Genomic DNA, 103605 nt, shown 5'->3' on the forward strand with positions numbered 1-103605 from the left:
CATGTTTGTTCGGGTTGGTTTTGGGGTGGGGCGTCCCCCAGGAAATTTTACCGCAAAGTTTTATACCAATTTCGTATTAATGGGGTACCATATCGTGGCATACAAAATTTCGCTTAAATCGGTGAACCCATCTCTGAGATATGGCATTTTTGAAAATGGGTAAGGCTTTTGAAATAAGTCCCTATGAAATAGCCCGCCAAAATCGAAAATAAAATAAGTCTTCAAACTCCTCAATGGAAAACAAAAACAACTATTTTTGTTATTTCGTTTTTTGGGGATTTATTTCACTATGAAATAATTCCCAAATCTCAAAAATGAAACAAATCCCCAAACCAAGTTTGGGGAGTTATTTCAATCAGTTATAACAAGTAAAACGTCAATGGCGAGGACCTGCTAAAAAAATTGTGAAATTCTTAGTGGTCAAAGGCGTAACAGTGAGCTGCTGTACGTGATGGACCAAACAAGTAAAAGCGTGCTAAGTTCGGCCGGGACGAATCTTGGGAACCGAATACCATGTATTCTGCTAAAAATTTATAAAAAATTAAAGCTTCTAGGAACCCAATAGAGGATGATCGAGAGACCAGTTTATATGGGAGCTATATCAAATTATAGACCGTACTTGGCACAGTTGTAGGAAGTTATAATGGAACACCACATGTAAAATTCAGGCAAATCGGAAAAAAATAGCGGCTTCTAAGGGCTCAAGAAGTCTAATCGGGAGATCGCTTTATATGAGAGCAATATCAGGTTATAGACCGATTTGAACCGTATTTAGCACAGTTGTTGGAACTTTGATAAATCATTTATAACTACGCTTTATTTATAGGTCCTTACCAATAACCAACTAGTTTAGTTTGAGGATAAATTGTATCATGATTTTTCTCATACCCTGGTTGAAATCCGTCATAAGCACCCTTGGCTTTATGTCAAAAATATTTTCTTTAATATATTATGGTATACCGCGATAAGCCGGAAGTGTTTTTTTGGAATTTGGGGTCTTGTCATTGATTGCTTTTAGAGCCTTAATCTCTATAGAATAATCTTCCTCATTTTCGTGGTTGTGCTCTGAATAATTTTTTGCTATAACACACTTGCCATCAGGAAGCTTATTCACTCTGCCTAGCAAGATTGCAATCTATACTCATATTTTACCACATATTGATAAGAAGACTTATGTTGAATGATCATATGCCGATCCATCACGTTGGAAGATTTATCAATTTTTGATCTCCCACTTTGATAGATCCTTTTAATACCATCCACCATAGCATGGGGTAATGTAGTCATTTAGTTTGTAACACCTCTAAATATTCGCCTAAGACACCTAAAGTATATATATTCTTGATCGTCTCGACGTTCTGAGGCGATCTAGCCATGTGCGTCCGTCGGTCCGTCTGTCGAAATCATGATAGCGGTCGAACGCTAAATCTAGCCGCTTGCAATTTTTGCATAGATACTTTTTATTGATGATAGATACTTTTATTGTTGGGGATTGCAAATGGGGCATATCGGTTCAGATTTGGATCTAGCTCCTATTTAAACCGAATTCCCGATTTGACTTCTTGAGCCGGTGGAAGTAATTTTTGTCCGATTTACCTGAAATTTTGCACGTAGTAGTCTGTTATGACTTTCAACAGCTGTGTAAAGTACGGTTCAAGTCGGCCTATAACCTGATATAGCTTCCATATAGACCGATCTCCTGATTTGAATTCTTGAGCCCTAACAAGTCTCAAAAAATGTGCCAAGTGTGGTTCGAATAGGTCTATAACCTGATATAGCTCCCATGTAAACCGGTCTCTCGATCATCCTTGTTGGTTTTTAGAAGCATTAATTTGTGCGATATAAAGAGATATTGGGCAAAGCACTTAACAAATGCGATCCATTGTGGAGCGTATATAAAATTCGGCCCTGCCGAACTTTGCACGCTTTAACTTAAATATATTACCCATCATTGAAGAATAGGGTTATATTCCTTTGGTCATTCTGTTTGCAACACATGGAAATACCTATTTCCGACCCCATGAAGTATATATATTCTTGATCGTCGTAAAAGTCTTAGACTATCCAGCCATGGCCGTCCGCCTGTCTGTTGAAATCACGCTACAGTCTTTGACAAGTAAGAGAGTGATAAGTTCGGCCGGGCCAAATCTTATATACCCTCCACCATAGATCGCATTTGACGAGTTCTTTGCGCGGTATCTCTTTTTTGGGAAACAAAGAATAATGGAATAGAACTGTTATGTTATTGGAGATATATCAAGTTATAGTCCGATTCGGACCATAAGCAAATTGAATTGAATTTCAGTGCATTCGTATAAGAATTGCGCCTTGTAGGTGCTCAAGAAGCATATTAGGGAGATCGGTTTATATGGGAGCTGTATCAGGCTACAGATCGATTCAGACCATTTGGACACGTACTTTGAAGGACATGGGAGAAGCCGTTGCATAAAATTTCGGCCAAATCGTATAGAAGTTGCGCTCTCTAGGGCTTTAGAAGTTAAGATCCCATGTCGGTTTATATGGCAGCTATATGATGTTATAGACCGATTTGAACCATATTTATCGCAATTGTTCGAAGTCATAACAAAATACTGCATGCCAAATTTCAGCCAAATCGGATAGGAATTGCGCCCTCCAGTGGCTCAAGAAATCAAGATCCAAGATCGGTTTATATGGCAGCTATATCAGGTTATAGACCGATTTAAACCATACTTACCACAGTTGTTGGGAGTGAGACCAAAACATCACGTGCAAAATTTCAGCCAAATTGGGTGAGAATTGCGGCCCCTAGAAGCTTAAGAGGTCAAGACCCAAGATCCGTTTATATGGCAGCTATATCAAAACATGGATCGATTTGGCCCATTTACAATCCCAACCGACCTACACTAATAAGAAGTGTTTGTGAAAAAATTTAAGCGGCTAGCTTAACTCCTTCGGAAGTTAGCGTTCTTTCGACAGACGAACGGACAGACGGACGGACATGGCTATATCGACTTAGAATGTCATGACGATCAAGAATATGTATACTTTATGGGGTCTTAGCGGCATATTTCGAGGTGTTATAAACGGAATGACGAAATTAGTATACCCCCATCCTATGGTGGAGGGTATACAAATAGAAATATAGACCTGAAACTTTGCACAGATTCTTCTTTTGTCCATAGGCAGGTTAAGTTCGAAGATGGGCTATATCGGACTATATCGTGATATAGCCCCTTTATATATCGATTCGGCTATTCAAGGTCTTAGTCTAATAAAAGCCGATTTTGATGAAATTTGAGACAGTGAGTTGTGTTAGACCACTCGATATCTTTCTTCAGTGTGGCTCAGATCGGTTCAGATTTGGATATAGCTGCCATAGAGGCGGATCTCTCGATTCAAGGTCTTGGGCCCATAAAATCGCAATTATTGCCCTATTTCCCCGAAATTTGGGACAGTGGGTTATGTTAGGCCCATCGACATCCTTCTTTAAATTGGCTCAGATCGGTCCAGATTTGGGTGTAGCTGCCGTATATACCGATCTCTAGATTTAAGGTTTTGGGCCCATATAAGGCGCATTTTTTCTGCTTTGGTGAAATTTAGAACAGTGTTAGTCCCCTCGATATCCTTCCTGAAGATAACCCAGATCGGTCCAAATTTGGATATAGCTTTCATATAGTCCGTCCTCTCAATTTTTGGTCTTGGTTCCATAAAAGGCGCATTTATTATCCGATTTCGCTGAATTTTGACACAGTGACTTATGTTAGGCTTTTCGACATCCGTATTTTATATGGTTCAGAACGGTCTATATTTCGATAAACCAAAATTAAATAGCAATCAATTCAATTCAATGTTCTTTATTTCATATAACGTTACAAAAATTATTTCAATCTGCAGTATAATAATACTATATTAATAAAGAATGTCACAGCGTGGTTTATGTATAAACCGTCTGCTGGAAGAATGAGTATAATAGTTTTGATTAATAATTAAATTCCTCTATTAAAGTTTTTCTGTAAGCAATCGCTTTCTTCAAATAATTGCATAAAGTAAGCCAGCAAAAATCTTCACACCCGTTCAGTATATATATTAAGTCATTTCGCTCCCATGATGATTGGTTGAAATATTTTATTCATATCCCGTTTAGTACTGGGCATCTGCATATAAAGTGATCTAAAGACTCAACTTCCCCTGAATTACACAATGAGCATCGTTGGTCGACATCCGGCCCATATTTATTTCCATTTAGTGGGAAAAGGTCACCTCTTGCTTTCATTATAAGTGAAATTTGTTCCAAGGTAAATTTTTCATTGCAGTAGTAAACCCCTATATTAAAATCAAGGTATTTGTATCCACGCCGTTCGCTTTCTTGAGCTTTTTGTATATGTGAGTTATAGGCATTTTCTGTAATTTTGTAAAGGAGTTCTTGACTTACACCATGCCAACATGTCTGGTCAAGCATAATGTTTCTATTATCAATGTTATAGGATGAAAGTTGGACTCTATAATCTTTAAACCAGGCTAGGTTTTTTTCGGATAGTTTTAATGCAAGGATGTGTGGAAGTCTGTAATCTTCAAGCTTAAACAGCAACTTTGATAAATATGATTAATGTAAAGAATACGTGTGTATGTATCCGGGTTCGTATCCGGTTTCCAAAGCTACTATATAATTCGGTGTACATTCCGGTAGTCTCAATACACGTTTGATAAAATAACGATAAAGTTTGTCCACATCCTCAAAGTATGAGTTTCCCCAGACTTCGGCTCCATAACTATGAATGCAGCGGCAAACCGAAAGGAACATTTTCCATTTTGCTTTCAAAGATACGGCGGGTTTTGAAATAAAATTTTTCCATGTTGAGTTAATCGACACTTTAGCCGCTACTTCTTTTTGAGATAAGTGCTTTGAAAATGATAGTTTCGGGGTCAACGTTAAACCAAGGTATTTATATTCGTTTACAACTCGTATTATCTCATCATTGTACAACCATTTTTCGCTTGCGGCAAGGCGCCCTCCATTCCTGAACACCATAATCTCCGATTTGACTTGGTTTACTTCCATACCCCATTTTTTACAGTACATTTCCTGCCTTTTTATCATTCTTTGCAGAGTGTTTGGATCATCAGCCAATATAACAATGTCGTCCGCGTACATTAGGACGCGCAAATTTATATCGTCCACAAAAAGGCCTCCTTCGAGATAATCGTGTAGATCATTTAGGTATATTGAGAAGAGCATAGGCGATAGTAAACACCCTTGTTTTACTCCAGTAGTAGTGTTGAAGTAGTCCGATAATCCTGTACCGGTCCACACAGCTGACTTAGTTTCGATATAAATATTTTCTATAAACTTCACTATTTTCGAAGAAAGTCCAATCTCATGTAGTTTGAATATCAGAAGCTGCCTCGGCACTCTATCAAAGGCGGCTTTAAAGTCGACGAAAAATGCGTAGACTTTTCTGTTCTCACTTAACTTTATGTTAATTATTGCCATCAAATTAAATATATTGTCTATGGTGGAATAGCCTCTTCTAAAGCCCGCCTGGTACTCATTTAATAAATTAAATAAATTAAAATTAAATAGTATCTTGTATGTATTAGATCACTCAATGTCCGCTCCCGTTATGTTTCGGTGGCTTGTAAACAATATAATGTGCTCTTTAACAGATGTTCCAGGGTAAACTTGGTTGCAATTCATGTCAGCTTCCCTGTACTATCTTCCAACATATGACCTCTTCTTCTTACTTATCTAGAAAATCTTAAAAAAAAATGTTTCTCAAAATTTTGAACATGTATTCCTTATCACTCATTGTTTTCAATACATAATAACCCAGCATCCAATGGCTTACTTCATATTGGCATCACTCTAGCTAACTTATCAACATACGTTGTTTTTGTGATGAACGTTGGAATATGTGGAAATATACGAAAATAATGCATTCACTTACTTTCTTTCAGATTAATTCCTATGACGAAAAGTACTCTCGCTCATTTCGTAGACATACTTTGTAGTAATAACATCAAGAATAAACACTTAAAACCGCATTCATCAGACTCGAAACAATTTTATTAATAAGATAATGAATAATGAATCATCCTATGGAACCGGCCATCGACCATTTGTTAGCGACCTGAAACGAGGATATTGGACAAAGGCCAGTGACTTTATATATGCAGGTGTTAGTTTTGGATTTCGTATGGATGTCTTTGCTCTATCATGGATAGCCACAGTGGAATCAGGCGGTAAGTTTGTTACACCAATGAACAATAAAAGCAATGAACTTGAATTCAACAAGAATTTGCAATTCTCTAGGGAACAATACGGTCCATTTCTGTTGTAGATATAGGCGTAGGATAGCCTTTCGGTTGCTGACTACGATAATGATTATAGATGATTGTGCCTAATTGACAGAGATTAGTAGCTCCCATTTGAAATGTTCGCATAATTTAACGATATCCGAGTATAAATTTTAATCTTATCATCGGCTCTGCACTGCCCTTCCCATACTCCGTCGGTTAGTTCGGCAACGAACAGAGACGTATGCTACCGGGGAATTGCCCTTCTAATCGTATTCATTCGCCTTATCATTTCTCGGTCTGTTTTAGTATTCTCCATTCCAAGTTAAAGCTATGTTAAAGCCTAGAGGCATATCTGCTGAACCCTTGATTTCGAATCTTGGCGAGAGTATAAGAAATCCAGTAAGGAAAGGCAAAAGTCGGCACCCACCCACTTTGTACCTATAGGGTAAACCGTTGAACATATTTCTCCGTTGAACATATTTCTTCTATGTTAAAGCCTAGAGGCTACCATAGCACAGATGTAAGCATATCTGCTGAAACCCAGAGTTCGAATCTTGGCGAGAGTATAAGAAAACCAGTAAGGAAAGGCAAAAGAAATATGTTCAACGGTTTACCCTATAGGTACAAAGTGGGTGAGTGCCAACTTTTGCCTTTCCTTACTGGTTTTCTTATACTCTCGCCAAGATTCGAACAACGTGGGTGCTATGTCTAGTTCTGAACCAATTTTGACGGACCTCGCCGGATGTTTTCAGATAGGTTATTAAACAATCCCTATCAAATTTCGGAGAAATATGTTCAAACTGTAATAGATACGGTTCACAAATGACAACATTATTCATAATTTGCCGAACATATATGTACGAGCTATATCTAAATCTGAGCTGATTTCGAGCAAACTTCGCAGATATTGTGGTACTCGTCGAGAAAAGTGTTGTACAACATTTTGGCAAGATGGATCAATAAATGCGCTTGATATGGCTCTAGAAGTGAAAATCAGGCAATACACATATATGACAGCTATATCTAAATCTGGGCCGATTACGATTTATATTCACCAGTGATGTCCAGAGTCATAAGAAAATCCTTCCTGGAAAATTTCGAGAGAATCGGTTAACAAATGAGCGCTTTATTGCAATATTTTTCAAAATTGGACGAACATATATATGGGAGCTATATCTAAATCTGAAGCGATTTCCACTAAATTTTATAGATCTTGTGGAAGTCGTCGAGGAAAGGGTTGTGCATCGTTTTGGGAAGATTGATCAAAAAATGCATTTACAGTGGCTCTAGAAATAAAAATCGGGCGATATACATATATGAGAGCTATATCTAAATCTGTACCGATTTCTATGAAATTCACCAACAATGACCAGAGTCACAAGAAAATCCTTCCTGGCAAATTTCGAGAGAATCGGTTAACAAATGAGCGCTTTATTGCAATATTTCTCAAAATCGGACGAATATATATATGGGAGCTTTACCTAAATCCGAACCGACCAAACTTCTCAGATACTGTGGCAATCGTCGAGGAAAGCGTTGTACAAAATTTTGCCAAGATGGGTCTATAAATGCGCTTGATGTGACTCTAGAAGTTAAAATCGGGCGATATATACATATATATAGCAGCTATATCTAAATCTGAACCGATTTCTATGAAATAATCTATGGGTTGCCCAAAAAGTAATTGCGGATTTTTCATATAGTCGGCGTTGACAAATTTTTTCACAGCTTATGACTCTGTAATTGCATTCTTTCTTCTGTCAGTTATCAGCTGCTACTTTTAGCTTGCTTTAGAAAAAAAGTGTAAAAAAAGTATATTTAATTAAAGTTCATTCTAAGCTTTATTAAAAATGCATTTATATTCTTTTAAAAATCCGCAATTACTTTTGGGCAACCCAATATAATGTCGAGAGTCAAACGAAAATCCTTTATGCCATATTTCGAGAGAATCGATTAACAGATGACCTTTTGATTGCAATATTACTGGAAATCGGACGAAAATATATATGGGAGCTATGTCTTAATCTGAACCGATTTCAAACAAAACTATATAGACATTGCGGAAGTCATCTAGGAAACGGTTGTACACAATTTTGGGAAGATTGGTCAATAAATGTCTCTAGGATTGAAAATCGGGCGATATATATATAAATGAGAGCTATATCAAAATATGAACCGATTTCCATGAAATTCACTAGTAATTTCGGGAGTCATGAGAAAATTCTTCCTAACAAATTTGAAGAGCATCGGTTAACAAATGACCATTTCTATATCCTCCACCATAAGATAGGGGTTAACTAACTTCGTTATTCTGTTTGAAACACCTCGAAATATGCGTCTGAGATCCCATAAAGTATATATATTCTTGATCGTCATACAATTCTATGTCGATCTAGCCATGTCCGTCCGTCTGTCTGTCGAAAGCACGCTAACTTTCGAAAGAGTAAAGCTAGCTGCGAGAAATTTTGCACAAATACTTTTTATTAGTGTAGGTCGGTTGGGATTGTAAATGGACCATATCGGTCTATGGTTTGATATAGCTGCCATATAAACCGATCTTGGATCTTGACTTCTTGAGCCTTTTGAGGGCGCAATTCCGATCCGATTTGACTGACTGCACGTAGTGTTTCGGTATCACTTCCAACAACTATGTTAAGTATGATTCAAATCGGTTTATAATCTGGTATAGCTGTCATATAAACCGATCTTGGATCTTGACTTCTTGAGCCTCTAGAAGGCGCAATTCTCATCCGATTTGGAAGAAGTTTTGTAAAACGGCTTCTCTCATGACCTTCAACATACGTGTCTAATATGGTCTGAATCGATCAATAGCTTGATACAGCTCCCATATAAACCGGTCTCCCGATTTTGCGCCAACTACAAGGCGCAATTCTTATCGGAATGAACTGAAATATTACACAATGACTTCTACAGTGTTCAGTATTCATATATGGTCCGAATCAGACTATAACTTGATATAGCTATAATAGCATAACAGATCTTATTCAATATTCTTTGTTTGCATTAAAAGAGATGCCGCGCTTAGAATTCGACAAATGCGATCCATTGGTCCCTACGATAAATTAATATGTCCGTTAGATTAGACTAGGTTGAAAAGAAGTTGCAGACATTATCCCGCGTGCACCTTAGCTAACAATCGTTGTTCCTTTTAAATAACATCAAATAAAAGCGTGCTAAGTTCGACCGGGACGAAGCGCAAAGATGTTCACACTCGACTTTTCTGCGTTAGCACCACACCACTTCACGCATTCCTGCAGGACCGTATTATGGTCAGGCAGTCTAAAACAGATCTCAGTCCCTGGGTTCTCAATGTAGACCCCCAGGCTCACTCTGTCCTCTAGTATTGATCCATCCGTGTAACATGATTTTCCAGATGGCAATACTAGGGTTCCGTCATTCCAAGACTGTGCCGATGGCAGCAGTGGCTCGCAGTGGCTCGCAGTCGATTTCAAGGTTCATCTCATTTATCCGATCGGAAATCTCTTCCCTTCCTTCCAGGTTTCCAAATGTCGCCTCGATTATACCGCGATGGTACGACCAGCTCAATCCATTCTCCATTCGCCTTAAGTCTCATAGCCGCAGTGGCTGCCTCACACTTAATCTGTATGTCAATGGGTCAGACATCTAGGTTAGTCTCCAGTGCCCTAGTGGGCGTGGTCCTCATCGCTCCGCCTATACCAAGACATCATATTCTCTGAACCTGTTGTATGGTCCTTATGTTGCACTTTTTCTCCATATCAGTCCACCAAACTACTGAGGTGTAAGTAAGTATTGGTCTAATCACGCTTCTGTAGAGCCAGTGGACTATCCTAGGATTCAGGCCCCATTTCGAGCCAACGTCCCGTCTATATAATGCCCAACAACTGCGAGCCTTCTCAGTACGCTCCTGAATGTGACACTTCCATTTCAGTTTCCTGTCCAAGATCACACCTAAGTATTTGACCTTGACAGATATCGAAATCGTCTTATTGAGGAAACGTGGTGCGTTAAATTGGCCCACGCTCGTCTTCCTCGTGAACAGACATATTTCAGTCTTCTCTGGGTTAACATTGAGACCTCTGGGTCTAGTCCAGTCATATGCCATAAGCAAAACACTTTGGGCCTTTTGCATAGCTCGTTCGGATGCTTACCCCTTAGAAGTATTTTAACATCGTCTGCATCCGTAATAGGTCATTTATGCTGGTCCCCCATAGGAGTGGCGATAAACGTACTTAGGGGGCCCGTATTACGATATTGACTGATCGGATAAAACTTGGCATGGATGTTGAAATCATAATATAAGGTTTTGGGTCAAATTTCAGCCAAATCAGTTAAAAATGTAGACTTCTAAGGGCTTCAAAGGGCAAATCCGGGGATTGGGTTATATGCGGGCTATATATGTTTATAACCCGATTCAGATTATACTTGGCGTATTGGATATTGGAAGTTATAACACAAATCTTTGTTTTTAGCTTAATCGGATGAAAATTGAGGCTTCTAAGGGCTCGAGAAGTCAAATCCGGGAATTGGTTGATATGGGGGCTAAATCCAAATTTGAACCGATATAACCCATTTACAATATTCGACGACCTACATCAATAAGAAGTATCTGTGTAAAATTTCAAGCGACCAGCGTTTGACAGCTATCGTGATTACGACAGACGGATGGATACAGAATATATATATCTTATGGGGTCGCAGATCAATATTTCGAGGTGTTACAAACGGAATGACTAAATTAGTATACCCCCATACCCAGGGGTTTGGGTATGAAAAGTAAATATTCCAGTTAGCTAACACGAACTTTATTTTTCTAAGAGAAACCCGCCATAAGTTATATTGGCATCAATGTTTTGTTCTTAGTATATTCCCAGCTTAATTCCTAATCCTTTCTTTTTGTTTCTTTTCTTTTCCTAGTCAGCGGTTTCCTGCCTGTCTATTTAATCAGCTTGGCTTTCTATGTGATTCCATTGCTTGTGGTTAAGTCCTTTATGGGTCAATTTTCTAGCAGTGGTTTCATATCTGCCATGCGTCTTTGTCCCTTATTTAAAGGTTGGTCCTGAGATATTTTATTCTTTAGACGATATTTTTTTAATGTAATCTTCTCAATTTTTACTCAAGGCATTGGCTACATAACATTGTTTTTAAATATTTGCGTTGTGATCTACTATAGCGTTTTTGCTATGACACCTATGTTGTACCTCTTTGCGTCGTTTAAACCTATTTTACCCTGGAGCTGTGAAGGAGCCCGAGCATGGACACAAGAGGAAGTTCTTGTAAGTTTTGGTATGCATAGTATTTTGATCGATGCAAAAATTTCCACCATGGTCAAATCTGGTTCTATTTATTATTGTTTGTAGCTTTGTCCAACTGCCGATGATGAGAAATGTGAAGGTGGTAAGTTTCTAGAAATCTATAAATAAATGAATAAAAATTAGCTCTTATATACAACAGGGGGGCATTAACCCATCGAATCAATGTAGAATTGAGGTCGTCAAAAACAATTCAAGTCAGGATGGAATGGGAGAACGTAGTTACTCATTTCAGTATACTTAGCATGAATCAAGCTAATGTAGAAGATGATATACGAAGTTAATTTATTCGTTATATAGAAATAAGATAACCTCATAATCGGAAATTATCTTCATAATGCCCCACAAAAATTGTTATAAAAAATTGAAATGGTGAGACATATTAGCCCCTCCTAAAATTGCATCTAATGGCCTGTATAGGGGGTGACTTTTCGGCTGGCACGAATTTTATATACTCTCCACCCTTGATCGCATTTTTAAGATCATTGCACGGGTTCTCTTGACAGGCAGAAACTAATAGAGGTTAATGGGAGATTAAAACAAGTAAAAAGGCGTTAAGTTCGGCCGGGCCGAACTTTGGATACCCACCACCTCGGGTATATATGTAAACCACCTTTCATCAAAATCCGGTGAAAATTGCATACCTTATGTCCCATAGCAGTTAAGACCCTAAATCGGAAGATCGGTCTATATGGCAGCTATATCCAAATCTGGGCCGATCAGGGCTTAACTTAACTCACAGTCCCAAATTACGGCGACATCGGACAATAAATGCGCCGTTTATGAACCCAAAACCCTAAATCGAGGGATCGGTCTATATGGCAGCTATATCCAAATCTAATCCGATCAGGGCCAAATTGACGAAGGATATCAAAGGTCCTAACACAACTCACTGTTTCAAATTTCAGCAAAATCGGATAGTAAATGTGGCTTTTATGGGCCTATGACCCTAAATCTGAGGATCTGTCTATATGGCAGCTATATCCAAATCTGAACCGATCTGGGTCAAATTAAAGAAGAATGTCGGAGGCCCTAACACAACTCACTGTCCCAAATTTCAGCAAAATCGGTTTTTATTGGCCTAAAACCCAAAATCGGCGGATCGTTCTATATGGGGGCAATATGAAGATATAGTCCGATATAGCCCATCTTCGAACTTAACCTACTTATGGACAGGAAAAAGAATCTGTGGACAGTTTCAGCTCAATATCTCAATTTTTGAAGACTGTAGCGTGATTTCAACAGACAGACGGACAGACGGACGGACATGTCTAGATCGTCTTAGATTTTTATGCTGCTCAAGAATATATATACTTTATAGGGTCCGAAATAGATATTTCGATGTGTTGCAAACGGAATGACAAAATGATGGTGGGTATAAAAATGAAGATAATGAGCTGAAACAATGCATAGATTCTTTTTTGTCCCAAAGCAGTTCGCTAATTGGCTTTATCGGACTATATCTTGATCGACCCGCTGTATACACCGATCCTTTTTCATAAAATACACATTTATCATCCGATTGAAATTTAGGTTAGACCCTTAATATCCGTACCGAGTGTAGTCTAGATCAGACAATATTTGAGTATAGCTCCTATATATACCAATCACCGGATTTAAGGTCTTGGGCCTATAAAAGCAGAATTGATTCTCTGATTTCTTTAAAACTTGGCAAAGCGTATAAAGCCCCTTGGCTTCCTTACAGAGTATGGTCTAGATCAGTATGTATTTGTATTTAGATGCCACAGTTTTCGATCTCCCAGTTTAAGGCCTTGTGGCCATAAACTGCTCATTTAATACTGTATTGCTCTGAAATCTATCACAGTGAGTGGAGTTAAACTCTTCGACAGCCGTACCGTGTATGGTCAACATCGAACTTTGTTTGGATAGAGGTGCTAATCACCCTCTGATTTAAGGTCTTGGGCCGATTAAAAGCGCATTTACTGCGCTGATTTGATCTACTCCCAAATATCATTTATATAAATCCCATATTGCCATTGGCCTCAAAATTGGATATCAAATTCGTTTTCTAATCTCAAATACCCCTTATTGCAAGAGTCAGCAAATATGAGTAATGGTGAGATGTCGCCTAGACAGTTGGCCCCGAATGTTGATATCAGATTCGTGGTCTACTCCCAAATACCTTTAATTTGGGGCCATATTTTTATAGTCGGCAAACTGGCCGGTTTAAGGGGTGTTTTGTGGGACTTGGCCCTGAAACACATTTCCCGAATATTTATATCGAATTCTTGCTTCACTTTCAATGACCTTTTATTTGATTCCCATATTGCTATGGTCGTACATTTGTCCTCTTTTCGGGATGTTTTTGGAGAAGGGCGGCACCTAAACACTTGGTCCCACATTTGGATAACAGTTTCGTATTCTATACTCAAATAACTTTTATTTGAGCCTCATGGTCAGTAAATAAGTACTGTTTGGGGGGTGTTTTGGGGAGAGGGTGGACCCCCAGAAACTTTTTCCCGTATTTGGATATCAGATTCGTTTTCTAATCTTTAATACCTTTCACTTGAGTCCCATATTGCCATGTCCGAAAAATATGTCTGATTTAGAGTTGTTTTGGGGGTTGGGGTGGTACCCCAAACACTTGGTCTTAAAATGGATATCAAATTCAATTTCTACTCGTAAATACCTTTCATTTGAGTCCCATATTGTCGTGATTGGTTTATATACATATTTGGTAGGTTTTAGTGGTGGGGTACCCAATCCGAAATTTAGATACAACATTTTTATACCCACCACCGAAGGATGGGGGTATATTCATCGAAATATCCATTTCCGACACTATAAAGTATATTTATTCTTGATCAGCTTACAAATCTAAGACGATCTACACATGTCCATCCGTCTGTCCGACTTTTGTCTTTCCTTACATGTTTATAATTATTTAATTTTTTTTTTTCATTTGATTTACAGTTTGTTATAGATCGGTTGCTTCAGTTCTATACTTTCAGTAAGTAAACAAATCTAAAATTAGCCATTAATTACAACAAAACCACATAAAACAAGATCCTTATAGTCTTCAGTTTTCTTCCTTAATTGCAGAAATTTATTTAAAAGGTATGAAGTCTTTGGATATACCTTTCACATATCCTGGCAGCTGGCTTTGAGTGCAGTGGGTGTATGGATTATAATTGCGCTGATAATTTTGATGTTATCCTCCATAGAGAAGGTATTTTTAATTCAATAAATGAAATTTCTCTCACATTAATGCCAATTTAATTTGTAGATAGGACAACTGATTCGTTATACCGTGCAGTGCATTATTGCTTTGATGGTTTTCTTCATTGTACGTTTTAGTTTCTTACCGGGTACTGCAGCCCACTATGAACGCATTTTCTCACCAAATTGGAAAGATTTTGTAACGGAACTGACAAAACTACCAGCCTATGGTATTTGTGCTTTTGGCCCCGGATGGGGTCTATTCATAACACTGGCCAGCTTTAATCGATTCAAAGGGAATATAACACGGCCAAGCTGGCTAATCGGTATTGGACAGATGTTCATCATATTCGGTTTGGATATGCTGGAGAAGTTTATAATGCTACATTTGGATTGTAAGTAAAAACCATGAAATGCAAATGTATATGCCAAAATATATCTTATTTGGGTGGGATTTAGATAAAGAGTCTATATAATGAATTCTCCCAAATTACACATATAACGTAGGGGTAGGGCTTCAAACAATCGGCGTCGTCCAACTTTATGATTTCCTTCCCATAGTTTCGCCACCACCTGGTACAAGTCTATTCACAGTACATACCCTTTTATTACACCCATAGAACTAAATTAGGTTATATCAGCAAACACTGTCTGCTGACTTTGAATTAACATTTTGAAACTATTGAAGGAAACCTTCTCATAAATTTTTATACCCTACACCACTACTGTGGTACAGGGTATTATTTAAACTTCAAAACAATAAACAATTTCCTTCATATTAACTTAAATTTTTGGTCATTTCGCATGCCCCACACATCCTATCACTTGCCGCACCGATTTTACATAAGTGAGCTAGTAGTCGAATGTGTCCCGTTATGACACCAATAGCTATACTGACTTCCTACTTACTTCCTTTCAGTAATAGCTTCGTCTTCTCACAATCTGGATACCCCCATAGGATTTTCGCCATCCAATCCTACCGACAATCATCCATCCGACTTTCTTGCTGTTCCACACAGGGTTGCATGCGCATTCGTCGCCCACGCCCCTAACTCGGAGCGCGTCGACCCGAAAGGCTTCGGGTTAACCAAGTTTATTGACGGCAGTCCTCTGGCCTTCACCGTCAAATCGTTCACCGTGTCATTCCCTCTTACTCCGTTATGGCCCGGCACCCAAACGATGCGGATTTTGCCATCCTCAGAGAAGACGTTAATCTCCTTCTTACACTGCAAGACTGTTGGTGATCTTACCGTTCTGGTTGTTATTGCCCTTATGGTAATTTTACTGTTGGCAAAGATGTTCACACTCGACGTCCTCGTTTTGGCACCACACCACTTCACGCATTCTGTGATCGCCTGGATCTCCGCATGCAGGACCGCATTATGGTCAGGCAGTCTAAAACAGTTCTCAGTCTCTGGGTTATCAATGTAGACCCTCAGGACCACTATGTCCTCTAGCTTTAATCCATCCGAGCAACATAATCTTCCAGATGGCATTGCAAGAGTTCCGTCAATCCAGGACTGCGCCGAGGGCAGCAGTGCCTCCCACTCGACTTCAAGGTTCATCTGAGGTATCCGATTGGAAACCTCTTCCCTTCCTTCCAGGTTTCCTATCGTCGTCTCGATTATACCGCGATGGTAAGAGCTTCTCCTATACTCAATCCATTCTCCCATCGTCTTAAGTCTCATAACCGCAGTGGCTGCCTCATACTTAATCTGTATGTAAATGGGTCGGATATCTAGAATAGTCTCCAGTGCCCTAGTGGGCGTGGTCCTCATTGCTTCCCATATGCCAAGGCAACATGTTCTCTGAACCTGTTGTATGACCCTTATGTTGCACTTTTTCTCTGAGCCGAAAATCCTTTGGGCGATAAGAGGTTTCGACTCCTTTATGTCGCCAGGTCCTGATGATGTATCACCAGTTGAATTACAAGATGTGTCCGACGGACTGGTTCCCTGGCTTAGGGAGATATACTCTGCTTGTATCACCATGTCATATATACCTGCGGGATGGAGGGACACGAAGGTCATTTCAATTCCGAAAGCGGGAAAACCTTACCACACGAAGGCGAACGATTTTCGTCCTATTAGTATGTCATCATTTATGCTGAAGGCTCTTGAGAGGGTGATAGAAACATATCTTAGGGCAAAGATCCCTGAAGATAGCCTGTCGCGGCAGCAGCATGTATATAGTAAAGGCACATCCACTGAGACAGCCCTTCACGACTTAGTTGGTTATATAGAGGGTTCTTTCGCTAAATGTACAATAGAAGCATTTTTTGACATTGAAGGTGCTTTCAATGAAGGCGTTGGAGTTTCTAGGCATCAACTCTTCCGTAAGAAAGTTTTTGTAATAACTTACTCACTACAAGATGCATTATGATAGGCTTGGGATCTGTGGATCTGAAAAGATGGGTCAGCAGGGGAAAGTACAGTCTCCTCTAAAGTGGAGTATAGCCATTAACAACATATTATTGTCTCTGGAAGAAAAAGGTGTAAAAGTGATCGCTTGTGCTGATGACGAGACAATTGCGGTTAGGGAAAGTTTCCCAGCACTCAAAGATATATACTTCAGGAAGCTCCATATACAACAGCGAAGTGGGTTATACGTGGTGTAAATACGTGCAAGACAGAAGTAATTCTTTTCAGCAGGAGATAAAAGTTGTCTACAGTGACACCTGACTCCTTGAGAGGGAGAATGTTTCATTTACAGAAAGCGAAAAATGCTTGGGAGTTTTGTTGGACAGGAAATTCAACTTCAAAACATTTGGAAAGGGCGAGAAAGGCAACTCTTGCTCTATACACCTGCAAGAGAGCCACTGACAAAAATTGGAGGCTTAAACCACGTGTCATGCAATGGGTATATACTGCAGTTGTCAAACCTATAATGCTATATGGTGTTGTGGTCTGGTGGACGGCTCCTCAAAAGTCCAGCTACTCTTTAATACTCAACTGGGTTGTTTGTGCATCACAGCCGCACAGAGGACGACACCATCTTATGCACTGAAATAAAAGCTACACCTTATGCCGCTGGACATTGTGGCTAGACAAATTGCAGCGACCACTGCCGTGAGCTTAAGGGAGCTTTCTCATTGGTCATGTGGCGGCTACGGAAACTGTGTTATCCTTGATACAATATCCGATGTTCAGGGCAGTGTGGATTACACCCTACCTAAGACGCTTTTTGACAAAATGTAGTGTACCATTATTACTGATAGAACCGATTGGAACTACGATATCCCTGGTAACAGAGGTTACATAGACTTCTATACTGATGGCTGCAAACTAGACGACCAGGTGGGCTTTGGGATGTACTCTAACTAGAACCGGTCACATCGAAAAGGTTACCCGACCACAGCAGTGTGTATCAAGCAGAGATCCTTGCAATTAAGGAAGTGGTGGAATGGCTAAGATATTATGACATTACGAAGATTGGCATTAATATCTTTTTAGACACTCAGGGAGCCATTTAGCCCTTGACTGTCGCAGATCTCTCAACGAAATAACTGAACAGTTCAAAATTTACCTGTTCTTCTCAGATAGATAGGTAGCCATTAGAACCATAGAGAACGTATTTCTGAACACAAAACAGGCTGAACAGTTCAAAATTCACCTGTTCAAGGTGACGGGCCACAGAAATATCCCAGGGAATTGTAAAGCGGACGAGCTTGCGAGACTAGGAATTACCCTATACAATCCAGGGATACTGGAATCTCTGGGTATGCCTCTAGCGACATTTAAGCTAAATTTTAAGAACCAGACCCGAAGGACAACGAATAATAGATGATCCCAAACAGAGGGCTGTGAGTATTCCAAAACTATGTGGGCTAATCTAGACTTGAAGAGTTTTACCGCTTTTGCTGTCATTGGCTAGAACAGACGTCTCAGTCATTGTGTCCGTCATGACAGGTCACTGTATTGCGCCTTGGATATGGGAGCTTAAAATTGCACGATCAAGGTGGCCAATTGACCGGTCCCGAACATGAAATAAAATGTTCAATAAGTCCATTGTTACGCGTGCTGTGTGGCACCGTCTTATTAAAACCACATGTCTAGCTCTAAGATTTTGGACAAAAAAATTTGGATATCATCTTACTGTAGAACTCACCATTCACAGTTACATTACGATTCGCATCATCTATGAAGAAGTACGGTCCAATGATGCCACCAGCCCATAAACCGCACAAAACGGTGACTTTTTCTGGATGCATTGGTAGCTCTTGCAATGCTTCTGGCTGATCTTTACTCCAAAATGGACAATTCTGCAAAAAATTAGCTTCGTCGATGAAGATGATGAAGCGCGATGAACTTTCGTAACAGAGCACGCATTTGGATAATAAAATTCAATAATTTGCAAGCGTTGTTCGTTTGTTAGACGATTCGTGGTTAATTGTAGACCCAACTGAAAATGTTTGACAGTAAAACAAAACACGAAATGTGCGTGAGCTGTTTAAACCAGTGTTGCCAAAAAGATATTTGCTAAAAAATCACCCTTTATGTTCTTGATCGTCAAGACATTTTAAATCGATCTAGCCATGTCCGTCCGTCAGTCTGTCGAAAGCACGCTAACTTTCGAAGGAGTTAGGATAGGCGCTTGAAATTTTGAACAAATACTTATAAGTGTAGGTCGGTTGAGATTGTAAATTCGCCATATAGGTTCATGTTTTGATATAGCTGCCATATAAACCGATATTGGATCTTGTCTTTTTGAGTCACTAGAGGGTGCAATTGATAACTGATTTGACTGAAGTTTTGCATGAGGTGCGAAGTATGGTTCAAATCGGTTCATAACCTTATATAGCTCCCATATAAACCAATCTCGGATCTTGACTTGTTGACGCAATTATTATCCAATTTGACTGATATTTCAACTGTGCTAAGTATGGTTCAAATCGGTTTATTACCTGATATAGGTGTCATATGAACCAATCTCGGATCTTGACTTCTTGAGCTGCTAAAGGGTGCAATTATTATTCGATTTAGCTGAAATTTTGCACGAAGTGTTTTGTTTCAACTTCAAATATTTATGCAAAGTATGGTTCAAATCGGTTCATGGCCTAATAGCTCCCATATAAACCGATGTCGGATCTTGAATTCTTCAGCCGCTAGAGGACGCAATTATTACCCGATTTGGATGAAATTTTGCATAAAAATGGTTTGTTATGACTTCCAACAACTATACCAAGTATGGCCTATATCGGTTCATTACCTGGTACAGTCCCCTATAAACCGATCTCTCGATTATACTTCTTGAGCATATAGAGGGCGCAATTCTTATCAGATTTTGATGATTGACGTTCACTTTGGTCTCCAACAGCCTTACTAGGTATGGTCGCAATCGGCTTCTAAATTGGTATGGCTCCAATAACATAGCAGTTCTTATCCATTATTCTTTGTTTGCCTATAAGGAGATATCGGGCAAAGAACTTGACAAACGCGATACATAATGGAGGGTATATAAGAATCGGCCGGGCCGAACTTAGTACGCTTTTATTTGTTCTTGTTAATGTGTCCGCAATCGTGATTTTTAGATGGATGGCTGATGGGCATCGCATTGGTACCTAGTTCTGGGACTGTCAGTGGTATCCAATGGTATCTGATGAGCTTCCCCCTATCGACTACCCGGGAGGCGTCCGATAGGAGAATTATGGAAACTCCCACGAAATTTTTTGTGAAATAGCACATATATGATTTTGTAGATATTTTGTTTGCTGTTATTTGGAAACGTTAAAAACGTATCTGTATACCTCTAATACTCAAAGATTAGATGCAATATAACAATTTTTTTAAATATTTTTTAACTCGCTAGTTTTAACATTTTACCACCAGAAATCAGAAAAAAAAGTTGCTATTTTAGCAACAAACTACCGCCGTCCCATTTTCTGTTGAGTTCCTGTTGTTTAAGCAAACATTTTTGTTGTTTTTACTTACACATTTCTTTGAGTGTATTATTCTTTTAACAACTTGTTTAATTTCTAAATCATTTTCATTTCATTCGCAGCACTGTCGGAGGATTACTTCTCACGCCAACGTTCACAGTTTGGAACTTTCGTTCTGATTGGTGGCAGCTCAATGGCCGCATTGAAATGGCCAAATCTATGGTGTATCCTATTCTACACCATGGTGCTTGCTTCATCCATTACAATAATGGTACGCATTTGGTTATGCGTTCTGAAAAATAATATAAAAATTAAAAAAAAAAAAATTATGATAACAATATATATACATTCCAGGTGCTTCAGTTGGTCTCCATAATGTCAAGTATTTTCGATGAGTTTACATTGTTGAGGCATCATAAACTTCGCTACAGTACCTACCTTGTTGGTTCTATGGCACTCGGCTCTCTTTCTTTTTCATCACTGGTAAAACGAAAATAATTCAATAGTTAAAGAAAAAATATTTTATGATTATATTTTCCGTTTAGAGCGTCTATGAATCAACTGTCAATTTAATTTTGGAAACTACCATAAATCAATCCCTTATAAATCTGCTTCTTATTATAATGGTAACGTGGGTATATGGCCGTCAACGTTTTCAACGGGATATGTTTTTCATGACCAATGAACGATACGCCACTTGGAAAATTTATATTTTAAGATTTTTTGCCCCATTGTGCATACTGGCTGTTTTGGTAAGCTAAGTTACTATATATCTACCTATCTATCTATGTATATATACAACAAGTAAAAGCGTTCTAAGTTCGGCCGGGCCGAATCGTCAATACCTTCCACCATGGATCCCATTTGTCGAGTTCTATACGCGGTATCTCTTTTTAGGCAAACAAAGAATATTGAATAAGAACTGTTATGCTGATTGAGCTATATCAAGTTATAGTCCGATTCGGACCATAAATGAATGCTGAACATGGTAGAAGTCATTGTGTAATATTTCAATTCATTCGGATAAGAATTGCGCTTTGTAGGGGCTCAAGAAGCAAAATCGGGAGATCGGTTTATATGGAAGCTGTATCAAGCTATTGATCGATTCAGACCATATTAGGCACGTATGTTGAAGGTCATGAGAGAAGCCGTTGTACAAAATTTCTGCCAAATCGGATGAGAATTGCGCCCTCTAGAGGCTCAAGAAGTCAAGACCCAAGATCGGTTTATATGGCAGCTATATCAGGTTATGTGCCGAATTGCGCCATACAAAGCACAGTTATTGGAAGTCATAACAAAACACCTTATGCAAAATTTCAGTCAAATCGGATGAGAATTGCGCGCTCTATTGGCTCAAGAAGTCAAGATCAAAGATCGGTTTATATGACAGCTATACCAGATTATAAACCGATTGGAATCATACTTAACACAGTTGTTGGAAGTGGTACCAAAACACTACGTGCAAAATTTCATTCAAAGCGGACGAGAATTGCGCCCTCTAGACCCAAGATCGGTTTATATGGCAGCTATATCAGGTTATGAATCGATTTGAACCATACTTTGCACAGTGGTTGAATATCATAACAAAACTCGTCGTGCAAAATTTCTGCCAAACCAGATGAGAATTGCGCCCTCTAGAGGCTCAAGAAGTCAAGACCCAAGATCGGTTTATATGACAGCTATATCAAACCATGTACCGATTTGGCCCATTTACATTCCCAACCGACCTACACTAATAAGAAGTATTTGTGCAAAATTTCAAGCGGCTAGCTGTACTCCATCGAAAGTTAGCTGCCCGACAGACGGAAGGGCGGACGGACAGACGGACGGACATGGCTAGATCTACATAAAATATCACAACGATCAAGAATATATATACTTTATGGGGTTTCAGACGAATATTTCGAGTAGTTACAAACAGAATGACTACATATGGCGAATGACGACGACTCCCATCCTATGGTAGAGGGTATAAAAATCATTTTGAATAAGAAAACGTATCTAATATCCAATTGTCGGACCAAGTGTTAGGGGGACCACCCCAAACCCCCAAAACGCCCCTAAATCGGCCATATTTACCGACCATGGCATATGGGACTCAAATGAAAGGTATTTGCAAGTAGAATACGAATCTGATATCCAAATATGGGACCAAGTGTTTGGGGGCCCCCCTTCCCCAAAAACCACCCCCCAAAGAGGATAAATTTACGACGATTGCAACATGGGTCTCAAAAGAAAGGTCTTTGGGAGTAAAGCACGAATCTGATGTCAACATTCCGAAAAATTGTTTATGGGGCCACTCCACCCCCATAACACTACCCAAATAGGATGTATTTGCTGATCATTGCAATATGGGGCTCAAATAAAAGGTTTTTTTTATAGTATTACACGAATCTGAGGTATGTATTCATGGCCAAGTCACTGAGTGGCCGTCCCATCTCCCTAAGCACCCCCCAAATCGGACATGTTTGTCGACTATGGAAATATGGGGCTCATATGAAAGGTATTTGGGAGTGGACTACGAATGTGATTTCAGCATTCGCGACAAACTGTCTAAGGGACGTCCCACCTCATAACAACCCCCAAATAGTAAGCATTTGGTCGCCATAGTTTGTAGGGCCCATACCGGACATATTTGCTTACCTTTCCAATAAGGGATTTAAATGAAAGGTATTTGAGATTAGAAAACGAATTTTATATCCAAATTTGAGGCCTATGGCAATATGGGACTCAAATAAATGATATTTGAAAGTAGAGCACGATGCTGATTTATTTTTAGGGCCAAGTGTTCGGCGAACCACACCGCTCCCTAAATCGGACATATTTACCGACCATGTCAATGTGGGGCTCAAATGAAAGGTGTAAGGGAGTAGAGAACAAAATTGATGCCCACTTTCGGAACCAATTTTCTGGTTTTCTTTTCCAAAACACCCACAAACAGCACTTATTTACTATGGGGCTCAAACAAAGGTATTTGGGAGTAGAATTGTGATGTGATATAGAAATGTGGGACCATGTATTTGGGGCAACTAAATTCGAAGAAGTTTTGCCCAGAAACTATGGTTCTGAAATCAAAATCGAGCTACCGGATTTTAAAGATAATATCGGTTGGTCCGTTAATAATCGGAAGTTTAAGATTTTGGAAACAGCTTATTGAGCATTTTTGAGCTATTGGAAATTGACGCACTCTTATATATAGCCATAGAAAGGGAGTTATTATTATTTATCTATGTAATACATATACATCTTTGTCATCTTAATCTTAGTCTGTCTAAATTTCGATAGAGTTGGAACGATTTTTATGACAAAAAAGAATAAAATAATGTTTTTTTTTTATTTCAGATAACTGCCATGTTTATAATTTTCCTAAATTATGTATTTAGCAGTAGTCAATCTTTAACAATGTTCGATGTATTCATCAAAGCGCTTCCTTGGTGGTCCATTCCTGCTTACATGTTTTTCAGCTTATACAAATCTCAGGGGTCCCTGAAGGAGCGTCTGCTTAAATGCTGCCGGCCAACGGATTGGTATCCAGTAGAAGCCGAGGATAAGCTGAGGTACGAAGAAATTGTAAGTTCTTCTAACATGACGCATCCTTTGACGGAATTAAGATGGGATGATGATGCCTTTGATGAGGAAGAAACATGATACTCAAACATGGCACAGAAATTGTTGTTTTGACCAAGATAACTAGGATTAAAGAAAATGCTTAATAAAAAATTCTATATAGGACATGTGTTATATGTACCAAACTTTATTTTCTTTTCCAGCATATTTCAGTATAACAAAGTATATTTCAATATGATACGTCGGAAAAATATGCTATATAGAACATAATCTCTGAACATGTTTTCTCAATTTTTACTAAAGTAAGTCTTCTAAAAAGCAAAGGAAAAATTTTGAAACAATGGAATCTCACACAGGTAAAACAGGTAAAAAGGCGTTAAGTTCGGCCGGGCCGAATTTTGGATACCCACCACCTCGGGTATATATGTAAACTACCTTTCATCAAAATCCGCTGAAAATTGCATACCTTATGTCCCATAGCAGTTATATCGAAATATGTTCCGATTTGGACCAAAAACAAATCGGTACAAGTCATTGTTCAATTGTGTATAACAAACTATTTGTCTTTTTAATAGCTATATATAAAAAATAAACCGATCTGAACCATATGCGACACGGATGTCGAAAAGCCTAACACAACGAACTGTCTCAAATCTCGGCGAAATCGGACAATAAGTGCGCCTTTTATGGGGCCAAGAATTTAAATCGAGAGATCGGTCTATATGGCAGCTATATTCAAATCTGCACCGATCTGGGCTAAATTGAAGAAGGACGTCAAAGAGCCTAATGCAACTCACTGTCTCAAATTTCGGCAAAGTCGGATTATAAATGCGCCTATTATGGCCCCAAAACCTCAAACCGAGAAATCGGTCTATATGGCAGCTATATTTAAATCTGAACCGATCTGAGCCAAAATAACGAAGGATGTCGAAGGGCCTAACACAACTCACTGTCCCTAATTTCACCAAAATCAGATAATAAATGTGGCTTTTATGGGCCTAAGACACTAAATCGGAGGATCGGTCTATATGGCACCTATATCCAAATCTGGACCGAACTGTGCGATATTGCAGAAGTATATCAAGGTGCTTAACTTAACTCACTCTCCTAAGTTTCAGCGACATCGAACAATAAATGGGCGTTTTATTGGCCCAAAACCTTAAATCGAGAGATCGGTCTATATGGCAGCTATATGCAAATCTGAACCGATCAGGGCCAAATTGAGGAAAGATGTCGGAAGCCTAAGACAACTCACATTTCAGCAAAATCGGATAATAAGTGTGGCTTTTATGGGCCTAAGACCCTAAATCGGAGGATCGGTCTATATCAAGATATAGTCCGATGTAGCCCATCTTCGAACTTAACCTGCTTTTGGACAAAAAAAAATCTGTGTAAAATTGCAGCTCAATATCTCTATTTTTAAAGACTGTAGCGTGATTTCAACAGACAGACGGACGGCCATGTCTAGATCGGTTCATAACCTGATATAGCTGTCATATAAACCGATCTTGGGTTTTGACTTCATGAGTCTCTAGAGGGCGCAATTATTATCCGATTTGAATGAATTTTTGCACGACGTGTTTTGTTATGATATCCAACAACTGCGCCAAGTATGGTTCAAATCGGTTCATAACCTGATATAGCTGTCATATATAAACAGATCTGGGGACTTGACTTCTTGTGCATCTAGAGGGCGCAATTCCTATCTGATTTGGCTGAAATTTTGCATGACGTTATTTATTTGTTCTTTCAACAACTGTGTCAAATAAGGTGTAAATCGGTTCATAACCTGATATAGCTGCCATATAAACCGATCTGGGATCTTGACTTCTTGCGCCTCTAGAGGTCGCAATTATTATCCGATTTGCCTGAAATTTTGTACGACGGATCCTCTCTTGACCATCAACATACGTGTTTATTATGGTCTGAATCGGTCTATAGCCCCATTCAGCTCCCATATAAATCGATCTCTCTATTTTACTTCTTGAGCCCCCAAACGGCGCAATTCTTATTCGAATTGGCTGACATTTTACACAGGTCTCCAACATATAATTTAATTGTGATCCAAACCGGACCCTATCTTGATATCGCTCTTATAGCAGAGCAAATCTTTTCTTATATCCTATTTTGCCTAAGAAGAGATGCCGGGAAAAGAACTCGACAAATGCGATCCATGGTGGAGGGTATATAAGATTCGGCTCGGCCGAACTTAGCACGCTTTTACTTGTTTTTTATCCGATTTCGCTTAAATTTTAAACAGTGAGTTGTTTAAAGCCTCCTGTCACCTGACCCCAATATGGTTCATATCGGACTATATATAGATATAGCTGCTATTAAGACCGATCTGCCGATAAAGGATCTGAAGCTCATAAAAGCTCTATTCATTACCCGCTTTCGCTGAAATTTGAAACAGAGGGTGATTTAAAGCCTCCTGACATCTGTCCTAAATATGGTTCTGAGAGATTTCGCTGAAATTTGAAACAATGAGTAGTTTCAGGTCTCCCGACATTTGACCTAAGTATGGTTCAGATCGGACTATATATAGATATAGCTGCCATAAGACCGATCTGCCAATAAGGGGTCAAAAGCTTTATTTATTACCCGATTTCGCTGAAATTTGAAAAAGTGAGTTGTTTTGAGCCTCCTGCCCTCTGACCCAGATATAGTAAATTTCGGACTATATTTAGATTTAGCTGTCATATAGTCCGATCTCGCCATAAAGGGTCTAAAGCCCATAAAAGCTTTATTTTTTTAACCGATTTCGTCGAAATTTGAAATAGTGAGTTGGTTTAAGCCTCACTACATCCGACCCATATATAACTCAGATCAGACTATATAGATATAGCTGTCATATAGACCGATCCTTCAATTTAGGGTCTTAATCCTTTAAAAAGTAAATTTATTGTCTGAAAATGTTACTTGTATATTTATTTTGTAATTTATTTATTTACACCCGTATAACAGGAATATAAAATTCTTATAATTAAAGTGCGGGTAATATCTCCAACAATTGTACATAGTAAACCATTAAAACTAAGAATCTATAGCTATACAATACATCACAGATTTTGAATGAATAACTTACTAACGGAAGAAAAATCTAACATTTGTGGCTTTGTAGATTTGAATTTAAAAGAAAAAAAAAAAAGAAAAATTAATTTATCAATTAAAGAGGAATTAATAGACTCAGTTGATCCGAAAAAAAAAAGAAATTAAGGTAAGTATAAAAGAATAAAAATAAATATATAAATGAGTCTTAACATTCATCAACTTAATGCAGTAAAATGTTTCCAAAGTTTTAAATGTTGCCGAGTTACTGAGTAATTGCAGATCGTTAAGAAGTGAGTTCCAGAGACGTACAGCGAATATGAACATATGCCATTCAGAAACAAGCCTCCGATACATTTTGGGAATGATTTTTTTGCTTCTAATAGATCTGGCGAAATCAATAAATCCATGCAGATATTGTGGTGCCTGCTTGTAGATCAGTCAGTAAACGATCTCAGGTACAACAAGTGCTGTAAGGAGACGCCATACAGGGATAAAGAGTATTTAGAGATGGAATCGCACCGTCTCAAGCCAAATACGTAACGAGTAACGCTATTAAAAAAGGTGTTTGGCTTACGTCTACTTACCGAGTCACAATTAGCAAATAACTCACAGCCGTAGAGAATGCCAGAAACAAGATAAGTCTTTGCCAAGAGAGACCTAACCCGCAGCGGAGTAACCGACTGAGTGGCCCAGAGAGCAAGCAATTTTGAATATCCCTGACCAACGACAGAGTCGATATGATTACTCCAAGTCAGAGTGCTGTTAATAACAACGCCTAAGTTCTTAGCATGAGGAACGATTTCCAATCTAGAGTCGTTAATGAATATACCGACATCACATGAAAAACGAGACAGCCTGTTTCTGATAACCACACACTTGGACTTTACAGGGTTGAGACACAGGCCACTGGCTTTCGCCCACGTGCTGACTCTTGACAGATCATGATTAAGCAGACGTATGTTTTCAACAATCTCATCCCTCGGACTGCCGATATATATTGGGTTGCACAAAAATTAATTGCGGCGTTGACAAATTTTTTCAACGGTTTGTGACTCTGTAATTGCATTCTTTCTTCTGTCAGTTATCAGCTGTTACTTTTAGCTTGCTTTAGAAAAAAAGTGTAAAAAAAGTATATTTGATTAAAGTTCATTCTAAGTTCTAATGCATTTACTTTCTTTTAAAAAAATCCGCAATTACTTTTTGGGCAACCCAATATTTGTTCATCGTCAGCGTACATATGTACATAATAAGACAATTGTCGCGCCACGTCGTTACTGTACAATGAAAAGAGAAGAGGACCCAAAATTGATCCCTGAGGAACACATTTTAAAACAAGCAGAGGTGCCGATACAGAAGACTTATAACTGACGGACTGAGTGCGGTGTGACAGGTACGACAAAATAAGACGAACGGACGTAGAAGAAAAATTGTAAAGATGTCTCATCTTATCACATAACAAGAAATGATCCACAGTGTCAAATGCCTTAGAATGGTCAAGAAGAACAAGGAAATTTATCTTGTCATTCTCCAAATTGACCCTGATCCTCTCAGTGACCTCTGCCAAGGCAGTTACGCAGCTGTGGTTAGGTCGAAACCCGGACTGTCTCACATACAACAAAGAGTTCTCGTTGACATAAGACGACATTTGCAAATACAACAATTTCTCAAAGACCTTTGACAAGTAACAAAAAATCGTAATTGGTTTATATTCCTTGGAATTTTTAGGCGGTGGGATGACTTTGGCATTTTTCACGCTAATGGAAAGTAACTCGTGGTCAAAATGCTATTGAAAACATAGGTTACATGAGAAATAATGAGGGGGAGAGTCTTACAAATCTAGGATCAATGCCATCAGATTCGACAGCGTTAGACTTTACAGTCGCGACGCACTCAAGGACATCGGTGGGACCAATACAGCTGAAGCCAAAACCAGAGTCGTCATCGAGGGAGGGGGAGATATTGAAGCCATAGAAATTGGGATCAACTGGGATCTGTGGGACATTAACAAAGGCATCGTTAAGCCCATTGATGTCCAAGTTTGTTGAACATCTATTAGTATCTTTCCCAATTCTTATGTCTAGAATAACTTTCCACGTTCTCTTGGAGCCTTTTGCAAAGTGAAGCGTCTGTAAAAGTAGTCTTTCTTCGCTATCTTAATCAACTTATTGACGTGGTTTCTTGCTGAGCGAAAGGCATCATATAACTCAGGCGTCCTGAAACGTCTCCACCTGCGATTCCTCTTATGAATAACCGAAAGAATATCCCGGTAGAACCACGGTTTCGATCTGGAGGACACTTCTCTAGTCTTGAGTGGAACCTTAAGTTTCTGTAGGTCACGGATATTCCTCTGTAGAAAGGCAGTTTGTTCATCGATAGTTTCCATACGAGTTTCCATATGAGTTCTCGGGACATGAATAAAATATTGGGTTGCCCAAAAAGTAATTGCGGATTTTTTTAAAAAAAGTAAATGCATTTTTAATAAAACATAGAATGAACTTTAATCAAATATACTTTTTTACACTTTTTTCTTAAGCAAGCTAAAAGTAACAGCTGATAACTGACAGAAGAAAGAATGCAATTACAGAGTCACAAGCTGTGAAAAAATTTGTCAACGCCGACTTTATGAAAAATCCGCAATTACTTTTTGGGCAACCCAATATTTATTAGACCACTCAAAGTCCGTGCCGAATTTGGTTGCTTAAGTTATCCAATTTTTAACGGATTGTGACGAAAGGGGGGTTTTGCATATATACCCGAGATGGAAGGTATCCAAAATACATACATGAATAAAATGTAAAAAAGTAATTATGAATGGAATTATGAAAAAAATCCCTAATTTTTTTTTGTCTGTGTATGCTGTACACATATAAATATTACACTCCGTCCACATGGATTGGTTTCGCATTTAATGCAAAGTTTACCAGTTTGATAATACTACAATATAATAAAATATTTAACTATGAGATAATTCCCGTGATTCGCGCTACCACGCCATTGCATAATTTGTAGCATTTTTTATAATAAATTTCAATACTTTCAATACCCATTTCCAAGTGTAACGTGTGTGAAATCCCAAGAGGAATTTTTGATGGTCATTGCTGTATTTTGTAAACAGATAATCGGAGTGAAGAAAACGACTATCATTTATTGCATTACATATTTTCCGCAATATCTAAGCATTTGTTCCCGCACATGATAATTGCTTTTTCTTTTGGTCATTCAGTTTAATTTGCCAGCATTTTTCACTTAGACAAATAAGTTCAGCAGTTGACAGTCACAGTTGGAAGCAATTTGCCACACGGCATTTACTCAATTTGATAAATTCGGTCCGTTAACTAAGCCAGTGGAATGGAATTGAACATTTATATGAGCAATTAAATTATTTTAAAATTCATAGCAGCAAAAAAAAAAACATCTCACCTTGAGGAATTTTAATAATTAAAATAACCAAAATACACCCTTTTTAAATCGTTGAAAGGATAAACGTTGTTAGAATCAGTGAGATTTATTCATATAACTGACATGGTCTATGTGTCATCCTATGAAAGTGGTCGGGCCCCCTATGCGCCAGACAAAAACCGTGGCAGTTGGTTGCATCCAGATGACTTCATTTATGCCTGCATCAGCCTTGTATTTCAGATTGATGTAATTTCAAGATCATGGCTATCATCGATAGAATCGGGTGGTGAGTAAAATGACATGGAAATACTTGATTTCGAGGCATTCTATTTCTACCAAATAAAGAAAATGTGAGTGTAATTGTGACAGTGACATAGAGTGCTAAGCGAGATTGAATAAAAATGCACCATATTTCAGGGTGGTCTTTGCTACACCCATAAATATTTCAGTAAATAGGATTTTATTCCCAAACTTTTTGACCAATAAGTGAACAATTAAAAGCGTGTTAAGTTCGGCCGGGCCGAATCTTAGGCAAGCTCAAGAAGCAAAATCGGGAGATAGGTTTATATGGGAGCTGTATCTAGCTAATGATCGATTCAGACTATATTAGACACGTGTGTTGAAGGTTATGAGAGATGCTGTTGTACAAAATTTCAGCCAAATCGGATGAGTATTGCGCCCTCTAGAGGTTAAAGAAGTCAAGATCTCAGATCGGTTTATATGGCAGCTATATCAGGTTCTATAGCGATTTACGCCATACTTAACACAGTTATTGGAAGTCATAATAAAACACCTCATGCAAAATTTCAACCAAATCGGGTGAAAATTTCGCGCTCTATTGGCTCAAGAAGTCAAGATCCAAGATCGGTTTATATGGCAGCTATATCAAAACAAGGACCGAATAAAACCAAACTTATCGTAGTGGTTGGAAGTCACATCAAAAAACTGCGTGCAAAATTTCATTCACATCGGATAAGAATTGCGCCCTCTAGAGGTTCAAGAAGTCAAGACCCAAGATCGGTTTTTATGACAGCTATATCAAAATATGGACCGATATGACGCATTTACAATCCCAACCGACCTACACTAATAAAAAGTGTTTGTGCATAATTTCAAGCGGCTTGCTTTACTCCATCGAAAGTAAGCTTGCTTTCGACAGACAGACGGACGAATGGACGGATGGACAGACGGACGGACGGACAGACAGGCGAATATGGCTAGATGGTCTGAAATGACATGACGATGATTATGGGGTCTCAGACGCATATTTCGAGGTGTTACAAACAGAATGACAAAATTAGTATAACCCCATTCTAAGGTGGAGGGTATAATAAGTAAAAGTGTGCTAATTTCGGCCGGGCCGAATCTTGTATACCCTCGTACAAAATTTCAGGCCAATCGGATAATAATTGCGACCTCTAGAGTCTCAAGAAGTCAAGATCCCAGATCGGTTTATATGACAGCTATATCAGGTTATGAACCGATTTGAACCATACTTGGCACAGTTGTTGGATATCATAACAAAACACATGGTGCAAAATTTCATTCCAATTGCGCACTCTAGAGGCTCAAGAAGTCAAGACCCAAGATCGGTTTATATGGCAGCTATATCAAAACATGGACCGGTATAGCCCATTTACAATCCCAAGCGACCTTCACTAATAAGAAGTATTTGTGCAAAAGCGGCCAGCTTTACACCATCAAAAGTGAGCGTGCTTTCGACAGACAGACGGACGGACATGGCTAGATCGACTTAAAATGACATGACGATCAAGAACATATGTACTTTATGGGGTCTCAGACGCATATTTCGAGGTGTTTCAAACAGAATGTACCACCATCCTATGGTGGAGGTAATAAAAAAGAACTTTTCAAAAAATTATAATTGGATAGTAAAATAAGAATCAATCAGCGATCAAAATTTGATACTAGAATCTTAATTCGAGTATAGATAGCAGCCCTCTTGCCAAATGTTTTACAGTTCTAATATTGGTTTTATTTGTTCCCTACAGTCTTGATTTTTATTCTCGTTTACCTACTAAGCACTGTTATTTTCATTGTTCCTTTGATGGTGGTCAAATCATACTTGGGACAATTTTCAAGCAGTGGCTTCATTTCAGCCCTACGAATTTCGCCTATATTTAAAGGTAAACATGCGATTTGATAAACCATCATCTAAATTAGTAATGGAGAAAAATAAATAAATCACTTTTCTAGGCATGGGCTACGTATCTCTGATTATGAATATCTGTATCCTGGCCTGTAACAGTTTATTTGCCACAGTGCCCTTGCTATACATGTTCGCTTCAATGAATCCTACGTTGCCCTGGAGCTGTGAGGGCTTCACATGGACTCGAAACTTAACAGAGGATGAGGACACAAATGTATGTATGGCCCTTAAATCCCATCTTCATTATTTTTATTAAAATTTTACAACGTAATACGTAATCTTGTAGACTCGCTTTTAACGGACAATATGTTGACACTGGGTCTCTACCCTACTAATACTACAAACCCTACTCATTTCTCTTCAACTGTTAATACCCTTTTAGATTTATTCTTTGTAAATAATGCCTCCAATATTTTACTTAATGAACAAATATCTGCTCCTTGTTTCTCGAAACACGATTTGATTTATCTAGCTTACAATTTCACCTTGTCGGAGAAAGTGGAGAAGTTTTCGTACCGCGATTTCAGGAACTTGAACTATTCTGCTTTAGATGAGAGGATTCAGGAAGTCGATTGGCATGAAATATATGGACTTATATCTGTTGATGATAAATTGAGCTTTCTTCAAGAAAACATTCTTCGTATCTATGATACAACAGTCCCTATTAAAACGAAAATGAAAAGCTCAAACACTAAGCCTTGGTTTAATTCCACTATTAGAAATTTCATTAGAAATAGGGACCTAGCCTACTCTAGGTGGAAACGTTTTAAGACTCCTGAACTTCAGGAAGAATTTCGCACGGCCAGGAATAAGGTTAATAAAGTTATTAATGATGCAAAGTTACGATATTTTTCATCCAAATATTATTCGGCGTTAGACACGAGAAGCAAGTGGAAGGTTATAAATGATATCGGAGTTGGTAAATCCAAGGCGATTTCTACCTACCATGGAGATATCAACGAATTGAATAGATCTTTTGTTAATATTCCGACCTTGGATATAGACACCACTTTCTATCAAGTCACTAATAGGGTAGTGGACAACACACATGTTGACTGCAGTTTTGAGTTTAGATGTGTATCGCACGATGAAGTTATACATAGTCTTATGTCAGTGAAGTCTAATGCCATTGGTCTTGATGGTATTGACCCAAGATTTATTAAAATACTGATTCCTTACCTACTACCTTATTTTACTCATCTCTTTAACTCAATTCTAATCTCCAGTAGATATCCGAGTATCTGGAAACGATCAAAGATAATTCCTATCCCTAAATCCAATGGCGATTTTCGTCCGATTTCGATATTATGCTACCTCTCGAAAGTTTTCGAAAAGATTTTACATAGACAAATGTCTGAATATCTCCAAAGGGAATCGCTGTTATCTGATAGACAAACCGGGTTTCGAGCTCATTATAGTTGCGTTAGTGCATTAGTTGAAGTTTCGGAATCGATAAGGAGTAAAATTGATGATGGTAATGTTAGTTTTCTCGTCCTTCTTGACCATTCAAAGGCTTTCGACTCGGTTGATCATCGTAATCTATATATGAAGCTCAGAAGATTCTTCAAGTTCAGTGATACTTCTATAAAGCTTTTTCAATCGTATCTCAGTAATCGGCAGCAGTCAGTGTACGTAGGAGATGCCATATCAGAGTCAATAATAGTGCCCAAGGGGGTTCCCCAAGGCTCTATAATAGGTCCGCTTCTTTTTTCACTTTACGCAAACGATCTTCCAAGCCAGCTAGTCCACAGTCAGATCATCATGTATGCTGATGACGTTCAGTTGTTTCTTAGCGGTTCTGTTGATGATATTGGTGAATGCGTTACAAAACTCAACCAGGACCTTTCACGTGTTTATAACTGGGCCACAGCAAATGGTTTATTTCTGAATCCTCATAAATCGAAAATTATTGTTTTTCACAAGAGTAAAAGATTTACTCTACGAGACTTGGATGTCACTATAAATAGTCAGAAGATTGATATTGTGTCTAGTGCGAAGAATTTAGGTGTAATTTTTAATAGCTCATTGACTTGGTCTAATCATGTGAATGCTATAGCAGGGCAGACATATGCAAAGCTGCGTACACTGTGGATCACACACTCTTATACACCTATTGAGGTTCGGACTCTATTAGCGAAGATGTTTCTAATTCCTGGTTTGATCTATGGCTGTGAACTGTTTGCGAACTGCGATTCACTAAGCCAACGGAAATTGAATGTAGTTTTTAACAGCATTATTCGGTATGTCTATGGTGTAAGAAGAAATCAACATATTTCCACCATGGCGAATTCCCTTTATGGCTGTAGTTTTGACAATTTACTCAGAATCAGATCTCTACAATTCCTGCATAAGATCATTGTGACACAAACACCCAATTTCCTCTACGACAAATTAGTATTCGCCCGATCTAGAAGGGGTAGAAAACTTGTACCTTTTCGAAGAAGGAGTCTAGTATCTAAATGGCAATTTTATACGAGTACCATACGTCTTTGGAATACCATTCCCCACGAAATCCAAAACATCAGCAACGCGTCAGACTTTAAGAAAAGACTTTTTATTCTTCTTAGTAACTAATTATTCAAAAATTGTTTTTCTCTTTTTTTTCTCTTTTTTTCTCTCCTTTTAAACATTGTTAACTTCTTCCTTAAAGTGAAAACTATTTTAATTTATTATTTTTCTCAATAATTTGTATTTCCATCATTAATATTCAAAAAATTTTTTTTACATTTCTTTTATATTTCCTTAAAAATTTTTATATTATCTTTATTATTATTTTTTTCAAAGGATATATGACTGTTCTTATAAGCCTGCACTATAATTATAAGATTTTTTATCTTGTTGTGTAGGTATTCATCAAATAAATAAATAAATAAATAAATAAATAATACTTTTTTTTTATAGCTGTGTAATAATGAAAGTTATGCGACCAAAATCGTGTCCTATGTTGACGGTGATAATATTGCACATAATTTCACCGAATATAAAATGCATAACATACCATCCGTTTTGTATCTTAAGTAAGTATAGAGTAGAAAAATTAGAGCGAGCATATACATGTAGACGTAGATTTCTACATATATAGGTCGCCATAAGCGAAGCCAGCCCAGATTCTGGGGGCTAAAGCACTTTAATTGGCAATATAATTAGTAAATTTTATCGATAACAATGGAATATTTGAAAATTTGGGCGGGGATAAAACTTTTGGGAGGTGCTTACCCCAACCCAGAGGCAGTTTTTTATCCACCACCGAAGGATGGGGGTGTATTCATTATTCCGTTTGCAACACATCGAAATATCCATTTCCGACCCTATAAAGTACATATATTCTTGATCAGCGTAAAAATCTAAGACGATCCGTCCGTCAGTCTGTTTAAATAACGGTACAGTCTTTAAAAATAGAGATATTGAGATATTGATAGATATATATATTGAGATAGAGATATTGAGATATTGATATAGATATTGAGATAGAGACATTGAACTTAGCATAGATTCCGTTTTTGTTCATAAGCAGGTTAAGTTCGAAGATGGGCTATGTCGGACTTTATCCTGATATAGCCCCCATATAGACCGATCCGCCGATTTAGGGTCTTAGACCCATAAGAGCCACATTTATTATCCAATATTGCTGAAATTTGGACAACAAGTTATGTTAGGCCCTTCGACATTCTTGTTCAATTTGGCATAGATCGGTTCAGATTTGGATATAGTTGTCATAGAGACCGATCCTCCGATTTAGGGTCTTAGGCCCATAAAAGCCACATTTATTATCCGATTTTGATGAAATTGAGGACATTGAGTAGGGTTAGGCCCTTCGACGTCCTTCGTCAATTTGGCGCAGATCGGTCTAGATTAGGATATAGCCGCCATATAGATCGATCTGCCAATTTAGGGTCTTAGGCCCACAAAAACCACATTTATTATCCGATTTTGTTGAAATTTGGGACAGTAAGTTGTGTTAGGCCCTTTGACATCCTTCATCAATTTGGCCTAGATCGGTCCAGATTTGGATATAGCTGCCATATAGACTGATCCCCCGATTTAAGAATTTGAGCCCATAAAAGGCGCATTTGTTGTCCGATGTCGCCGAAATTTGGGACAGTGAGTTGTGTTAAGACTTTCGAAATCATTTTTCATTTTGGCCCATATCGGTCCAGATTTGGATATAGCTGCCATATAGATCGATCTCTCGATTTAAGCTTTTGGGGCCATAAAAGGAGCATTTATTGTCCGATTTCGCCGAAATTTGGGACAGTAAGTTGTGTTAGGCTCTTCGACATTTATCTACAACTTGGTCCAAATCGGTCCAGATTTGGATATAGCTGCCATGTAGAGCTATATCTCGATTTGAGGTCTTGGCCCAATAAATGGCGCATTTATAATCCGATTTCACTGAAATTTGACACAGTGACGAATGTTAGGCTTTTCGACGTCCGTGTCGTATATGGTTCAGATCGGTTTATTTTTGGATATAGCTACTAAAGAGATCAAAATTTTGTTTTACAGAATTGAACAATGACTTGTATTTATTAGTATTTGGTCCAAATCGGAACATATTTCGATATAGCTGCTATGGGGCATAAGGTATACATTTCTCCCCAGATTTTGACGAAAGGTGGTTTACTTATATACCCGAGGTGGTGGGTATCCAAAGTTCGGCCCGGCCGAACTTAACGCCTTTTTACTTGTTTTGTCTAAGAAGAGATGTCAGGAAAAGAACTCGTCAAATGCGATTCATGGTGAAGGGTATATTAGATTCGTCCCGTCCGAACTTAGCACGCTTTTACTTGTTATCGATTTAACAATTTCCTTCTGTCTGTCCATATTAATTTACATGGTCATTTGCCATTCGATGCTCATAAAATTCGACACTAAGTATTCTCTTAGGACTTCTTAAATTTTTATTGAATTTTATAGAAAGCTTATTACAATTAGTCAAATAAAAACGTGCTAAATTCGGCCGGGGCGAATCTTACATACCCTTCATCATGGATGGGATTGCCCGGTATCTCTTTATAGGCCTACAAAAGAAAATGGATAAGAAATGAAGCTATTTCAGGTTATAAACCGAGCCATACTCTATATGGATGTTGAGACCATAGTAAAAGTCTTTGTGCAAGATCGGATAAGAATTGCACCCTATAGGGGCTCAATAAGTAAAATTGGGAGATCGTTTTATTGGGTTGCCCCAAAAGTAATTGCGGATTTTTCATATAGTCGGCGTTGACAAATTTTTTCACAGCTTGTGACTCTGTAATTGCATTCTTTCTTCTGTCAGTTATCAGCTGTTACTTTTAGCTTGCTTTAGAAAAAAAGTGTAAAAAAAGTATACTTGATAAAAGTTCATTCTAAGTTTTATTAAAAATGCATTTATTTTCTTTTAAAAAATCCGCAATTACTTTTTGGGCAACCCAATATATGGGAGCTATAACAGGTTTTAAACCAATTCAGCCCGCACTTGGCGCAGCTAAATCGGACTAGCATTGCGCCATTCAGAGGCTCAAGAAGTATAATCGGGAGATTGGTTTATTTCGGGAGGTATATCAGTTTTGGACCGACTCGAACCATATTTGGCACATCTATTGAATTTCATAGTAAACATCTAGGAACATTCTGTTAAGGAACAGGGAATACTTCTCTCATATCAATGAGGGCATCCCAACTAAAGTTTAACCTTAATGATAAGGGTCCTCCTTTCTTATGCTAAATCCCAACTGTGTTCCGTATTTTAACATGACAGGATACCTCACGAATGTAGCCAGCATTAGTCGGAGGATAACCAACGCTGAAAAATTATTTTGGTGTTCACACCATAATTTGAACATAGGCGTTTCGCGTCACAGACGGACATGCCAATTTTTGCGCCACGGTGGCCGCCCATAAAAAACGAATTGCGCTCTTTAGGGGCCCAAGAAGCATAATAAAGAATTCGGTTTATATGGGAGCTATATCAAAACATGGGCAGATATGGCCTCTTTACAATCCCAAATGACCCACTCTAATAGGACCCACTCTAAAATTTATGCAAAATTTAAATCGCCTAGCTTTACTCCTTGAATAGTTAGCGTGATTTCGACAGACAGACGGACGGACATGTCTAGATCGACTAAAAATGTCATGGCCACATAATTTTTGCTTATAAATTACGTTTAATATAACCTCATTTTCTTTCCAGGTATATGTTCCATGACGCAAAGCTATTCTATTATGGTAAATTTGAGTTTTCGATGGCTTGGCAACTTATCATCTGCACTCTATTGGTGTGGGCTATAATAAGCACAATGGTTCTAAAAGAAATTCAAACTCAAACCGTAAGTTTTAAAATAAAACAAGAAAAAGCGTGCTAAGTTCGGCCTGGCAGAATCTTATAAACCATCCACCGTGGATCACATTTGTCGAGCTATTGCCACGGTATCTCTTTTTAGGCAAACAAAGGATAAAAGAAAATAATTGCTATGTTATTGGAACAATATCAAATTATGGTTCATTACGGACCGTAATTGAACTGAACATTGAAGATCATAGTAGAAGTCATTGTGTAAAATTTCAGCAAAATCTTGTAAGAATTGCGCCCTTTAGGGGCTGAAGAAGTAAAATAGAGAGATCGGTTTATAGAGGGAGCTGTATTAGGCTCTAAACCGATTCATGCCATATTCGACACGTATGTTAAAGGTCATAAGAGAAGCCGTTATACAAAATTTCAGCTAAATCGGATAATAATTGCGCCCTCTAGTGGCTGAAGAAGTCAAGTCCCCAGATTGGTTTATATGCTATATCAGGTTATGAACCGATTTGATCCATACTAAGCACAGTTGTTGGATATCATAACAAAATACATCGTGCAAATTCTCATTCAAATCAGATAAGAATTGCGCCCTCAAGAGGATCAAGAAGTCAAGATCCAAGTTCGGTTTATATGACAGCTATATCAGGTTATTGACCGATTTTAAACATACTTAGCACAGTTGTTGGATTTCATAACAAAATACTTCGTGCAAAAATTCATTCCAATCGGAAAGAATTGCGCCCTCTAGAGACTCAAGAAGTCAAGACCCAAGATCGGTTTATATGGCAGCTATACCAAAAAATGGACCGATATGGCCCATTTACAATCCCAACCGACCTACACTAATAAGAAGTAGTTGTGCAAAATTTCAAGCGGCTAACTTTACTCCTTCGAAAGTTAGCGTGCTTTCTACAGACAGACGGACGGATGAACGGACGGACATGGCTAGATCGACATAAAATGGCACAACGATCAAGAATATATATACTTTATGGGGTCTCTGACGAATATTTCGAGTAGTTACAAACATAATGACGAAATTAGTATACCCGCATCCTATAGTGGAGGGTATTAAAATTTATATTCCATCCGATTGTGATTTTACGAACATCTTCCAGCTTGAGATGCTTTTCAATGCTTTCTATTCAAAGAATAACATAGCAAAGAACGTATAAAAATTAAGCAAGTGTGTGTTGATATTCTGTTACGCCATGTAACTTCATCCGCACATTTTTCAAATTGATTAAGGTGCCCTATATAGCCAAGGACAATTGAGGACTCAATAAGTCTTCCAACTCTCATTTATATTCCATCTTAGGTTAGGTTAGGTTAGGTTGCAGAGGGTGCAGATATTAATCCGCCCTAATCCACTATGGACATACACCTAAGCCAGTAATCGGCTTGTTGTGCTCTCTAAAAACAATAAAGTAACCTCTAAAAAGAAAATTTTAAGTTAGGAATTCCGTGCTACTTACAAAAGCCTTAATTGTTTTCAATACCGCTCCCCTAAGTTGGTTCATATCTGGTATTGTGTCTACACTTAAGCGGCCGTATCTGTTGAACACAAAAGCTGGGCAATGACAAAGGAAATGCTCCAAAGTCTCATTATCTTCCCCACATGCTCTACACATGCTATCACTTGCCGCACCGGTTTTACATAAGTGAACTCGAAGTCCTATGTGTCCCGTTATGATACCAAAAGCTATACTGACCTCCTTCTTGCTTCCTTTCAGTAATAGCCCTGTCTTTTCACGATCTGGATTCCACCATAGGATTTTCGCCGTCCTACCGACTGTTTCGCTGTTTCACAATGTTGTATGAGCATTCCTTGCCCACTCCCTTAGCTCGGTCTGCGACGACCCGAAAGGCTTCGGGTTAACCAAGTTTATTGACGGCAGTCCTCTGTCCTTCACCGCCAAATCGTCCGAACTTTTATTTCCCCTTACTCCGTTATTGCCCGGCAACCAAACGATGCGGATTTTACCAACCTCAGAGAAGGCGTTAATCTTTTTCTTACTGACCTTACCGTCCTGGTTGTTATTGCCCTTATGGCGATTTTACTGTCGGTAAAGATGTTTGTACTCGACGTCCTCGCGTAAGCACCACACCACTTCACGCATTCCGTGATCGCCCGAATCTCCACCTGCAGGACCGTATTATGGTCAGGCAGTCTAAAACAGATCCCAGTCCCTGGGTTCTCAACGTAAACCCCCAGGCCCACTCTGTCCTCTAGCTTTGATACATCCGTGTAACATGATCTACCAGATGGCAATACTAGGGTTCCGTCAATCCAAGACTGTGCCGATGGCAGCAGTGCCACGCACTCGACTTGTAGGTTCATCTCAGGTATCCGATCGGAAAACTCTTCCCTCCACTCCAGGTTTCCTATCGTCGCTTCGATTATACCGCTTTGGTATGAGCTGCTCCCATCCTCAATCCATTCTGCCATCGCCTTAAGTCTCATAGCCGCCGTGGCTGACTCACACTTAATCTGTATGTCAATGGGTCGGATATCTGGAATAGTCTCCAGTGGCCTAGTGGGCGTGGTCCTCATCGCTCCGCCTATGCGAAGACAACATGTTCTCTGAACGTGTTGTATGGTCCTTATGTTGCACTTTTTCTCCATAGCATTCCACCAAACTACTGAGGCGCAGGTAAGTATTGGTCTTATCACGCTCCTGTAAAGCCAGTAAACTATCCTAGGATTCAAGCCCTACTTCGAGCCAACGGCCCGTCTACACAGTGCCCAACATCTGTGAGCCTCCTTAGTACGCTCCAGAATGTAACACTTCCCTTTTCAGTTTCCTATCCAAGATCACACCAAGGTAATTGACCTTGGCAGATATCAAAATCGTCTTATTGAGGAAACGTGGTGCGTTAAATTGGCCTACCTTCGTCTTCCTCGTGAACAGGCATATTTCAGTCTTCTCTGGGGTAAAAATTGAGACCTCTGGGTCTAGCCCAGTCATATGTCATATGCAAGACCCTTTCGGCGCTTCTTCATAGCTGGTTCGGATCCTTACTCCTTAGGAGTAATAAAACATTGTCTGCGTAGCAGACGGGTTAAAATCAATCCTCTGTTAGCATCCGTAATAGGTTGTTTATGGTGGTCACCCTTGGGAGTGACGATAAAATGTCCCATGTGGCGTGTCTTGTGCCCCTTTCTCCTTTATATTTATGCCATGGGACACACAATTTATCCTCCTGTGCTTTAGCATATGGTTTATCCAGTCTCTAATGAGGGGGTCCACCCGGTACTGGTCTACGGATTGGATTAGTGTGTCGGTCCGCATATTGTTAAAAGCCCCCTCGATGTTAATGCATATCGCCAGTGTGTAGGCATAGAAGGATTCTTCTATTTTATGCACAACCTCGTGCAGGGCAGCCTCCATCGACCTTCCCTTGACATTGACATGCTGTTTGTATTTGAGCAGTTCGCTGGATGTCTTACTCTTTATCATGGTGTCCACAATACGTTCCATGGTTTTGAGTAGAAAGGACGTAAGGGACTGTAGGCCATTGGTGTCGCATAACTTGCCTTGCCGGGCTTGGGTATAAACACCATCCTTGCCTGCTACCAGGCTTTCGGGGTATATGCAAGTCCTAGGCACGCTGTGAATTTTGGCCAGATGAGGCGCCAGATAGTCAAAAAAGATAGTTCAAAAAATTGTATGGCTTCAGTCAACAATTTAAAATTTTAACTTTATTATTAGCAGATAGTGTTTGCTGTTATCAGCAAACTAATTGTTCTGGGTGAACCATATCTGTGTTAATGTGCAATTTATTTCTTCATTTTTGTTACAGATCGGAACTCTAATTCGTTATTCCATGTGTATAGTAATCGGTCTAATGACATCATTCATTATTGCATTCAGCTTTCTGCCTGGAGCTTCCAAGGTATACGAAAACATTTTTGATACAACTCATCATGGTTTTATGAACACTGTGGCCTATATACCCATATGTGGTCTAGCAGCATTTGGACCTGGCTGGGGCATGGTGATAACCCTTTCCAGCTTCAACAAATTCAATACAAATGTTATCAAATCGAGTTGCTTAATTGCTTTGGGACAATTTGGAGTAATGCTTGGCCTAGAATTTCTAATACGATTGAGTGAAGCCTTTTTATTTGGTATGAAGTAAATAAAGTAGTTTTTTTTTTTGATATATCAAAAACTTTTGTTATCAAAATATGTTTAATTTTTCCAGCTAACGCAAATGACAACTATTACAGAGATGTTGAAGTATTTTGGACTATATATCTATCAAGCGGAAATGTTCTGGCGCACTTGCCTTGGGCTAACTTGTGGTCGATATTATTTTACTTCATGTTATTTTTGTCCAATCTTACACTGACGGTATGTTTTATGGAACTAAGAAAAGGGAAAAGGGGAAACATTTTCTGATTCTCTGTCACATACTCTAGTTTCTTCAACTGCTCTCTATTCTAACCTCAATTTTTGATGAATTTGTATTTTTGCGGGAGACGCGAGTTTATGTCATCACTGGCTTGCTGTTCTTTTTGACTGCCCTATCAATTTTTTTCACTTCGAATGTAAGTGATTTGGAAAAGAAATCTTGTTTTCTTTGATGCTATTAAAGGATTTTCGGTTTTTTTTAGAGCGGAATGACTTATATTGGCGTGATTTCAACCGATACACTAATAACACAATCCGCTATAAACTTGCTGCTCATTTTGATCGTACTCTGGATTTATGGTCGGGAACGCTTTCAGAGAGATATAGAATTTATGACAACCCATCGTTTTGCTACATGGAGTATTAACATTCTCAGATTTGTTGCACCCATTGGTTTATTATTGGCTTTGGTAAGATATCTTATATATAAAAATCAACTTGTGTTTCTTGAAATTTTCACAGATGGTGCATAATGACCCCGTGGTGAAAAAAGGGTACTACATTTTTTGATATCTGAAGGGGGGGGGGGGGGACCCTCCCCCTTACCCTAATTTTCAGAAACGCCAGATCTCGGAGATAGGTGGTGCGATTTAAGCGAAATTTTGTGTGCTCTCATATAGTACCCTAAAAATAAAAATTTCGTATCCAAATTTCGGATAGGGTACCTAGGGGGACCGCCCACCCTAAAACCTACCAAACATATATTTAGACCAATCACCACAATATGGGACTCAAATCAAAGGTATTTAGGATAAGAAAACGTATCTGATATCCATTCAACGAACCAAGTGCTAGGGGGACCACCCCAACCCCTAAAACACCCCCTAAATTGGACATATTTACCGATCTTGGCAATATGGGACTCAAATGAAAGGTATTTGCGAGTAGGAAATGAATCTGAAATCCCAATGAGGGACCACGTTTCCAACAGGACTTATTTAGTGACCATGGGAATATGGGGCTTAAATAAAAGGTATTTGAGTGTATAATTTGAATTTGATATCCAAATATGGGACCAAGTTTTTTGGGGGCCGCCTCTCCCCAAAAACATCCCCCAAAGGGGACAAATTTACGACCATAGCCATATGGGGCTCAAACGAAAGGTCTTTGGGAGTAAAGCACGAATTTGATATAAATATTCGGGAAAAGTATCTATGGGGCCACAACACCACCCAAATAGTAAGTATTTTCTGAATATTCCAATATGAGGCTCAAATCATATTTTCAAGGCCAACTCACTGAGTGGCCGCCCATTCCCCAAAATACCCCCCAAGCTGGTCATGTTTGCCGACTATGGAAATATGCTGCTCAAATTAAAGGTATGTGGGAGTAGACCACGTATCTGATATCAACATTAGAGGCCAACTGTCTAGCGGACGTCCCACCACCATAACTACCCTCAAATGGGATGTATTTGCTCACCAAGACAATTTGGATCTTAAAGAGAGTGGAAGTAAATATTCATAGTTTTTAGGGCTAATACCCCAAACCGGACATATTGTATTTGCTGACTTATATGAGAATAGAGCTCGTTGCTGATATATTTTCCGGACTTAGTGTTTGGGGGACCACCCCAATCCCCAAAACACCCCTTAATCAGGCATATTTACCGACCATGTCAATGTGGAGCTTAAATGAAAGGTATTGGGGGTTGGGCAAGAATTGATACCCACTTTCGGGACCAATTTTCTGGGGGTCTACCCCTTTCCCAAAATACACCACAAACAGCATTTACTGACCATCGCAACATGGGGCTCAAATAAAGGTATTTGGGAGTAGAATACGAATTTGATATCCAAATATAGGACCATGTATATAGGGCATCACCCCTTTCCCAAAACACTCCCCAAAGGGAAAAAATTTTTCGACCCTGCCAATATGTGGCTCAAATGAAAGGTATTTGAGATTAGAAAACGAATTTGATAACCTATTTTGGGGCCATGTGTTTGGAGGACGCCTCATCCTGTAAACTCCTCTTAAGCCAATGGCAATATGGGGTTTAAATAAATGGTATTTGAGAGAAGAGCACGATGCTGATATTTTTTCAGGGCCAAGTATCTGGGGTACCACCTCTCCCCCGAAAACACCTCTAAATCAGACATCATGAGAATATCGGGCTGAAATGAAGTATTTTAAAAATGGAGTACACCTTACATCCAAACTTAGATTCGTAGACCAATAAAGACCATATGGGATTCAGATAAAGGCAATTATATTGTTGAACTGTTAGTCAAGTTAGCATGGGATTTTACTAAAAGGTCTTTAATTGTCGAAAATAAGTATTCCAAGGAAACTTTTGTTCCATATCAAGTAAAAGAACTTTGAAATGAATCAAGCAATTAAAATCATTTTATGATGCCCACTAACTCAGCGCTTTTGACAATAATGAATTCTTGCATCCTCGTGTGAACCTGAAAATGTTTTTGGGGTTGAGGAATTTTTAGAGCAGTTAGATTTTTGAGTAAATTTGTGAACAATATAATAAACTATCTATAAAACAAATATCATGTAGCTGTCATTTTTATACCCACCCATCGTAGGATAGGGTGTATTGTATATTCATTAAGTCATTCCGTTTGCAACACATCGAAATATTAATTTCCGACCCTACAAAGTATATGTCTCTCCGTCCGTCCGTCCGTCTGTTGTAATCACTCTAGAGCCTTCAAAAATTAGGACTTTGGGCTGGAATTTGGCACAGATACGTCTTTTTGATGCGCGCTGGTTAAGTTCTTGAACGGGCCAAATTGGACCATATTTGGATATAGCTGCTTTATAGACCGATTTTCCGATAAAGGGTCTTATGCCCATAAAAATTTTATTTTTCATCCGATTTTGCTGAAATTCGAAACAGTGAGTAGTTTAAGCCTTCCGACTTCTGACCCAAATATCGTTCAGATCGGACTATATTAAGATATAGCTGTCATATTGATCGATCTCTCGATAAAGGGTCTGAAGGCCATAAAAGCTTTATTTATTACCCGATTTCGTTAAACTTTGAAACAGTGAGTTATTTATAGCCTCCTGACATCCGACCTAAATATGGTTCAGATCGGACTACACTTAGATATAGCTACCATATAGACCGATCTGCCGATAAGGGGACTGAAGCCCATAATTTATTACCCGATTTCGTCGAAATTTGAAACAGTGAGATTTTCTTAACCTCACGATATCCGACCTTAATATGGCTCAGATCGGTTTATAATTGGATTTATCTGCCAAAAAGACCAATATTTTGTTCTACAAAATTGAATAGTGACATATATATTAGACCACTCAATGTCCATGCCATTTAAAATCCATGGGTGCTTAAGTTATCCAATTTTCACCGGCTTGTGACGAAATGGGGTTTACATACATACCCGTGGTAGGTATCCAAAGTTCGGCCCGGCCGAACTTTACGCCTTTTTACTTGTTAGTTTGACACATATTCCTGCGTGATCTTGGTAATACTTTGTGTCTGCTAACCTGTTGACAAATATAATAAATTTTTTTATCACCATTTTTTTTATACCTTTAACTGAGAAACTATTTTCCTTTTCTTAATTTTTTGTTTTCTTCCAAATGCAGTATGTTGGTTTGTACATATCTAGCCACGAGCACGTATTTTCAGATTTTATTTTGGATTTGCTATCTCTAATTTTTATTGCCATCCCTTGGCTGGGTATTCCAGGATTTGTCATTTATCAAATGTTACGATCTATGGGTACCATTAAGGAAAGGTTCTTCAGATGTTGCTGCCCAACAGATTGGTTCCCCATTGAACCGGAAGATAAACAAAGATATGATGCAGTCCAGGGAAGTGTGGACATAACACATACACTAAGTGAAAACAAGGACACTGTAGTTGTTTAGAAATTAATGTTACTATAAGACTAAAACTTAATAAAACTGTATAGAGAAATTTTAAAACAGATTTTTCTAGTTGTAATGTATTAATTATATTTTCCCAACCATTAGTGATGGCTTGATATATTAAAAAAATGGGACCCACTTACGAAAATAGAACAAAATGGTAATAAAATTGGTCATGATTTGGAGCCAAAGATTTTTTTCGCTATTTGGCTTACACAATTCGTTATTTTAAGTATATGCGAGTAAACCAACATCTAGTTAAAATTTTCAAGAAGTTGAAGTAGCTTAACTTTAAGGAAATTAAAATGATACTCAATTTTAGCATGTTTTTGAACATAATTATAAGATAAATTACTATGTTTTAATACCAATTACGGGCAAATTTGTAGTATAAAAACCCTTTATTCATTACATATAAAATTGGATATAGTGATGTAATCGTTGTCTATTAGCGGTATAGATGTTGAGCTATCAAAAGCTCTTGATGTTCAGGGTATGAAAATACAAAGTGATGTCCGTTGGGCTAAACATGTATTTGAAATATCGAAAGTAGCATTCAAGTGTTTAGGCTTCCTTAAACGGTGTAAGATTTACTTCATTCCTTCTGATCTTCTTAACATCTATACCACTTTCATAAGGCCGAAAATGAAGTACAACTCACATGTATGGCCTGGAGCTTCAAAATCATCATACAGCTGGCAGTGGACCGTGTACAGAGGTGAGCGATGGCGTTGATTGGGGACAGTTGGGTATCAAACTCAATTGCCCCCCTTGAACATCGTCGCAATGTGGGTTGTTTGGCGCTGTTCTATCGGTACCTTCATGGTGTGTCTTCTTCTTCCTGATGTAAGGGTGTTTGTCGGGGATACTAGACATTACGGGAACTCACACCCGTTTGTAATTGATTGGAGAGCGGACCGCACAATGCAGTATAGAGAGAATTCTTATTTCGCTCTAATGTTTTTCCCACCCTCTATGACATTCAGATGCATTAAACAAAATCCATATCAAATTTCGAGCAAATGTGTTCAAATACTACTTACTTCACTTTAATTGGCTATGGCAGAACATTTGTTCCACTAGCCGAGCGTAGAATAGCGTTCCAAGCGCCTCGATCTCCTGCGCTCATTCTAAAATCTCTTATACCAAATTTCGAGGTGTCTCCCACCACCTGCACTGCCTCATCTGCTTTCACAAGTACCCATGCTTCAGAACCATATAACAATACGGGTAGTATCAGTGTCTTGTATAGTGTAATCTTCGTCTGTCGAGTGGTGGCCTTGTTTCTAAACTGCTTACTTAGTCAGAAGTAGGATCTGTTTGCCAGTATTATTCGTCGCTTTATCTCAAAACTGGTGTCATTCGTTTCGGTTACGGCAGTACCGAGGTAGATAAAGTTGCTGACTATCTCAAAGTTGTGCTTCCCAACTTTCTCCATACACATTTTCACTGACTCTCTTTCGATTCTTTCAAAAGCTGCAGTTACTTCTTCCGGTGACCGACCTATGATGTCGATGTCGTCGGCATAAGCGAGTAGTATGTGTTCTCTTGTGATGAGTGTGCAACATCTATCCACATCTGCATCTCGTATAATCTTCTCCAGCAGGATATTATAGTGATCACACGATAGGTTGTCTCCTTGTCTGAAACCTCGTTTGGTATTAAATGGTTCGGAGAGATTCTTTCCTATTCTTACGGAGGAACGCGTGTTAGCAAGTGTCATCCTGCAGAGTCTTATTAATTTTGAAGGGATACCAAACTCAGACATAGCTTGAAATACCTTTGAATGTAAAGGAGTATCGAAACCGGCATTGTAGTCAACAATGAGGTGTTGATTTGTCCTCCTGGGGTCTTTTCCAGGATTTGGCGCAGTGTGAATATCTGATCCAGGGTGGATTTACCAGGTCTAAATACGCATTACTAGGGCCCAATTATCTCATTGGTTTTAATCTTTCACACAGTACGCTCGAGAGTATCTTGTATGCGATGGGGAGGACATATTCCGTCTTGTCTCCTTTCCTGTGTACGGGACATAGTATGCTGAGGTTCCAATCATCGGGTATGCGTTCTTCTAACCAGATTGCGCAGATAAGCTGATACATACGCCTTATCAGCGTTGTCGCTTCCTGTCTTAAATAATTCAGCGGGTAAACCGTCAGCTCCTGCTGCCTTATTGTTCTTTAGTCGGGTCACTGCTACTTGGACCTCATTCTGACTAGGATGTAAAAATGCTATACCATCATCATTGATTGGTTCTGCGGTGTCCTCTTCGCCGCCAACGTCGGACACTAACAGTTGGGTAAAATGTTCCTTCCATATCCTCAGCATGTTATCTGTGTCAGTTACCAGATTTTCTTCTTTGTCTCTGCAGGAGCATGTGTCTGCATTCAAGCCATCGGTTTGATGTTTAATTCTTTGGTAGACTTCACGGACTTCATTCTGACTCTTGTACATCTGAATTCGCTCACACTCACGTCTTTCCGGCGAAATCTATCAGCCTCAACCCATTACTGGACGTTATCTCGTGGAGGCTAAACTTTGCTACTGTTGGACCAAAATTGTCTTCCTTCCCTATCTTCGCATTAAAATCTCCAAGAACGACTTTAATATAATGAGCGGGGCAGCGTTCCTATTCTCTCTCTAGGCGCTAGTAGAAAGTATCCTTGGTCTGCTCGTCTATGTCATCCGTCTGGGAATAGGCACAAATAAGGCTGATGTTGAAGAATTTGGCTTTTATGCGGATTGTGGCTAGTCTCTCATCCACCGGAGTAAAGCTGGAGACAAGGTATTTCAGTCTCCGACTAGCCACAAATTCACAGCCAAATTCATGCTTCGAGTTATGGCAGCTATAGTTAGTTCGTCACCGTTTGGTGTTGTAGTGACGCCATTCCCAGTCCATCGCACTTCCTGTAAGGCGGTAATATCTGCCTTGTACCTTTCTAATACATCCGTCAGCGCATATACTGCACATTCTCTATAAGGAGTGCGGACATTCCAGGTGCATATCCGCAAATCATGGTCCTTTTTTCGTTTGCGTGGGTTGTCAACGTTAGGGGGTCCGTTTTTTCTATTCCTTTGTTTCTCATAGTTTTCCGGGGCTGGTTTCTGGCTCAGCGCCAATGGCCCTCTTAGCGATAGACAGTATGGGTTCCGCAGAAATCGCTCTACGGGAGCGATTTCTATGGAGTCGCTCTATTCGCCAGTTTGGTGAGTTTAAGGTCGTGGCTCTGGATATCTCCAAGGCATTTGATAGGGTCTGGCAAGATGCACTTTTATCAAAAGCTTGTCGCTTTTGGAGTCGGTAATAACTTCGTTCGACTTGTATCGAGCTTCCTCAGAGATCGCACTAGTGGTTGTAGATGGGTTCTCATCCGATGAGTATACATTGACCGCAGGTGTGCCACAAGGCTCTGTCCTTTCCCCTACCCTTTTTATACCCTCCACCATAAGATGGGGGGTATACTAATTTCGTCATTCTGTTTGTAACTACTCGAAATATTCGTCTGAGACCCCATAAAGTATATATATACTTGATCGTCGCGACATTTTATGTCGATCTAGCCATGTCCGTCCGTCTGTCCGTCCGTCCGTCCGTCTGTCTGTCGAAAGCACGCTAACTTCCGAAGGAGTAAAGCTAGCCATTTGAAATTTTGCACAAATACTTATTATTAGTGTAGGTCGGTTGGTATTGTAAATGGGCCATATCGGTCCATGTTTTGATATAGCTGCCATATAAACCGATCTTGGGTCTTGACTTATTGAGCCTCTAGAGTGCGCATTTCTTATCCGATTGGGATGAAATTTTGCACGACGTGTTTTCTTATGATATCCAACAACTGTGCCAAGTATGGTTTAAATCCGTTCATAACCTGATATAGCTGCCATATAAACCGATCTTGGGTCTTGACTTCTTGAGCCTCTAGCGTGCGCAATTCTTATCTGATTGGAATGGAATTTCGCACGACGTGTTTTGTTATGATACCCAACAAGTGTGCCAAGTATGGTTAGAATCCGCCCATAACCTGATATAGCTGCCGACGGATCCTCTCATGACCATCAACAAACGTGTTTATTATGGTCTGAATCGGTCTATAGCCCGATACAGATCCCATAAAAATCGTTCTCTCTATGTTACTTCGTGAGCCCTAATGGGCGCAATTCTTATACGAATTGGCTGAAATTTGACACAGGTCTCCAACATATAATTTAATTGTGGTCCGAACCGGACCATATCTTGATATCGTTTTAACAGCAGAGCAACTCTGTTCTTATATCCTTTTTTGCCTAAGAAGAGATGCCGGGAAAAGAACTCGACAAATGCGATCCATGGTGGAGGGTATATAAGATTCGGCCCGGCCGAACTTAGCACGCTTTTACTTGTTCTTATTTTCACTGACAATCTATTGGGTCAGACTTCGAATCCAGTCTCAGATGACAGTAGTCTGTGTCATTCATGTCCATTCGACCATAGGCCTAGTCCTCAAAAATTTGAAGACAGAGAACGCATAGAGGTTAAGACGCTCTTCCAGGATTTGTTGGCCATTTCCGAGTGAAGTGGAAAAAACAGAGTAGGCTTTAACGCACAGAATACGCAGTGCTGTTTCTTGTCTCACAAGTGATTCACTGACCCACTACAATCGTCGATATCTATCGACGGTATAGATATTGAGTAGTCAGATGCTCTTGATGTTCTTGGCATGAAGAAACAATGTGATTTGCGTTGGTCATATTATCGTTATGTTTGGCTTTTCTTAAGCGGTGCAAGAAATATTTCACCTTTTCTGATCTTCTCAATATCTATACTATCTACATCAGGCCGAGGATGGAATATTACTCTCATATATGGGCAGGAGCTCCAAAACCATCCTTGAAGCTACTTGACCGGGTTCAACTGAGAGCGATCGTGTTGATTGGGGACAGTAGAGTATCCAACTCTATTGCTTCCCTGGAACATCATCGGAATGTGGGTAGAGTTGTATTACTCTATCTTTATTTTCATGGCGTGTGTTCCAGGGATATTCGTCTTCTTATCCCTGACATTAGGATGATGGACTTATCATGACTTGACTTCTTGAGCCTCCATAAGGCGCAAATCTCGTCCGATTTGACTGAAATTTTGCCCGTGGTATTTTAGTATCACTTTCAACAAATGGGCTAAGTATGGTTGAAATCGGTTCATAACCTGCTATAGCTGTCATATAAGCCGATCTCGGGTCTTGATTTCTTCAGCTGTTAGAGGGCGCAATTTTTATTTGATTTGGCTGTAATCTTGCATGTGGTGTTTGTTATTACTTCCAATAACTGTGCTAAGTATGGTTCAAATCGGTTCTTAACCTGTTAAAGGTGCCATATAAACCGATCTTGAGTCTTGAGTTCTGAGCTGCGTAAGGGCGTAGTTCTGATCCGAATTGGCTGAAATTTTGCATGAGGTGTTTTGGTATCACATCCAACAACTGTGCCAAATAAGGTTCAAATCGGTTCATAACCTGCTATAGCTGCTATATAAGCCGATCATGGATCTTGAGTTCTTGAGCCACCACAGGGCGCAGTTCTCATCCGATTTGGCTGAAATTTTGCTTGAGGTGTTTTGCTATGACTTCCAACAACTGAGTTAAGTATGGCGCAAATCGATACATAACCTAATATAGCTGTCATATAAACCGATCTGGGATATTGACTTCTTGAGCCTCTAGAAGGCGAAACTCGAATCCGATCTGGCAGAAATTTTTAAACAGTTCTCATCTGATTTGGCTGAAATTTTGCATGAGGTGTTTTGTTATGACTTCCAACAACTGAGTTAAGTGTGGCGCAAATCGGTACGTATCCTAATATAGCTGCCACATAAACCGATCTGGGATATTGACTTCTTGAGCCTCTAGAGGGCAAAATTCTAATCCGATAGGGCAGAAATTTTGTACAATGGCTTCCCTTATGCGTGTTCGACATTGTCTGAATCGATCTATAGCTTGACACAGCTCCCATACAAACCGATTTCCCGATATTGCTTCTTGACCCCCTACAAGGCTCATTCTTATCCGAATGCACCGAAATATTACAAAATAACTTCTACAATGTTCAGCATTCAAAACATTTTTGGTTCGAACTTGATATGGCTCCAATAGCATAACAGTTCTTATTCAATATTCTTTGTTTGCCTAAAAAGAGATACCGCGCAAAGAACTCGATAAACGCGATCCATGGTGGAGGGTATATAGGATTCGGCCTGGCCGAACTTAGCACTCTCTTACTTGTTAGCAATTAGAGTGCACAACAAGTCGAATTCTGGCGTAGGTGAATGTCCAAAGTAGCATGGTCCGGATTAATATCTGCTCCCTCTTTTCAACCCAACCTAACCTAACCATAACCTTCTCTGGCATGCAAATCAATCTCTATGAGATACATAGAGATTAATCAAAATTCATTCATGCTCGGGGGGCTAAAAGAGAATCTCTATCAGAATTTATAGACAAAAACAATAATGATTGTGATCTTCATATGATTATTTCTCGTTTTTGCAAAACATTTGTAAATGTGTCATATATAGAGGGTTAGTGACCGTTTAGTTTGGATTTTGTCAGTATTTGCCGAAAATTATGTTTATTAGTTGAACTCAACAGTTGAAAGTAAATCGTTGAGCTGTACAAACATAATTCCGTTGTGCTCGGTCTGTTAACCAAACATACAATTAAAAAATTAAAAACTCGAGAATACACAAAAAAAATATAAATACAAAAATTCAATTTACATTGATTCTAATAAAAAATTTATTTTTAAATTTATTAACAAGAAAATTGATAACAATCATCAAATAATTTCACCAATTTTCATGATTTATTGACTAATTTATAATCGCCATGGTGTATGAAACATCACATGAAAGTGGTAGTCAACCATTTTTTCCCGACAGCCAACGCGGAAGTTGGTTAAACCCCAATGATTTTATTTACGCCTGCATTAGCCTAGTGTTTCAGGTTGATATACTTTCTAGGTCATGGTTAGCAAATTCCGATGCGGGAGGTACGTGTTAACCAGTTACGATAAAAAATGAAGCTTAATGAGTATTTTAATGAAAAGCAAATAAAAGAGTGCAAAGTTCCGAATTTTATATACCCTCCACCCTGGATCGCATTTGTCAAGTTCTTTGCCTGGTTACTTTTTATAGCATAATGAAATAGAATTGATATGTTAGTGGTGCCATACCAAGTTATTGACCGATTCGGTCAGTCCATCCAACATCCAAACCAATTCCATAGTAGAAGTCATTGTGTACAATTATTTAGTAAAAAGGGGTTAAGTTCGGCCGGGCCGAACTTTGGATACCCACCACCTCGGCTATATATGTAAGCCACCTCTCGTCGAAATCCGGTGAAAAATGCATACCTTATGCCCCATAGCAGCTATATCGAAATTTGTTCCGATTTGGACCAAATACTAATAGGTACAAGTCATTGTTCAATTGTGTATATCAAAATATTGATCTTTTTAGTAGCTATATATAAAAATAAACCGATATAAACCATATACGGATGTCGACAAGCCTAACATAAGTCACTGTGTCAAATTTCAGTGAAATCGGATTATAAATGCGCCTTTTATGTGGTCAAGCGAGATATCGGTCTATAAGGCAGCTATATCCAAATCTCGACCGATCTGAACCTAATCGCCAAATCGTATGTAGAAGTGCCCAACACAACTCACTGTCCCAAATTTTGGCGGCATCGAACAACAAATGCGCCTTTTATGGCTCTAAAACCTTAAATCGAAAGATCGGTCTATATGGCAGATATATTCAAATCTGGACCGATCTAAGCCAAATCGCAGAAGTATATTGAAGGGCCCAACACAACTCACTGTCCCAAATTTTGGCGACATCGGACAACAAATGCGCCTTTTATGGACCCAAAACCTTAAATCTTGAGATCGGTATATATGCCAGCTATATTCAAATCTGACCGATCTGGGCCATATTAAAAATGGATGCTAAAGGTTCTAACACAACTCACCGTCCCAAATTTCGGCGATATCGGACAATTTTTGCGCCTTTTATGGGCCCAAAACCTTAAATCGAGAGATCGGTCTATATGGCAGCTATATCCAAATCTGAACCGATCAGGGCCAAATTAAAAGAGGATACCAAAGGTTCTAACACAACTCACTGTCCCAAATTTTGGCGACATCGGACAATAAATGCGCCTTTTATGGACCCAAAACCTTAAATCTTGAGATCGGTATATATGCCAGCTATATTCAAATCTGGACCGATCTGGGCCAAATTACAAAAGGATGCTGAAGGTTCTAACACAACTCACTGTCCCAAATTACGGCGATATCGGACAATTAATGCGCCTTTTATGGGTCCAAAGTCTTAAATCGAGAGATAGGTCTATATGGCAGCTATATCCAAATTTTAACCGATCTGGGCCATTTTCTAAAAAGATATGGAAGGGCCTAACACAACTCACTGTCCCAAATTTCAGCAAAATCGGATAGTAAATATTGCTTTTATGAGCCTAAGACGCTAAATCGGCGGATCGGTCTATATGACAGCTATATCCAAATCTGATCCGATCAGAGCCAAATTGGGGAGGAATGTTGAAGGGCCTAACACAACTTACTGTCCCAAATTTCAAAAAAATCGGACTATAAATGTTTCTTTTATGGGCCTAAGACCCTAAATCGGCGGATCGGTCTATATGGGGGCTATATGAAGATATAGTCCGATATAGTCCATCTTCTAACTTAACCCGCTGATGGACAAAAAAGAGTCTGTGCAAACTTTCAGCTCAATATCTCTATTTTTAAAGACTGTAGCGCTATTTCAACAGACAGACGGACGGACATGTCTAGATCGTCTTAGATTTTTACGCTGATCAAGGATATATATACTTTATCCATCCTTCAGTGGTGGGTATAAAAAAGCCAAATCAGAAAAGAATTGCGACCCCTAGAAGTAAAATCGGGAGATGTGCTTTTATGGGATCTACCAAGAGAAATAGTCCTGCAAAACTTCAGTCAAATCGAGAGATCGGTTTAAGTGCTAGCTATATCTAAACATGAACCGACTTGACCCATTTAAAATACCAATTGACCAACATTAATAAGAAGTATGTATGCAAAATTTCAGGCGCCTAGTTCGACTCTTTCGAAAGTAAGCGTGCTTTTGACAGACGGACGGTTACATCGACATAATATGTTATGACGATCAATAGTAGGCCAATAGGGGTCGTAGACCAATATTTCGAGGTGTAACAAACGGAATGGTGAAATTTGTATACCCCCATCCTATGATGGAGGGTATAAAATAGACTTATACGAACAGGAACCTACGAGTGTGTTGAGGAGGCTACCGTAGCCTCCAATGTTCAGCGGTGTTTGTCCCCTCCTAATGCTGACGACATTTGTGAAGTACTATGCCATGTAAAGGGTGATTTTTTAGCTATTATCTATGTGGCAACACTGGTTCAAACAGCTCACGCACATTTCGTGTTTTTTTTTCACTGTCGAACATCTTCAGTTTGATCGATAATTTAACCATGAATCATCTTACAGAAGAAAAACGCTTGCAAATTATTGAAAATTATTATTAAAATGCGTGCTCTGTTGAAAAAGTTCATCACGCACTTCTTCTTCCTCAGCGACAAAGCGCAGTTTTGGCTCAGTGGGTACTTAAATAAACAGAATTGTCGATCTTGGAATGAAGATCAGCCAAAAGCTTTGCAAGGGCTACCAACGAAGCCATAAAAGTTCGCAGTTTGATGCGGTTTATGGGCTGGTGGCATCATTGGACCGTACTTCTTCAAAGATAATGCGTATCGTAACGTGACTGTGAATGGTGACCGCTACCGTGAGATTATATCCAACATTTTTTTGCCCAAAATGCAATAGGTTCAACAAGACGGTGCCACATGCCACACAGCACGCGTAACAATGGACTTATACATATAGACCGATCACTCGATTTAAGGTTTTGGACCCATAAAAGGCGAATTTATTATCCGATTTTGCTGAAATTTGGGACAGTGAGTTGTGTTAGGCCAGTCGATATCCTTCTTCAATTTGGCTCCGATCGGTGCAGATTTCGATACAGCTGCCATATAGACCGACCTCTCAATTTTAGGTATTGGGCCCATAAAAAGCGCATTTTTTGTCAAATTTCCCAAAATTTGGGACAGTGAGTTGTGTTTGCCCATCGACATCCCTCTTCAATTTAACTCGGATCGGTCCAGAATTAGATATAGCTGCCATATAGACCGATCTCTCGATTTAAGGTTTTGGGCCAATAAAAGGCGCACTTATTGTCCGATGTCGCCGAAACTTAGGAAAGGGAGTTGATTTCGGCTCCAGATCGGCCCAGATTTTGATACAGCTGCCATATAGACCGATCACTCGATTTGAAGTCTTGGGTCCATAAAAGGCACATTTATTGTCCGATGTCGCCGAAATTTGGGACAGTTAGTTGTGTTAGGGCAGTCGATATATCCTTTTTCAATTTGGCGTAAATCGGTTTAGATTTGGATATAGCTGTCATATAGACCGATCTCTCGATTTAAGGTTTTGGGCTAATAAAAGGCGCATTTATCGTCTGATTTCTCCGAAATTTCGAACGGTGAGTTGAATCGATCCTTCTCTTCATTTTGGTTCAGATCGGTCCAGAATCGGATATCGCTGTCATACAGACCGATCTCTCGATTTAAGGTTTTGGGCCCATAAAAAGCGCATTTATTGTCCGATTTTGCCGAAATTTGGGGCAGTGAGTTGTGTTAGGCCTCTCAATATCTTTGTGAATTTTTGGCCCAGATCGGTCTAGTTTTGGATATAGCTGCCTTTTAGACCGATCTCTCGATTTAAGGTATTTTCAACGATGGTTATTCGATTACTAATGCTGGCTACATTTGTGAGGTATCCTGCGAGGTTAAAACTTCTCTAGCAATTAGTGTCGCTATTCGGCAGGCCATTCGGCCTCGGCATAAAAACAGCCCTTACAATTGAGCTTTAATCGGACTCCACTCATTGATGAGGGAAAAGTACCCCCCGTTCCTTAGTGGAATGGTCATGGGTAATTAAGTTTAGTTAGTAAGACATAGATTTACAGATACAGATGGATCGTACTTGTCATGACTATTAGTCATAAAAAAATACCACGGTTAAAATTTCAACCAAATAATTGCGCCCCCTAAAGGCTCAAGTAGTCAAATCAGGCGATCTGTTTATATGGCCTCTATATCAAGTTATGAACTGATTTAGACCATACTTAGCACAGTTGCTGGCAATTAAAACAAAACACCTTGTGCAGAATTTCAGCCAAATTGAATAAGAATTGCGCCCTCTATAGGCTCAGGATCGCACGATCCAAGATCTGTTGTATGACAGCTATATTAGGATATGAACGGATTAAGACCACTTTTGGCATAGTTTTGAAAGTCAAAATAAAACACCTTATGGAAAATTTCAGCCAAATCAATAATAATTGACCGATTGACCGATATGGCCCATTTACAATCCCAACCGACTTGCACTTATAATAAGTATTTTGGAAAAAATTTCAAGCGCCTAGCTTTACTTCTTCGAAAGTTAACGTGCTTTCGACAGACAGACGGATAGATAGATGTACGGACATGGCTAAATCGACTCAGAATGTCAAGAGATTCAGGAATATTTATACGTTGTTGGGTCTCAGATCAATATCCCGATGTGTTACAAATGGAATGAGGAAATTAGTACACCGGCAACCTACGGTGGAGGGTATAATGTGTTAGCAAATATGTGTAATTAAACAGATTAAGATTTTGATTAACCTTCTCCCAAAACTAAGAATACTAAAATCTCTTCTCCTTTGCAGTCTTTTTATTTGTTCCCATCTACCTGCTAAGCGCCATCATCTACATTGTACCCTTATTGGTAATAAAATCATACTTGGGTCAATTTTCCAGCAGTGGTTTTATATCCGCATTTCGTTTATCACCATTGTTTAAAGGTAATATTTGTTTTGCAAAGGAAAATATTTTGATTTAAATATTTAAAAATTGATAATATTTTACCAGGAATTGGCTTCGTATCACTAATGACCAACATTTGTATTTTGGCTTATCACAGCATATATGCGATGGTGCCTTTGTTCTACATGTTCGCATCTATGAATCCCACCCTGCCCTGGAGTTGTGAAGGCTTTAAAACATGGACTCGAAACCTTACCGATCATGAAGAAGTAAATGTACGTACGTTATAAAATTGGAAAAAGAGTGTGTGAAAAATTTTATTAATGAAAAATTTTTATTAATAAAAATTTTATTTTTACTTTCCTTTCTTCTTTAGTTGTGCAATATTCAGTATAATGCATCCGAAACGTTGAAATATGTGGATGAAGACAGTAATGTTACATACAACTATCATTCAATCATATACCACAACATACCATCGGTTGTATATTTCCAGTAGGTATTCATTGCAGAAGCAAATGTTGTAGGATCAACAAGTAAAAGCGTGCTTAATTCGGCCGGGCCGAATCTTATATACTCTCCACCATGGATCAAATTTGTTGAGTTCTCTTTCCGGTATCTCTATTGTGCTGTTTCAGGCTATAGACCGATTTAGAGCATATTTGACACACATATTGAAGGTCATGACAGAAAATTTTGTACAAAATTTCAGCCAAATCGGATAGTAATTGCTCCCTCTAGAGCTTCAAGAAGTCAAGACCCCAGATCGGTTTATATGACAGCTATATCAGATTATGTACCGATTGGCGCCATACTAAACACAGTTTGTGGAAGTCGTAAAAAACACCTCATGCAAAATTTCAGCCAAATCGGATAGGTATTGCGCCCTCTAGGGGCTCAAGAAATAAAATAGGGAGATCGGTTCATATGGGAGCTGCATCAGGCTATAGACCGATTTTCACCGCATTTGACACGTACGTTAGTGGTTATGGGAGAAGCCGTTGTTCAAAATTTCTGCTAAATTGGATAATAATTACGCCTTCTAGAGGCTCAAGAAGTCAAGACCCCAGATCGGTTTATATGCAGCTATATCTAGTTATAGACCGATTTCCACCATACTTCGCACAGTTGTTGTAATTCATACCGAAACACGTCTTGCTAAATTTCAGCCAAATCGGATAGGAATTGCGCCATCTAGAGACTCAAGAAATCAAGACCCCAGATCGGTTTATATGGCATATATATATATATCAAAACATAGAGAGATATGGCCCATTTACAATCCCAACTGACCTATGCTTATAAGAAATTTTCTTGCAAAATTCCAAACAGCTGGTTATACTCCTTCGAAAAGGAGTTACAAACAAAATGACGAAATTAGTATACCCCCATCCTATGGTGGAGGGTATAAAAATGGCATGGTATTTCTTGAAATTTTGTTTGTGTTGATCTGAAAGGAATGAAAGGCTATATAGCTTCGATATCGAAGGGGAGAGAAGCCCTTTCCCTTTCTTAAATTTTCAAAAACGATACACCTTGGAAAATGTTCCAACGTTTTAAGCGAATTGTGATTACAATGTTATGCAAATTTGCCCATGAGCATTCCATTAAGGAACAGAGGCAAACTTCTCACATATCAATGAGTGCATTGCGATTGAGCTTAGACTTGCTCAATTATAAGGGGCCTCCTTTTTATAGCCGAGTCCGAATGGAGTGCCGCAGTGAGACACCTCTTTGTGGAGGGGTTTTTAAATGGCACAGTACCTCACAAATGTCACCAGCATTAGGAGGGAATAACCAACGCTGAAAATTGTTCTGATGTTCTCGGCAGGATTCGAAACCAGCCATTCAGCGTCGTAGGCGGACATGTTAAACTCTGCGCTACGGTGGCCTTCAATCTTGTGGTAACCACAAAACACGATTTTGTTAAAAATCTTTGGGGTCAAGCAACCTAGAAAAATGGAGACAAAATCGATTGGGGTAATGTGGGATCAAAAGGAAGGTATTCAGAGGTAGGATAGGAATCTTATAAAAAAAAAGTTGCCCCAAGTGACGACATGAAGACCGATTGGGACAGTAGGGCACTGAAATAGAAGGTATTTGGGATTAGAGTAGGTTAGACTAGGTTGACAAGACGATGGGGATATTTATTCGCCCCATGACACTGTGGATATACACCTAAGCCAGTCATTGGCTTGTTGTGCGTTCCAGATACTAATTAATACGGTTCGTGCCATCCTCAGAAAAGGGGTTTATGTATGGGGGAGTGTGTCAAGAGTATGGATTCGCCCCGACACCAAAAAATGACTCGAAATGAGCATCCAAGACGCACGGGACTATATGACCCTTAAATGAAAGGTCTATGGGAGTAGCGTACGAATTTAATATCCAAATTTGGGTACTATGTCTTAGGGCCGGCCACAAAAAATTTGCCAACTGGACATGTAGTCCGTTCGGGGGAAAAAAAGTTCTAATTAAGGGTCTTTGGAAGTAGATTAGTTAATTTGTTTTGATAAGTTGACACAGAAAGGACCTACGAGGACTTTTATGGAATAGTTTTGAAACGTTAAGTTCGGCCGGGCCGAACTTTGGATACCCACCAAATCGAGTATATATGTAAATCACCTCTAGTAAAAATCCGGTGAAAAATGCATACCTTATGCCCCATAGCAGCTATATCGAAATAAGCTCCGATTTGGACCAAATACTTATAAGTACAAGTCATTGTGCAATTGTGTATAACAAAATATTAGTCTTTTTAGTAGCTACATCTAAAAATAAACCGATCTGAACCATAAACGACACAGGTGTCGAAAAGCCGAACACAACAAACTGTACCAAATTTCGGCGACATCGAACAATAAATGCGCCTTTTATAGGGCCAAAACCTATCCGTCTATATGGCAGCTTTATTCAAATCTGATCCGATCTGAGCTAAATTGAAAAAGTATGTCGAAGGTCCAAACACAACTCACTGTCCCAAATTTCGACGACATCGGACAATAAATGCGCCTTTTATAGACCCAAAACCTTAAATCGAGAGATCGGTCTATACGGCAGCTATATCCAAATCTGGACCGATTTGAACGAAATTAAATAAGAATATCGAAGTCCAAACACAACTCACTGTCCCAAATTTCGGCGACATTGGATAATAAATGCGCCTTTTATGGGCCCAAAACCCTAAATCGAGAGATCGGTCTATATGGCAACAATATGCAAATATTGACCGATCTAGGCCAAATTGCTGAAATATGTCGAAGGGACCAACATAACACACTGTACCAAATTTCGGCGACATCGGACAATAAATGCGCCTTTTAGGGGAACCTAACCTTAAATCGAGAGATCGGTCTATATGGCAGCTATATCCAAATCCAGACCGATCTGAACCAAATTGAAGTGGGATATCAAAAGGACTAAAACTACTCACTGTTCAAAGTTTTTTTAAAAATCGGACAATACGTGCGCCTTTTATGGGCGCAAGACCCTAAACCGAGTGATCGGTCTATATGACAGCTATATCCAAATCTGAACCGATCTGGGCCAAATTGAAGAAGTATCTCATAGGGCCTAACACAACTCACTGTCCCAAATTTCAGCATAATCGGGTAATAAGTGTGGCTTTTATGGGCCTAAGACCCTAAATCGGCGGATCGGTCTACATGGCAGCTATATCCAAATCTGGACCGATCTGGTCCAAACTGAAGAAGAATGTTGAAGGCCCTAACACAACTCACTGTCCCAAATTTCAGCAAAATCGAAAAATAAATGTGGCTTTTATGGGCCTAGGACCCTAAATCGGCGGATCGTTCTACATAGGGGCTATATCAAGACATAGTCCGATATAGCCCATCTTCGAACTTAACCTACTAATGGACAAAAAAAGAATCTGTGGAAACTTTCAGCTCAATATCTCTATTTGTAAAGACTGTAGCGTGATTTCAACAGACAAACGGACGCTGATCAAGAATATATGTACTTTATAGGTAAGGTATAGATATTTCGGTGTGTTGCAAACGGAATGACAAAATAAGTATACCTCCATCCTTCGGTAGTTATAAGTGAAGCCAATTTGAGGTATCAATTCAAATAACGTAATGCCTTTAATTCCAGATATTTGTTCCACGATGCGAAACTATTCAGCACAGGCGATAACATTTTTTCGATGTCTTGGCAACTTATCATTTGCAATCTACTGGTTTGGACCTCCCTGGCTGTAGTCGTAGTTAAATTTTTCAGAACACAAACAGTAAGTTATCATTGCAGCATTGTGATATTAGAATATGCGTATGTAAGATCAACGAAACAAGAACAAGGATGTAGACGTAAAGTTCAACTGAGTTGAATTTTTAAAGTGTCCTCTAGCATGGACTGCGTTCTGCACGTTGACTTTATTAGGCTGCGCCTCCTTTAGATACCCATTACTTTAAGGCAGGAGATAAGTTTATGTGATCATGTCAGTCAAATCAAATAAGTTTACGAAGTTAAAAAGGATTATGGTCTTATATGGGAGATATATCATTCGAGCCAAAGGTAGATTGTGGTTTAGGATGAATGTGTAGCCCACCATAGGAGAGAGTTCACTAGGAGGCCAGTTTGGCTCATTGTAAGTACAGCAGAATATTACAAATAAAAACGGGCTCAAATCGGGTATATCCGGCCAATTGATATTGCAGATATTGTAGTCTAAATTAACATCATTGTGCAAAATTTGCCAAATAGCTTTTTTATTAATTTTTCAAAAAAAAAAAAAAAAAAAATTCAATTGCAAATAAAACCAAAAATTTTTCTTATCTGGTTCCCGAGAGGTACTCCGATGAATGAGCCACAATCCGCATAAAAGCAAAATTCTTCAACATCTGCCTTATTTGTGCCCATACCCCGACGGGAGACAAGGAAGAGCAGACCAAGGATACTTCTACGAGCGCCTAGAGAGAGAATATGACAGCTGCCCCGCCCATGATATTAACATTTTTCTGGGAGATTTTTATGCGCAGATAGGGGAGGAATACATCTATGGTCCAACAGTCGGAAAGTTTAGCCTCCACGAGATAACGCCCAGTAATGGGTTTAGGCTGAACGAAGCTAGATGGAAGGCATTCATCCAGCGAGTTAAATGTGCGATCGATTCGTGGAGCGAATATGTATTCGGATCATTACCTTGTAGCAGCAAAGGTTAGCACCCGTTTAAAAATGACGAGGAAAGTGCAATCTGACATTGCACGGAAGCTCGACATTGAAAAGCTACAAACTCAACAGATGGCTACTCGACTGACCCAACTGCTTGATGAAAGCGCTCCTTGTTCCGATGATATAATGCCGCAGTGGCAAACCATTGCCCACTATATGGAAATGCCGCGAAATCCGTACTTGGGTACCGGAAGCTTCCCCCAAGAAGCCCATGGTACGACCAAGAGTGGCAAGATGCTGCTGAAACCAAGAATTTGGCATATAGAGCTCCAGATGAAGGAGAGGTATCGGCAGAAAAGGAGAGAGGAGAAACGTCTAATCCGCAGAAAGAACAAGTAAAAAGGCGTTAAGTTCGGCCGGGCCGAACTTTGGATACCCACCACCTCGGATATATATGTGAACCACCTTTCCTCAAAACCCGGTGCAAAATTCATACCTTATGCCCCATAGCAGCTATGTTCCGATTTGGACCAGATACTAATAACTAAAAGTTATTGCTCAATTGTATATAACAAAATATTGGTCTTTTTAGTAGTTATATCTAAAAATAAACCGACCTGAACTATATACCACACGGATGTCGAAAAGCATAACATAAGTCAGTGTGTCAAATTTCAGTGCAATCGGATTAAAAATGCGCCTTTTATGGGGCCAAGACTTTAAATCGAGAGATCGGTTTATATGGCAGCTATATGCAAATCTTGATCAATCTAGACCAAATTGCAGAAATATGTGGAGGGGCTTAACTTAACTCTTTGTCCCAAATTTCGGCAACATCGGACAATAAAAGCGCTTTTTATGGCTCTAAAACCGAGAGATCGGTCTATATGGCAGCTATATCCAAATCTGCACCGATCTGAGCCAAATTGATGGAGGATGTCGAAGGGCCTAACACAACTCACTGTCCCAAATTTCAGCAAAATCGGATAATAAATGTGGCCTTTATTGGCCTAAAACCCTAAATTGGAGAATCGGTCTATATGACAGCTATATCCAAATCTGAACCGATCTGAGCCATATTGACGGACAATGTCGAAGGACCTAACACAACTCACCGTCCCAAATTTCTGCAAAATCGGGTAATAAATGTAGCTTTTATGGGCCTATGACCCTAAATCGGAGGATCGGTCATATGGCAGCTATATCCAAATCTAAACCGATCTGGGCCAAATTGACGGAGGATGACGACCTGAACTATATACCACACGGATGTCGAAAAGCATAACATAAGTCAGTGTGTCAAATTTCAGTGCAATCGGATTAAAAATGCGCCTTTTATGGGGCCAAGACTTTAAATCGAGAGATCGGTTTATATGGCAGCTATATGCAAATCTTGATCAATCTAGACCAAATTGCAGAAATATGTGGAGGGGCTTAACTTAACTCTTTGTCCCAAATTTCGGCAACATCGGACAATAAAAGCGCTTTTTATGGCTCTAAAACCGAGAGATCGGTCTATATGGCAGCTATATCCAAATCTGCACCGATCTGAGCCAAATTGATGGAGGATGTCGAAGGGCCTAACACAACTCACTGTCCCAAATTTCAGCAAAATCGGATAATAAATGTGGCCTTTATTGGCCTAAAACCCTAAATTGGAGAATCGGTCTATATGACAGCTATATCCAAATCTGAACCGATCTGAGCCATATTGACGGACAATGTCGAAGGACCTAACACAACTCACCGTCCCAAATTTCTGCAAAATCGGGTAATAAATGTAGCTTTTATGGGCCTATGACCCTAAATCGGAGGATCGGTCATATGGCAGCTATATCCAAATCTAAACCGATCTGGGCCAAATTGACGGAGGATGACGAAGGACTTAACACAACTCACTGTCCCGAATTTCAGCAAAATCCGATAATAAATGTGGCTTTTATGGGCCTGAGACCCTAAATCGGAGGATCGCTCTATATGGGGGCTATATCAAGATATAGTCCGATATAGCCCATCTTCGAACTTAACCTGCTTATGGACAAAAAAAGAACCTTTGCAAAGTTTCAGCTCAATATCTCTATTTTTGAAGACTGTAGCGTGATTTCAACAGACAGACGGACAGACGGACGGACATGTCTAGATCGTCTTAGATTTTTACGCTGATCAAGAATATATATACTTTATAGGGTCGGAAATTGATATTTCGATGTATTGCAAACGGAATGACAAAATGAATATACCCCGATCCGTCGGTGGTGGTTATAAAAAGGAAAGACGAGAGTGGGAGCGAATTAAGATGTACAGGAGTACAGAATGAAATTCTACCAAAGAATTAAAAATCCGATTGCTTTGGTGCAGGCACATCCTCCTGCAGAGACAAATGAAGGAAATCTGGTAACTGACACAGATAACAGTAACTGACAAGATTACCCAACTGCTAGTGTCGAAGAAGAAGATACTACAGATCCAATCAATGATGATAGTATAGAATGTTTACCTCCAAGTCAGAATGAGGTCCAAGTAGCAGTGACCCAACAGAAGAACAACAAGGCAGCAGGAGTCGACGGCTTACCCGCTGAACTGAAACCGGAGGCGACACGCTAATAAGGCGTTCGCATTAACTTATCTGCGCAAACTGAGTAGAAGAACGCATGCAGTATGCTGCTGCTGCTGACTACCTCAAAGTTGTGGCTGCCAACTTTCTCCATCTGCTTGGTTGTACAAGACATTTTTGGAGTTGAAACCATCCATTTCGTCTTATCTCCATTTACTGCCAGACCCATTTTCACTGACTTTCTTTCGATTCTTTCAAAGCCTGCAGTTATTACATTCGGTGACCGACCTATGATGTAGATGTCATCGGCATAGGGGAGTAGTATGTGTTCTCTTGTGATTAGTGTGCCATAGCTATTTACATTTGCATCTCCTATAATCTTCTCAAAATATCAGGTTATGGATTGATATTAACTATCCTTAGCACTGTTGTTGAAAGTTATACCAAACATCTCATGCAAAATTTCAGCTAAATCGGACCCCAAGCTATATCAGGTTATGGACTGATTTGAACCATTCTTAATACAGTTGTTGGAAGTCATAACAAAACTCGTCATGTAATATTTCAGCCACATCGGATTGCTCGATGTAGAGGCTCAAGAAGTCAAGACCCCAGATCGGTTTATATGGCAGCTATATGAGCTCATGGACCGATTTGAACTATTCTTAGCACAGTTGTTGAAAGTTAAACAAAGACACCTCACGCAAAATTTCAGCTCAATCGGATAATAATCGCGCCCTCTAGTGTCTCAAGAAGTCAAGACCCCAGATCGGTTCACATGAAAGCTGTATCGGGTTATGGACCGATTCCAACTATACTCAGCACAGTTGTTGGAAGTCATAATAAAACACCTCATGCAAAATTTCAGCTCAATCGGAAAATAATTGCGACCCTAGTGGCTCAAGAAATCAAGGCCCCTGATCGGTTTATATGGCAGCTATATCAGGTTATAGACCGATTTCAACCATACTCAGCACAGTTGTTGGAAGTCATAACAAAACACCTCATGCAAAATTTCAGCCAAATCGGATAAGAATTGTGCCCTCTAGCGGCTTAAGAAATCAAGATCCCATATCGGTTTATATGGCAGCTATATCGAAACATGAACCATAAGAAGTATTTGTGCAAAATTTCAAGTGTTTAGCTTTACTTCTTCGAAAGTTAGCGTGCTTTCGACAGACAGACGGATGGACGGACAGACAGACGGACATGGCTAGTTCGATTTAAAATGTCATGACGATCGAGAATATATGTATGCTTTATGGGGTCTTAGACGATTATTTCGAGGAGTTACAAACAGAATGACGATATAAGTATACCCCCATCCTATGGTGAAGGGTATAAGGAAGGAGGCCACCGTAGCGCAGAGGTTAGCATGTCCGCCTATGACGCTGAACGCCTGGGTTCGAATCTTGGCGAGACCATCAGAAAAAAAATTTCAGCGGTGGTTTTCCCCTCCTAATGCTGGCTACATTTGTGTGCCATGTGAAACATCTCTCCAAAGAGGTGTCGCACTGCGGCACGCCGTTCGGACTCGGCTATAAAAAGGAGGCCCCTTATTATTGAGCTTAAACTTGAATCGGACTGCTTTGTTTGCCCCTGTTCCTAAGTGGAATGTTCATGGGCAAAATTTTTAATAAGAAGGCTTTTAGGCTGCCCTTGCCCAAAGTTTATTGACTTATCTACAATAATTCATCAGAGAAATTCAACTTATGAAACTAACATATTGTAGATAAACCATTATATAAACACAATTTTGTGACAAATATGTTATTGCTAAAATAAATATAAAGCTAAAAATGTATTTTAAATCCCTTTGCAGATTGGAACCATCATTCGGTATTCCTTTTGGATTGTTCTTGGGCTTATGGTATTTTTCTTAATCGCCTTCAGCTTATTGCCCGGAGCTTCAAATGTGTTCAGTAAAATTTTCGATACGCCTAGTCATCTCTATATGGGTATTTTAGCAGCCGCACCTATATTTGGTCTGGCAGCCTTGGGCCCTGGCTGGGGAATTGTAATATCACTTTCCAGCTTCAACAAATTCAATACCAACATTATAAAGTCCGGCTGTCTAATTGCGTTGGGACAATTTGGAGTTGTGTTAGGTCTAGATTTTCTAGCCAAATTTTCAGAGGCATTTTTCCTGGGTAAAAATTCATTTCGACATTTAAATGACAAATTACGTTTTACATATATTGCAGCTAGATGATTTATATAGCTTTTTTTTAACTTTCTAGAAAAGACCGCTGGCAACTACATTTCAAAAGTGAATAGTTTTTGGAGACTATATTTATCTAGCGGAAGTGTGATGGCCCACTTACCCTGGCCCAACTTATGGTCCATATTGTTCTTTTTTATGCTATTTTTGTCCAGTTTTATGTTAATGGTAAGTAAGATAGCAATAAGGCTGAATCAAATCTAACCTCGACGAAAAATTGCAAAAAAATCAAAAAAAAGGACGAACAAAATAATTAAAATTTTGAGAGAGAAAATTTATTGAATTGTCTTTCTTTTTTCAGTTACTGCAACTGCATTCTATTCTAACCTCAATTTTTGATGAATTTGTGCACTTAAGGGAGAAAAGAGTTGACATCACTATGGGCCTATTGTTCGTTTTGACGACAATATCAATTTTTTTCTCCTCGAATGTAAGGCATAGAGCAAAGTAGTCCTAAACTTTAAGCAATTAGTTATTCGATTTTTTTTTACAGGATGGATTAAATCATTCTTATGTGCTTGCAGCCGATGCCCTTATAACAACAACTGCACTAAATTTGTTGCTTATCTTAGTAGTACTCTGGATTTATGGACGAGAGCGCTATCAGAGAGATGTAGAATTTATGACAAATCATCGTTTTGCAACATGGAGCATAAACATTTTAAGATTTGTGGCTCCACTGGGTTTGATTTTGGCTATGGTAAGTTTGTGTTTTAAATGTAGACCAAGTTTATATACCCATGGGCCGTGTATTAGAGTCTGGACTCAGAGCATATGGCAATTCAGTTATCGCAAATAGGCAAACAAACATATAGCTTGGCGAATCTTCACCTGGAATGTTTGGGGTCGCTGCAGAGAATGTATGGTACTTCAGAATAGCGGATTGTTTCTACTGTCTTAAAGAAACTGTAACGCAATTCTATCACTTGTAACGAAAATAATTTAGTTTACGATAACGTTATTCTCTTTGGCAACTCTACCCAAAAAAACGAACACCACAAAGAGAAATAAGCAAAAAACAAGTAAAAGCGTGCTAAGTTCGGCCGGGCCGAATCTTATATACCTTCCACCATGGATCGCATTCATCGAGTTCTATTCCCGGCATCTCTTCTTAGACAAAAAAAAATATAAAGGAAGAGATTTGCTCTGCCATCAGAGCGATATCAAGATATGGTCCGGTTCGGACCACAATTAAATTATATGTTGGCGACCTGTGTAAAATATCACCCGTTTCGAATAAGAATTGTGCTCAACAAGTAAAATATAGAGATCGATTTATATGGGAGCTGTATTAGGCTATAGACTGATTCAGACCATAATAAACACATATGTTGATGGTCATGAGAGGATCCGTCGTACAAAATTTCAAGAAAATCGGATAATAATTGCAAACTCCAGAGGCTCAAGAAGTCAAGATCCCAGATCGGTTTACATTGCAGCTATATCAGGATATGAACCGATTTGGAATTTATTTGGCACAGTTGTTGAAAGTCATAATAAAACATCTCATGCAAAATTTTAGCCAAATCGGATGAGAATTGCGCCCTCCATCGGCTCAAGAAAATCAAGACCAAAGATCGGTTTATATGGCAGCTATATCAGGTTATGAACCGATTTAAACCATACTTGATACATTTGTTGGATATCATAACAAAACACGTCGTGCAAAATTTCATTCCAATTGGATAAGAATTGCGCCCTCTAGAGACTCAATAAATCAAGACCCAAGATCGGTTTATATGGCAGCAATATCAGGTTATAAACCTATTTAAACCATACTTTGCACAGTTGTTGGAAATCATAACTTAATACTTCGTGCAAAATTTCATTCAAATCGGACAAGAATTGCGCCCTCTAGTGGCTCAAGAATTCAAGATCCATGATCGGTTTATATGGCAGCTATAAAAGCTTATGGACCGATTTGAACCATACTTGGCACATTTGTTGGATATCGTAACTCGGATAAATCGGATAAGAATTGTGCCCTCTAGTGGCTCAAGAAGTCAAGACCCAATATCGGTTTATATGGCAGCTATAACAGGTTATGGGCCGATTTTAACCATATTTACCACAGTTGTTGAAAATCATAACAGAATACTTCGTGCAAAATTTCATTATAATCGGATAAGATTTGCGCTCTCTAGAGGCTCAAGAAGTCAAGACCCAAGATCTGTTTATATGGCAGCTATATCAGGTTATGGACCGATTTTAACCATACTTAGCACAGTTGTTGGATATCTTAACAAAACACGTCGTGCAAAATTTCATTTCCATCGGATAAGAATTGCGCCCTCTAGAGGCTCAAGAAGTCAAGACCCAAGATTTGCGAACATTTTTTCTCATTTTACGAAAAGCACGCTACTGCCCTTATTAATTGGACATATCCGAAATGTTCTAAGAAACAACAGAGAAGACTGAAATACGCCTGTTCAGGAGGAAGACGAAGGCGGGCCAATTTAACGCACCACGTTTCATCAATAAGACGATTTCGATATCTTACAATGTCAAATACTTAGGTGTGATCATGGACAGGAATCTGAATTGGAAGTGTCACATTCAGGAGCGTACTGAAAAGGATCACAGGTGTTCGGCACTATGTAGACGGGCCGTAGGCTCGAAATGGCGCCTGAATCCGAGGATAGTCCACTGGCTCTACGGGAGCGCGAATAGACCAATACTTTCTTACGCCTCAGTAGTTTGGTTGACTGCTATGGAGAAAAAGTGCAACAAAGAGAACATGTTGTCTTAGCATAGGCGGAGCGATGAGGAACACACCCACTAGGGCACTGGAGACTATTCTAGATATCCGACCCATTGACATACAAATAAAGTGTGAGGCAGCCACTGCGGCCATGAGACTTCAGGCGATGAGAGAATGGATTGAAGATGGGAGCAGCTCATATCATCGCGGTATAATCGAGGCGACGATAGGAAACCTGGAATGAAGGGAAGAGGTTTCTGATTGGATACCTAAGATGAACCTCGAAGTCGAGTGCGAAGCACTTCTGCCATCGGCACAGTCTTGGATTGACGGAACCCTAGTATTGCCATCTGGAAGATCATGATACACGGATGGATCAAAGCTAGAGGACAGAGTGGGCCTGGGGGTTTACATTGAGAACCCATGGTCTGAGATCTGTTTTAGACTTTCTGACCATAGTACGGTCCTGCAGGCGGAGATCCGGATGATCATGGAATGCATGAATACCCTGTGCTAACGCGAGGACGTCGAGTGTGGACATCTTTACCGGCAGTGAAATTGCCATAAGGGCAATAACGACCAGAATGGTAAGGTTACGAACAGTCTTGCAGTATAAGAAGGAGATTAACGCCTTCTCTGAGGATGGCAAAATCCGCATCGTTTGGGTGCCGGGCCAAAACGGAGTAAGGGGGAATGAAAGGCCAGACGATTTGACGGTGAAGATCAGAGGACTGCCGTCAATAAACTTGGTTAACCCGAAGCCTTTCGGGTCGACGCAGTCCGAGTTATGGGAGTGGGCGACGAATGCGCATGTGGCATTGTGGAACAGCGAAACGATCGGTAAGAGGGCGAAAATCCTATGGGGGGATCCAGATCGTGAGAAAACGAGGCTATTACTGAAAGGAGGTAAGAAGTAGGTCAGTATAGTTATTGGTATCATAACGGGACTCATAGGACTACGAGATCACTTATGTAAAATCGGTGCGGTAAGTGATAGCATGTGTAGGGCATGCAAGGAAAAGGATGAGACGTTGGAGCATTTCCTTTGTCATTGCCCGGCTTTTGCGGCTAACAGATACCGGCACTTAGGTGGAGACACAATACCAGACATGAAACATCTTATTTAGTAAACACCAAATAATTGCCCGTCGTTTATTTGACGATTTTCTCTTCATTAGAGAAACAGCTGATTTTTAATGATGTCGATTATCTTTAAAAGTGACTACTGAATACCAAATTCGTTAAGTTCTCTGTTATCACTTTTGAACTAAACGATTTTCCTGTATGCGCTTTTTTGTTTTTCGGTCCACTTGCAAATTTGGTTTTGGCGATCCTCGTCAAACTCTTATATGGCCATTGATTATTTTAAGGCCCCAATAATCGCCCTGTCGTATCGAGCAACATAAGCACTCAGTATTTAAGCAAGAGACGGTGCCAACCGGCCTCTCACTGAGACTCTCCACTCGATACCGCTGATTGTCCGCGACTGCAGTTGCAGCTACTCCGTATGGAGCATTCCACTATCGGCAACCTGTGGAAGCGCCCGGTAGCTTCCAGCTAAGCTTCTCGTGATAACGAAGAACACCACACAGATTGAAGTTCAAAGTTCTAGCCTGTGTGATGCTCATAGTTATCCCTTGCCGGGAATTCTCGTCTGTAGTATTTTAGTATTTGTCACAGATATCTGCATGCCTTGCAATGTTGAGTAATATATATGTATGCCTTGCAATGTTGAGTAATATATATGTTGCCTTAGACAGAATGTGTTTTGATCTCACTCTAGTGTATTGCTGGCTGTGAAATTTCTATAGCCAGTATTACGCTTGCCATCTACTAACCTTCCATAGTACGGAGTATGGGATGTACGCATCCCTACGTAATGGGAGGTGGCGCCCTCAGTCGGCAAGGGTGGGTGTGTATGGAGCGGGAGCGAACTAATATCTAAAAACAAGTAAAAGCGTGCTAAGTTCGGCCGGGCCGAATCTTATATACCCTCCACCATGGATCGCATTTGTCGAGTTCTTTTCCCGGCATCTCTTCTTAGGCAAAAAAGGATATAAGAAAAGAGTTGCTCTGCTATTAAAACGATATCAAGATATGGTCCGGTTCGGACCACAATTAAATTATATGTTGGAGACCTGTGTAAAATTTCAGCCAATTCGTATAAGAATTGCGCCCATTGGGGCTCACGAAGTAAAATAGAGAGAACGATTTATATGGGATCTGTATCGGGCTATAGACCGATTCAGACCATAATAAACACGTTTGTTGATGGTCATGAGAGGATCCATCGTACAAAATTTCAGGCATATCGGATAATAATTGCGACCTCTAGGGGTCAAGAAGTCAAGATCCCAGATCGGTTTATATGGCAGCTATATCAGGTTATGAACCGATTTGAACCTTATTTGACACAGTTGTTGAAAGTAAAAATAAAATACGTCATGCAAAATTTCAGCAAAATCGGATAGGAATTGCGCCCTCCAGAAGCTCAAGAAATCAAATCCCCAGATCTGTTTATATGACAGCTATATCAGGTTATGAACAGATTTGAACCATACTTGGCACAGTTGTTGGATATCATAACGAAATACTTCGTGCAAAAATTCATTCAAATCAAATAAGAATTATGCCCTCTAGAGGGTCAAGAAGTCAAGACCCAAGATCGGTTTATATGGTAGCTATATCAGGTTATGGACCGATTTGAACCATACTTGGCACAGTTGTTGGGTATCATAACAAAATACTTCGTGCAAAAATTCATACCATTCGGATAAGAATTGCGCCCTCTAGAGGCTCAAGAAGTCAAGATCCAAGATCGGTTTATATGGTAGCTATATCAGGTTATGAACCGATTTGAACCATACTTGGCACAGTTGTTGGATATCATAACAAAACACGTCATGCAAAATTTCGTTCCAATCGGAGAAGAATTGCGCACTCTACAGGCTCAAGAAGTCAAGACCCAAGATCGTTTATATGGCAGCTATATCAAAACATGGACCGATATGGCCCATTTACAATACCAACCGACCTACACTAATAAGAAGTATTTGTGCAAAATTTCAAGCGGCTAGCTTTACTCCTTCGAAAGTTAGCGTGCTTTCGACAGACAGACGGACGGACGGACGGACAGACGGACGGACATGGCTAGATCGACATAAAATGTCACGACGATCAAGAATATATATACTTTATGGGGTCTCAGACGAATATTTCGAGTAGTTACAAACAGAATGACGAAATTAGTATACCCCCCATCTTATGGTGGAGGGTATAAAAATATTTTCGAGTTATAATTAATCACTTAATATATTTTTTATGAAAAGGCCCTGGCGAATGCAAGCCATTGTGGAGGGTTCTAAAATGTACTTATTTGGGTTGAAATTTCATTCTATGTTTCTTATCAAAAAAATAACATATTTAACATTACTTCTACTTTTTTTTAATGTATAGAATGTGGGTTTCTATTTCTCAAGAGATGGTCACAGATTTTCAACTCTATTCGTGGATTTACTTACCATTATTTTTATTGTTATTCCATGGGTGAGTATTCCCGGCTTTGCTATCTACCAAATGTCGCGATCAACGGGTACCATAAAGGCCAGATTCATGAAATGCTGTCATCCCACCGATTGGTATCCACTTGAAGCCAACGATAGAGTCAAATATGATGCAGCAATTGGAAGCGCACAAATAACTCAAGCGATAAGTGAAATGACATAGTAATTTGAAATAAATTGTTTAGTTCGTAAGCAGAATAAATTATTATGAAATATTCTATTCGACAAATGTGTGTTCGGTTATATTGTTTGATTCACTAAGACAGATAAGTATTGGGATCACTATGAAATTATTGATGGAATCTAATTTGGGGCATTGGATTCTATGCATGAAGATATAAAAATCTCCCACGAAGTTAACTGATACATTATTTAAATAAGGTCTTCTCCATTTATTTAAAGCAATAAACCCAGTAAAATCTGTAAGTGACTTCGACCAAACTCCTTAGAGATTGTGGTAGTCGTCTAGGAAAGCGGTCTGCAAAATTTTGAGAAGATTGGTCAATAAATGCGCTTACAGTAGCTCTAGACGTGAGTGGGTGATAAAAATATATGGGAACTGCATCCAAATCTGAACCGATTTCTATGAAATTCCTCAGTAATGTTAAGAGTCAGAAAATCCTTCGTGGCAAATTTTGAAAGGATCTGAACCGATTTCGACTAAACTTCTTAGACATTGTGGTAGCTGTCGAGGACAGCGTTGTTTGAAAATGTTGCTAAGATTGGTTAATAAATGCGCTTGCAGTAGCTCTAGAAATGAAAATCGGTCGATACATATATGTATGGGAGCTACATCCAAATCTAAACCGATTTCTATGTAATTCACCAGAAATTTCGAAAGTTATAGGAAATCCTTTCTGCCAAATTTCGGGAGAATCGGTTAACAAATGACCACATTATTGCAATATTGGTTCAAATCGGACTAACATATACATGGAAGCTACATCCAAATCTGAACCGATTATTTCCAATTTCTGTGCCTGTACTAAACTTGAAGATGATTGGATGAAAATAACGACCCTTATTTTGTTTACAAATTAACATGGACAGACAGACGGACATAGCGAAAGTTTTTCAAGAAATACACATAAAATTAAGAAAAATTCATGAAATCTTAATTTGAATCGATAGTACGTTCCATTCCATTCATAGCCCCACAAAAAATAGTCTAAAGCCGTTTAATCGCTCGATCGAAATAAAATGTTCACCGAACTCGCCTCTCACTAAGTCCATTGTTACGCGTTATGTGTGGCATGTGGCGCCGTCTTGTTGAAAACACATGTCATGCAAATCAAGCTCTTTCTCTTTTGGGCAAAAAAGTTGGATATCATCTCACGGTAGGGCTCACGATTCGCAGTTACGTTTGAAGAAGTACGGTCCAATGATGCTACCAGCCCATAAACTGCTTCAAACGGTGACTTTTTGTGGATACATTGGTTCTGTGCTTCTGGCTGATCTTCATTCCAAAATCGACAACTCTGCTTATTTACGTACCCATTGAGCCAAAAATGAGCTTTGTTGCCCAATGGGAGAAACGAGCGATGATTTTTCTTAATAGAGCACGCATTTTGACAATAAAATTCAATAATTTGCTAACGTTTTACGTTTATAAGACGATTCATGGTTAAGTTATAGACCAAACTGAAAATTTGTGAAAACACAAAGATGCAAAGGATGACGTCATTCTGTTTGTAACTCCTCGAAATATTCTTCTCCCATAAAGTATATAAATTATTGATCATCATGACATTTTATTTATATTGATCTAGCCATGTCCGTCCGTCTGTCTGTCGAAAGCACGCTAACTTTCGAAGGAATAAAACTAGGCGCTTGAAATTTTGCACAAATACTTCTTATGGTCGGTTGGGATTGTAAATGAACCATATCGGTCCATGTTTTGGATCTTGGATCTAGACTTCTTGAGCTAAATACTACAAGGCGTAATTTTTGTCCAATTTAGCTGAAATTTGCCATGACGAGTTTTTTTATGATTTTCAACAACTCTGCTAAGTATGGTTGAAATCGGTCCATAACCTGATATAGCTGGGATCTTGACTTCTTGATCTGGGGTCTTGACTTCTTGAGCCTCTATAAGGCGCAATTCTCATCCAATTTGACTGAAATTTTGCACATAGTGTTTCGTCATGACTTCCAACAACTGTGTCTAGTATGGTTGAAATCGGTCCATAACCTGATATAGCTGTCATAGAAACCGATCTGGGGTCTTGACTTATTGAGCCTCTAGAGGGCGCAATTCCTATCCGATTTGGCTGAAATTTTGCACGACGTGTTTTGTTATGATATCCAATAACTGTGCCAAGTATGGTTTACATCGGTCCATAACCTGATATAGCTGCCATATAAACCGATCTGGGGTCTTGACTTCTTGAGCCTCTAGAGGGCGCAATTCCTATCCGATTTGGCTGAAATTTTGCACAACGGCTTCTCCCTTTAACATATGTGTCAAATATGGTCTGAATCGGTCTATAGCCTGATACAGCTCCCATATAAAACAATCGCTGTACATTACTTCTTGAGCCCCTAAAGGGCGAAATCCTTATTCGATTTGGCTGAAATTTTACACAATGACTTGTACTGTGGTCTCCAATCGGATCATAACTTGATATAGCTCCAATAGCATAGCAATTCTTTTCTTTTTTCTTTTATCCTTTCCTTTCCTTCGTTTGCCTAAAAAGAGACACCGTGGAAAGAACTCAGCAAATGCGATCCCTGGTGGTGGGTATAAAAGATTCGGCCCGGCCGAACTTAGCACGCTTTTACTTGTTCTTGATACGACGTTCAATATCCAAGTCAATATAGACTATACATTGTCTAAGGAGGTACGTAGACTTCTTTAGGGTTTTTGTTTCAGCATTCACTTTTGCTGTTTTCACTTGAGATTTCTTAAAATATTAAAACGGGTATTCACAAAACATTATATATTGGGTTGCCCAAAAAGTAATTGCGGATTTTTCATATAGTCGGCGTTGACAAATTTTTTCACAGCTTGTGACTCTGTAATTGCATTCTTTCTTCTGTCAGTTATCAGCTGTTACTTTTAGCTTGCTTTAGAAAAAAAGTGTAAAAAAAGTATATTTGATTAAAGTTCATTCTAAGTTTTATTAAAAATGCATTTACTTTCTTTTAAAAATCTGCAATTACTTTTTGGGCAACCCATAGATTTGAAATAAGTTAATTTGACAGATTGCCTTTATTGAACTGTCAAATAAACCTGTTTTAAGTTTTGTGAATACCGGTGTAAATGTTTAAGAGACTCGAAAGGGAAGAATATCTATATTTCGAAAAAAAATATAATATTTTAGAAAAAAATTTTGGTTTTTGTTGTCTATCTATGCAAAACAAAGAAACATTTGTAGCTTGCCTATTTGATAGTATTGCCATAATTCTATAAATCATCTCTGAGCGAATGTAGCATATGCATCATCCCAATATCTTTATTGATAACAATGATCAACGTACTTCTACAATGTTCTCTCGTCTGCTTTCAGCAACTGATAATTGCTCGACCATTCTGTTTGACTTGGAGCAGACTGTGTTAGGCAAAGTCAGTTCATTAGTTTTGGCTCGCTCGAAAGTAATTTAATACACACAACTCGCTTAATTAGTTATACGTTTATTTTTTCAAATTTTGTTTTAATTTTTGTTTTCGGTCTGTTAACTAAATAAATGACAACGCTTGAGGATAAAAAAATATAATTTACTTAAATTACTTACTAAAATTAAACCAGAATCAACCGATATAATAAATCTTTACGACCTTAGATTCAAGGAATCGGAAAAAAGGATTATTTTGCATCGTTGGCAAGACGCCCCCAAAATATTCTGCTAAGTTTACAAGGTGTCTCGAAAGTGCCATCATGACCTATGAGTCTTCTTATGAGAGTGGTCGAACACCATACCTGCCCGACAGCAAACGGGGCAAATGGCTGGATCCCCAAGACTTCATCTGTGCCGGCATCTGTCTAGTGTTCCAGATTGACATAATAAGCAAGGGAATGTTATCAACAACAGATTCTGGGTGTGAGTATTAACTGATATCATATGTCAACACACATTGTAAATACAAGGTGAAAGTCTACGCCCTCTATTAGATTTTATGTCAGAGTTATTCGCACACAAAGACATTGCAAATAACGAAAAACAAATTCAAATTTTCTTAAATTTTTACATAATCTAATTTTAATGGAAAATAATTTATAAAAATCTTTAGGAAGCCAAACCGATTCTAATAAAAACAAATAAAAAGGCTTTAAGTTCGGCCGGGCCGAACTTTTTACACCCACCACCTCGGTTATATATGTAAACCACCATTCGCAGCTTTATCGAAATATGGTCCGATCTGGACCAAATTCGACACGGATAATGAGTTTTCTAATAAGTACAAGTCATTGTTCAATTTTCCAGAACAAAATATTGGTCTTTTTGGTAGCCATATCCAAATAAAGATCAATCTGAAGCATATACGACACCGATGTCGAAAAGACTAACTAACACTGAGTCAAATTTGAGCAAAATCGGATTATAAATGTGCGTTTTATGGGGACAAGACTTTAAATAGAGAGATCGGTGTATATGGCAGCTATATCCAAATATGAACCGAAATTAAAGAAGGATGTTGAAGGGTCTAACACAACTCACTGTACCAAATTTCAGCAAAATCGGATAATAAATGTGGCTTTTATCGGCCTAAGACCCTAAATCCGCTGATCGGTCTATATGGGGGCTATATCCAAATCTCGACCGACCTAGGCCAAATTGAAGAAGAATGTCAACTGGCCTAACACAACTCACTGTCCTAAATTTCAGCAAAATTGGATAATAAATGTGGCTTTTATGAGGCTAAGACCCTAAATCGGAGGATCGGTCTATATGGGGGCATTACTAAGATAGAGTCCGATATAGCCCACTTTCGCACTTCACCTGCTTATGGACAAAAAAATAATCCGTGAAAATTTCAGCTCAATATCTCTATTTTTAAAGACTGTAGCGTGATTTCAACAGACAGACGGACAGACGAACAAATAGACTGACGGACAGACAGACAAACGGACAGACAGAAGACGGACAGACAGAAGACGGACAGATTGTCTTAGATTTTTACGCTGATCAAGAATATATATACTTTATAGGGTCGGAAATGTATATTTCGATGTGTTGCAAACGGAATGACAAAAAGAATATACCCCCATCCTTCGGTGGTGGGTATAACAAGTAAGCTCGTGCTAAGTTCGGCCAAGTCGATTCTTATGTACCCTCCACCATGGATCGTATCTGTCGAGTTCTATGCGCGGTATATCTTTTTAGGCAAACAAAAGAAAAGAAAGAATTGCTATGCTATTGGAGCTCTCTCAGTGTAAAGTCCGATTCGGACCACAAATGAATTGAATGCTGAACATTGTAGAAGTCATTGTGTTATATTTCAGTCCATTCGGATAAGAATTGCACCTTGTAGGGGCTCAAGAAGCAAAATCGGAAGATCAGTTGATATGGGAGCGGTATCAATCTAAAGATCGATTCAGACCATATTGGACACGTATGTCGGAGGTCATGGAAGAAGCAGTTGTACAAAATTTCTGCTAAATCGGATGAGTATTGCGCCCTCTAGAGGCTCAAGAAGTCAAGATCCCATATCGGTTTACATGGCAGCTATATTTTTTTATAAACCGACTTGCGTCATACTTATCACAGTTTTTGGAAGTCATAACAAAACACCTCGTGCAAAATTTCTGCCAAATCGGATGAGAATTGCGCCCTCTAGTGGCTCAGGAAGTCAAGACCCAAAATCGATCTAATGACAGCCCTTCCCATCCCCAACGATCTACACTAATAAGAAATATTTATGCAAAATTTCAAGCAACTAGCTTTACTCCTTCGAAGTTGGCGTGATTTCGACAGACGGACGGACATGGCCCGATCGACTTAAAATGTCATGATGGGGTGTTACAAACGGAATGACGAAATTAGTATACCCCCTTTCCTATGGTGGTTGGTATAATTAATGAATGGGCACATTTATGAAGATTGACCAAAAAAAACCTGTTCCAGTTGCGAGTGTAAGCTAAAGCATATACGAGTTAATGTATTTGAATGAATTGTCTTGCAGGTACTGAGTTCCGCACAAATAATAATGATGACCTGTATGCGTCATAGCGAAATTTAAGCAAAAACACCACTACTATTTTATAGTAAATAAATACTTTTTGAGCCCTATATTATTGTTTGGCTTATTGGGCTGAAATTCGTTACGCAAAGTGCACTTATGCTACTGATAACTACTCCAATAGCTACTTCAATAAGCTATGACAGAACATTTGTACCGTTAGCCTAGCGTAGAATAGCGTTCCAAGCGCCTCGATCTTCATCGCTCCTTCTAAATCTCTGACCCCAAGTATCGAGGCGTCTCTCACCACGATTATTTGTTAACCATACCAATTATTGTTCTCCTGTGTCTCTCCTACTATAGAGATAAAGTGGGGTTTTGTCATGGTAAAATAGCATTACATTTTTCAAAAATTCTTGGAGGAATGTATCCAAAACAAGTTAAAACGTGTTAAGTTCGGCCGGGCCGAATCTTATATACCCTCCACCATGGATCGCATTTGTCGAGTTCTTTTCCCGGCATCTCTTCTTAGGCAAAAAAAAGGATACAGGAAAATATTTTCTCTGTTAATAGAGCGATATCAAGATATGGTCCGGTTTAGACCTCAATTAAATTATATGTTGGAGACCTGTGTAAAATGTCAGCCAATTGGAATAAGAATTGCGACCTTTGGGGGCTCAAGAATTAAAATAGAGAGATCGATTTTGTTGACCAAAACACGTCGTGCAAAATTTTATTCCAATCGGATAAGAATTGCGCCCTCTAGAGGCTCAAGAAGTCAAGACCCAAGATCGGTTTATATGGCAGCTATATCAAAACATGAACCGATTTGGCCTTTTTACAATACCAATCGACCTAAACTAATAAAAAGTATTTGTGCAAAATTTCAAACGGCTAGCTTTACTCCTTCGAAAGATAGCGTGCTTTCGACAGACAGACGGACGGACATGGCTAGATCGACTTAAAATGACATAACGATCAAGAATATATATACTTTATGGGGTCTTAGACGCATATTTCGAGGTGTTACAAACAGAATGACGAAATTAGTATGCCCCATCCTATGGTGGAGGGTATAAAAACATGTTCTTTCCTCGTAAACAAAGTCCAAAGTTTATCACAAAAGATGTTTATTTGTCGAAAATTTCCTTTATGTCGAGAAACATAATAGAATCCCCCATGACAAATGTCAATGGGATAACAAAAGACCACAGCATTGCAATATTAGTTCAAATCATATATAAACATATGAGAGCTATATCCAAATCTGAACCAATTTCTTCCACTTTCAACAGGCTTCAACTCTGGGCCAAAATACCTGTGCCAAATTTGAAAATGATCGAATGAAAATTGCAACCAGTATTTTGAAGACATGTTAACATGGATAGACAGGCAGACAGACGGACATAGCTAAATACAATCAGAAGTTGATTCTGGGTTGATCGGTATACTTATCAATGCATCTAGTTCTCCTCTTACAAACAAATGCACTAAGTAATGCTACCCTGTACCACAATAGTGCTGTAGGGGTATAAAAACACATATGAAGCATTTAGGGCCTGGCGTGGCCCTGGCTTTTGTTAGTCTCATTTAATTTGGCATACTTTTAGGGGCTAAAAATAACTGAGTTGAATTGAATTATTACTTCAATTTTGTTAAGTGCCATCTTCACATGCTCGAAATGCTGCTCCAAAATTTTTTGAAGAATTTCTTATATAGTTTTGCTTTATTAACTTTTCAAACCCCTGTCTAATCGAAACAACATTCTCAATATTTCTTTTTAGTTATTTTATTTTTACCTGCATACCTTCTAAGTATAGTCCTCTACATAGTGCCTTTAATGGTCTTAAAATCTTATATGGGTCAATTTTCAAGTACTGGCTTTATATCCGCCTTCCGATTGTCTCCGATGTTTAAAGGTATAATTCATAGTTGAATTTATAAAAATAATTCACTTTAAAGAAACAATATTTTTAAAAATCTATTACAGGCATTGGTTATGTATCACTGATGACCAATATCTGCGTCTTGGCCTATCACAGTATATTTGCTATGGTGCCCTTGCTGTACATGTTTGCCTCCATGCAACCCACACTACCGTGGAGCTGTGAGGGCTTCAAGACATGGGCCCAAAATCTAACCGAAAAAGAAGAAATAAATGTATATTGCCTACGCTAGAAATTAGACTTTTCACTTATTTCACAATTTCTATTTCATTTAGCTGTGCAATATAAAACTCTACACTAATGAGACAATGGAGTCATCGGACAACTACACAGAGTTTATAAATCACCATATTCCATCATTCCTGTATTTTCAGTGAGTATATATTAATGTAATGCTATACCAAATTTCAATGACACTGTTTTCCCTTAAGGGGCCAGATATTTTTTTATAATCTTCATTGGTCTAATTTGCCCTATTTGTGATTCTAAGTAACAACATCATCAATAAGACCGGGTCGAGTCTTGGGAACCCACCACCATGGATTCTGCTAAAATATGGGAGCAATATCTGGTTATAGACCGAGTTGGACCATACTTGGCAGAGTTGGGAGTCATAATAGAACACAATGTAATAAATTTCAGACAAATCGGACAAAAATTGCGGCTTCCAGGGGCTCAAGAAATCAAATCGGGAGATCGGTTTATATGGGAGCTATATCAGGTTATAGACCGATATAGACCCTACTTGGCACAGTTATTGGAAGTCATAACAAAACACTGTGTGCACAATTTCAGCCAAATCGAACAAAAGTTACGGCTTCCAGGGGCTCAAGATGTCAAATCGGGAGATTGGTTTATATGGGAGCTATATCAGGTTATAGACCGATTTAGACGTATTTAGCCCAGTTGTTGGAAGTCATAACGGAATACTATGTGCACAATTTCAGCCAAATCGGACAAAAACTGCGGCTTCCAGAGGCTCAAGAAATTAAATCGGGAGATCGGTTTATATGGGAGCTATATCAGGTTATAGACCGATTTAGACTGTAGTTGACACAGTTGTTGGAAGTCAAACGGAACACTTTGTGCAAAATTTCACCCAAATCGGACAAAAATTGCGGCTTCCTGGGGCTCAAGAAGTCAAATTGGGAGAAGGATTTATATGGGAGCTATATCAGGTTATAGACCGATTTAGACGTATTTAGCCCAGTTGTTGGAAGTCATAACAGAATACTATGTGCACAATTTCAGCCAAATCGGACAAAAACTGCGGCTTCCAGGGGCTCAAGAAATTAAATCGGGAGATCGGTTTATATGGGAGCTATATCAGGTTATAGACCGATATAGACCCTACTTGGCGCAGTTATTGGAAGTCATAACAGAACACTGTGTGCACAATTTCAGCCAAATCGGACAATAACTGCGGCTTCCAGGGGCTCAAGAAATTTAATCGGGAGATCGGTTTATATGGGAGCTATATCAGGTTATAGACCGATTTAGACTGTAGTTGACACAGTTGTTGGAAGTCAAACGGAACACTATGTGCAAAATTTCACCCGAATCGGACAAAAATTGCGGCTTCCTGGGGCTCAAGAAGTCAAATTGGGAGATCGATTTATATGGGAGCTATAGCCACATCCGAACCGATTCGACCTATTTGCAATCCCCAACGACCTATTTTAATATTAAGTACTAGCCGAATCGAGCCCGCTCCGCTGCGCCTTCTTTAACTCTCTAATACCTTTTTAGGGTAGGGAAACTTCGCCCTGAATGCGGATATCGAATTCGTGCCATTGTAGCCTATGACGCTGAAAGCGTTCGAATCCTGGCGAGAACATCGGACAAATCGGTGTTTATCCCCCCTTAATGTTGGCGTCATTTGCGAGGTACAATGCCATGCATTGTCATTTAAACAATTTTCCCCAAAGAGGTGTCGCACTGCGCCGTTCGGACTCGGCTATAAAAAAGGTCCCTTATCATTGAGTCTTTAATCTGAATCTTTAATCGGCAAGCACTCGTTGATGTGTGGAAATTTGCCCCTTCCGAATTGCTGGTGGTAATGTTTTTCCTTAGGGTAGGGGAGGTATGGTACCTCAGACATTTCAACTCAAATATGGATATCAAATTCGTGCCGCACTTCCAAATCCCTTTAATTTGTGCCCCATATTGGTCGGTAAATATGAACCGTTTGGAGGGTGTTTTGGGCCTGGGACGGCCACCGGCACTTAATTCCCAACGGAAATGAAGTTCAGTTTAGGGGTTGCTTTAGGGCGTACCTCGAAACATTTGGCTCCCAAATTGGATATTAAATTCGTTTTCTACTCTCAAATACCTTTCATTTGAGTCCCATATTGTCTTAGCCTAGCTCCACCTAGACTTGAATGCAAATTTTAATGTCATATTCGTAATCTACTCCCTAATACCTTTCATTCGAGTCTCATATAGCCATGGTCGGCTAATATGCCCATTTGGGGGTATTTGGGGGTGGGCGACCTCCCATTACTGCGTTCTTCTAACCAGATTAGCTGATGCACACGCCTTATCAGCGTGTCGCTTCCGGTATTAAATAGTTCAGCGGGTAAACCGTCGGCTCCCGCTGCCTTGTTATTCTGCAGTCGGGTCACTGCTACTTGGACCTCATTCTGACTAGGAGTTAACATTCTATACCATCATCAGGGATTGGTTCTGTGGTATACTCTTTGCCGCCAACGTCGGACACGGGTCGGCAGTTGGGTAAAATGTTCTTTCCATATCCACAGCATGTTATCTGTGTCAGTAACCAGATTTTCTTCTTTGACTCTGCAGGAGGATGTGCCTGCACCAAAGCCATCGTTTTGGTGTTTAATTTTTTGGTAGAATTTTCGGACTTTATTCTGACTCCTTAACATCTCAATTCGCTCACACTCACGTCTTTCCATTTCCTTTTTCTTTCTGCGGAATAGAAGTTTTTCCTCCTTCCTTTTCCCCCGATACCTCTCCACCATCTAGTGCGTTTCTACTAATTGCAGGGTTGCTCTATATGCCGCATTCTTCTCTTCAGTAGCATCTCTACACTCTTGGACCATGGGCTTCTTGGAGGAGGCTTCCGGTACCCAAGTACGGATTTCGCGGCATTTTCCATGGAGTGGGGAATAGTTTGTCACTGCGCCATTATATCATCAGAACAAGGGTCGCTTTCATCAAGCAGTTCGGTCAGTCGAGTGGAGTATGCCGCTGCCATTTGTTGTGTTTGCAGATTTTCAATGTCCAGCTTCCGTGTAGTGTCAGATCGTATTTTCCACGCCATGTTCAAACAGTAGCGAAGCATTGCTGCAACAAGGTTATGATCCGAAACTATATTCGCTCCACGGATCGATCGTACATCTAACACGCTGGATGAATGCCTTCCATCTATCACAACGTGATCAATTTGGTTTCTTGTGTTTTGATCGGGTGACAGCCATGTGGCTTTGTGAATATTTTTATGTTGAAATCTGGTACTACTAACTACAATGTTTTTTTGGCGCGCCGAAATCTATCAGCCTCAACCCATTACTGGAGGTTATCTCGTGGAGGTTAAACTTTCCGACTGTTCGACCAAAAATGTCTTCCTTCCCTATCTTCTCATTAAAATCTCCCAGAATGATTTTAATATCTTGGGTAGGGCAGCAGTCATATTCTTTCTCTAGGCGGTCGTAGAAAATATCCTTGGTCTGCTCGTCTTTGTCTTTCGTCGTTGCATGGGCACAAATAAGGCTGATGGTGAAGAATTTGGTTTTTATGCGGATTGTGGTTAGCCTCTCATCCACCGGAGTAAAGCTGGAGACAAGGTGATTCAGTCTGCGACTAACCACAAATCCACAGCCAAATTCACGCCTCGTGTTATGGCAGCTATAGTATAGTTCGTCACCATTTGGTGTTGTCGTGACGCCATTCCCAGTCCATTGCACTTCCTGTAAGGCGGTAATATCTGCCTTGTACATCTCTAATACATCCGCCATTGCGTATACTGCACCTTCTCTATAAAGAGTGCGGATATTCCAGGTGCAGATCAGCAAATCATGATCCTTTTTTTCGTTTGCGTGGGTCGTCAACATTTGGGGGGGTCCTTTTTATACCCTCCACCATTGAATGGGGGTATACTAATTTCGTCATTCTGTTTGTAACACCTCGAAATATGCGTCTAAGACCCCATAAAGTATATACATTCTTGATCGTCATGTCATTTTAATTCGATCTAGCCATGTCCGTCTGTCTGTCCGTCCGTCCGTCCGTCCGTCCGTCTGTCTGTCGAAAGCACACTAACTTACGATGGAGTAAAGCTAGCCGCTTGAAATTTTGCACAAATTCTTTTTATTAGTGTGAGTCGGTTGGTATTGTAAATGGGCCAAATCGGTTCATGTTTTGATATAGCTGCCATATAAACCGATCTTGGGTCTTGACTTCTTGAGCCTCTAGAGGGCGCAATTCTCCTCCATTTTATTGAAATTTTACACGTAGTATTTTGGTAGCACATCCAACAACTACGCTAAGTATGGTTTACATCAGTCCATGTTTTGATATAGCTGCCATATAAACCGATTTTGGGTCTTGATTTCTTGAGCCTCTAGAGGGCGCAATTTTTATCCGATTTTATTGAAATTCTACACGTAGTGTTTTGGGAGCACATCCAACAACTGCACTAAGTATGGTTTAAATCGGTCCATGTTTTGATATAGCTGCCATATAAACCGATCTTAGGTCTTGATTTCTTGAGCCTCTAGAGGGCGCGATTCTTATACGGTTTTATTGTAATTTTGCATGTAGTGTTTTTGTAGCACTTTCAACAACTACGTTAAGTATGGTTTAAATCAGTCCATGTTTTGATATAGCTTCCATATAAACCGATCTTGGGTCTTGACTTCTTCAGCCTCTGGAGGGCGCAATTCTTATCCGATTTTATTGAAATTCTACACGTAGTGTTTTGGTAGCACATCCAACAACTGCACTAAGTATGGTTTAAATCGGTTCATGTTTTGATATAGCTGCCATATAAACCGATCTTGGGTCTCGACTTCTTGAGCCTCTGGAGGGCGCAATTCTCGTCCGATTTTATTGAAATTTTGCTCGTCGTGTTTTTGTATTTCTTTCAACTACTGTACTAAGTATGATTCAAATCGGTTAATAATCTGGTATAGCTGTCATATAAACCGATCTTGGATCTTGACTTCTTGAGCCAATAGAGCGCGCAATTCTCATCCGATTTGGCTGAAATATTGCATGGTGTGTTTTGTTATGACTTCCAATAACTGTGCTAAGTTTGTGTAAGTAATTCGGTATAGAAGGTGATATAGCTGCCATATAAACCGATCTGAGATCTTGACTTCTTGAGCCCCCAAAGGGCGCAATTCTCATCCGATTTGGGTTAAATTTTGTACAACTGCTTCTCTTTTGACCTTTAACATACGTTTCTAATATGGCATGAATCGATCAATAGCTTGATACAGCTCCCATATAAACCTATCTCCCGATTTTACTTCTTGCTTCTTGAGCACCTAAACATTCTTATCCGAATGAACTGAAATATTATACAAAGACTTCTACAATGTTCAGCATTCATTTATGGTCCGAATCGGACTAAAACTTCATATAGCTCCAATAGCATAACAGTTCTTATTCAATATTCCATGTTTGTCTAAAAAGAGATACCGCGCATAGAACTCGACAAATGCGATCAATGTTGGAGGGTATATAAGATTCGGCCCGGCTGAACTTAGCAAGCTCTTACTTGTTTACTATTCCTTTGTTTCTCATAGTTTACCGGGGGCGGGCTACTGGCCCAGCACCCCAACCGCATGAGTTTGGTGGGATTGCATGTACCCCTCGTTGTGGCGAGCCGCTTGCTCCAAGATCCGACGCTCGCCTTCAACCGCCCCTAACTTGAGAACAGACGCTGATGTTGTGGCAGCTATGTCGGGTTGTATACCGATGTAGACCATACTTGGCACAGTTGTTGGAAGTAACACCAAAGTATTTGTGGAAAATTTCAAGGGCATAGCTTTACTCCTTCGAAAGTAAGAGTGCTTTCGACAGACGGACGGACATGGCTAAGTTGATTTCAAATGTCATGACGATCAAGCATATATATACTTTATGGGGTCTTAGAAGCACATTTCGAGGTGTTACAAACAGAATGACGAAATTAGTATACCCCCATCCTATGGTGGAGGGTATACAAATTATTTTTGTTCCACCGTGTAGTTTAAAAAATTTTTACGACATATTTATTTATTTTCTTTTTTTTAGATATATGTTTCATGATGCAAAAATTTTCCACCAAGATGACTTTTCCTTCTCCATGTCCTGGCAACTACTGATATGTGCTCTTATAGTTTGGACCATTGTTTCCGTAATAGTTTTCAAATTTTTTCAAACTGAAACGGTAAAGAATGAATAACTTATGCCAACCATTTACTACAGTTACTACATACAAAACATTTTTTAGATCGGACTTCTCGTTCGTTATTCGCTGTGGATAATACTTGGTCTAATGGCGTTTTTCCTGGTTGTCTTTTGTTTTCTTCCTGGTGCCTCACACGTATTCGTCCACATGTTTTGGGCAGATGCGCGAGATATAGTGCCAAGTTTATTTATGATACCCATATTTGGGATCTCTGCTTTTGGACCTGGCTGGGGAATGTTGATAACATTGTCCAGCTTCAATAAATTCAATACCCACATAATTAAGTCAAGTTGCCTAATTGCTGTGGGACAATTTGGTCTCTTGTTCGGTTTGGATTTATTGGGCAAACTCAGTGAGGCCTTTATCTATGGCAAGTGTTACTATTCATCCAATGTTTCTGGCCGGAAACCATGAAATTTTGAAATAATTTTTATTTTCAGAAAAGACAGATGGGAATTACTTCTCTTATGCAGAAAACATATGGCACCTTTATTTATCAAGTGGCAGTGTTATGGCCCACATGCCTTGGGCCAATTTGTGGTCGATACTCTTCTATTTCATGTTATTTTTGTCCAGCTTGGTACTGATGGTGAGCATTTTTCTCAGAGATTTAAGAAGCTATCAATCGAAAATTGATTGACTATAATAATAATAAATAAATAAATAAATAAATAAATTGGTGCTGACTTACTTTAATTTGTTGTTTTGTAGGTTTTACAACTCCTTTCCATTATTACCTCAATCTTTGATGAGTTTGTGTCTTTAAGGGAGAAACGACATGATGTAACTTTAGCGCTCATGGTTCTTCTAACTGCCTTATCGCTGTTCTTCTCTTCCAATGTAGGTTTTGACTATTTTCCAAATTTTCTTGTTGTCAAATAATTTTCTCATTTCAGAATGGATTGACCTACTTTTCGGCTATTTCCACGGATATTTTCATAACGCAAGCAGCCATCAATTTATTGCTGATTTTGATTGTGTTATGGATATATGGACGTGAACGCTTTCAACGGGATATTGAATTTATGACTGATCATCGTTTCTCCACTTGGACTGTTCATGTCTTGCGTTTTGTGTCACCAATAGGCTTTGTTCTACTTCTGGTAAGAGAAATATCTATAAGTCAAACAAGCACAAGAAGTTTGGTCGGCGAAGTCAGTGGGCAATTACATCCAAATTTCATCCTATGAAATAAACAGGCGACAGAGCAAAGACAACGGAGAACATGTTGAGGCTTTTGATGAAAACCCATTTTTCACAGGATACGACGGAACTCACGCGGACACCCCAATCTTGGAATAATGACGTTGATCGAAGGTTTATGATTTCGGAATTTATGGTGGAGAAATCCTTGAGGAGCTTCAAACCATTTAAATCACCCGGACCTGATGGAATATTTCCGGCGTTACTACAGAAGGAGGCAGACTATCTGGCGCCTCATCTGGCTAAAATTTTCACAGCGTGCCTGGAACTTGCATATACTCCGAAAGCCTGGCAGGAGGCCAGGGCGGTATTTATACCCAAGCCCGGCAAGGCAAGTTATGCGAAACTAAAGGCCTACAGACCCATAAGCCTTACGTCCTTTCTATTCAAAACCATGGAACGTATAGTGGACACCATGATAAGCTGCTCGAATATAAACAGCATAACTATGTCTAGGGAAGGTCGGTGGAGACCGCCCTGCACGAGGTTGTGCATAAAATAAAAGAATCCTTCGATGCCAAAACGTACACCCTGGCGGTATGCACTAACATCGAGGGGGCTTTTAACAATGTGCGGACCGACGCACTGATCCAATCCTTAGACCAGTACCGGGTGGACCCGATCCTAAGAGACTGGATAAACCATATGTTAAGGAACAGGTGGATAAATTGTGTGTCGCATGGCATAAATATAAGGGAGAAAGTGGCACAGGGGGGCTTTTTATCGCCACTCCTATGGGTGACCACCATAAATCACCTATTGCGGATGCTGACTGAGGAGGGATTTTATCCCGTCTGCTACGCGATGATATTATAATACTTCGATGGGGTAAGGATCCGAACCAGCTATGCAGAAGGGCCGAAAGGGTCTTGCATATGGCATATGACTGAGCTAGACTCAGAGGTCTCAATGATAACCCAGAGAAGACTGAAGTATGCCTGTTCACGAGGAAGACGAAGGTGGGCCAATTTAACGCCCCACGTTTCCTCAATAAGACGATTTCGATATCTGACTAGGTCAAATACTTAGGTGTGATCTTGGACAGGCAACTGAAATGGAAGTGTCACATTCAGGAGCGTACTGAGAAGGCTCACAGATGATGGGCACTATGTCGACGGGCCGTAGGCTCGAAATGGGGCCTGAATCCTAGGATAGTCCACTGGCTCAACAGGAGCGCGATTAGACCAATACTTACTTACGCCTCAGTAGTTTGGTGGACTGCTATAGAGAAAAAGTGCAATATAAGGATCATACAATAGGTTCAGAGAACATGTTGTCATGGCATAGACGGAGCGATGAGGATCACTCCCACTAGGACACTGGAGACTATTCTAGATATCCCACCCATTCACATACAGATTAAGTGTGAGGCAGCCACTGCAGCTATTAGACTTAAGGCGATTGGAGAAAGGATTGAGGATGGGAGCAGCTCATACCATCGCGGTATAATCGAGGCGACGATAGAAAACCTGGAAAGAAGGGAAGAGGTTTCCGATCGGATACCTGATATGAAGCGTAAAGTCAAGTGCGAGGCACTGCTGCTAACAGCACAGTCATCGTTCGACGGAACCCTAGTATTGCCATCTGGAAGATCATGTTACACGGATGGATCAAAGCTAGAGGACAGAGTGGCCCTAGGGGTTTGCTTTGAGAACCCAGGGACTGAGGACGTCGATTGTGAACATCTTTTCCGACAGTAAAATTGCCATAAGGGCCATAACAACCAGGACGGTAAGGTCACAAACTGTCTTGCAATGTAAGAAGGAAATGAAAGGGCAGACGATTTAGCGGTGAAGGCAAAAGGACTGCAGTCAATAAACTTGGTTAACCCGAAGCCTTTGGGGTCGACGCAGTCCGAGTTAAGGGAGTGGGAGACGAAGCGCATGCAACATTGTGGAACAGCGAAACGATCTGTAGGACGGCGAAAATCTTATGGGGGGATCCAGATCGTGAGAAGACGAGGATATTGAAAGGGTCAGCATAGCTATTGGTATCATAACGGGACACATAGGACTTCGAGCTCAATTATGTAAAACCGGTGCTGCAAGTGATAGCATGTGTAGGGCATGTGGGGGAAATGATGAGCCATTGGAGCATTTCCTTTTTCATTGCCCGGCTTTCGCGTCTAACAGATACCGACACTTAGGTGGAGACCAAATACCAGACTTGATCCAACTAAGGGGATTGGTATTGAAAACAATTAAGAATTTTGTAAGTAGCACGGAATTCCTAACTTAAAATTTTCTTATTAGAGGTTACTTTATAGTTTTTAGAGTACACAACAAGCCGATTACTGGCTTAGGTGTATGTCCATAGTGGCATGGGGAGGATTAATATCTGCACCCTCTTTTCAACCTAACCTAACAATATTTTTCCCTTCCCATTTAGATTGGATGTTTCATGATAGCCAGCTATGAGCACTTTTCTTTTGGAACTTTGTACATCGACATTTTGAGCTTGGTGTTTTTTGTTATTCCATGGTTGTCTATACCAGGCTATGCCATCTATCAAATGTGCCAATCTATGGGCTCCATAAAGATAAGGTTCTTCAGATGCTGCCGTCCAACAGATTGGTTTCCACTCAATGTAGAAGATAAACAAAAATACGAGGCAGCTATTGGAAGTGGAGAAATAAATCATACATTGAAGGAGGATTCGAAGGAAGAGGAAGTCATTTAAAGACAAATTTTTCTTTTTGCACTGGACGGATTTGTTTTAGTCTATACTATTTATTCAATATATAACCATGTCATATTTTATTATATAACATAATAAAAAAAAAAAACAAATTTCAAAACACAATATAAAAATCTCACCCTTATGGGGCTTCATTAAAATATTGACCAATTCTTACATAATTTGGATCCTTTTGAACATAGTCCATTAAAATGTCTTATGCCAAAAAAATTATGGAAATACTGTACTTTCAAATGGAAGGCCACCGTAGCGCAGAGGTTAGCATGTCCGCCTATGACGCTGAACGCCTGGGTTCGAATCCTGGCGAGAACATTAGAAAAAAATTTCTGCGTGGTTTTCCCCTTTTATGCTGTCAACATTTGTAAGATACTGTGCGATGTTGAAACTTCTCTCCAAAGAGGTGTCGCACTGCGGCACGCCGTTCGGACTCGGCTATAAAAAGGAGGCCCCTTATCATTGAGCTTAAACTTGAATCGGACTGCGCTCATTGATATGTGAGAATTTTGCCCCGGCTCCTTAGTGGAATATTCATGGGCAAAATTTGTAAAAAATTTGCATTACTTTCAAATGTAATCTAACATAAATTTGGACAGATCTGAACCATATTCGATACCATAAAAAAGTCTAACAAAGCCTTCTGCTACAAATTCCAGCTAAATTGAATCAAAACTACTCATTTTCTAAGCCCAAGATGCTGACGGGTATACTATATGCTGATAATTATAACACCACGCATTGTTGCTATGTCTTGGACAACCACAGCTTCTCTGATAATCGTAACATCAGCTTCAACTTTGCGAAAAAACCGGAAAAGTGGTGGCTCCCAATAATAGGATTGGGATAAGTTTCGCCACGCATTCTACATCACTGAACTCTGCTGCTCAGTGGAAAATACATCGGAGGCCATTAGGTTACGGAACAACCTATCCTTGAAACTTATTAAGGTATATAGAGTCAGAGAAGGTATGGAGAATCTCTAGTGAGTAAACACTACTATTAGGTCAGGTTAGGTTGAACAGGAGGTGCGGATATAAATCCGCCCCATGTCACTATGGAGATACGCCCAAACAAGTAATCGGTTTGATGTGCGCTCTTAATACTTATAACAAAAAAAAAAATTCTGGAAAAATAAAATCTAAGTTAGGAATTCCGTGCTACTTACAAAATCCTTAATGGTCTGGTATTGTGTCAACACCTAAGTGCCGGTATCTGTGAGACGCGAAAGCTGGGCATTGACAAAGGAAATGCTTCTACGTCTCATCATCTTCCCCGCATGACATACACATGCTATCACTTGGCGCACTGATTTCCCATAAGTGAGCTAGTAGCCCCATGTGTCCCATTATGATACCAATAGCTATACTGATCTCCTTCTTGTTTCTTATCAGTAATAGCCTTGTCTTCTCACGATCTGGATCCGCCCATAGGATTTTCGCCGTCATACCGACCGTTTCGCTTTCAAAGGTTTGCATGCGCATTCGCCTTAACTCGGACTGCGTCGACCCGAAAGGCTTCGGGTTAACCAATTTTATTGACGGCAGTCCTCTGGCCTTCACCGCCAAATCGTCTGCCTTTTCATTTCCCCTTACTCTGTTATGGCCCGGCACCCAAACGATGCGGATTTTGCCATCCTAAGAGAAGGAGATTTCTTACCTTGCAAGACTGTTCGTGACCTTACCGTCCTGGTTGTTATTGCCCCTATGAAAATTTTGCTATCCGTAAAGGTGTTCAAATTCGACGTCCTCGCTTTAGCACCACACCACTTACACATTCAACGATTGCCCGGATCTTTGCCTGCAGGACCGTATTATGGTCAGGCAGTCTAAAACAGATCTCAGTGCCAGGGTTCTCAATGTAAAACCCCAGGCACACTCTGTCCTCCAGCTTTGATGCATCCGTGTAACATGATCGTCCAGATGGCAATATTAGGGTTCAGTCAATCCAAGACAGAGCCGTTGGCAGCAGTGCCTCACACTCTACCTTAAAGTTCATTTCAATTATCCGATCGGAAACCTCTTCCCTTCCTTCCAGGTTTTCTTCCGTCGCCTCGATTATACCGCGATGGTATGAGCTGCTCCCATTCTCAATTTATACTCCCATCGCCGCAGTGGCTGCCTCACACTTAATCTGTATGTCAATGGGTCTGATATCTAGGATAGTCTCCAGTGCCCTAGTTGGCTTGGTCCTCGTCTACATAGTGCCCAACATCTGTGAGCCTTCTCAGTACGCTCGTGAATGTGACACTTCCATTTCATTTTCCTGCCAAGATCACACCTAAGTATTTGGCCTTGTCAGATATCGAAATAGTCTTATTGAGGAAACGTGGTGCATTAAATTGGTCCACCTCCGTCTTCCTCGTGAACAGGCAGATTTCAGTCTTCTCTGGGTTAATATTGAGACCTCTGGGTCTAGCCCAGTCATCCGCCATATGCAAGACCCTTTCGGCCCTTCTGCATAGCTGGTTCGGTGCGGCTGCATAGCACACGGACTCAAATCCCTCCTCAGTCAGCATCCGTAATAGGTTATTTATGGTGGTCACCCATAAAATAAATGCCCCTGTGGCATGCCTTGTGCCACTTTCTCCCTTATATTTATGTCATGGGATACACAATTTATCCAACTGTTCTTTAGCATTTGGTTTATCCAGTCTGTAAGGACCGGGTTCACCCGGTACTGGTCTATGGATTAGATCAGTGTGTCGATCCGCATATTGTTAAAAGCCCCCTCGATGTCAATGCATACCGCAGGGTGTACAAACAAGGTGAACAAACAAAAAAACCGAGTCCCATATAGTCATGATGGGTCATATGCCCACTTAAGGCATTTTTGGGAGGTATGTTGACCCCCTATACTTCGATGATTTTGTATGCCAGATTCCCAATCTACTCCAAAATACCTTTCATTTGAGGCCCATATTGACATGAACGTCTAATAAGGCATACGAGTTGCTTACACTGTCCGTGTACTTCCATTCATTTCCATTCCTATGCCCGCGGGCTTAGGAATTTATGTGCTCATCTATGATACAGAACATGAATGGCCTAAGTGGCGTATAACATACGGCAGGTGTGGGTTTAATTATCGAATAGCAATCATACGCATCCATGTCCCATTTGTTAACCAGTAAAACCATAAAAATCTAACTCAACATTGACTTTTTATACCCTCCACCATAGGATGGGGGTATACTTATTTCGTCATTCTATTTGTACCATCTCGAAATATTCGTAAAAGACCCCATAAGGTATATATATTCTTGATCGTCATGACATTTTAAGTCGAGCTAACCACGTCCGTCCGTCTGTCTGTGGAAACCACGCTAACTTTTAAGAGAGTAAAGCTAGGCGCATGCAATTTTGCACAAATACTTCTTATTAGTGTAGGTCGGTCAGAATTGTAAATGGGCCATATAGGTCCATGTTTTGATATAGCTGCCATATAAACCGATCGACTTCTTGCGCCTCTACAGTATTCTTATCCGATTTGGCTGAAATTTTGCATGAGGTAATTTGTTCTGATTTCAAACAACTATGCTAGGTACGGTTCAAATCGGTCCATAACCTGATACTGCTGCCATATAAACCAATCTGGGGTCTTGATTTTGAGCATCTATCCGATTTGGCTGAGATTTTGCATGACGTGTACTGTTATGACTTTCAGCAACTGTGCCAAGTATGATCTAAATCGCCAAATAACCTGATATAGCCGCCATATAAACCGATCTGCGATCTTGTCTTCTTAAGCCTCTAGAGGCACGATTAATGTCCAATTTTTTAAAACAGCTTTTCCCATGACCTTCAACGCACGTATTAAATATGTCCTGAATCGGCCTGATACAGCCTGATACAGCTCCCCTATAAACTGATCTCCCTATGTTGCTTCTTGAACACCTTATTCGATTTGGCTGAAATTTTACACAGTGACTTCTACTATGATCTCCAACATTCAATTATGGTCCGAATCGGACCATAACTTGGTATAGCACGAATAGCATAGTAATTCTTTGCTTTCATTCTTTGTTTGCCTCAAAAAAAGAGATACCGGGAAAAAAACACGAAAAATGCGATCCATGGTGGAGGGTATATAAGATTCGGCCTGGCCGAACTTAGCACGATTTTACTTGTTTCCTCTAGTATTGTTCACCACACAACTACTGTGGTTTAAGGTATTATAACCCAGTCCATATGTTTGTAAAACCCAGAAGGAAGAGAGCTAGACTCATTGATAAGTATACCGATCGACTTAGAATCACTTTCTGATTCGATTTAGCTATGTCAGTCTGTCCATGTTAATTTGTGTACAAAGTACAGGTCGCAATTTTCATCCGATCGCCTTCAAATTGGGCACATATATATTTTCTGTCATAGAGGCGAAGCCCATCAAAATTTCAAAAAATGGTTCAGATTGGATAAAGCTCCCATATAAAGTATGAATTGTTTAGTTATTATCTTTTCGGCAACATTGGTTTAAACAACTCAGGCACGTTTTGCGTTTTGTTTCACTATCAAACATCTTCAGTTTGGTCTACAATTTAACCATGGATCGCCTTACAAAGGAACAACGCTTGCAAATTATTGAATTTTCTTATAAAAATGTGTATTCTGAGAAGGAAGTTAATTGCGCGCTTCTCCCATTTTATGGACGAAAGCTCATATTTGGCTCAATGGGTACGTAAATAAGCCGAATTATCGATTTTAGAGTGAAGATCAGTCAGAAGCATTGCAAGAGCTTCCAATGCATCCAGAAAAGTCACAGTTTGCTGCGGATCGTTACGTAACTCTGAACGGAGTTAAACTTGCATGGCATTTGGTTTCAATAAGACGGTGCCTGTCATACGGCACGTGCAACAACAGACTTATTGAGAAGCGAGTGCGGGAAACATTTTATTACACGTTCGGGACCGGTCAATTGGTCCCATAGATCGAGCGATTTAACGCCTTTTTAACTAGTTCTTGTGGGGCTATGTTAAAGCTCATGCCTATACTGACAAACCCGCTTCAATTAACGCACTGGAAGACAACATTATGGCATTTTATTCGTGAAATACCGCCAAAATGTTGGAAAGAGTATGTTCGTCCGATTTTGACTTTTATTGTTATTTGGCAAAAAGGATTGTTTTATGACTCTCAATATTGCTGGTGAATTTCATAGAAATCGGTTTAGATTTGGATGTAGCTCTCATATATATATATACACATATATCGCCCGATTTTCACTCCTGATCATTATTTCTGAAATTTTGTTCAACGCTTTTCTCATCGACTACCATAATATCTATGGAGTTTGGTCGAAATCGGTTCAGATTTAGATATAACTACCATATATATATATATATATATATATATATATATATATATATATATATATTCTTCTGATTTGAGAAATATTGCAATAAAGTGCTCATCTTTTAACCGATTCTCTCGAAATGTGGCAGGAACGATTTTCTTATGACTCTTTATATTACTAATGAATTTGCAAAAAAATCGGTCCAGATTTAGATACAGATGTCATATATGAATATTGCCCGATTTTCACTTCTAGAGCCAATTCAAGCGCATTTTTTGACCAATCTTCCCAACATTTTGCACAACGCTTTCCTCGACGACTACCACAATATCTTAGAAGTTTGGTCGAAGTGGTTCCCATATATACGATTGTCAGATTTTGGGTAATATGCAGTAATTTTCTTATATGTTAACCGTAGTTATTACAGTTTTAACATATTTGCTCGAAATTCGTTACGAATTGTTTAATAACCCATCTGAAAATATCCACCGAGGTCCATCAAAATTGGTTCATAATTAGATATAGCTCCCTCTTTGTATTTACAAGGTAAGTGTAGGGTTTTATACAGTCGTCACCACGCACCTTTGGCTTTCCTTACGGGTTTTATTATTATAATTGAAATTTGGTATGTAGAAACAAGTAAAAAAGAGTTAAGTTCAGTCGGGCCGTACTATGTATACCCACAACCTCGGGTATATGCGTAAACCACCTTTCGTTAAAAGTCCAGTGAAAAATTCATAGCTTATGCCCCATAGCAGCTATATCGATTTGGACCATACAAGTCATTCTTCAATTGTGTATAACAAAATATTGATCTTTATAGTAGCTATATCTAAAAACAAACCGATCTGAACCATATACGACAGGGATGTCGAAAAGCCTCTCATAAGTCACTGTGTCAAATTTCAGTGAAATCGGATTATAAATGCGTCTTTTATGGGGCCAAGCCATTAAATCGAGATATCGGTCTATTTGGCAACTATATCCAAATTTGAGACAAGTTGCAGAAAAATGTCGAAGAGCCTAACACAACTCAGAGATCGGTCTTTACGGTCTATATATCCAATTCTGGACCGATCTGAGCCAAATTAGAGAAGAATATCGAAGGGCCTAACACAACTCACTGTCCCAAATTTCGGACAAATGGACAATAAATGCGCCTTTTATGGCCCCAAAACTTTAAATAAAGAGATCGGTCTATATGGCAGCTATATCCAAATCTGGACCGATCTGAGCCAAATTGAAGAAGAATGTCGGGAAGCATACCTTAACTCACTGTTCCAAATTTCGCCGACATTGGACATTAAATGCGCCTTTTATGGGCCGAAAGCCTTAAATCAAGAGATCGGTCTATATGGCAGCTACACCCAAATATGAACCGATCTGGGCCACATTAAAGAAGAATGTCGAAGGGCCTAACACAACTCACTGTCCCAAATTTTGGCAAAATCGAATTATAAATGTGGCTTTTATCGGCCTAAGACCCAAAATCGCCGGATCAATCTATATAGGGGCTATATCAAGATATAGTCCGATATTGCCCATCTTCGAACTTAACCCGCTTATGGACAAAAAAAGAATCTGTACAAAGTTTCCGCTCAATACCTCTATTTTGAAAGACTGTAGAGTGATTTCAACAGGCCGACGGGCGGACAGACAGACGAGTAGACGGGCAGACGGACGGACAGACGTACACACGGATGGACGGACGGACAGACGGTCTGACATGGCGAGATCGTCTTAGATGTTTACGCTGATCAAGAATATATATACTTTATGGGGTCAGAAATATATGTGCTCGATGTGTTACAAACGGAAAGACAAAATGAATTTTCCCCCATCCTTCGTTGGAGGGTATAAAAAATATAAATATAAAATTTCCTTCGAATTAAATATTTTGCTTGTTAGCTTGTTAATACGAAACTCATAGTGATTAAGGGACGAAACTTATCAGTCAATAGCAAGCAATGTTGATTTGAGTGGAAATTTATTAGTTCTATATGCTTTGACCGTAGATTAATTTTTTTCCAAGAAATCATTATTCGCAAAATCTCTCCATTGTAAATATAAAGAGATTTTGTGAATAATGAATTCCGCATGAATGATGTATGGAAGAAGATTTAACGATGTTCGTGTGGCTGTCCTTCCGTGTGTCCGACCGTGCGTCCGTTATTTGTAGTCACGCTACAGCCTTTAAAATTTGAGATACTAAGTTGAAATTTATTGGGTTGCCCAAAAAGTAATTGCGGATTTTTCATATAGTCGTTTAATTTTTTCACAGCTTGTGACTCTGTAATTGCATTCTTTCTTCTGTCGGTTATCAGCTGTTACTTTTAGCTTGCTTTAGAAAAAAAGTGTAAAAAAAGTATATTTGATTAAAGTTCATTCTAAGTTTTATTAAAATTGCATTTACTTTCTTTTAAAAAATCCGCAATTACTTTTTGGGCAACCCAATAGTTGACTTGCATTTTTTCTATACGCTGGTTAAGTTCTTGAATGACCCAAATCGGTCTATATTTGGATATATCTGCGATATAGACCGATCTGGCGATTTATGTTTTCAAGCCGGTAAAAGCCAAATTTTATGTCCGATTTTGTTGAAATTTGAAACAAGATGTTGTATTAGGGGCTCCAATATTCAAACCAAATGCGGCTCATGTCGGACCTTACTTACATATAGCTGCCATATAGACCGACATGACGGTTTAGGGTTTTAAGCTCTTAACAGGTGCATTTATTAGTCGATTTCGATGAAATTGGGAAGTCTCCCGGTATCCGACTCAAATATGGTTCAGATCGGTCTATATTAAGATAAAGCTGTTATATAGAGTGTTCCGCCGATATAGGGTATTGAGTCCATAAAAGCTGCATTTATAACCCGATTTCGCTGAAACTTGAAAAAGTGAGTGGTTTTAAGCCTACCCTCATTACACCCCAATAAGGTTATTATCGGACAATATTTGGATATAGTTGACATATAGGCCAATCTGTCGGTTCAGGGACTAAAGCCCATAAAAAACCGCAATTATTATCCGATTTCGCTGAAATTTCAAATAGCGAGTTGATTAAAGCCTCCCGATATCCGTCTCAAATACGGTACAGATCGGACTCTATTCAGATATAGCTGCCATATAGAGCGATCTGTTAAGGGTTTTAAGCCCATAAAAGCTGCATCTGTAACCCGATTTCGCTGACACTTGAAAAAGTGAATTGTTTTAAGCCTTCCGTCAGAACACCTAAATGTGGTCCATAACGGACAACATTTAGAGCTGCCATATAGAGTGATCTGCAGATTCTGGGTCTTAAGCCCATGAAAACCGCAATCATTATACAATTTCGCTAAAATTTTAAATAGTTATTTGTATTTAGCCTCCCGACATCCGACTCAAATATGGTTCAAATCGCTGTTTATTTAGATGTAGCTGTCATATAGAGCGATCTATTGATTATCCGATTTCGCTAAAATTTAAAATAGCGAGTTGATTAAAGCCTCCCGATATCCTACACAAATATGATTCACATAGATTTTTATTCAAATATAGCTGCCATATAGACCGATCAGCCGATTAAGAGTCTTAAGCCCATGAAAGCTGCGTTTATTACCCGATTTTGCTGGAATTTGATATAGTGATTTCTATTAAGCCTCCTGTCATCCGGCCATCATATGATCCAGATCAGATTATATTAAGATATAGCTGCCTTATAGTCCGTTCTTCCAATTTCGGGTCTTAGTCCCATAAAAAGCGGATTTGTTGCCCGATTCCTTTGAAATTGTGACTTGTATAAAAGTTTTCGGGATCTGAAGCAAATACGGTCCAGACCAGCCTCCATTTGCATTTTAATATGGGTATGGAAGAGGAGTTGTTATAAAAGAGGATGATTAATTTATCCATGGTGGTGGGTATCCAAAGTTCTGCACCGCCGAACTTAATAAGTTTTTATACCCTCCACCATAGGATGGCGGTATATTAGTTTCGTCATCCGTTTGTAACAACTCGAAATCTTATACATAAAATTCAATTTGTGTTTGTTTGTTCCGTATAGACTGAAAAACGGCTGAACCGGTTACCTTGAAGTTTTCACAGATTGTGTAGGTTGGTCTGGAAGGAAACATAGACTCTATAATTTTTTGATATCGGGAGGGGGGGAGTACCCTTCCCTTTACCCCAAAAGTACTACCCAAAAATAAAAGTGCACCGATCGGGACAGTATGGGATTCAAATGAAAGGTAATCAAGATTAGAGTACGAATTTCATAATAAAGGTTGGGTCCAAGTACCAGGGGGGCCGCCCCATTCCCAAAACCTCTTAAAAAAGGTTTATTTGACTATCATGACAATATGGGACTCAAATGAAAGGTATTCGGGAGTAGATTTCGAATCTGGCATACAAAATCCGATCGAAGTATGGGGGGTTAAGCCAACCC

The 103605-nt window shown here is 39.4% G+C and overlaps 3 protein-coding genes across 3 annotated transcripts; all 3 read left to right on the top strand.

Annotated features, from left to right (window-relative positions):
• Window positions 1-5989: 5989 nt before the first annotated feature.
• Window positions 5990-24381, top strand: LOC106084928 (sodium-dependent proline transporter). Its single transcript, XM_013248897.2, has 11 exons — window positions 5990-6222; window positions 11197-11331; window positions 11401-11555; window positions 11640-11676; window positions 14526-14562; window positions 14655-14781; window positions 14839-15166; window positions 20772-20920; window positions 21004-21132; window positions 21195-21401; window positions 23992-24381. The coding sequence occupies exons 1-11, from the start codon at window positions 6060-6062 to the stop codon at window positions 24295-24297; spliced, it is 1773 nt and encodes a 590-aa protein (XP_013104351.2). The 5' UTR covers window positions 5990-6059; the 3' UTR covers window positions 24298-24381.
• Window positions 24382-30540: 6159 nt separating this feature from the next.
• On the top strand, window positions 30541-75735 carry LOC106084934 (sodium- and chloride-dependent neutral and basic amino acid transporter B(0+)-like). Its single transcript, XM_059365498.1, has 18 exons — window positions 30541-30952; window positions 32679-32813; window positions 32884-33050; window positions 35738-35853; window positions 39012-39147; window positions 42927-43254; window positions 43332-43480; window positions 43549-43677; window positions 50487-50605; window positions 59221-59372; window positions 59440-59609; window positions 59711-59829; window positions 63451-63586; window positions 68844-69171; window positions 69250-69410; window positions 69544-69672; window positions 69736-69942; window positions 75400-75735. Exons 1-18 carry the CDS (start codon window positions 30790-30792, stop codon window positions 75667-75669), a joined length of 3114 nt encoding a protein of 1037 aa, XP_059221481.1. The 5' UTR covers window positions 30541-30789; the 3' UTR covers window positions 75670-75735.
• A 3512-nt stretch (window positions 75736-79247) lies between these two features.
• On the top strand, window positions 79248-93966 carry LOC106084925 (sodium-dependent neutral amino acid transporter SLC6A17). Its single transcript, XM_013248893.2, has 10 exons — window positions 79248-79547; window positions 83412-83546; window positions 83618-83787; window positions 83849-83946; window positions 89838-89973; window positions 90037-90364; window positions 90435-90583; window positions 90706-90834; window positions 90891-91097; window positions 93586-93966. Exons 1-10 carry the CDS (start codon window positions 79385-79387, stop codon window positions 93874-93876), a joined length of 1806 nt encoding a protein of 601 aa, XP_013104347.2. The 5' UTR covers window positions 79248-79384; the 3' UTR covers window positions 93877-93966.
• The last annotated feature ends 9639 nt before the right edge of the window (window positions 93967-103605 follow it).

This window comes from Stomoxys calcitrans, chromosome 3, assembly GCF_963082655.1.
Source record: "Stomoxys calcitrans chromosome 3, idStoCalc2.1, whole genome shotgun sequence".
Lineage (NCBI taxonomy): Eukaryota > Metazoa > Arthropoda > Insecta > Diptera > Muscidae > Stomoxys > Stomoxys calcitrans.

Coding starts and splice junctions, on each gene's coding strand:
- LOC106084928 (XM_013248897.2), top strand. CDS start 6,060: ATGAATAATGAATCATCCTATGGAACCGGCCATCGACCATTTGTTAGC. Junction 11,677..14,525: donor TGATGAGAAATGTGAAGGTG/GTAAGTTTCTAG, acceptor TTTGATTTACAG/TTTGTTATAGATCGGTTGCT. Junction 21,133..21,194: donor CTCTTTCTTTTTCATCACTG/GTAAAACGAAAA, acceptor TTTTCCGTTTAG/AGCGTCTATGAATCAACTGT.
- LOC106084934 (XM_059365498.1), top strand. CDS start 30,790: ATGGTCTATGTGTCATCCTATGAAAGTGGTCGGGCCCCCTATGCGCCA. Junction 35,854..39,011: donor CCATCCGTTTTGTATCTTAA/GTAAGTATAGAG, acceptor TTTTCTTTCCAG/GTATATGTTCCATGACGCAA. Junction 59,830..63,450: donor CCATCGGTTGTATATTTCCA/GTAGGTATTCAT, acceptor CTTTAATTCCAG/ATATTTGTTCCACGATGCGA.
- LOC106084925 (XM_013248893.2), top strand. CDS start 79,385: ATGACCTATGAGTCTTCTTATGAGAGTGGTCGAACACCATACCTGCCC. Junction 83,788..83,848: donor CCGAAAAAGAAGAAATAAAT/GTATATTGCCTA, acceptor TATTTCATTTAG/CTGTGCAATATAAAACTCTA. Junction 89,974..90,036: donor AATTTTTTCAAACTGAAACG/GTAAAGAATGAA, acceptor AACATTTTTTAG/ATCGGACTTCTCGTTCGTTA.